Genomic DNA, 144,179 nt, shown 5'->3' with positions numbered 1-144,179 from the left:
ATTAAATATTTCGTTATTTTTTATTTAGACAATGTTTATTAGATATTTATGCTAAGTCAGATTCAAGAAAATAAATAATATTGTTTTAATATAGTAAAATTCAGATTTTTGATTATTGAAATATGTTTTAACAAAAATGCATCCCTACCCAAAAATTCGCCGTTCTAGGCGCAGATCGTAACACAATCCCTGCCGTATGGTACGATCGGTGCGTAACAAAGTGTGCCGTAGTTAAAGGGTTAAGCCTCACACCAAAAGTATCCCTGGCATTACGATCATGCAGCACAATATGAGGCGCTCACGCTTGGTGTCGCTGGAGGTCGACAGGCTGATGACGGACAAGCGCATCGACGTTCTTCTGGCACAGGGGCCCTATAGTGTCAGAGGGAAACTCGTTGGCATTAACTCTTCCGCCACGATCATCATGGAGCGGGGAGCGGTGCCGAGGCCATGGCAGCTATCATCGTGCGGAATCCGAGCATTGCGACGCTTAAAATCACGCATCTCAGTGACGAGCACTGTGTTAGCGCGGAGATCACCGGCCCCTTCGGCCGCCTGTACGTGGCCTCAGTTTATTTCCAATGCTCCGACAGTATCGCCCCATACCTGGACAGAGTCGACAGGCTGGTCGCCCTTCTCCTGGGACAGAAACTGGTCCTGGAGGCCGACGTGAACGCCAAGTCCGCTCTGTGGCACTCCCACGAGCACCCACCGCACCGGACAGACGAGAGCGGCGAACTTATCAAGGACAGGATAGCGCAGTGGGGCCTCACGGTCCTAACCGAGCCCGGCGCCCTGCCGACCTACAGGTCCCACAGAGGCGCTTCAAACATCGACGTGACGCTTGCCTCGGACGCAGTCCTCCCGTTCGTTCACGACTGGAGTGTCAGGGAGCGATGGACGGCCAGCGACCATAGTGTCATCCTGCTGCACCTGGGCCCCGACAGGGCACCCCTGAGCCGGGGGCGGAACGAGAGGTTCAACGTTGCCGCGGCCGACTGGGGGCGTTACCGGAACGCTCTGACCGAGCTGAGGAGGAACCGTGATCTCTCGGTCCATCCGAATACCGACCTCGGGATCACGCGGGCCGTCTGTGCGGTTCAGGACCTTGTGACGGCGTGCAGGACCATCATGAAAATTAAAACGCCTCGCGCAAGAACTGCCCCATGGTGGACTCCCGAGCTCAACAGAGCAAAAAGGAGCACATACGCGGCCAGGAAGCGCTATCACCGGGAAGCCATCCCGGATCTGAAGTCCGCGAAGAGAGCGACCTACCTGCGGCTTAGGCGCTCGTACTAGGACTCGGTCCGCGAGGCAAAAAAGGCCAGCTGGCATTCCTTCGTCACGGACACCGGGAACCGCGACCTCTGGGGCACAGTCTACAAACTGTGTACAAGAAGGTTCACCCCGGACATGGCCCTCACGACTAAAGGCACAGCGGACACCGCCCCAACATGGGGAGCCTGCGCGAGGATCCTTCTTGACGCCCTCGTGCCGGACGACACCCCGGACATCACCCGGGAGCAGGAGGATAGACGGGGTGAGGCGCTGACCCCAACAACTGTGCCGGACACGCACCCCCCCCCCCCTCACGGAGGAGGAGCTCCGAGTGGCGATCTCGGGTACAAAGAACGGCAAGGCCCCCGGTATCGATCGTATCGAGGTGGAAGTCCTCAAGGCCTCGTACAGGACCATTCTCGGCGAGATTCTGGACATCTATAATGCATGTCTACGGCACGGAGTCTTCCCTGGCCCATGGAAAATCGGCTCCATCCGCGCCCTCTTGAAGGGGCCCGGCAGGGTCGCTGGCAACCTGGCTTCGTACCGACCGATCTGTCTTCTGCCGGTGCTGAGGAAGTGCTTCGAGAGGCTACTCAGGAGGCTCGAACCTGTCCTGCTGGACCCCCGGCACGCGAGCGCCGACCAGTACGGGTTTAGGACGGGAAGGTCAACAACGGATGCTATCCTGGAAATGAGGAGATTGGTGGTCGCCTCACGCCGAAAATACGTTTTAGCCCTCCTTTTTGACATCAGGGGGGCCTTTGACAACGTCTGGTGGCCCAGCATCCTACACCACCTTAGGATCAGGTCCTGCCCCGGGAACCTCTACGCGGTGATCGCGGACTATCTCCGGGACCGCTCGGCGGTCCTCATGGACAGACACGAGCGAGTCAGCAAGACGGCCATCAACGGGTGCCCCCAGGGCTCAATCCAGGGGCCTAGCCTCTGGAACCTGGTCTTCGATGACCTTCTTCGGGAGCTGCGGAACGCCGGGACCAGATTTGTCGCATACGCTGACGACCTGCTGGTCATAGATGACGGGAATAGTCGCGCCTACCTCGAACGGGCGGGCCGGGCGGCTGCGGCTGCCATCGAGGAATGGTGCGCAAAGGAGAAGCTCGCCCTGTCACCCGACAAGACTGAGATGATCCTGCTCAGTGGAACCCTGGACATCAAGAGGCCACCGACCATCAGGATCGGGGAAAGACAGGCGCGCATGTTCAGGTCCGTCCGGTACCTGGGCGTGCACTTCGACGAGCGCCTCAAGATTGGCACGCACGCCAGGGCCATCAAGATCAAGACCCTGGAAAAATTTGGCGCACTACTTGCTGTGGCCAGACGGGACTGGGGCCTCAAGTTCAAGTTCACGCTCACCCTCTATCAGGGCGTCTTCGTCCCCATCGCGACATATGCGGCCGCAGCGTGGCGGGACCTCCTCACCAGAAGGGACATGCTGGAGCTGACCAGGGCCCAGCGACTCATCTTGCTCAGGATGGCGTCGGCATAGAGGACGGTGTCGGCGGACGCGCTTCCGGTCCTGCTGGGCGCCCCCACCCTCCATCGACCTGAAGCTCAAGGAGGCTGACTGCAGATATAGGCTGCGGGATGGCTTAGACACTGCCTCAGTAGTGCCCACGGCGGCAGCGGACGCGGACGCGGGAGGAGATGCGCTGGCGGCGATCAGAGCGGCCCTTCTGGATGAGTGGCAGGCCAAATGGACTGGCAGCACCAAGGGAAGGCACACCTTCAGTGTCTTCTCGAGTGTAGAGGCAAGGCTGGGGTCAAGATGGGTAAAACCCAACCACTATACCTCCCAGTTCCTCACAGGACACGGGGATTTCGCGGCCAAACTGCACCACCTTAGCATTGCTCAGACTCCGGCCTGCAGATGCGGCTTCAGCTTGGAGGACCCGCTGCACACCTTGCTGGACTGCCCACAATTCGCTAAGGAGAAGAGAGGCCTGCGGGAGCGTTGCGCGGCCCTCGGGATAAAGTGGCCGCCGACCCTAGACGCCCTCGTCGCCGAGGACCTATATGGGGAGTTTGCGGCCGCAGCACGCAGTATCCTACGCGCAAAGGAGCGCTTCTGGGAGATGCCGACCGGGGGAAGACCGCCGACGACAACCAGGGACGAACAACTACGACCCGCCACAGTAACAACCAGGTCCGCCGTCAACAGACCCGGGCCGCCTCCTGACCCGGATCCCTGAGACGCAGCATCCGGAACCCATCACCATCACCATACACCATAGCACACGCACACCTACACAAGCACACACAAACACACACACACACACACACAAAATTCACACCAGCCCTGACCGCGGTAGCAGGCAGCACTTCGGTGTTGATGCGGTAGAGCTTTGTCGGCGACAGTCTCGACTGAAGCCAACCTGCACGGGATCGGGCGAAAGCCGGAGACTCTACCTCCACGTGGTCCTGCTGGACAGCGCTGGCCGGCGTCAAGCGACGGCCGGGGCTGACTAAACGAGTCGCTTCCTACTAGGTAGATCAAACTTGTCGAATGAGGCGTACAGCCGAGGGAAGTGTTTTTCCAAGTCAATCCTGGCAGAACATCAAGCTAGCGGTTCCCCTGGCATTGGCTCGCTGGAGAGTGGTGGCCAAGCACCATCTGGCCGGTCCAAGCCGATATGGGCGCAAGCCTCAGGCGCGGCGTAGTCGACTCCCGACTCACGGACCACAGCAAACTGTCCCTATCTACGGACTTCACCGCTAGGTGGCGAGTTGTGAAGACGCGCGTCCACGTCGCTCCGTCACAGAGGTTGATTTTAAGTGGTAAAAGTGCCGACAGATACAAGTGCAGTGATCAGAAGTGTAGAACAGGCAGAGACAAACATTTCAAGACATTAATCGTGAAAATCGATAAAGAAGTGTGAAACAAATCGTAGTGCAAAGTTTCGACAAACACGTGTCCCGACTCGCCGAAGTCCGGGACACGAGAGATCGGATTCCTGCGGGCATAACGATCGGAAATCAAAGCAGTGAACTATAAAACAAAGTGCCTGTGATACCGATTAATCTGATATATCGATAGTGCAAATAGCGAAAAAACAGTGGAAATAATCATCGTAAACAGATCGAAGAACACACGTGCTCCCACCTCGAGCTTCGAGACGCCACCGCCAGCGGGGTGCGGCGCTCCAGTCGAGAGTCGCGCGTTCTGATTGGCTACCGCGGAGGCAAGCGAAGCAACAGAGTTTCCCGTCTACCTAAACGGAATCAGTGCCGCCAACCCAAAAATTTTAGGCAAAGTTGGTTGCAATAGTTATTCCCAACAGGAAATCTACTTTGAGTCCCCGCTCGAGGGACCACGGACTATATAAACTTCACTGGGCGCCTAATTCAAACCAAGTTCCTGTAAACACGGAAAAACATTACAAGCAGCTGATAAACAACGGAGCAACAATAATTAATAAATAAATAAATAATAAATAAATAAATAATAATTGATTAATTAATTAATTTAATTTTATTAATTTTTTTTCAAGTGAGAAAGGCAAGTGAGTAGCGGCAGACTGGGCAGCCACGGAGGTGGAAGGCGATTGGATCGTCGCCCAATCCAGGGCTGCTAAAAAACTTGGCGAGGCGATCGAGCGAAGGAACATAAACAGAAGGAAAGCTGACTCGGAAGTGGAGTTAGAAGACAAGAGGCTACACAATGACTCAGAATCCACCGAGCCCTCCCCCTTACTCCTCCTGCTTACGTTCAGTAGGGAATTGGCCGACAGCCTACCTATCGAGGACGCCAGACACTTCAAAAACCTGATTAAGGAGGCATACACCTACTCCGAGACGATTATCGAGGAGAACAAGGCTCTGAAACTAAAGATTAGAAGTACCAGTTTGATTGAGGCTAAGATCGAAAGCCTCAGTAATGTAGTCCAAAATGTCGTCCACACAGTGAACAAGTTAAACAGAACCGAGACCCAACCCAAGGCTAACAACGGTAAAACTGGAGCCACGTATGCATCCATTGCACGCTCCACGCCCGCTACCACAACCAACGTTAAAAAAACCACCCCAACAAGGTACGTGGCCACGATCTACCCGGCAACAAACTCTGAGACATGCAGCAGTGAGAATACCAAGCAGATTATTATCAAGAACATTGCACCCATCAAGGACAACATCAAAATAAGAAACGTGCGCAAGATAAAAGACAACGGGGTACTGATTGAAACTGAGACCAAGGAGGACGTCGAGAAAATTCTCCAAAACAAGAAAATCACGGAAGCCGGTCTCAAAGCTGACCTGCCACCAAAAAAGAAGCCACGAACCATCATATATTTGGTACAGAACGACGTCATGGAAACGGAACTGTTAGCTGCGTTACTCAAGCAGAATTTGGAACACCTCACCAAGGAGGAATTCTCCCAGAAAGTCAAGGTTCTGTTTAAAACGGGGGACAGGACAAAGGACGCTACTAACTGGGTGATAGAGACAGCCCCTGAGGTAAAAGAATGCAGCGGGGAGGGTATTCATTGGCTGGCACTCGTGCGCCCTGCGAGACTACAATGCTGTCAGCAGGTACTACAAGTGCAAATCATTCGGCCACATCGCCAAGTATTGCAAAGCCTCCACGGAGTCATGTGGCCACTGCGCTGAGGACGGCCACACAGCGGCCACATAACCACTCCTCGAGAACGAAGGAATGCCCAGCCTACTGCCACGCAATGGAGGTGCAGAAATCCCAGATCGATTATGGTAAGTAAGACCACACTGTTTACTATCACAGGAATCACTGGAGGCAACACCCTGCAACACAGTAGGGATCGTATCCCCGACACTACACTTGCACAGATTAATGTAAATAATTGCAAAACGGCCATGGATGAGCTAAGACTGATAGTTTCGAGGAAGAAGCTAGATGTCCTAGCGATCCAGGAGCCGCACATACACCATAACACAAAACTCCCGAACACCATGGGCATCAGCATGCAACTAATAATAGACAATAAACCGTTTTCTAACAATGCTTCCAGGAATAAAATCAAAAGCGCCCTAGCCGTCTGCAACCCGGCGATCACGGCACTGAAGCTGGAGCACATGTGTAACACGCACTTCACCTGTGCGGAGCTTACTGCAGGGGTTCAAAGCTTCTATGTCGTGAGCGCTTACTTCCAGTGCTCGGACCTCATCACCAGGTACATTAAGCACTTGGTAGAATACTGTCCAGTCTCCGGGGCAAGAGTGTCATTGTCCTCGCGGACGTGAATGCCAAGTCGACACTGTGGCACAATGCAGATACGGACAGCAGAGGAGAAGCGGTGGAGGAGTTAATCTCCCACCACAACCTCCTCGTCGCTAACAGGCCTTCCAGCCTATGTACCTTCGACAACATGAGAGGCAAATCCAACGTCGATGTGTCTCTGATCGCTGGCCCACTGGCGAACAGGGTGCATCGATGGAGGATACAGGACAACCAAACCGCGAGCGATCATAATTTAATCACCGTGGAGATAGAAAACTCTTCAGCTGGGGATCACAGTTCCGTATCGAGCAGATTCAATCTGAAATGAGCCAACTGGGAGAGATTCGAGAGAGTACTCGCTGCTAAATCCCGGTATACACAGGAAACGACTGCATGCAGCAGCGATCGGGGACATGATAGCTCGGGCCTGTGAGGCGGCAATCCCCAGGAAAACCTGCTTCGCTAAGTCGGTTCCCTGGTGGACTGCGGAGCTGGACATTCTAAAAAAGAAAGTTCGAAGGCTCAGGAGGCAGTGCCAGCACACCAGAAATCGTACACAACTAGAGCAATTAACAACACAATAAAAACAAACTAGAAACAAATACCACGCATGCATTAGAAAGGCGAAACTCCTAGCTGGCATTCGTTTGTAACAGCTGAGGGGAAGAAAGACCCCTGGGGAGTAGTTTACAGACTACAAACGAGCAAAGGTTGCAAAGGCCTGCAACAACCATACAGACAATGACACTCACACAATTACATGGCAAGACACCACTGCACTGCTTCTGCGTAACCTCGTACCGGATGATGAGACGAGCACTGAGACGCAGTGGCACAGGCGACTTCGGTCCAATGTAAAAGAATCGCCCAACACCACTGACACCACTCAATTCACCACTCCAGAGATCGAGGCGGCCATCCGGAAACTTAAAAGGGGGAAGGCCCCAGGCATCGACGCAATGGAACCCGAAGTAGTACAAAGGTCCTGGCCCATACTACACGCGGAGATCACACAACCGTACAACACGTGTCTCTCATCGGCAACATTTCCGGTAAGGTAGAAGCGGGGTGAAATTAAAGTTCTTCTAAAGAACGAAGAAAAGGACCCCGCGAACCCCAAATCCTACAGGCCTGTCTACCTCCTCCCGGTACTCAGCAAGGTCCTGGAGAGGCTGATAGCAGCAAAGTTAAAGGATATATTTGAGAACCATTCGCATACCTCTGATCAGCAATTCGGCTTCCGTCCAGCCAGATCCACGGAGGAAGCAATTGTTAAAGTCAGACGGATCACATCGCAAAGCCGAGAGAGATACGTGATTGGTGTACTATTTGACATAGCTGGCGCATTCGACAATATCTGGTGGCCCTCCATCCTTGACAGCCTGAAGTAACGTAACTGTCCGGCGAATCTGTACAGGCTCATCCGTAACTATCTCTAGGAGAGGTCTGTGCAGATTAAGACTAATAGCAACATTGCAGAGAAAGCGGTAACAAAAGGATGCCCCCAAGGCTCAGTCCTGGGCCCGAGGTTCTGGAACCTGGTATTTTACGGTCTACTAAATACTATGGCACACAGCAATATAATAAGCATCGTCTATGCCGACGACCTCCTGGTATTGGTGACTCCAGGAGGGAACTCGAGGTCAGAGGCAATGCTGCCACTAAAATCAAAGCCGACTGGTGCAAGAATCACAAGCTACACCTTTCTGACTCCAAAACGGAAATGATCCTCCTCAAAGGATTCTTAGATACCAGGTGCCCTTCCACGATTAAAATTGGGAATAGCACAATAGCAATGAGGAAAACCGTCAGATACCTAGGTATGAACTCCGGCCCCAGATTTAACATCACCCCGCACATCAAGGAGGTCTCTCGGAAAAGCAAGGCCGTATTCCAGGGATTCGTGAGAGTTTGCAAAGCAAAGTGGGGTCTCAACTACGGCACCACCCTTAAACTATATAAGGGTGTCTTTGTGCCGGTTGTGATGAACGCAGTGGCCGGGTGGGCGGACAAAACCAATGTTCACCACCTTAGAAGACTACAAAGTGCACAGAGGAACGCCCTACTAAGAGTAACAAGGGCATATAGGACAATCTCGAACGAGGCTCTGATGGTACTGGCCCCTGCTAAACCGATAGACCTCATTCTTCAGGATAGAATGGCTGTATTCTGTCTCAGGAAAGGGGAAGAGGTGACGATCGGGGATACGATCCTCTCAACAGGCCCACGAACACAACACGACGACAGTGACAACACAACAGAACAAATACTACGCAACATAAAGAATCACACCCTGAATATCCGGCAAGAAAGATGGGATTCCACCCCAAAGGGCCGAATCACCTATGAATTCTCCCCAGATATCAGGACAAGACTTGGGGTGAGACTAGAGCCGGACTTCTCCCCTATGCGGTCGCCACCTTGTCGTGGTATAGGGGCTTAAGTAACTGTGATGAAGACTGGAGCGATGCCGGCGGGAACTTCGGTTCCTGACAGGGCCTCCCAAGCCGGTAAGGTCCAGTCTGAGCGGTGAAAACTAAGAGCGATCAATGAAGATTATGGACTATGTCGTTAAACAACAGCGTAGAGTTTACTGCTCAGGGGGCGTCGGAACCGCCAGAGCCCGTTGTGGACGGGTGTAGGCGAGCAGGCCCCGCACAACGGTCATCCGACTACTGTTTTTCGAGTAGGGTGGAACCCCTGGCTCTCCCGATGAACACGGCTACAGAGAGGAAACACGGTGCGGACACTGGGAGTGCCCGCACCAAACACAAGACAACGGAGAAGGACGCCCGAGTAAGTCTGACAAGGATCGACTCGGCGGCGACCAACCTGGCGAAGAATGCGGAAGGGCGCAAGCCAGCGGGGAAACTCGACCGGGTGGATACTGAAGGCACCACCGGGAACCGTGCGGCTGAGGACCCTTGGGCCAGGACGATGGAAATAGGGAGATTCACGGGGTGAAGCGCACCAGGAATCAAATCACGGACTCCGACAAGGAAGACAGCGACGGGACTGCGCGGACTGAGGGAGGAAGGGGCACCAGAGGGAAATTCTGGAAGAGAAATACCAGCGACTCTGGGTCCGATGGCTGCTGTCCTGGATGGCACGGGGGCCAGGGTTGCCCAGCCGATGAAGCGGGCTTACCTGCGGATCACCGGCCTGGACGACTCCGCAAGGATAGAGGAGGTAAGGCGCGCGCTCGCGGCTCTCAGCGGGTACCCCGTTGAAGAGATTAGGACTGGGGAAACCCACCGGACCGCTGCAGGCGCAATGGGCGCGTGCTGGGCACAGGGTCCGGTGGCGGCTATCCGAAAAATCGCCGGGGCGGGATGCGTGCTGGTGGGATGGTCGAGCGCGAGAGTGGCTGTCCTAGAGGACAGGCCGCTGCGGTGCTTCCGCTGCCTGCAGCCGGGGCATGTGCGGGCTGCGTGCACCAGTGCGATGGACCGTAGCGCGCGTTGCTACCGCTGCGGGGCGGAGGGGCACAGGGCATCGGCGTATGTCGCGATTCCCAGGTGTCCGCTGTGTGCTGACCTTGGTCGGCCGCACGGACACCGCCTGGGGGCGGCGGCATGCGCGCAGCACACTATGCGGGGGAGAGTGGGGAAGCCACTCCCCTGGTAGCCTGGCCCGACGGTGCGAAGCACTGCAGCGGCAGCTGCAGCACACGCCGAGAAAGGGAAAAGCAGGAATAACATAGAGACGGGGGTGGCGATGGAGATCGCCCCTGAAGGTGCGAAGGAGTAGACCCCAATATGCGGGTTTTACAGGGGAATCTGAACCACTCGCGCAGGGCTCAGGACTTATATATTCAGGCCCTGCGCGAGTTGGGACCGGGGGTGGGGGTAATGGCAGAGCCATACTGTATTCCTGATAATCCTCTTTGGATTGGGGACGAGGCGGGGTCCGTGGTGATCACCGCATCGTGCGCTGAGCCTGGATCCCCGTCCGTCTCTCTTCTGGAGAGGGGAAGGGGATACGTAGCGCCCTCAGGGGGGTCCGGGGATTCCTGGACGGGCTGCACGCGTGTCTCGCGAGATACGCATCCCGTCCGGTCCTTGTATTGGGGGATTTCAATGCGCACGCTACGGCGTGGGGCTCTCGAGGGACGAACGCTCGAGGGGAGGCTGTGCTGGCCTGGGCGGCGAGTCTGGATGTCCGGTTACTAAACCGGGGATCCCGGCCGACGTGCGTGCGATGGCAGGGGGTCTTCATTGTGGATTTGACCTGGGCGACGCCTGCTGCCGTGCGTCGAGTCTTGGGATGGAGGGTGGCTGAGGAGATAGAGCTTGCCTCGGACCTCGTTTCAATTATTATGGACGTGGGAGCTGCCCCCAGCGACGCGCGGGGTCCCGTGACTCGACGGGCCGGCCGACGACGGCCGCGATGGGGGATCGGGCAGGTCGACGTCGACGTGCTCAAGGCCGCGGCATTGATGGCATCGTGGGGGGGGGGGACAACCGGACTTTCAGGGGATGGGCAGGTTGCCCCTGAGCGGGGGGCTGAACTGCTGCGAGAGGTGTTGTGGGCGATTTCTGACGCCGCAATGCCCCGTAGCAGCGACGTTGCCCGTAGGACGCCCGCATATTGGTGGTCTGCAAAGATTGCCGGGTTGCGTGCAGCATGCCATGCGGCCCCCGGCGCCGGTTTACGCGAGCGCGCCGGTACCGCGATGCGCTGTCGGGGCTCCAAAAGGAGATCGCCAGGGCCAAGGACCGGGCGTGGCGGGAGCTCGTCGCGTCTTTGGATGCGGATCCCTGGGGGCGGCCGTACAAGCTTGTTATGAACAAGCTGCGGGCGCGGGCTCCCCCGTCGACCGCGACGCTGAATTCCCAGCTTCTTGAGAGGGTGATAGGGGGCCTTTTTCCATCTGAGGGAGGCCCCGAAGGGGGAGACACAGACCCTGCTGCGGAACGGCGGGAGGACGAGGCCTCTATGTGGGGAAAGGAGCTGGGTGTGACGGGTGACGAGCTCCGTCGCGCCGCGGAAACCAAGGAGACCAAGAATCCGCCAAGAGGACTTGGTTCAACGATCAAAAAGAAGGAGGCATTTACAATGAAGAAGAATGCTTCTGAACTCGTAGCTTTTCAGGAAAAGAGCATTAATAAATAGAGAGAGAAATATGCTACGTTGTCCACTTGTGAATCTTTGCATCCGATCGATGATCGTGTGTTTAGAGACATCATCAGTGGTGATGATGTAAACCATCCTCCTCTGGAGGTCTTGATCTCTGTTGGTGTGATTCCGGAGCTGGTTCAGGAGACGGTGAACTACCTAGCTAATCAGAAGGTAGAAATTCGAAATCCACGTGACAGGGGGGTGCTTGAACAAGTTACTACATTTCAAGTGCGTACAAAAGTAGCAAAGGCTAGAGCTACTACACCTGTTGGCTCTTATACCGGAGACGACCCTTACATTGAGAAGACTGCGAAACATCTTACGCAGATAATCGGCAGCCATGAGTTATTCCTTGATCAGATAGGAATATTTGAGACTGGGAAACAGAAGATCATCCCAAAGTTATTGGCTCCGCCGCCTTACCAAATCCCTGATAGGCAGCGTCTGTGCACACTTCGAGGTTCGAAAACACACGCGCTGTCACGTCGCTCTGCCGTTCGAGTTCTCTCGCAGCAGTAAAAGCGAATCAAAAATTGCCCCAGCTATCTCAAAGTGAAGTGCACGCGACGGCGTTCATTTTGGTACATAAAGTATGAAAAAAGAAGTGGAATTAGTGCCAGAAAATGGTCGCGGAAAGTGAAGGCCACGGAAGACCACGTGTCTCGACTCGCTCCGCGAGATCCGAGTTTGGAGCGGTGAAGAAGATCCATCCGAACGTGTGGTGTAAGAAATCATGAAGTGCTAGAAAAAAGGCTTAATTCGAGTCATATATCATCGCCGAAGTGTTAAAAATAAGGAAACAATCGCAAATTGAAAGTGCGTAAAATTTGCTCGGGTCGTAGTACACGACGCCACAGCCGGCGTGGGGTGGCGTTGTCGTCGCGGCATTTTCCACACATCGAGTTTCCCCTCGGTTTGTGGAACGAAATTGAACATTAAATTACAGGAAAAGGCCGTAACGAAGGAAAAAACATTGACAATCGGTGCAGTATAGTATAAGAACACACAATGCAGTGTAAATAACCAGTGGCGTGGGGTGGCGCTACAGTCGTGACACTTTTTCGCCACTGAGTTTACCCTCGCATTTTCATTTTTTTTCTTTTTTTGTTGCTCGCACAGGGTGGTGAGGCCGCAACAGCTGTAACATGGAGGTGGCATCCTCCGGGATTCCGAAACAGTCACCTCCGACGCCCCCCTCGTGCTCCGGCAAGCCAAGGAGGCAGTCAAGAAGAAGCCGAAGAAGAAGAGAAAGGAAAAACAGCCGACCCAGGAGCCTACTGCCGAGCTAACGAGGGACAACTGCTCCGAAGAAGATGCGACGGTTGCCGCGTTCAGGGCAAACGCGGTCAAGGTGTACAGACAATTTCTGCACACCATCACACTGCCGCAGAACGATATCCCGGTCACCGTGGTGCACGCCTTGTGCACGCAAGCCGCGAAATTTAACGACCTGCTAACAAAGACTTTAATTTACAGCAGAAAGCTCGAGGGATCCCTCGAAGTCGTCCAGGCGGAGTCCAAGGAGTGCAAACGCTCCTGTCAGGCCCTCCAGGACAAAGCCATTGCCGTCGCCGCCGCCGTCACCAAAAACACCAAAAAACCGACCGCGTACGCGGAACGCGTCGGAGTCAGGTCCGCGACTGCAGCGAGGTCCACGCAAAAACAGGACCCCCCCCCCCCTCTAACGTGGTGATCATCACACCCGCTGACACCACCAAATATGAGGGCAGCGCGAAGATCAAGGAGGCAGTCTTCGAACTGGCCTCCCCCAGGGCGGACGGCCTGCAGATAAGGGGCGCCCGCAGAGTGCAGGGAGCAGGAATCACGCTCGTGACGTCGAAGAACACCGACGTGGCAACGCTCATGGCCAACCCTAAACTTAAGGCTGCCGGTTTCGTTGTAGGTGCTCTGGCCAAGAGGAACCCGCGGATCATAGTCTTCGATGTACCGCAGGCCCAGGAGGACAATAAGGAGACAGCGGAGGCGATCCTGCAGCAAAACCTCAGCAAAAAGGAAGCGGCCGGACTCGCCAAGGAGATCAACGTGGTATAAAAAAGCGGCGACACGACCAGGGACCGGTGCAACCAGGTCTTCGAAGTTTCCAAGCGCGCCCGGGATCTTCTAGTGCCGAAGGAGAAGCTGTACGTGGGCTGGAGCTGCTGCAGGGTCCGGGACCACATCAGCATCACCAGATGCTATAAGTGTCAGGGGTACGGCCACCCTGCCAAGTTCTGCAAGGCCGAGAAGGAGATCTGCGGCCACTGTGCGGAGGCAGGGCACAGTTTCAAGACCTGCCCAAATAAGGAGAAACCGGCCATCTGCGTCAACTGCTCGAGGAGCAAGAAAACCTCGACGCACTGCGTTACCAGTAAGGACTGCCCCGCGTATGTAACCGCGATAAACCAGTCCCTCTCCCGCACGGACTATGGTTTCTAGACCCTCACCCAAAGGAATCTCCGGCATACGGATCCTGCAGGTGAACATGAGACGTTCAGCTGCAGTTACGGAAGAGGTGCGCGAGCTCATTGCCCAAAAGCGGCTAGACGTCCTGCTATTGCAGGAGGCATACGTCAGCCAGCAGGGTACGTGGCACAAAATTAGTGGATTAGAGTCCGGAGTGAGGGTGACGGCAGTCGAACCACCACCCCCGTGGGCGGCTGTTGCCGTCTGGAACCCACACTTCGATATCGTCTTCGTCTCGCAGCTCAGCACCTCCCACTGTGTTTGCGCGGAAGTGCTAGCACCCGGCTTCTCCTTTCACGCGGTGTCGTGCTATTTTCAGCACCGCGACGAAATAAAGAAGCACCTCAGCCACCTCGAGAAGGTGTTCTGCGCACTGAGGGGGAAGAGACTTTTAGTTTCGACAGACGCAAACGCGCAATCCTCGCTCTGGAGCCCGCAGGGCACAGATTCTCTCAATTCGAGAATCTGATTGCGGCGTTTCGTATGGACGTTGTGCACAACGCAGCCCAACCACCCACCTACTGGACGCCAACGGGTTCGTCCTACATCGACGTAACCCTGGCGTCACCTTCCATGTCTCCGTTCATAAGGAGCTGGAACGTAAGAAGCGCGTGGACGACCAGCGACCACAACGCCGTTAACATAAGACTGCGGGCACCCAGAGCCGCGGCGGGAAATCGCGGTGTCACGAACTCTCGGTTCGACACCCGTCGGGCCGACTGGGAGCGATTCTCCGAGACCCTGTCTGATCTCTCACGATCGAGGCTCGAAGTCCTGAGCCTGGAGTCAGCGGAGGAAGCGATAGGAATGGCAGAAACGCTCACAGCCATCATTAAAGATGCCTGCACCGCGTCGATGCCGAAAAAGCGTAGGATTAGAAAGTCCAACCCGTGGTGGACGAGAGGGCTTACGATACTCAAAAAGGCTATCTACCGACAAAGACGTGCCTTCCAGAAGAAAAGGGATGAGTCCTCACGCCTCCCAAAACTGCAGGAGTACCGCATTTCCCTGCGGGACTACAGCAGAGAGGTGAAGAGGGCGAAGCTCGAGAGCTGGCGAAACTTTGTATCGTCGAACGGGAACACGGAGCCTTGGGGCATCGTGTACAAGCTGCAAGCGAACAAGCTCCGTGTTGAGAAAGTGCTCAGCACCCTCCGGCGAGTTAACGACAACACCATGAGTGCTATAGAGACAGCCAACACGCTTCTGGAAGCGCACGTCCCGGACGACTGGCGGAAAGACGACACGCCCGCGCAGCGAGAGATTAGGGAGAACGTGCGAATCGCGCCAAACACCGCGAATGCCTCTCCATTCTCATCGGACGAGGTCGCGAACGCGATACGCACATTCGGAAACGATAAGGCACCAGGGCCAGACCTCATCGAGGTCCGCGCGCTGAAGGCCGCCGCTAGAATAATAATATGTAACGTCCTCCGACGTTTGTATTAGCATATAAGTGTGTGGTTTGCATGTATGTGTGTATCCGCGCGAATTAGTATATAAGTATATGTTAAACGAGTTAGCTTAGACCTACTATAATCTACTATACCATATTCGATCCATTCTATAATGTACTATAGCATAAGTTAGCATAACTCTACTGTATACTCTCTTTAGATATTTGGTAAGCGAAATTATTCTAAGTTCCATAAAAAGCGCGCGGTCTAGGATTGCGTCACCCCGCTGAACGCGGCAGAAGGATACATACAGGTAAGTAGACGCCATCGTAAAACCAAGCGTAGAATCCTCTCCGACAACGATTCGGACATTCCCCTTATTATCGCGCCCTCCCAAATGCCCCCAAAAAACCGAAAGAAATCCGAAGTCCCCTCTCTACCCCCGGGCGCACCCGCCTCTAGCAACCCCCAAAGCAGCAGCAAGATGGTCGCCGCCGTCCCCCCAACCGATCCTACCGCCAATGACCTCCGGCTAAAATCCGAGAAGGTCACAACGGCCCTTATGAATTTTCTTATGGATCAGGATAATGGTCTATACCCCGAAGCTTCGCAGTTCATCACCAACAAACTCGCCAAATTGCAGAGTATTCTCGGCGAGTCACTGCTTCGCTGCAGTAACTTAAAGGATTAGATCAAAGCTATCAGATCCGAAAACAAGATGCGACGCAGAACCCTCGAAATAGTTGCCGAAAAATGCCAAACCCCGGAAGTACCCTCCCGACCTACCACTTACGCCGAGAGAGTCGGGGTCAGATCAAAAACTGCAGCCCTTTCCAACCACAAACAGAACCCCTCTAGCGCGATTACGATCTTCCCGCAGGACCCCAAAATTTTTTAATCAAGTGAGAAGACCAAGGAAGCAGTCCTTAACACGTTAAGTGCGGTGCCGACTTCGCTAGACTTTCCGCTCAGCCGACAGCGCTCGGCTCGGTGTCGCCTAAGCGCGTGAGCACTTGATGCCGAGCGCTGCCGCCTTACTACGCCGCGTGACGCGGAGGGTCATTCAATGAATGTCATTCGAGAATGGGGCATTCAATGCCCATGTATACAATTTATAAACATAAGATTATGGGGCGGAGAATGCCAGAATGGCCAAAGATCGAACATCAAGAGACGATCAGTCGGAAAAAGCCACGGGAGTATAAAGGATCAGTGCAGCAGAGAGAGTTCAGTTTTATATTTTTTGAAAAAGTTTTGTTACCCATCAACTAAAAATGTTGAGAGAACAAAGCAATAGTGACTCATCGAGTGAGATATTAGTACCACGCAAACGTGGGCATGCAGTACCATTGCCTTCTTCAGGTAGTGAAAGTAAATCCGATAGTTCACTAAGGGGCATCGGAACTAGTGATCCAAACGAGTGGTTTGAACCGCAAGGCAACCAACCAAATATTATATCTTTCACAAGTCCCCATGGTGCCAAACTTTCTAATGAACAAGTGCGACATTGTAAAAAAGTGGAAGATTTTTATGGGTTTTATGTGACGGAGACCATGTTTGAACATATAGCAGAACAAACAAATATTTATGCCCCACAAAGCAGAGTGGACTCCAAACGTTGCAATAAATGGGTGCCAACAGATAGAAATGAAATAAAGCGGTTTTTTGGACTGATTTTGTGGATGGGATTAGTAAAACTCCCATCTTTGAGTCTATATTGGTCCCAGGATCCAATGTTTGCTCACACATTTCCACAAAAAATAATGTGTAGAGACCGCTTTCAAATTCTCTTGAGAATGTTGTATTTTGCTGACAACACAAAAGTTGATGCTTCCAACCGTCTGTCAAAGGTTGAATTTGTTCTAAACGAACTGAACTCAAATTTTAAAAAATATTATGATCCCACCTAAATGTTATGCATCGACGAATTATGCAGTCGCGTCTACACTGGCAAAACGTTGGACAAAGAAAATATAACACCCACAAATGTCGTTCTGAATTTGTGTGAAGATTTGTTTGAAAAAGGCCATACTTTATGTACAGATAATTATTATACGAGTGTAGATTTAGCAAACAAATTAATATCAAAGAATATGCATTTGATTGGTACCCTTCGGCCAAATCGGAAAGAAAATCCAAAGGCAGTTGTGACAGCCAAACTGCGACGGGGAGAAGTTATTGCACAAGAAAACAGGAACGGAATTACCGTCATGAAGTGGAAAGACAAGAGAGATGTTTTAGTTCTTTCGACCAAACATTCTAACGAAATGGAAAACGTAACAACTAGAACAGGGATTTACTGTAAACCAAAAATTATTATTGATTATAATAAAGGAAAAACGCCGATTGATCTATTCGATCAGATGAGTTCCTACAGCAATCCACTTAGAAGAGCATTGAAGTGATACAGAAAATTAGCCTTTGATCTTCTTTTGAATATTTTTTTTTTTTTTTTTATTGACGTGAGGGAAATCTGCTGGTCAGACACCCCCGTCGCGCCAGGGGGGCGGGACGGGGGTAGTGCGAGGTTTGACCCGCTAAAACCCCCACGGCGGCCTAGGGCGCTGGCGATTACTGGGGGAGCCACGGGAACTCTTAACGAACACAACGGCGGCTCCCCCTCGCCTGGCCGGCCACCAGGATGGAATGGCGGTGGCCGGCCGCGTCCCGGGGGGAGATTTATCCTCCCCCATGAATAATCTTGGTTCGGCGGTGCGGGGGACCGCTCCCCGCACCGCCACGTCACGACGGCCGCTTTTCAATGAGGGTGCCCAGGGCCCCCGCTCTGGGCACGGCGGCCGTCGGGGGCGACGATGTTCGTCGCCCCACTCCCGGTATAGGGAGGACATCTTCGGTTGGCGGGCGGCGGGCAATTAAACCAGCATAATCTGGTACACCCGCCGCCCGCCTATTCTCAGATGCTCGGGGGAGCTCTAGGCGTGGGCGCACACGCCGCACCCCCCGCTCACGGCGACCCCGCTCGGCAGCCTCCTTCTGCAACATTACCTGTTCGCAGAAGGCGATGGCTGCCGCCCATTTTCTCGGGCTCTCCAGCATGGCCCCAACTAAGCTGGAGAGAGCGAGGTCGCGACCAACTTCCCTTCTTAGGACTCGGCGCAGCACTGAAAAGGCGGGGCATAACTCCAGTGTATGCTGCGCCGAGTCCTCCTCCGCGCCACAGTGGTGGCACACCGTCGCCGCTTACCGACCGATGCGACACAGGTAGACACCGAAGCAGCCATTCCCGGTGAATACCTGCGTCGCACGGTAGGAGAGCCTGCCAAACCGCCTCTCCCGCCACGAGGTGAAGTGCGGCAGGAGAGCTCCAGGGACGCGCTTGCCTGCATGGGAACAAAGCTCCGCATGCCATCTGGCGAGCGCAAGTCCCCGGGCCTGGAGCTCGAAGCACTGGACCGCCTCCTGCCCCGGCGGGTCCCCCCGAGCCCGGCCAGCGATGCATATGCGCCTATAAATATAGGCGCGCATCGCCGCCTGCAGCTCGAAGGGAATTTCTCCCGCCAGAGCAAGCGCCGCCACGGTAGACGTGGTGCGGTAGCCTCTTATGAGGCGAAGGGCCATCTGCCTCTGAACCCGGCGCAACAACAGTGTGTTGCGCCGGTTTGCCCTCACGGAAGGCGCCCAAATCGGGGCGCCGTATAAGGTCATGGACCGCACCACGCCCAGGTATAGGCGGCGCACCATATCGCCCGGCCCCCCGAGATTGGGCAACAGGCGGCCTAACGCAACCGCCGCCCTCTCAACTCGGGGGACGAGGCGGCCGAAATGCGCTCCGAACCTCCAGTGGCTGTCGAGGATCAGTCCGAGATACTTGATCTCAGACTTCACCTCGACGCAGGCTACTCCAACCCGGATCCACGATCCGGCCGGTGGCCGCGACCGAGGCCGTCCAAACCAGACGGCCTCGGCCTTCTCCGGGGCCATCTTCAGCCCCAGATCGTGGATCCTCGCGACGACGGCTGCCACCGCAACCTCCGCTCGTCGGATGGTCCTCTCGAAGGTGTCCCCGACGGTGACCACCAACGTGTCGTCTGCATAGCAGACAAGGGTGGCACCGTCGGGCAGGGAGGCCTTCTCCAGGACCCCGTTATACCCCAGGTCCCACAGGAGTGGTCCTAGCACGGACCCCTGTGGGACCCCGCAGTCCACCTCCCTCCGAATCATCCCGTACCGGCCCGGGTATTCTACCCACCTTTCCCGCAGGTAGGCCCCGATCACCCGCCTCAGACAGGGAGGCACCTGATGCTCGACCAGGGCCTCCCTAATGGCGGACCAGGGCAGGGTGTTGAAGGCATTGACGATGTCAATGGACACCGTCAAGCACACCCCGCCCCGTGCCACGGCATTGTTCGAGAGGGACTTAAGACGATCGATTGCGTCGATCGTCGACCGCCCCTCCCGGAAGCCGAACTGGCAGTCCGCCAGATCGGGGCCATCGCCGGACAGGTGCCTGGGGAGGCGGGCGGCAATGATCTTCTCAAAGATCTTGTCCACCTCGACCAGGAGACAAATGGGCCGGTACGCGGAGGGAGAATCCGCAGGCCTCACATCCTTCCTTAAGAGGACCATCCGACTTCTCCAGAGGTCCGGGAATACCCCGGACCTCAGAAGCCCGGAGTAGAGGCTTCTTAGCCTCTCGCCCAGGACGCTCATGGCAAGCAACCAGACCCGGCCGGGGATACCGTCCGGCCCCGGGGCAGTATTCTTGCCCCGGAGCCATTTGACTACCCCAGCCATTTCCTCCGGCGCGACCTCCAGATCCGGGGACCACTCATGTCCCTCTAGCTGAGGGACGGGCCGGGACGCCTCCCCGCTGACGGGGAATAGCGCGTACACGACCCGTCCGAGCATCCCCGGATCCAGGCTCTCCGTCACAGGGGGCGCCCAGGGACGTAATCGTCCCATCGCCATTTTGTATGGGCGCCCCCATGGATCTCGGTTTAAGGTACCGAGAAGGTCGCGCCAGGCCTGGCTCTTCGCCTGCCTGATGGCCAGCTGCAGGGGGACCACCTTCTCCCTGTATCGCCCATACAGCTGGATAGCCAGCTCCACGTCGGAACGTCGTCGTCGACGGGCGCGGGCGTACTGGCGTCGCGCGCGGACGCATTCTGTGCGCAAATCCGCTATCGCGCGCGACCACCAGTACACCGCCTTCCTCGGGAAGACCCTGGCCCGGGGCATGGCGATGTCGCAAATCGACGTCATTGCGCCCCGGAACCAATGGGCCTCCCTTGTCCCGTCGACTGGTCCGGCCGGTGGTGCCGGCCAGGCCACGACGTGGGCTGCCGCCATCAGAGCGTCCTGGTCGAGGCGCTTCAGCTCCCACCGCGGCTGAGGCGATCCCTCATCAGCGGGGCGACGTCGCGGCGTCGATGGGGCGGCGGGGAGGCCGAGAACAATGTACCTGTGGTCGGACAGCGTCTCGACCTCCTCCGCCACCCTCCACCCCGTAATACGGCGCGCGGCTGGGGGCGTTGCCCATGAAAGGTCAACGATGGACCCCCCATTGTGCCGCACGCACGTATGGACCGAGCCCTAATTTAAAAGACGGAGCTTGAGTCCCGCCGCCCAATCAAGCACCTCCCGGCCCCTCGGGTCTGTCCTGGGGGAACCCCAAGCTGTAGACTTGGCGTTGAAATCCCCCAGGACCAGCAGCGGACGTGGCTGGCAGCGAGAGACGCATCTCCCCACCACGTCCAGATACTGCTCGAATTCCTCGAGGGACCCTCTCGGAGGTGCGTAGATCGCCACAACCGCGGTGCCGCCCCAGTCAACGGCCAGGTATCCCCGGCCGCGCTCGATAACGGAGCACGCCGGGGACCCGGGCCGGCCTCCCCATATTATAACGGCGGAACCGCCCAGGTCACCTATCCAATGTGGATGGGCGGGAATCCTGTACGGCTCCGCCGCTACGGCCAACCCGGCACCCCGCTCGGCCATGAATTGCACAAGAAGGTCCTGTGCCCTGGCCGAGCGGTTCAGGTTGGCCTGTATTATAGGGCCCTTGGGCCCCATTATAGGCAGGCCTCAACATCCATCGCTGCCGCGGGAGCGGTGGCGTCTGTGGTCTCTTTGGCCCCATCAGCCCCCGCGGGCGCGACGATGGCACCTTTCGGTGCCTCCTTCGGTTTGTTGGCCACGGTGGCCGCCGCCTTAGCCACCGTGATCTTTCTTCCCCTGCTCCCACTGCCGCGTCTCGCGCTGGCAGGGCACGCCCGCACAAAGCGGGCAATTTGGCTTTGCCGTACAGCCGGTCACTTTGTGGTCCCGACTGCCGCACCCAAAGCAGCAGTCGGAACGATCCTCGGCCGCCGTGCACCGCTGCCTAGTGTGGCCCAGGCCAAGGCTGCGATAGCACTGCAAGGGACGGGCGCTGAGGGCCTCCACCGTCGCCTGAGTCCAGCCCACCGTGATTTTGCCCGCGACCGCAACTTTGCGTGCGGCCGCAGCAGGGCACTGGACCCAGAGGGTGCCCAAACCAGAGGGGGAAGGCCGGATTTCGCCGGTCCTCACATCCCCCTGATTGCACCCTCCCACACGGGCGACAGCTGTGGCAACCTCCGCCGGCGTGGTCGAGTCGACCAGGCCGCGCACCCTAAGGTCGGCCTTCTTTATTGGGCGCGCGACCTTCACGCCGGTTCCCGCCAGCGCGTCCGCCATCTTTGCGGCAAGGACAGTGGCCTTGGCAGCCCCATCTGCTTCGGGGACCTCCAAAATAATCCCCCCCGTCACCGCCCTCCTGGGCTTCAATGAGGCGATGCCAATTTCTGCCAGGTCTATTTTGGACCTGGCAGTGGTCATCGCCTCGGCATAACTCATCGCCCCGCCGGCCGGTACCGTTATTGTAACGGTAGCCGTGCGGGGCGGACGCGGCGGCAGAGGAGCCCTCCTGGGGGCAGCCGGTGCCACCCGTTTGTCCGCCCTCCCGTTCGGAGTGGCCTTGGCAGCTGCCGCAGATTTACCTGCGGCAGCCGCCTTTTTGGCCTTCCGGCCAACTACCTGGGACCACACCTCAGTTGGTGGTGTGGTGGAAGGCAGCGCAACCGCAGGGGCGGCCCGCGGCTGAGCGGGCTGACTCTGGGTCGCCTTAGCAGCCACAGCCCCCCCTACCGCCACCCTTCCCCCCCTCCTGTTCGTCGGCAGAGGGTGGGCAGATGGCACGGGTGCCACCGACTGCGGGTCCCGCACCCGCGGAACCAGCTCCCTCCTGAACGATACCAGCTTGGCATCGATCAAGGAGCCGATCTGCGCCAGCAAGTCTGCTGGCACAGCCGCGGGTGGGGGCGAGGACCCTCCTCGCCCAGGGGACTGGGGCCCCCGAGCGCCGATAACCGGCAGCAGCCCTGTGCCCCCCCCCCCCCAGGGTGCAGCAGCGGAGGCATCCCGGCAACAGCCGGCCTCACCTCCACCGCTTGACGGAGTCGGGCGACCTCGGCCCGCAGCTCCGCCATCTGCTCCCTCAGCAGAGCATTTTCGGCCTCCAACAGCCGGGTAGCGTTGGGAGCTGACCTGATCGCCAGCTCCGCAACGCCCACCCGGCTGCTCAGTGCCGCCGCCCGCAGGGATCGGACCGCGCTGGCCTTTAGCCCCATCGTCGCGGCAGAAATCCTCGCGTCGTCGCCCAGGCTCTCCATCACCGCCGCCGCTACGTCTCGCGTCGGGCGGTTGCGGAAATCCGCAGCGACCTCCACTTCGTCTGGAAGCGGGTCGCCCGATCTCGCGGGCTTCGGCCCCAGAGCAACCGGGTCAAAGATGCCCGCGATGAGGCCTTTGTCGGCCTCAGCCTGCCTGCGTTTGGCCTCATGGAGGCCAACGCATGCCCTGGTCGTTGGTGGCCGGTCTCGTTTCCTCGTAGAGGTGCCCGGGACGCTCTGCGTCGAGTGGTGGGAGGAGACAGAGAAGTCCGACTCCTCCCCCCCATCGCAATCGCCAAGGCCCGCCGCAGGCCTCTTTGTGCCGCGTGTTGTCGAATGCCTCCGCGACACCGGCACTATACATCTTTTGAGGCGCACGATAGGCCCGCGCACCTCCCCCTCACGCTCGTTTCCCTCCTCCCCGGTTGTTTTTGTAAATGAATCCATAACTGATCCCACGAGTGTGGTCGGAAAGGAGGTCACCCCGGGTAGAGCCGCCATACCCGGGGAAGGCTAATACGCCCGGGGGGTCGCCAGGTACCCCGGGGTTGTCCGCTAACGATTGGTGCACCCATCAACCACGCCGCTTAAACGAAAAATCGATTGCCGGTCCCCAGGGACCGGCGTAGCACTTAACGTGTTAAACTGGTTTCTCCATCTGAGAACAAACTCCAGATAAAAAGTATCAGGAGGATCCAGGGTAATGGCATCCTGGTCAAGTCTTCAAAAAATTCAGACCTTAAAACCCTCCAATGTAACGCGCAGCTGAAAGCAGCCGGCCTGATCGTCGGCGCCCCCCTGAAGAAAAACCCCAGAATTATTTTGTAGGACGTTCCCAAACTAGATAACGACGAGACCACCCTCCGTGCAATCATCAATCAGAACCTCGACGGCCCGGAAAAATCCGTATCACAGCAAATCAAACTTGCCCTCAAATCTGGCGACAGAAATAAAGACAAATGCAACTGAATACTCGACATTCAGGCCCGCGACATTCTCATAAAAAAGGAGCGAGTGTACGTCGGATGGAGTTGTTGCCGCGTCAACGACTACATCGCTACTGCCGCGCAGAAAAAGACATCTGTGGCCATTGCGCTGAGCAAGGCCACACCTACAAGAACTGCCCCAATAAGGCCAAACCGTCCTGCTGCCACAATTGCCAAAAGACCGGCAAGCCCGCCACCCACTCCGTCACTCAATGCGACTGCCCAGCCTATATCGCGGCAATAAACCAGGTGCTCGCTCGCACTGATTATGGTTTGTAAGCCCAACCATCCCCAAACCAAGCCCATCATCAAAATAGGCCAAGTCAACGCCCAGGACTCCAGAGGAACTAAAAGTCTGCACCTCCGAGGAAAAGATAGACATCCTCGCAATCCAAGAACCCTACTCGTTTCATAATGGCCTTAGTAGTTTCAGTCCGAACTCTAAAATAGAAGAAGTTCTCCGCAAGAAGTTCTCCAACCTCGCAGCCCCTGACCACGTCAAAGCGGCGATAGTAATCCGTGACTCCCTCTTAACCGTCCTCAAAATAGAGAAGCTATGCAATACCCATTGCATATGCGTCGAAATCACCCACCATGACCTGAAACTTGTTATCGTCAACATGTACTTCCAGTACGGTGATAATATCCAACCATACCTTCACCATCTCGAAACCATTCTCAAAACCATTAAAAACCACAACGTCCTAATAACCATAGACAGTAATGCCAAATCGCCGCTTTGGCACAATCAACAATCAGACGAAAGGGTCGAGATAATGGAGGACTTCATTGCCCAATCCCGACTACTGATTGATAACGAACCCACGAGTACTTACACCTTCAATAATGCCCACAGTCAATCCAACATCGACCTAACCCTCACCACCAACAGCCTCTACAATCACATTTGTGACAGCACGACCAACGACCACAATCTCATTACCTTCAGCATCACAACCCCCCCAGCCCATCATTACCAAAGCCTCCCAATCCCGCTTCAATATTAAGAGAGAGAGCCAACTGGGAAAAATTCGAAAGAATTATCCCAACTCTCAAAACAAAATACCTCCCCCTTGAGATGACCCCTACACAATCGACCCTGAAACCCTCAGCGCGGACATTCAGGAAATCATCATTTCAGCCTTCAACTCTGCGATCCCCAAGAAAACTAGGTTTCCGCGATCCGTCCCATGATGGACCACTCGACTTACAAGTTGAGTGGTCAACCAAGGTTCGCCACCTGAAAAAAGCTTACCAAACCGAACCCAACTCCGTCCTTAAAACAACCCTGAAAGCTCAGTACAGGCAACTCAGGAATAGATATACCGCCACCATTCGCAAGTTCAAACTCCTAAGCTGGAGAAACTTTGTAACAAAACAAGGAAATGCCAACCCTTGGGGCATTCCATATAAAACCATTTCCGGAAAAATCCGCGCTGAGGATATCCCGGTCACAATTACTGCTGCTAACGGACAAACCACCTCCTGGGAAGAAACGAGTAGGGCCCTCCTCCACGCGCTAATGCCCGACGACACCTTCTTGACGGACACCGTCTTCCACACGGAAATCTGTCAAAACGCGAACACCATACCGGACACCCCAAACGCCCCCTTCTTCGAGATGGAAGAAGTGCAGGGCGCAATCAAGCGCCTTAAGAATAATAAAGACCCTGGTCAGGACCTGATGGAGTCCGCCATCCTGAAACAGGCCTGACATCACTCTTCTCTTTAACAGCTGCCTCGCCCGCGGCAAATTTGCCAGCATATGGAAGACAGGAGTCGTCAGAGTCCTTCTCAAGAGCGTGGACAAGTCCAGAACCGACCCGAAATCTTACAGGCCAATCTGCCTCCTGCCTGTCATCAGCAAGACCCTCGAGAGACCCGTCGCCGACAGACTCTCTAACATTATCAATAGACACTCCCAACCACCACATCTCAGTTTGGTTTCAAAACCGGGCTCTCCACCGAACACGCCATCCTCCAGTTACGCTAATCCACCCAAAATAAGGGTGAAAAATACGCCATTGCCCCTCTCTTTGACATCAGCAGCGCCTTTGACAATGTCTGGTGGCCCGCTATCCTCCAGCAGCTAAATGCGAGAAGCTGCCCTAGTATTCTCTACAGGCTTATCCAAGATTACCTGTATTGACAGATCTGTTAAAATTATCAGCAATATTTCAGCATCTTCCAAGTCAGTCTCCAAAGGCTGCCCACAAGTTTCAGTCCTAGATCCGTACCTATGGAACGTCGTCTTCGACGACCTCCTAGGCGTCATACACCGCTGCGGCTACGATGCAACGGCCTACGCGGACGATCTCGCGGTCACCATCTCCGGCAACAGCAGAAAGGAAATTGAGCTCAGGTCCTCCATTATCACAGACATCATATCTGCGTGGTGTGAAAAGAACAAACTTGAGCTATCGAAAGTCAGAAATCCTCCTCGCTAAAGGCATCTTAGATATTCATAGACCACCCACTCACAGAATAGATAACTGCCCACTCAAGATGCTGGCATCTATCCGGTATCAGATGTACACTTCGGCCCCCGCTTCAATATAATCCCAAACGTAAACTACGTCGTCAGTAAAAGTAAATCCGTCTTCAACCAGCTATCTCGCATCACTAAGACCCACTGGGATCTTAACCATAATAGTATGAGAACCCTCTACAACGGCCTCTATGTCCCGATTATAACATACACAGCTGCCAGTTGGGCCGACAGGCTTAACAAATGGCACAACAGAAAACTTAGACTGTCTCAAAGATACGCCCTCATTCGAACCACCCGCGCTTACCGCACCACCTCGATACCCTGACCATCATTGCCGGAGCTCCCCCCATAGATTTGCTTCTGAGAGAGCGCAAAGCCACCTTCCATCTCAGGAACAATCAGCACTTCACCATAAGTGACCTACACTACACCCATCACTCTCCGGACACACCCTCCACAGTTATCTCCGAAACAGCCAGATCGATCAGAGATCAAACCCTGATGAATCGACCAATGGCCGAACTACCGAAATTTCGTTTCAAATAACCGCTTCGATGCGAAACGTTGAATGTACACGGATTTCGAGTATGCGAGTTCGCGAAATGAATTCGTGGTCTTGATCTGTACACGGAGAACTTTATTTACTTGACAGACGGTGTTTGTCCGATCAGGACGATCGTTCAAGTTTAAATTGAGATTGAATTGAAATGCGAGACGTTCACTGATTATATCTTCCGAAGCCGGCCGTTCGATCAGCGGCGATGGATGTGTAACGTTAATGCGACAGTATTCTAGAGTTACATATTTCGGAAATAAATAAATAAATAGGTCGTAAATTACCGAACGAGGATGCTACGAATGCCCGCAGAGTGGTAGGGGTTACGGGGGACAGTGTTTTGTTTAAGTTTCGCGAAACTCCTCGAGCCTTTTGGCCGAAAGGAAGAGTGCGAGCGAGCGAGACAGCGAATGAGAGAGAAAGAGAGAGAAAATGTGTAAGAGTGAAATAAAGTGTACGGGAGAGTGGGGAGTTTGTTATGAAAATGCAACGAATAGGAAAATAGGGCGAGGGAGATTCAAAGGGTGGAAGATCCGAACGGAAAAGTCGAGAGGCATTCGTTACCGAGACGCGATCGAGTACCAACCAGTGGAGGAGATAAGTACGCAGGTGAGTGTAAAATAGCCGAGAGTCGAAGATGTGGCTTCGGACTCGTTGCGAGGCGCGCCTGAAATTCGAGTATATGGCTCGAAGCGCGAGCAGCCAAAGCGACGACGGTTTTTCCGCGAAAAATTCTAATGAAAATTTCGTCTTTCGTTCGCTAGTCCCGCATGTTCCTCGGCCGCCGCGTGTCACTCAACGAGATCGGTAGAAAAGCGATCGACTTTTTGGTTAGCGAAATTTGCGTTTAAGATGTTCCGCGTACAAAGAAGAAAACACTGGACGACGTCGCGTAGCCGTCGCACTCGACAATTCGGCCGAGGAAATTTCACGGATATCGGGACTTTGCGGGGCATGTCTTCGATAAATTCCTTCTCTTTCACAGCTGGATCTAAAATCCAGAAATTGACTTACCGCGTCTAAACCACTAGATTGGCATAATCGGTAAAATTGTTTCCAATCATGCTATATACTTGATTGTTGTTCATTTCATTGGCATTCTTATTTTTGTACAGGTCCGAGTTGTAGTAAAGGCCGCAACAGTGGCGAAAATAGGTAGTATTTTTGCAATATCTAGAACATTGGAATGCTCTAGAAGAATTAATGAACTAAAATTTAAGACTTTCGATAATATCGTGAGTAGACTCGTTAATGACAGAAGAAACAATCCAAGTGTTAACATTGACATTGAACAATGTATCAAGTTACAGTGTTAACCATGGGTGTTTGGAAACCATTATCGGCTGGCGTTATATTTTGCCAGCAAGAAGATCTTTGTTGGCCATTTATCGAGAACAAAAAGTTGAAAGAATTATTCGATGGAATATTTAACGGTGAAAATTTCAATAAAGCATTCGAACCCATTACAAATAATATGAAAGAATTAATTAGGACCTCGAAATTACTTCGGGAGGAACAAAATTCCTGTCGCATAATTGTTAACACTAACTTGATACATTGTACTGTATCAATGTTAACACTTCGATTGTTTCTCGATACGACCGTTCTTCTTAACAATCTCACTAATCTGCATACCAATGAACCCAGTATGCCGCAACTAGAATCCTCGCCTCAAGAGCAGTCGTGCTCTACAAAATTTAACTCAACCTCTAGTCTACAAATCTCCTAATTTTCTCAAATATCCCTAAACTCTGAGATCGTAAAACTCAAACCAATTGTTACGTCCTCCGACGTATTGAATTAGTCGCATAAGAACATATATATATATATATACAGGGTGTCCCACAATTATTTTAACAGCCGAAAATGAGGGGTAGCTGAGGTCATTTGAAGTAACTTTTTCCTTTGCGAAAATGCAATCCGCGGCTTTGTTTACGAGTTATTAACGAAAAACACTGGCCAATGAGACGTGACGGTGCGAGAGAGAGGGTCCGCGAGAGAGTCCGCAGCACGAGGCTTTGACAGAAGGTCGGGACGGACTCGAGCCGCGTTCGAAGTATTGAACAAGTCACGAAGCGAGAACTTGCCGGATTTTTTTAACTACATAACAGTGATATTTTTAAGAAAAACGCTGTTCACCTTTACTTGAGAACGTCTGAAGAATATTCACTAATTTTTCGGACTCGAAATAATATGTAGTTTAACCGCGACAGTCGTTTTAATTTTCTGGTGTGCATGACACCTTATGTGTACCATATGAAATATTTATGCAAGGTGTACAGTGAAGATTAACAAAGTTCGTAAATGATATTTTAATTTAAATAATTCCGTGTACGAACAGAATTCAACGAATGATTCACAAAGCTGATTTAATAATAAATAATCGCGTTAAGGTACGTAAAGGATTTGTTTTTTAGAGAAATATGAAAAATATTATCGATAAGAAACTCACCCATTTAGTTGAGGATGCATTTGCTGACTCGTACGTACTGACCTCGTACAACGAACAGCTGATCCCAGGTCGATGACCGCAACATTCGAGGGATACTGTCGGTGGAACCTCTGGTATGGTTATTTGCGAAGTTCACTTACACTGCACTGTCACCAAACACTGATCAGTTATTTAATCACTGATAATCCGAATCACTTGTGGATATTTAAGAAAGATCACTGAGACTCGTTCATGGATAATCGTTTATTCGACGCGTTCGTTCGGAAGTCGACGTTTCACTGCCGAAAAATTCAGGCCTTGACTGTGGGTCCTTGTTGTTCTTCGTTCGGCCGTACAAGGAAATGACACTCGATACCATTTTCTTCGCACGGCCATTAATTACGTTCTAAGAGCGCAGGGTGACAGCGGATCGGACACAGTTTACGTCTCGGCATATCTTGTTTATTTCATTTGGCGGTACCCTGCGCTTCGAAGAAAATAGTATCGGGTGTTATTTCCTCGGACGACCGAAAGACGAACGACAAGGGCCCACGGTCGAGGCCTCGATTTTTTGGCAGTGAAACGTCGACTTCCGAACGAACGCGTCGAATAAACGATTATCCACGAACGAGTCTCAGTGATCTTTCTTAAATATCCACAAGTGATTCGGATTATCATTGATTAATTAAGTGATCAGTGTTTAGTGACAGTGCAGTGAAAGATCAGCTGTACGTTGTACAAAGTCAGTGCCCTTCGACATCATGAATTTCAGCCAGCAAATGCATCCTCAACTAACTGGGTGAGTTTCTTACTGATAATATTTTTCATATCTCTCTAATAAACAAATCCTTTACGTCCCTTATTTATTATTAAATCAGCTTTGCAAATCATTCGTTAATCTTCACTGTACACCTTGCATAAAAATTTCATATGGTACACACGAGGTGTCATGCACACCAGAAAATTAAAACAGCTGTCACGGTTAAACTTCATATTATTTCGGGTCCGAAAAATTAGTAAGTATTCTTCAGACGTTCTAAAGTAAAGGTGAACAGCGTTTTTCTTAAAAATATCACTGTTATGTAGTTAAAAAAATCCGGCAAGTTCTCGCTTCGTGACTTGTTCAATACTTCGAACGCGGCTCGAGTCCGTCCCGACCTTCTGTCAAAGCCTCGTGCTGCGGACTCTCTCGCGGACCCTCTCTCTCGCACCGTCACCTCTCATTGGCCAGTGTTTTTCGTTAATAACTCGTAAACAAAGCCGCGGATTGCATTTTCGCAAAGGAAAAAGTTACTTCAAATGACCTCAGCTACCCCTCATTTTCGGCTGTTAAAATAATTGTGGGACACCCTGTATATATATATATATATACCCGAATAGCAATAAGTAGTAATAGTAAGACCATAATATACGAAACACGTAAAGAATAAGTTAGCGATATCGAGTATAGCATATAACCACGTTAACATAAGTTAGTATAGCCGTACCTCTCGAATCTACTGTATAGAACGAATTATTCTAAGTCCGAAATTCCGCCCGAGCGCGTCAAAGACACGCTCCTAGTTCTGACGTCACCCGCTCAACGCGGCCGCCCCACTCCGGCGACCGCCCCACCAGGACCTACCGGCAAGATGGCCGCCGATGACCGGAGGAGCTCAGAGCGGCCGCACAACCGATCAGACTCGTTCCGGGCTCCAGCGAAGGAAGTCGTCTCCTCCTGCAAGCCATTCCCCTAATTCAACTCAAGTCTCTTTTCTATTTCAAAGTCTCATTCAAACTCAAATCACCGCGTTAGTAACTAAGTCCTTGTATCGTTAATATCTTAGAATATATTTTAGTTATTACTACTTCTACAATCATTAATTACCTAGACTCTCTCCCTACTCGGCAATACATTCGTACATTCGTACATATTCACTTAGAAACTATTCCGCCTTCGTGTGTACCGATCTCACCCCGAATGATCTGCACGAATGCGTAATACAATTAACGACATTATTCCCAAAGCGCTTGTACCGATCTCACCCCGAATGATCTGGGCGCAGCAGGGATAAGACCGTCCTTCTTACATTCTTACTTAACAAATAACGAATGCCGAAACGCGCCGGTCATCGACATCAACTAAGAAAGCTGGCGAAAACTTTCGTTTCGGGCCGTATCGTTCGAAGCTCCAGTACTCCGAACGCGTCATCGAGGTAATCTCGCACACCTTCGTCGCCGATCCAGCCACCGGAGTCTGCACCGAACATCAATCTACGGCCATCCTGAGAGAGCGAACAGCACCCCGAAATTCCTGAGGACCATTGCGAGCCGGCGTGCGATTGACCGACAAATTAGGTTCTCCGATAAAGGTTAGAGTTTGAATTGTACACCCGTCGCAGCGCGTTATTCGTGAAGCCCTGTGGATACGCGAAAGAACCGCGTCGTGTGCCCCAAAAGTTGCGATCTACGTCCTAGCCGCGGTAATCGCGCGATATATTATATATTTTACGCGTCGAGACTCGCGGGACGTAACACAATCCAGACTTTTACTAAAAAAATCTCCTGCTAACACGAAACTCAAAAATTCTAAAAAAAACACATATTATAGCTGAATCCAGTACTAAATTCAAACCAGGACGTAATAATACCGATCAAGATTCGAATGATTTCAACATTAACTTCCCCGTTCTTCCTAACATTCCTGTTCATAATCGTTTCGCGTTTTTCACCGCGCTCGACAATCCAAACGACTCCAGTAACGCTAGTTCTTTCAACAACAAGCCCGTAGTCAATACATCTGCTGTTGCCAAGCCACACGCCTCGACAACACATTGCAAAACTTCAAACGATTCTAGACAAAAATTTGTTGCAGATCCGGAGGCTCCAACACAAAAACCACCTCCCATTTATATTTACAACTTCTCAAATATTCAGCTTATAAATTCGAAAAAGAATTAACTGCCTATTATGGCAACAGTTTTTCACCAAAATATAACAGAAAGAATGTCCACATTTAACTTTCAACCATCAAAGATTTCAAAAAACTAAAATTAGGTCTTCAAGCTAAAAATATCACCTTCTACATATTCACAATCGAGAACGAAAGAGCAATGGCAATGGTCCTCAAAGGTCTTCCAAACTACACTCCCGAGAAAATAATCCAACAAACTATTTTGCAAGGAATAAATCCCACAGCCTGCTTTCTCATTGAAGACTCAATCGCCTACAGAGTCAACTTCTCAATGGGCACCTCAAACCAGGATATTTACAAAATTAAATTCCTATTCAGGGCCAGGGACAAGTACATGTCCAGGATCAAGCACACTCAGTTACTACAGATGCCAAGCTTTTGGCCATTATTCTTCTAATTGCAATCGGCCCCCGGCACGTGTTAAATGCGCAAGGCCTCACCTCTCCAAAGATTGTTCGAAATCATATGAAGCCATCCCTAAATGGATCAACTTGATGGAAATTATCAAGGAAGAAAGTGGATGTCGTTCCCGGTATGGCATATATTGGGGACCCACGCCTGCATCATGCTCCTCAGGTCGAACCCTTTAGTCAGCCGTGTCTATCTGCCACCGGACAACCCCCTCAACCTTCTCATCGACGACTACATGGACCTAGAGACAACGAACGATGGATGTTCGAGACACAACCCGTTATTAGGAAAAAGGTAAGCATCTTCTGTCTCGTCAGACATCTCGCCGATATTCGATCCAGTATGAAAAAGGACAAGGATGGAAGAAACGTCCTTGCTTCAAAGAGAAGATAATCTACGCATCCCAACTTCCGAAGCTCAAGAAGTATCGTCACAACCTGAAATCCCTGTCGAACAATTATCGACGAACGATATAATAAATTCTAGTCCTAAGAATTATGATGTAATGTTAAATAGAAAACGACGACAAAATTCAAATTTGCAAATTAAAGAAGTTTATGAACCATTAGATTTAATTTATCTTATGAAAGAATCTAAAATAGGAAAATTTTGTAACCAATATAGTGGTCCACACAGAGTTGTAGAAATCTTGCCGAATAGAAATACTAATTGAAGGTAATCTACGTATAGTACACACTAACAAATTAAAAATTGCACATGTAAGATCTAAATTTAATTAACAAATAACGGTACAATTAAAAATAATGCCACATATGTATTACGTATCAACGAATATTCATTAGACTTTAACAGTACCAAGATAAGGTAAATTCTCAGAAATTTCTTGGAATTCAACAAACCAATGGATGATGTCATTCTACCAAATCACGACAAAACTCGCTGAAGCCTACCACAATCAAAGCCGTTATCTGTATCCGATGGAAGACAAGTCGACAACTTCCGTGATGGTAGCAGATAGTTGCTGAGTGTCATGTAGACATCAGGACCACATTTCGAAATGTACCAGTAGAAAAGAGCATCCTATATAGCAACGATAAAAATAGCATCTATAGAATACGATATAATAGAGAAGTAAAATTCGCCCAGGAGTTCTTTCGCATTAACTTGATTAATTATATCAAAGATAATAGAGTTTTGAATATTCCAACTATTTAAATTACTGTCCTAAATAAAATATAATGTTTTTAATAATCTATGAGGTTCACAAAATTCGAAAATGTCAAAATTACTTAAAAGATATTGTCATTCCGAAACTAGTCTCGAACGCATTTCCGAAACTCGATCAAGCCCAAATTATGCAAATAACTTCATTTCACATAGAAACAATGTTAGCGAGAAGGATTTTTTGAGATTGGAATGTTACGACCCAAAATATTGCGAAGAATGTATTGCACCGTTATATAAACAATATAAACATTTACCATTTCTGTCTTTTTTTAAAAACGTTTACAACAAACCTCCAATAAGAATGAAAAATTTCTTTCCTGGCCGAGTCTTTTCCGTACTTCAACCTAAACCAATGCAGTGTATCACAATCAGTGTAGGTTCGAAATACACAGCGTTCGTACTCAAGCACATAATATACAATGCGATTCCATTTCACAAGAAGAACTGCGATAAATACTGTCCAATATAAATCATAGACCTATTTAAACCAATAACACTACTATGAGAAACCTCAGAAATAAGTTTATTAATTGCATTAACTCTGCAATGCTATAAATGCTTGAGTTTGCTCCAAAAGATTCGACGCACCTACTTTTTAACTTTGCAGCTTACTTAATAGACAACAACAAGGTTTTGTCCTCGCAAAAGTTGCTACAACTAGACAATCTGCATTATCAATTTCATCGAATGAATGTTCCAACTTGAACATTTTAAACATGGATTTTTATAAATCTAGAGTATTTGATTTAATCGTGTCAGAATAGGAAAAGCAGACAGTAAATTGATCAACGAACTCGAGAAAGCAATATCTCTAGTGGCAGTAGGATTTGAATGTAGAAATCAATCCTCTGAAGCTGTATTGCTTGTTATCCAAATATGGTTGCAAGTTTTTAATTAATGGACGGCAACAGCATATAATGACGAGTAAATAAAAATTACCGATCCAGATTTCAAGTTTGCTTCTACATGACTTTTAGTGCCATTAATGCACAATTTGATTCATAGATAATATACACGACTTCGCACAATCGCTTCCGATCCTGTTCACCCCGAGAAGTAAATGTTTCAGACTGTTAACCAAATTCAGGAAAGTTTGGTATGAAAGATCCAAAATCAAATCTCAAATCCTTGCACCAAAAGTACATCGAAATTCAGATCAATGTAGTCTTCCTTTTCTTGTTGATTACTTCCGCAATTGCGCCGTACAAAGTCTCAAGCCGAAGAACCAGTCTTCTAGATATCTGCTGAACACTGACGTGAATCTTGACATGAAAACGGCATCACTCAATCTCCATATTAATCCAATCGGTTTTTGCTGACGATAAAAGCCGTAAATCCTCAAGCAAGAAAATTCCTGCTTTCTATATTTCCACTTGAATGTTTAGTAGGAATCGTTCAATCTTGGTATTTTTCATTATGTGATTAATATTTGTTGCCCGTTTATTGAGAATGTATCCACTGCAGGTTACATTTCTTGTTATGTATATCACACTATTTGAAATTTTGGAACCTAGAATTAATCAGCAATTATTTCCAAATACTTTGGAAATTGAGGTTGATCGTTATGAAGTTAACTCATCATTCTTTGAAAATGGCTATATTTACATATAATTAATACTTAGGGAAGCATCGCTCTAATATCGAAAGATATGAGATAATTAACAGTCCAGCCATAGTTGCCTTCAACTACTGAAACCAAGCTGCAGTATTATCATTAATGCATTTCGAATAATTTGGTTTCGATGAATAACATAAGAGTGGGTGTTGCACTGCTTTTCTTCCTCCATATTATAACCATTACAGAAACACATTTAGTTATTTCGGGCGCGTAGAGTACAAGAAATGTCCTGCAAACTACCAAGAATGCACAGCTCTGCAGTAATAAAAAATGGAGTATTCTCAATCTGAATGTTCCATTTAATGCAACTCTTCATTTGTGGTGAAATTAGATGTTGGCGATTCAGTTGCTGATTCCGAATATTGGAAATTTGTCAAGCAACAACCCGACCCAACTATAAATTTTCCAATACAGATCCAGTGCACTGAAGAAAATAGCCCCGTGTGTCTAAAATCAAATTGATCAATTTTAAATCGCCAGTCGATTACCTCCTCTTTACTGGTATCACTTGGATCGATGCATAAGAATTCTAGCGCGACCATTATTTATTTTCCGTCGTTTCCCATAGAACGTTGTTCGTTAGGACATTGCCCTCGTGCACTGTAACGAACATTCAGTGCTGCTTAGTTTTCAATATTCACAACGAAATAAATAGGCCCTCACACCGCGACCGTGGCTAGTTTTCATTTGTCATCTCAGTTATCAGCTACTGTTACGTAGATACATATAGTTACTCTTGAAATTCTTCTCTGCTCTTGTGCGCGCAATTCACATTACGCTTGTAATATTTTTGCGCCTGCAGCCTAGCTTCGCTACAATCGATTGCGCTTGCAAATTTCGATACAGCTTTATAGCCATAAATTGATCGCTTAATCGTATCATTCATGACCTTCACGACACATCATCACATTTCATCATTCTATTGTATATCATCTATAACCTCCTCTGTACGAATCTTATTTGTATCATACAGTCCACTATCCAATTCATCCTTCCAATCCTTCCTCCAATTCATCCTTCCCAACGAAAAGATACATTTGCAACATATTTGGAAATTTGAGAAGAATAACAAACTAGTAATTTTGGAAATTGTCGAACATTTAACTTATTTCTGCACTTTATGAGCCTTATGAGTACTACACATTTCCAAAACTTCATCCTCCGGTTACGTAAATTCATACAACTGTGAGATGTAGATGGTTCATTCTATTATATAATATTTCACATAAAACATTATGATTCAGATTCTGATAATACTCTACATTGATGTTTAAACCCACGATTTGAAAAAGTGATGTCAATTTTGAAGGTTGTCTTCGCTATAGTAAGCATGAAAGTAGTATAATAATACTTTACTATCCACACCTTAATTATGCATGATTCGTACTCAAGCCGCTATATGCACTATTCAGATTTGACGAGGAGATGACTATAAACAGTGCGGGCATGTTCGTCGCAAAAGTCTTCTCGTTAGCTTTAAACTATAGTAGGATAGTAGGAGTTATGAATTGTACATTAAACTTAATATAACAATTTGCGTTCAAATTTTTTCGAGCAAACTTATTATAATACATACAAATACACTGTATGTTACCGTGTTCGTTTGAACAGTTCAAACAGATATATGTATAATTCTTATAGTTCAATACTGTGCATAGTACAAACAGAATTATGTCTCATTACGAATTGATAGAATTAAGAATTAACTTTCCTACCTCGAGTATAATGATATAAAAAAATGATCACGTTTTCAACTGGCATTTATGCATTACTATCCTACAAATGTAAGTTTTATAAATAACGCTAAATATTTATTACTAAAAATAAGATCAGATTAAATAAAACTAATGAAAACAAACACTATGTGGCATTACAACATAGTATAATATAAAGAGTATTTTCCCGAAACTACAGAGATTTAAATTATTATATTATCATTAAAAAGAATTTTCTCAGCTACTTTTAAAGTACACCTATGAGATTTATTATGTGTACAACATTATTTAAAATACCAAAATTATGAAATCCTTTTTCGAAAATCATCGGATAGTGTGAAATTGGTTTAGTCAAGTGTATATAAACCAGTGTATTACAAAAGATGAAAAGTAACATTCTCTATTATTCCGAAAATGTCTAGTCATATAAGTCAACATAATAAAAAACATGGAGAATACTTAGGCGTGTTTCGTCCAAATTTTAATAGGAGTTTGTAGACAAATGTTTTATTTTATTTTCTTCTCATAGTTACTCTGGGGTTTTAATAATGTCAAGTAGAAAGTTGATTGAAGTCATAGAAAATGTTCACTGGAAGTGTGACATACGAAGAACATTCCTGACATATTTTTCATAGCTTATCTTCCACATACTTTAAATTCGCTCAAGAATAATTATTCAGCCACAGGAAAAGAACGTCGAACATAACGTCGAAAACGTGGGAATTTAAGACAGCGTTAAATTCATTTAAGTCATCCACAACCCACACTCTCAATGAGAGCCAAACGTCCAAATAGCGAAATAACCAAATCGACGACCCAAGCATCTTTTGCAAACGCAATTCAATAGATGAAACTGTGATAATAGCGAAGCCAAGATTAGAAGAAACAATGATGCAAACTCCACTGGTCTACAATCTCCCAGGAGCCTCATCTACGCCATTACATCTACCAATAATCTCACTTGCCAAGATCAGTGAACCAAGTATAACTTAGTCTATATCTGATTACGAATCTAAATCCCAGGAGAACAGCAGTTCAACTGATGGAGACGAACCAGATATTAGCCCAGTTTTGCCACAACTTACGAACACGGATAACATTATCACACCAGTAGATGAAATTCGATGAAAATTAATAGAAGAAGCTCGCAGTAGATTAATCGCAGGTCACAAGGGTGTAACGGAAACCTTAAATCAATTAACCCTTTCAGTACTACCGCCGCCTATTGGCGGCATCCACGGAAAGTTATGTGGGCACTTTATGTGGGCACCGTTAACAGCACCAACGGAAAGTTATGTGTGTATGATTACTCTCTATAGTACACATTACTTTACTATTCTGTGTTTAAAATTCCCGGCTGTTCTAATCGTTCCATTATAATATAATTAGTAGCAGTCAACAGCGTGCCTTAATTATATATGTTTTATAATATATAGATAAGCTACGAAAAACAAATTGGAATGTTTTCTTATATCGTTAATTTTTTTAATGTATAACTTACAATTTGAATTTAGTTCCCTTCAGGATGAGTGTAAAACGCTTGAAAGGAGAACAATGGATAAAGGAAATCATTGATTCCAAAAGAGATTCTGATGAAGAAAATCAATATAATTTAGCATTTCGCAAAAGGAGGAACAATCGAGCACGTGTACTTGGCACCTCGGTATCTGAAGAAGCAGTAGAGCCTGAAGTACGAATTGATACTCCTTCTAGCATCAAATGGATATCAAAGAAGCTTAGTCCAAAAATTCATGATTTTACGCCACATCATTCGGGAGTAGTAGGGAACAATTTAAATCGTTCGTCGAGAATTTTAGACTACTTCAGACTGCTTTTTTCTAAAGATTTAGTTAAATTTATTCTGCAAAAAACAAACTATTACCGGTGTCGACAGCTCAAAAGAGATCACTTGAACGCTTCAGAAGGGATGGAAGTGGATGAATTATATTGTTTTATTGCTGCGTCGTTATTAATGACGCGAACCAAAAAGCTATCCTTAAATGAAAATTGGTCTAAAGATAAGTTTCTCCGAAGCGATATTTTCAGTAAAATTATGAGTAGAGATCGCTACTTTTCATTATTGAAAATGTTGCATTTTACGGACATAGTCGGCCACACTGCCGATCATTTAAACAAAATAAATGAAGTAGTGGAAATGCTACGAACATCTTTTTATCAATGCATTTCAGCCATACCAGCGGTTATGTATAGACGAAAGTCTACTCCTCTACAAAGGCCGTCTCTCGTTTAAACAATATATTCCCTCGAAGAGGAGTAGGTTTGGCATAAAATCATTCCTACTTTGTGACTGCAAGACGGGTTATATCCAAGATATAATCATTTATTGTGGGGCTAGTACTACTGTAGCTACCGAATATCAATATATTGGAAAGCCAGGGAACATTGTAATGTCGCTTTTGCAACCTTCTCTAAACAAAGGCCATACTATTGTATTTATCTGGATAACTGGTTTTCCAGTCCCATATTGTTCAACCTACCCCACGAAAAAAGTACGAACGCTTGTGGCACTGTGCAATGAAGACGGAAAGAGACGCTTAAAATAACTGATAAATTGAAAAAAGGAGAGGCAGTGTTCCGCTCATCTGAAAATCTGTTTGCAATGAAATGGTTTGATAGAAAGAAATTTTATATGCTTTTCACTATCCAAACCGCAGAATTTGCAGAAGTACCTAAGAAGTCAAGAAAAAATGAAATTATTCTAAAGCCCAAATGCGTAATAGATTATAACTCGTCAATGGGTACAATCGATAAATCAGATATGGTGATAATTACTATCGATGCAACTCGCAAAAGTTTAAAGTGGTAACGCAAATACTCTCTTTTTCCACTTGATCGACATTTGCGTGTGAAACGCATACTGCCTATATAAGCACACCACAAAAAAACAAATCTCAATGGCGAAATTTCACCTTCAGTTGATTAAGGAAATATTAGAAAAATAACACAAGAATCATGAATATCATCGGTGCAACAAGTCAGGAAGTTATTATCCCACAAGGCTCACAGGGGGACATTTTCCTTCGATATATCAGTCGGGGAAAAAAGATCGAAAACGAAGATGTGTTGTATGTGCGGCTGGTGGTGTGAGACGTGAATCCAAGTATCAGTGCGAACAAAGTAATGTGGGCTTGCGCGTTTCCCCTTGTTTCGAAAACTATCACACCAAGTTACACTATTAGTTTTGTCGTTGATTATATTTCACTATTAGTTTTATTATTTATTATGTTACACTATTAATTTTGTTATTTATTTTAATTTTGTAATATTGGACCATATTATTTATATCAATGCCATTTACTTTAATTAATGTACTGTAAAGAAAAAGATATGATTTTAAAACGTTAAGCGCCATGCCTGTTTTGTCTGTCCTTCCGTCTGATCCGCAAGATAAGATACCGTCCAAATCGGTTTTCTGCCGAGGATTGGTTTAGGTTACGACTAAGCAGTATAAACATTTTAGAAATGTTTTTCAAACACGTTAAATTCCGCGTCAGTCACCGATGTCGCGGTCCGAATGAAAAATTTAGTCTCAATCACGCTCGAGATTTCTATGAATGCCGCAAAACATGTTTTCGCGGTTTACGCTGTCGGACAGTGCAACCACTGTTGCGAAAAACTTCCTCGTTCCACGAATGTATAACCGCGGCCAGGTCCTCCGTACCGAAAGGGTTAAAAGAAAAATATCACTGCCCCGAAATGAGAAAAGATTCACAAGAATTCATTCGTTCACTTATCAGAACAAAACCCGTCAACCCGTGATTATTACGGACACATCTCTGGAACCTTTTGACGAACTTGCCATCGACACATTTGGACTACTTCCAAAAACAATCAATGGAAATCGCTACATTTTAACTATGCGAGACAATTTAAAAAAGTATTGGTTAACAGTTGCTTTATCAGATATTAAAGCCATGATAATAGCTGACGCGTCCGCGAGTCATTTCATTGCAATACGTGAGACACCAAAATCCATTTCGATAGATGAAAACACTAGTTTCTTGGGAAACTAATGCTACATGTTGCCGAGATGGATCGTTAAAAAGGAGCCATATATTGTATTAACAGAACATCTAAAACAATACATCGAGTCATATGAAGAATGGGACCTCTACTTACCATTTGCCATGATTTCATATAAATACCTCCGTCCACGAAGCTACGAATTTCACACCCCACGAATTAATCTTCGGGAATTACGATAAGTGAGCTAATCCGACATAACTTATGGTGGAGTAATACGTCCATGTGTAAGAAGAACCTGAAACAAGTAAATTCGATCCACGTTACATCGGGCCATACGATATAGTAGATGTCGGATATAAATAATGCAATTTTAAAAACAGATGCGACCGGACACCTAATCGCGAAACATCAGGATAAATTAAAACACTCCTTCGTCTTCGATAGTTCGTCCGACACAAATTAAAAATTGGAATCACTTTCAGGATGAAGTAAATCCCGCTGATTATCCAGAGGTGCACGAGGATCTCTTAATATGCCAATGTATAAGGAAAATGCAACTCGTGTTTGAAGCTGAAGAATACAAATTGTGTGAAATATGTTGGTCTCGAGTGGCAGCAGAAGAAAGAGAATTATTTCCTGAAAGCTGCTGGCATACCATCGCAGGAAACCACAGAAGTGAGGCAGATTGTCATTGTGAAGGATATGGTTCTGTAATCCTGGAAACATCAAACGCTAGTCGATGCCGAGAATGCATCGAAGAATACATATTTCGAAATGTAACTGGAGACATTACAGTAATTAAAAAATGGCAAGGCCATTGATGTGGTTACTCAGTGGTAGCATCATGACCGTTGACAGCAACACACGCACATATATACTGCAAATAATTAATTTATACAAGCAGGAGAGTCATCGGATGAGAGCATTAATACTTTTGAAGAAATACTTCAATGTAGCAAGGAAAAAAATGTAGACCTTATATTTCATTGTGGAGATTTATTTCACGATGCGAAACCAACAACTTCTGATGAATTAAAATGTATAGAATTGTTAAATAAATACTCTATGGGTCCCAGGTTAGCAAGATATGATAATATCAATATAAGATGGTATTTGAAGTACGACAAATATTAATGATTGTCTTTTCATCAGAGCTATTAACATCCAATTTTTGAGCGAGCCAGAATTAACATTCCCACACTGTACTTTTAAAACTGTAAATTTTTGGGATCCAAATTTTAATATTGACATGCCAATATTTTCCATTCACGGGAAAAATGAACATCTAAGTAAGAAATATAATATTTTTACGGCGACTTGTCCAAATCAAGTCGCTGTAATGTGAAACTGCCCTGTTGTGAGCAACTCCTTAAAGAAAAATAGAAGAGAGGGGTTGCCACGGAGGTGTTTTATCAACGGACAATCGAGGAGTCGGGATCGGACCGTCGAGCGATCAACACCATCTAATTCAAAGATCTCTAACATAATTTAGTTGTATTATAGTTCGTGTTCTCTATTGTAAATAAAATGCCGCGACGCGGGAGAAGTGTAGTAATTCGTAACATTGGGGGCTCCTCCGGGAACGAAGAATCGATCGAAAATGTCACGCCGGCATTGGAGATCCTGTTTTCAAACCTCCGACAAGAATTATGCGAGCAACTGCAGGAGCAGCAGAGGCAGTTCGAGGCGCGACTGGAAGCGGACAGGCTTCAGCGCGAGGAACGGGAACAGGCTGCTGCGTCCGAACGAGAGGCTCGCATGGAAGAGAGGATAGCAAGGATCGAGAACCAATGCCAGGTGCTATCGGATTCATTGCGATATTCTGTCTTAAATTCTGCGGCATTCTCGTCTGTGGAACACTCGGAGGCGCGTGTAAATAGTGCGGACACTGTTGTAAATAATGTTAATATTGTATATAACGCGAGTGTACCTATTGCTCCGAGTGTTCCTGTATTTGCATCACTGTCGGTGCCATCCTTGCCTGCGTGTCGTGAATCTACACGCTTCGTAACTGGATTAGGATATTCCGTGAAGCCGACACGTTATGACGGTTCCACGTCATGGGATGAGTACCGAATTCAATTTGAAATGGTCGCGAATGTAAATGGCTGGGACGAAGCAAAGAAAGCTGCGGCTTTAATTGCTTCGTTGGATGGTCCGGCTCGAGGAGTACTGACTTCTCTTCCCGCCGATAAGTATTTCGACTTCCAAGAAATAGTTTCGGCAATCGAGTTTCGGTTTGGTCAAAAGAACTTTTCGAAGCTAAATTACGTTCTATTTCAAAATTATAAACAGCGTCAAGGGGAGTCAATTTCTGCATTGGCCACGGAGATTGAGAGGCTGGCGCAATGCGCATTCTCGGAATGTCCAATGGATGTTCGGGATCGTTTGGCCGCCTCTCAGTTTGTGACGGCGTTGGCCAATGAAGAGATGAAGAGAATGTTGAGATATGAAAGTTTTACATCTCTTAGAGCTACGGTGACCAGAGCTCTAGAGATGGAAGCTCTCAATAAATTAAGCTCTCAAAAAACACAAACGAGTGAACGGAATTTAAAACGTCCCTTTACTTCCGAGGGAATGCTGGAACGTGCGGCTGAACGGCATTCTGAACGAGTGGTTGGACATCAACGGGAGTTGCCGCATTGCTGGAGCTGTGGAAAGAAGGGCCACCTCCAACGGGATTGTTTAAAGAAAATAAGGAAGGAGACTTCGCAGGGAAACTTCAAGAAGTCGGAATAATGGGGGATAGTCCAACTTCATCTTCCGTTTTTCCCCCTGTCGTGCTGCGTTTGGAACCTATTCAGCGAGGGATTTTCTTCGTCGAAGGCATCGTTGGAGCAAAGAAAAGGAAAATCATCTTGGACACGGGCTCATCGGTTAACCTTCTACGGGAAACTTATGCTACAAGGCAGAATAGTTTGGCGAGCATGACAGGAGTGAAGATTTTTTCAGTCTCCGGTCAGAGATTACCGATTTTTGGTAAAAAGCAACTACCTGTTTCTATTGGAGAAGTCGAGACCGAAGAAGAGTTCTTCTTCGTCAGTATGATGGAAGAATGCATTTTGGGAATCGAATTTCTTAAAAAGCATGCCTGTCAACTGGACTTTAAAAACGAGGTTCTTCATTTGAAAGGAATGCAAGTGCCGTTGCTGAAGTATGGAGAAGATTCGGCTACGAAGGAGATAAAGAAAAACAGGAATACATTAGTACCGGATCATCTTCAGGATCTTCATCAGAGATGTTCTATAAACCTGTCCGCAGAGCAAAAGAAAACTTTTGCCGAGTTATTGACGGAATTTGCAGATGTTTTTGCGAAAGATTCCGAAGAGGCGGGAAAATGTGACGTAGTATGTCACAAGATAGATACCGGTGACAGTTTTCCCATAAAACAGGCACCCCGACGATTACCTCTTCATCGACGTTCAGAAGTAGATGAATTATTGTCGAAAATGGAACGACAAGGAGTCATAGAAAAGTCTAAAAGCCCCTGGTCTTCACCCGTGGTATTGGTCAAGAAGAAGGACGGGTCCATCAGATTTTGCGTGGATTACAGGCGTCTGAACAATATCACCAAGAAAGATTCGTACCCCCTTCCAAGGATAGAAGATACGCTGGACGCTTTGGATGGCTCCTGTTGGTTCTCGACTATCGACTTACAAAGTGGATATTGGCAGATATCCATGGATCCTGTACATAAGGAAAAGACTGCCTTTTGTGTGGGTACTGGATTATGGCAGTTCAAAGTCATGCCATTTGGTCTTTGTAACGCACCAGCTACCTTTGAACGTCTAATGGACAACATCTTAAAAGGGTTAAACTGGAAGATTTGTTTGGTATACCTCGACGACATCATAATTTTCGGTAGAAGTTTTGAAGAGGAAGTACAACGTCTGCGGAAGGTACTTGCTCGCCTAAGGAAAGCTTGCTTGCTGATGAGCCCGAAGAAGTGTAATTTCTTCTGCAAAGAAGTGAAATATCTTGGACACGTAGTATCCGAGATGGGTGTACAAACAGATTCTGAAAAATTGGATGCAGTAAAGAATTGGCCGGTGCCGAAGAATAAGACCGAGTTGAAGAGTTTCCTGGGTCTTTGCACTTATTATCGGAAGTTTGTTAAAAATTTCGCCGATATTGCGAAGCCCTTACATCGTTTGACCGAGAACGAGAAAATCTTCGTGTGGACGGAAGAAGCGGAACATTCGTTCGAGGATTTAAAAAAGAAATTGATGGAGTCTCCCATTCTTTCTTATCCGTCGGTTAATACAGAATTCATTTTGGACACGGATGCCTCAAATTTTGCAATTGGAGCAGTTCTTTCTCAAATTCAGCAAGGTCGGGAGAGAGTAATCGCCTACTTCTCCAAGACGCTAGGAAAAGCTGAGAAGAATTATTGCGTTACTCGGAAGGAACTATTAACGATAGTGAAATCTATTGAACATTTACATCATTACCTTTATGGGCGTAGATTCCTTCTGAGGACCGATCACGCTGCTTTACGTTGGTTGCTGTCTTTCAAGAATCCGGAAGGACAGGTAGCACGTTGGATCGAGCGGATTCAGGGATATGACTTTGAGGTGAAACACCGGGAAGGAAGACTCCATCAGAACGCGGACGGTCTTTCTCGCAAGCCTTGCGAATCGCAGGATTGTGCGCGATGCAAGCGCCTGGAGAAGAAGACGGAAGAAAATGGAGACGTAGTTCTGCGGACACTCTGCGAAACATTTGATTTTGAAGAGTGGAGGAGAAAACAGGAGGAGAATGAAGAAATTGATTTCATCCTGTCAAGAAAAAAAGAGGGTAGCAGGCCCGATTGGCAGGAGATTTCGTACAGGAATACGAGAATTAAATATCTCGTATCAATCTGGGATTCCTTGGAAGTGTACGAGGATCTACTGTTTCGTAAGTGGGAATCCCCTGATGGAAAAAGTAACAAGTGGTTACTGATGGTTCCAAGAGAAATGGTAAGCTCGGTGATGACAGATTGTCATGATACACCGGCGGGTGGCCATTTCGGAGTGAACAAAACTCTGGACAGGGTACGTCGAAAATTTTACTGGCCTGATAATCGCAAGGATGTGGAAGACTGGTGTCGTCGATGTAATACTTGTGTCGCAAGGAAAGATCCGAGGGAGAGGGGACATGGACCTCTCAAGATTTATAATGTCGGGGCACCGTTTGAAAGGGTAGCGCTCGACATTGTGGGACCGTTTCCGAAGTCTGCGGCTGGTAACAAGTATGCGCTGGTCGTTGTGGATTATTTTACGAAATGGCCGGAGGTAGTTCCGTTGCCGGACCAGCGCGCGACGACTGTTGCGAAGGCCCTTCTTACAGAAGTTGTAAGTCGTCATGGCGTACCGTTGGAACTTCATTCGGATCAGGGGAGAAATTTTGAGTCGGCGGTCTTCAAGCGGTTGATGGTGCTGCTTGGTATTAAGAAGACTCGCACTACTCCTTTGCATCCACAATCTGATGGGCTCGTGGAGAGGTTGATTCGGACTCTGCTGCAGTATTTTTCAATGTTTGTAGCGGATCATCAACGGGATTGGGACGATTGGATACCGTTATTTTTACTATCCTATCGCTCAAGCAGACACGAGACAATGAAGAACACTCCATCGATGATTCTCACTGGTAGAGAGCTTCGACTTCCAATGGATCTTCAGAGAGGACTCCCGCCTGAATCAAGATATGAGGAGGACGAGTTTGTTCAGCAAACGCGTATCAGACTGGCTAAAATTCATGAATTTATTCGCCAGAGACTGAGAATTAGCGGAGACAAAATGAAATCTTGGTATGATGTTTACGCTAATTCAATTACGTTTGCTACAGGCGAGAAAGTATGGCTGTTCCAACCACGAAGGACGAAAGGAAAATGTCCCAAGTTGCAGTCCGCGTGGGAAGGTCCTTATGTGGTACAGGACCGCCTGAACGACATTATTTATCGTGTAACTCGTTCTCCGAAGTCGAAACCGAAGATCGTACACGTTAACCGCTTGGCTCGCTACGACGCTGTACACAGAGGCCTTTGACTGTCTCTCACTCAAGAAGAGGACGTTTCTTCGCAGAAGACGAGGGAGTGATCTGTGTACTGACACGCTGAGCTCTTTCCATTTGTGGAAGAAACGGTTCGATGGGGGAAGGAAGTTGTATCCTCTGGAAGATTACGTCCTCCCATTGGGGAGTGAGGACGTGTTCTCAGGAGGGTACACCCTTTCCTGACTGATCCACAAAAAGAGATGCACGGGATCCCATATTACTGCAGGTAGTATCCTGTGGTGATTGGAGGTGCATCCGGGGAAGAGTTTTGGTGATTGATCAGAGCAGGGAACTCCCGGGAAGTCTACAAGTGAGAAGTTCTCAAAACTTCTTCAAGAAAGAAACGCTCAAGCCTCAAAACGAAGAATTAAGAGGAAGGGTGAGCGACAGTGATTAGAGCTGTACGCGTCGTAGAAGTACTGACGTTCTGCTCAAGGTTTTTTTTGGTGGTTTTCCCTTGAGACGGAGGACAAATGTCAGGACGTAAACTGTCTGGAAAAGGCCACCTGGGTAACTAATTTCATTCTTTCCTTGTTTACCTACTTTTCAGACAGAAGTACTTGCGGTGGAGGTTACCTGTCAGTTGTCCGATGGAACGATAGTTCGAGGTTATAGGACTGAAGCTGGCAGGATTAACGGTTCGATTGTCGTTGGTCAACACAAGTGAAATTTGCCGCGGCCGGGACGGCCGCTCATTCGGCGAGGAGGGCAATGTTACGGCGACTTGTCCAAATCAAGTCGCTGTAATGTGAAACTGCCCTGTTGTGAGCAACTCCTTAAAGAAAAATAGAAGAGAGGGGTTGCTACGGAGGTGTTTTATCAACGGACAATCGAAGAGTCGGGATCGGACCGTCGAGCGATCAACACCATCTAATTCAAAGATCTCTAACATAATTTAGTTGTATTATAGTTCGTGTTCTCGTGAAGTGTAGTAATTCGTAACAATATCAATAGTTTAAGTGCAGTGATTTTTCAACATTGATTCAGCCATTAGTAATTATAATCAACATTATAGGTTGTGGAATAAATGGGCCAAATGGACTTGTTGTCTGTGTCTGGTTTCATAAATTATTTTGGAAAATGGACAGCCACCCCTAAAATGATCATTCCTCCACTGATGATAAAAATGGGTAATACCCATGTTGCAATTTTTGGTTTAAGCTGCATGAACGATGATAAATTAATACGGATGTTGAACGATTTTAAGGTGAACTTATGAGATCCATATATGTATTGAGAGGTCTTTCCATTTTTTTTTATTGCAAATGATTTTCATTCATAGGTGAAATGCTTTAATTTGTTTGTTTTACATAAAAAACGTGCACCATGTCTTAAACGTGGATATACTTCGGAAGCCCACCTTCCCTCTTTTGTTGACTTTGTCGTGTGGGGAGGGGAACAGGAATGTTGTATCACACACGTGTTTAACTCTAAAAGACAATACTACATTTCTCAAACAGGTATATTTTTAGATTTATTTATTAATTATGATGCATGAAAAATAAGAAACTACTGCTTAAGAAACGCACTTACAGATTGCGATTTCTTTATGCGAAGGCGAATCAAAGGCCAAACACATTGTCATACTTAGCGTAAACGGTAATAAGTTTAAGTTGAAGAAATTGAAATTAAAAACCGTTAGACCATTTGTGTTTGACACTCTGGTCCTTAATGATACAAATATAAAAAGTAATAATGATAGATTGCTATCAGAACCAGTTTTATTATCGTCGACCGACGCATAGAAAATGAATTGATTCCTAGTACCGCGGAACAATTGTCAAATCATCCGAAGCAACCGGTCTTGCCGTATATTCGATTGAAGGTAATTTACTTGAATGATAAAGAACGGTTCGATTCGACCAGGTAAGATTCTATTAGTATATTAACGAATACAAGTAATAAATGGAAATAAATAATATGTGTATTTTAGATTGGCACAGAAATATTGTGATAAAGTTGCTAATTCTCACGAATTAATTGTATTCTGTAAAACAAGAAGTTCCGGTAAGTACTCCAGGATACGACTGACATTATGGGCTATACTGAGGTAAACAAAAATTGCGATATTCTACAAGGTGCTCGAAGGTAAAATTTGTTTGGTTTTTTAATTAGGAGAATTAAGGTTTTGTGGAAACCACATACAGGCAAAACTAAAAGGACACCAGTTTGGTTGAAAATAAAAACCTATGAACAATACTAACAGTGAATGATCTAAATAAAGCATTAGATAAATTTGTTAACAAAAATAACACTAACGCTTTTAATAACCTACAGAGGTCGAGCATATACAATGTAATATTTCAAAATATTGATTTGCCATTATAAGCTCGATTGTATTGTTACTATTAATTCTTTACATATAGTCGTGAAATAAAAGAACTTGTGCTATGTTTGGAAACTACTGAAACAACTGCAAATATTGGAAATATCAGAAAAGAAATTAAAAATTATTGTGATAAGAGAAAGGAGGAAGCACAAAAAGAAAAGACAGAAGTATATGTATACTTGCAAACAAACTCATTTAAAAATGATAATATACTATCAGATTTGACAGATTGGATAATCGCATGCTATTTTATAGATGCAAACATTATTTGCTAATAGACCGGTAAAACCCTTCAATAATGACGAGATAATAGTTATTGTCAGTAGCGGAAAAAACAGATAAAGCTAATGGCAGTGGAGCATGTAACAAAAGCAAAGAAACCGATAAAAATAATGAAAATCATAAAAGTTCTGTTGGTATAACATCTGAGAGGTAATTTACTTCAACTCAAAAACAGACAACAGCGCAGGTACATCATCGAACTCTATTAAACGATTCACAGTTTATATGCATAGGTCTTTGATTTACTATTAACCATGACATTTTATCATTTGTTACAGGATGAAGCATTGGGCGGTGATGTAATAAAGAAAATAAATTGAGGGAAGCCTAATAAAATACGGTTCCTACGCAATTTCGATTCCAATTTAGATTAGTTTGTCCAGGTCCGAATCCTTGTTTATACACTACTTGTAAAACATTATATTAAACAAATACTTTTCATTAAATCTTGAAATATTTGATAATATATAATATATATTATATATAATTCGGACATTCAAGTTGCAACAAAAAAAAATACATACTATAAACAAATCTTAAAATCGTATAAAATAGAGATTTAAAAACGACATCAATCTTAAATAAATACTAATGATAGAACAACTAGTACAAGAACTAGTAAAACACCGTTTATCTGGACTGTGTTTATCCAACATAGTAACCCGTTACCAACAATTGGATGTCAGGAACGATGCTCCTCTTATCCAACTCCAGTCTACGCGACATACCCATTATACAACACACTGTTTTTGTTTCTTAGTTAGAAATTCTAGCATAGTCTTCCTGCATAGAATGTAAGATAAGTAACGATTTAATTCAGTTACTTGTATGTATGTGATTCGTCCAGAAACTATATTCTCATTACGTCTTCACACAAATCAAACGAAAAGAGAAAAAGAGTGGTGCTTTGTATTCAAGAAAAATTTGAAATTAATAGACGCTTCAGAAACAATTAATTTCTTGTCTCGTAAATATAACATTGGTGGATTTACTGTATATATCATAAAAAAATTATTTGAAGATAACATATTAAAATGCAAAGAAGATGATGCAGCAAACACGAATAGAGGAATAAAAATGAATAACAGCTTCTAAAAGTCGGTGAAAGTAATTCATCTTTGCATGAAAGATCAGATAGCGAACAAACCGTAATCACAAAGTTATATGTATAATGTTGCAAGGTGCATTTCGCACTGCGTAGAGTGCGATGTAGAAAATGTGATTAAAAATGATGGAAATGATAAAGGATTTCATATTCTTAACGACAATAAAATAATATCTCAAGTTATAGAGGATCAATCTGAATTGAATGTATAATCAGGTACGCAATACAGTATGTTATACAATACTTACGTTAAACAACTTAAGAAACAGTTTCAGATATCTAGAAATAAAGAAATAAATACAAGACATGCCCATAAAGCGACATTTTATTAGAAAATAAGCTTACATATTGCAAAGAAAATATATTAGGAACATCGTAAGAAAAGAGAGTGGAATGTATTGTATAAAGAGGTGGGAAAAGGTGAGCACTTAAAATAAACCTACCAGTTACAAAATGAAAAACTCTCGTTTTGTAACTATTCTATGCCTATAACGAAAATTAAAAAAAATACGTATTGTAGATCTCGATAAGTTACATGCATGCCGAAAATTTCATCGAAATCAGTTAACGCAAGGTCATAGTTACGAGCATTAAACAAATTTTAAAACAGCAACTTTCTCACAATTATTGGACAGAAATATTAAAAATCAGGACAAAACTGCGATTTTTGCGATCTTTAATTGTTTACCGCTTATACCAAACCGATTCCGCTGAAATTTTCAACATGCATATAAATTACCGAGATCTACGAAATGCATTTCTTAAATCATCGTTATATATATTTCGTCATATATTATTTTCTTTAATCATTCTAAGCAATAACAAAATTCAAGTTGTTCAGTCCAGTTCTAAGCAAGTTATGGCGTTTTAAAAGTTGTCCGAATATTAATATAAATAAATATGGCCGCGACACCATATATCCGCAAGAACCGATTGCCCACGTGGAAGACACGTGCTTCCAGTTTCGCAAGCTTTCTCGAGACGCCATATGCGTAACGCACGTGGCGTGTAATAATTCGCACTGGCGAATAATTAGCCCAGCCGAGAGAAGGTGTCCGAGCCATTGAAATGTAAATGAAGAAATTCGTACTGATAATGAGACTTAGGCTACCGCCGGAATCGCAGGCACCGTCCGTCCTTGACAACGGTGTTCCGGGGTAGCCCGCGTAGAATGTCCTCGCGAGCCGCTCTCTAGCGAGTCGCGACGACGGCCGCCGCAAAACTCTCAAATGGAGAGCCTGTAAGAGATCGAGCGCTACGCTGGTGACTCCGCCTCCCCGTGGCCCCCGCTGGAAACATTCTCCCTGCGGCTCGGCCCCCCCCGGGGGCCTACTCGCCGGGGGAGTGGCTAAGTGAGTCACCTCCCTCGCGGGACGATCTTCCCTTCTGATGAACCGGTAAACGATGAGGAGGGGGTTTCTCCAAGCACGACGTCCGCAGTTTCCGGATGCGGACCTCTCTCTTCGCAGTGGTTTCAGCTGCTTTAACATCGACCGGCATAAGCAAGCACTGCTTCGCCCGGTCAGAGCTGGCCTCGGCACTGTTGCTCAATTAATGTAGACATTAGATGATAATGAGACTTACCGAAAAACCGATCAGAAATTCCCAGTTACGAATGCGGCTTCTGGCCGGTCACTAGTCTTGACATATCTTTGGAACGGTCGCTGCCAGTTGTTGCCAGCACTGTCCTTTATTATTTCGCCTGCTGCCCCATGGTCTTTAGCGGCTATCTTCCTTCATTTCGTATGAATTAATCTCGGCTCGAATTGTCACAGTTACACTTATTTCTTCCAAACACCCAACGCTACGGTCTACGCGACAGTGATCCTCGTTCTCGGCAGATCGCTTCCTCAGCCAGAAACGAGGCATTCCCCACTCCCCAGACTCACGGCTCGGCACGACGCACAAACCCTACGCGCACTCGCCGTTGCTCAGGGCCGGCACCATTCGACTCAGCCCACGCTCCGAGCGTCCTAGATCTCGCGGCATAATTCAGTGACTGTAGAGAATACCGCAACATGCTACAATTTCAAGAAATTTCAGTTTATGCAAATACGATAAGCTCAATAAATGGAAAACCAAGAAAGGAATTGGTTTCTGTAAGAACTTTAAAGGACAAACATCTCGAAAGTGAAAACATGTGATATGCAGTGTTTTTTCTTCCAGGCGCAGAATTTCCTTCTTTCCTGATTTTGCTAAAAGACTTACTAATCACTTTGCAAATAAAGATAAAAAAAATACAAAAATCATGCTTTCCATAAAACAAAAAAATAAATTATTATATTCAAAAAACTCTACCAAATTGCAGAAAAACAGTCTAGACTGAGCCCTCTTATAGCAAACTACGTGTTACATTTAAGATTACTTTTTTTGTCCGTGAAATGTGTATACGCTATACGTGATTGTACTGAACATGTGTAATAAATTATGATACCCAAAGCTCATACAATTTTCGAACTTTAGTATTTACCTAGCACTCTTTATAGTGATTAGATCAGTGCACAGAGATTGACATATAGTAATTAGATGAGTGTGCAGATGATAACTACAAAAGGCTCAGTAAATGAGCCGTTCAGTGCACACATCGCTTAACTCCATAAAAGAAAAAGTTGAGAAACGCGATGAAACGATGTACATTGTTTTCTAAAATTCCTGTTATAATATAGATTCACACATATAATGTAGAGTGCATAAATACAGATATAGCTTTCATCTGACGCTGTATAAAATTAATAAGAAAGAATAGCCAAAAAATAATCGTCAGTAATGTTACAGCTCCCCCCCGTGTCCGCTACCTTGTCGTGGTGGGGGGGGCTTCGTGCCCTAATGATCCTCAAGCCTGTGTCGGCGGGGATTTTATTCCCTGGCAGGTTCTACCTAGCCGGAGTGGCTTGAGGTGAGGGGCCAACTAAAGTCGGACACATACCGTAAACCTGTGGTCATGTTTTACAGGAACGGGGGTCTTGCCTTAACCGGCCGGACCGCGAGGATGACAACCTCTCTAAAAAATCCCTAGCCCCAATCAGTGTTGCGCGGTGAAGAGGGCGTAGCTGGAGTAAGTGCCAGCTATGGTTGGTGGGTGCACCAATCGTTAGCGGACAACCCCGGGGTACCTGGCGACCCCCCGGGCGTATTAGCCTTCCCCGGGTATGGCGGCTCTACCCGGGGTGACCTCTTTTCCGACCATTCTCGTGGGAACAATTATGGATTGTAATCAAATTAAAAAAAACGGGGAGGGGGGAAACGAGAGGGTGGAGGAGGCGCGCGTGGCTAGCGTGTGCCTCGAGCGTATAGATGGGTTGGTGTTGCGGGATCTACCCGCAACACGCGGCATAAAGAGGTCCGCTATGGACCGTGGCGAGTGCGATCGGGGTGAGGTGTCCGATCACTCGGTCTCCTCTCACCACTCTTCACAGAGCGCCCCGGGCTCCTCAACAGGGAGGAAGAGGGGAAGACCGCCGTCTACTGGCCAGTACGTTGGCCTCTATGAGGCTAAACGAAAGCAGACGGAGGCCAACAAAAGCCTCATCGCGGCGATTTTCGACCCGGTAGCCCCGGGGCCGCAGCCCGGGAGATCAAGCGTTCCGCTTCCGGACTAAGTCGAAATCGCTGCGAAACTTCGCAGCCGTCCGACGCGGGACATAGCGGCGGCAATCATGGAAAGCCTGGCCGAAGTGGCCAAGATCTCGAGCGCCACGAAGGAGTTGAGGCCCAACACAGTGCGGATCCTGCAAGCGGCGGCCCTGAACAGCCGGGCGGGCGTTGCGGAGCTGACAATCGATGCCAAGCTGGCATCGTTCAGGGAGGAGCTGACTCCGCGGGTGCAGGGTCAGCGACCGCTGGCACCCGTGCCGCCCGCTCCCCCTCAGACAATGGGGAAGGGAGGACGGGGGAAGCGGCAAAAAGGGAAAACCACGGCCACTAAGGCGGTCCAGCCACAGCCCGCTCAATTGCGGGTCGCCCCCGTTGTTGAGCTGCCCTCCACCACGACTCCAACTCAGGAGACGTGGGCAACGGTGGTGGGTCGAAAGGCGAAGAAGGCGGCTGCTGCCGTCAAATCTGCGGCAGCCGCTAAGGCCGCCCCGGCTGGGAGGGCGACTAAACGGGTGGCGCCGGCAGCCCCCAGGAGGGCTCCCCTGCCGCCACGTCCGCCCCGCACAGCGGCCGTCACTATTACGGTACCGGCCGGCGGGGCGATGACGTATGCCGAGGCAATGGCCACTGCCATGTCGAAAGTTGACGTGGCAGATATTGGCATTGTCTCGATGAAGCCGAGGAGGGCGGTGACGGGGGCTCTAATATTGGAGATTCCCGGCGCCGACGGTGCTGCCAAAGCCACCGCCCTCGCCACGAAAGTGGCCGAAGCGCTGGCAGGCACCGGCGTGAAGGTTGCGCGCCCGGTAAAGAAGGCCGACCTTAGGGTGCGCGGCCTAGTCGATTCGACCACGCCGGCTGAGGTTGCTGCGGCAGTTGCCCGTGTGGGAGGGTGTGACGAGGGGGAGGTGAGGACCGGCGAAATCCGGTCTTCCCCCTCGGGACTTGGCACCCTTTGGGTCCAGTGCCCTACTGCGGCTGCACGCAAAGTTGCGGTTGCGGGAAGGGTAACTGTGGGCTGGACCCAGGCGACGGTCGAGGCACTTAGCGCCCGGCCCCTGCAGTGCTATCGCTGCCTTGGCCTAGGCCACACTAGGCAGCGATGCACTGCGGCCGAGGACCGGTCGGAATGCTGCTTTGGATGCGGCAGTCTGGACCACAAGGTGGCTGGCTGCACGGCGAAGCCTAACTGCCCGCTCTGTGCGGGAGCGGGCAGGCCGGCCGGCCACCGCCTCGGTAGCCGGGCGTGCCCTGCCAGCGCGAAACGCGGCAGGGGAAGCAGGGGGAGGAAAACCGCGGTGGCCAAGGCGGCGGCCACCGTGGCAACTAAGCCGAATATGGCGCCAAGTTCTACCACCGTTGTGCCCGCGGGGACGGATGGTGCCAAGGAGGCCCCAGATGCCACCGCTCCCGCGGCGGCAATGGAGGTAGAGGCCTGCCCATAATGGGGCCCAAGGGCCCTATAATACAGGCCAACCTGAACCGCTCGGCCAGGGCACAAGACCTTCTTGTGCAATTTATGGCTGAGCGGGGTGCCGGGTTGGCCGTAGCGGCGGAGCCGTACAGGATTCCCGACCATCCACATTGGATGGGGGACCTGAGCGGCTCCGCCGTTATAATATGGGCAGGCCGGCCGGGGTCCCCGGCGTGCTCCGTTATCGAGCGCGGCCGGGGATACCTGGCCGTTGACTGGGGCGGCACCGCGGTTGTGGCGATCTACACACCTCCAAGGTGGTCCCTCGAGGAATTCGAACAGTATCTGGACGGGGTGGGGAGATGCGTCTCCCGCTGCCAGCCCCGTCCGGTGCTGGTCCTGGGGGACTTCAACGCCAAGTCGCCGGCTTTGGGTTCCCCCAGAACAAACCCGAGGAGGCGGGAGGTGCTTGATTGGGCGACGGGACTCGAGCTCCGTCTTTTAAACACGGGCTCGGTCCATACGTGCGTGCGGCACAATGGGGGTCCATCGTTGACCTCTCATGGACAACGCCCCCCGCCGCGCGCCGTATTACGGGGTGGAGGGTGGCGGAGGAGGTCGAGACGCTATCTGACCACAGGTATATTGTTCTCGGCCTCTCCGCCTCCCCATCGACACCTCGACGTCGCCCTGCTGATGAGGGATCGCCTCAGCCGCGGTGGGCGCTAAAGCGCCTCGACCAGGACGCTCCGATGGCGGCAGCCCACGTCGTGGCCTGGCCGGCAACACCGGCCGGGCCAGTCGACGGGACAAGGGAGGCCCATTGGTTCCGGGGCGCAATGACGTCCATTTGCGACGTCGCCATGCCCCGGGCCAGGGTTTTCCCGAGGAAGGCGGTGTACTGGTGGTCGCGCGCGATAGCGGATTTGCGCACAGAGTGCGTTCGCGCGCGACGCCAGTGCGCCCGCGCCCGTCGACGACGACGTTCCGACGTGGAGCTGGCTATACAGCTGTATGGGCGATACAGGGAGAGGGTGATCGCCCTGCAGCTGGCCATCAGGCAGACAAAGAGCAAGGCCTGGCGCGACCTTCTCGGCACCGTAAACCGAGACCCATGGGGGCGTCCATACAAAATGGCGATGGAACGCTTGCGTCCCTGGGCGACCCCTATAACGGAGAGCCTGGATCCGGGGATGCTCGGTCGGGTCGTGGACGCGCTATTCCCCGTCAGCGGGGAGGCGTCCCGGCCCGTCCCTCTGCTGGAGGGACATGAGTGGTCCCCGGATCTGGAGGTCGCGCCGGAGGAAATGGCCGGGGTAGTCAGATGGCTTCGGGGCAAGAATACTGCCCCGGGGCCGGACGCTATCCCCGGCCGGGTCTGGCTGCTTGCCATGAACGTCCTGGGTGAGAGGCTTAGAGGCTTCTACTCTGGGCTCCTGAGGTCCGGGGTGTTCCCGGACCTCTGGAGGAGAAGTCGGATGGTCCTCTTAAGGAAGGATGGGAGGCCTGCGGATTCTCCCTCCGCGTACCGGCCCATTTGCCTCCTGGACGATGTGGTCAAGATCTTTGAAAAGATCATTGCTGCCCGCCTCGCCAGGCACCTGTCCCGCGTTGGCCCCGATCTGGCGGACTGCCAGTTCGGCTTCCGGGAGGGGCGATCGACGGTTGGTGCAATCGACCGTCTAAAGTCCCTCTCGGACAATGCCGTGGCACGGGGCGGGGCGTGCTTGGCGGTGTCGATCGACATCGTCAATGCGTTTAACACCCTGCCCTGGTCCGCCATTAGGGAGGCCCTGGTGGAACACCAGGTGCCTCCCTATCTGAGGCGGGTGATCGGGGCCTACCTGCGGGACAGGTGGGTGGAATACCCGGGCCGGTACGAGACTTTACGGAGGGAAGTGGACTGCGGGGTCCCGCAGGGGTCCGTGTTGTTGTAAAAATTTCATATGGTACACATAAGGTGTCATGCACACCAGAAAATTAAAACGGCTGTGACGGTTAAACTACATATTATTTCGAGTCCGAAAATTAGTGAATATTCTTCAGACGTTCTAAAGTAAAGTAAAGTGAACAGCGTTTTTCTTAAAAATATCACTGTTATGTAGTAAAAAAAATCCGGAAAGTTCTCGCTTCGTGACTTGTTCAATACTTCGAACGCAGCTCGAGTCCGTCCCGACCTTCTGTTAAAGCCTCGTGCTGCGGACTCTCTCGCGGACCCACTCCCTTGCACCGTCACCTCTCATTGGCCAGTGTTTTTCGTTAATAACTCGTAAACAAAGCCGCAGATTGCATTTTCGCAAAGGAAAATGTTACTTCAAATAACCTCAGCTACCCCTCATTTTCGGCTGTTAAAATAATCGTCTATCACCCTGTATAGCGGTATCTTTGATATACAGTTTACATCACCGTCGGTGCGTGTTGACGGAACCGGCGGAAACGTAATCTGATATTTTCGAATCTCAGTCCTAAGTAAACTGTAAATTAATTTTTGTCCGAGGCTAAAGTTTCTTTTTCAACAATCGGTGACAATAAATTCTATTTCGGCGACGAGGGGGAGGAGATAAACGTCCCGGACGGCTCGTACGAACTGGAGGCGATCAACGCTTACTTGAGGCGTGAGATAAGCGCGCGGTATCCTTCTCCAGCCAAAGATAACAAAGATGTAGAATATCCGCTGATCCTACGAGCGATCAACAATACTATGAAAAGCGAAATTATATATAAAAGCGCATATAAGATAGATTTTACGAAACCCGACACCGTGGGTCCAATCCTAGGATTCTCTAGGAATCGCATTCTATCACCGAACACGTGGCATGTATCGCACACTTCCGTGAATATCATTAACACGAATATTATTCGAATAGAATGCAACGTAACCACCCGTTCGTACGATAACGGGAAACTGATTCACACGATACACGAATTCGCGCCTAACATGTCGCCGGAGTATAAAATATCGGAAACACCGGCACGAGTCATTTACCTCCTGATCGTTACACGATCAATGGAAGATTTAACGATTCGCATCGTGGACCAGTCTGCACGTTTGATTGATTTTCGAAACGAAGAAATCACGGTACGGCTGCACATTCGTCGAATCGTCTCATAACCTTGACATAGCCGTTATGTTAATTCATAATAATAATAATAGGATATTGAATACGTCGAACATAAAAAACGGCGCGCCGTTTCGACAATAAGGAGAAGAAGAAGACGAGGAAACTAACAGAAAGGTGGAATATCTGCGATCTTTGGGACTCATCGTTACCAAGTAATCGAACTCACTTCACCGCCATGTCCGACGACATTTTGAACATCTCTGAGGCACCAATCTTCGACAATCGAATAACTACGATCGACCTGCACACCTACAATCCGTACGCCAACACAACGTTTGGAAACAGCGATGAGATAAGAATACCCATTTCTATACGTGGAGGGAAGACTCAGCCTACCGGGAGGATCGACTAACGTCACGGTGGCTCTAGAGAACAATGAGGTAGCGTTTATTTTCGACGAGATACATTACGAACTGATCGGAGTGGAAATCGATCGGTCCAGAAATCCCGGTACAACGACGAACTTGAAGAATTACATCAGTCTGAACATTACGAAGAGCAACGCGCTGTCCAACGCGGGCTGGATATACAGAAACTCTCACCGCAACGCCTACGAATTTGCTAGATTTCAACTTTTGCGTGCCTATGAACACATTGCTAGGATTCTGTGAAGATTACAAACGCGTTGTAATAAATGCTCGGCACGGATTGATTTTGATTCGCGCGCGCAACGACGCTAACGCGTTACGAAGCTGGTCCGACAATGCGAAACCTGTCCTGGATTTGTATAAAATTCAATGGATGCCGCACGTCGCTTTGGATGAAATACACAAGTTGTCGATGCTGCGTATTCTTGAGAGCGAAAGATCGATCAGCACGAGTTTCCATTGGTGGTAACTGTACAAATATCCGATGCTGCAAACAACCACGAAACACAAAGACCGCGGTACGTGACATTCGCGTTACAAATCGAAAGGAAAAACGATTTAAAGAAAAACTCTACCCAATTCGATTCATGCTTATTATCCAATATTCGACTTTACCTGAACTCGGAAATGTATCGCTATTTTCGATTGATGCGTATGCTTTTACACAGCAAATTTAGAAATTAAAAAATATTTTAAACTTTGTATTACATTTTTTTTATTCATCGTGGACGCCACCACCCTCGTTGTCGTCGTCATCGTTGATGGACAAAACGGACATTGCGCGCTAAACATATATTATAATCAAGCGTTTTTTAAAATAAATTTTTAATTTCATTAATTTTCAAACTCACAATTATTGCACACGTCTCTGTCTTCTCCTCCGTCGTATGGTAAAGGATGCCACACTCGTCCACGCTTCTTGGCGGTTCGAGGATAACGTAACGTCGTTCGAAGATCGTACGGACAATTCCTGGAGCAAAAGCAATGCTCCAACATGGGTTTGTTCCCGGCTTCCCACCAATAGAGTCTTATGCCGCACGCGAAGCATTCCACGAAATCATTCTCCCTCAGATAAAATCCAGCGATCGCGAGCTCCTCCGGCTTAATAAACGGGATCGGCCAATTTTCAAAGCTGCTAAGCCTGTCCTCTTCGCACCGATAATCCATACGTTCCTACGTTCTCTCTCTCTCTCTCTCTCTACAAAAAGGCGCCATAGAAATAAAAAATAATTCTAACTAAAAAAAAAAGAAAAAAAAATGTGTTACCTTTCGATTTCATTAGCCACATCTAAAATACACGAACTTCGCTCAAAAAACAATGATATTGAATCTTTTCTTTCGAAGTTCGCGTCCAGCAATGAAGCCTGCATGGTACGTGGTATTCTTGATACATCGGTTCCGCGATCAATGAATTGAATTTCGGACAGCCGAGATATTCCAAATTGAAACTGCCAACTCCTATTTTATTTAAAATATCCTTTTCAATATGCCCCCCTTTGTACGCGACGACGGGATCTTTGTAGTCTCGAACGAAATTTTTTATAATAATGCCAATGTCCTCTTGTTGATAATTCTTTTTCCCCTGGAAATTTTTAAATGAAATCCCGTGCACGAAATTCGAGACATGCCATGCAGACTTCTGATCGCTTCTGGATAAATCCATGTAGCGAACGTACAATTCGAATTCAAATAATTCATATTCAGCGGTATGAGCATTTACGATGGCTAATTCTTTACAATTAAATTTGTTGGCTACGAAGAAACTGGCCATATCGACAATAAAATCTATTGCGGGCATCTTAAACGTAAACTTACTTTTTGCAAAATATATGTCTATAGCAACACGCACCTTTCCACTGTTCGACAACGATTTAATTTGCTCCGCGTTATGCTTCATCTATTTATTAACATGTACGCACGCGCACTTCACTCTCCACAACGTCGTAAAAATGCAAGCGCAGCCTCTCTAATCTACCCCTCTCTCTCTCGCTCACTCCCTCCAAAACATTTCCTAAAATGTAAAAATGCAAGCGCGATAAAAAAACGCCACATGATTAAATTCGATAAGACAAGAAGACCGCTTAGAAATCGTCTCCAGACTCGTTACAAATGCGATGCATTCGTCGTGCGCGACGATAACCGTTGCGACGCATCTATCTTCCATCTCTCTCCCACTCCCAAAAACCGCGCTTCGTTCGTAGCGGACCAAGCGGAAGAGAGAGAGAAACCGTATCGATGCGTCTATACCCCTCTCTCACTCCACAAACCGCGCAACGTATATTATTCTTCTAACGTTGACGTAGGCTATAGATTCTGCAATCCTGGTCTTGCAACCTCCTCTTCTGTCCAACCTATTGTCCCAACACAAATCATCATATTTGGAAATCTTTTTGATTAAATTCTTAAGCTTATCAGGCAAAAACTTCATTGTTACAGCAATCAGGTTTGTTTCGTTCTTCTCTTTGAGCGTTTGGTAGACTTTCAGTTCCAAACCTACTTCGAAGAGGTTAAAAAGAATTTCAAAGACATTTCTCAGTGCTCTTTCTCTCGCACCGTTGGAATAATCTTTATCATCTCCTTTAGTATGTAGTTCTGCTTCAGATAATATTTGTCTCTGGCAAGCTCCTCTAATCATCGAATAATACAAATAGTTAAAACCTTTCTAAATCTTGATCTAGAAACAGTTCTCACGGTAGTTGTTTTGATTTAAACAAAAGTAACCATATTCTTAATTTAATGATAAAATATATGAAAGTATATACTAATTAAAGTGATATTATCCGACATAGAATAATGTCTTTAATTATAATCTTTAATCATTTTTGGTGCTGGTTAATATAGTAGATTTGATATGTTTGGATTAAATGGATTACCAGATCTATCATCTGATGCTGCTGCTCTAAAATGATTTGTTATTAAAGAAAAAATTTTCGTTTTTAGTTAGATAAAAAATGTAAAGGATAAACGGAAAAAAGAGAAGCTTAATCAACCTTTGGAAACATTAAGAAAGAAATTGCCTGAAGACTTTATATAGGAGCTGCTGTGGGTAAAGAAGATTGTTTTCTTTTTCTTTTTTTCTTTTTTTTTGAGGATCTGATTACAGGTAGTAGAGGATTCAGTATAAAGTCTTTACAGGAAAGTTGCAAGCAATATGCGCAACAGGTTAATCAGTCGAAGAAAGGCTCATGGTTTGGGTAATGCTTTAAAAGGAGAATATGAAAACTTTGTGAATATATTTCACACATTGAATTTACTGCAGAAGACGTTGAAAATATGGGTTCCGGTCCAGAAATAAGAAATCTAAAGTTGAAAAATGTTCTATGCGGAAGTCCTGAAATTGAAGAAAAAATGGTGGTAATATTATTTATATGATGAATTACAGGAATCATTTTGTACCACTTCTTAGTAATATTGAAAAAGATATAAAGAGAAGCATGAAAGTTTCTAGAGAGGAAGCTAGTGTTAATGTGATAGATTCAAACTCGAACAATATTTCCAAATCTTACATTTCTATGCAACTACGAGATATTAAAAATAACTCGCACAAACAAAGTGGTCATTCAAGGAGTACAAGTAAGGAAAATCGTGAAATTGGTGCAAGCTCTAGAAAATGTAAACATACTGTTACGGACAAAGATAGTAAGGTACCAAAAAGTGGGCACATTGATATAAATGATACTAGCAATGAGGATTCGGAATTTCTTAATGATTTACAAGGTGGATCTAGACGGGATGGATTGAGTAATGCTTATCAACGTATCCATTATCCTCATCAATCGATTGGACTTATGTATCAATTAGACTTGTCGATTCTTTGCTTACTAAGGAAGTCCATATATAAACATAAATATCCTTCATTTCCGTTAGCGTTTGAAAAGTCTGATATTGATAAGTTTAGTAACATTGTTCTTTGCTACGAGAAGAAGTCTATTCATCTACAAATTGAAAATGTAGACAAATATTATACAGATAATAATATTAGTTATGCTAGATTGTTTACTAACGAAAATCGAAGTTTCTCCATAAATAATTACCTTAATAGTTTTGTTAAACATCTAATCTCTAAGACAGATGATTTATCAAATGATATAGAATACCTTGTTATCTATACTAATTCAAGCTTGAATCTTGCGAAAGGAAACAGATTAAAAAGGGGACGATTTAAAAACTTTTATCCGTTTAAATTTGATAGCATGGAAGAACGTGATATCATATTAAGAGACTTTTTCTTTACAAATGATAATATACAAGGGCGTGGTTTTTATCAATTTGCGGGAGATAAAATAATAAGAGAAGTACTTTTAAAGCGATTAGAATCTTCGTCTGTTATGCAGACAGTAATAAAAGATAGGAAATATTCCCGGAAAGAAATAAAAGAAGCATTTTTGGATAAATTAGTATTTGCAGTTAATCAACCTAATAGAGAAGAATTGAACAGCATTATCAAAAGTGAAATGGAAGAAAATAGTAAAGTTCACGACGGTTATGTAGCATTACAAAAAATTGTATTACGTGATTTAATAGCTGCAGAAAAAGATGGAAAACTTGGAAGTTATATATCTGAAATTACATATGGAACCAATTTATTAATGTCCTTCTTACACAATATGTTCTTGCGTAAAAACGTGTTTGTCATCAATTTTGAGAAAAAAAACTATGGCATATCCGTTGACGTCGCTATCAATTATAAAGATAGCATTACTTGTATAAAGCCTCGCAATACAAATAATAGTATTGGTTATTATCAGTTATTTCCTTCTAAACGGCATTGCTTCACTCTTTTCATTGAAAAATTAGAAAAGGATGAAAATATAAAATATTTTGTCGTCTATACTAATGCAGACCTAAATCTTACAGAAGAAAAGAAATTCAGATATGAACGATCTAAAAAATTTTATCCTTTACAATTTAATAACATAAATATAAAAAAAAGGATATAAGATTGTAAAAGATTGTTTTTGTATAAATGAGAATGGTCTTTATCAATTTTCGCAAAAAGAAATGACAAGGCTTTTAAATTTGTTAAAGCTGCCACCTTTTTGGCAGAAAGAAAAAGAAGAAGGAAGACTTTCTGGCGAGTGTGAAAAAGAAATAAAAGAGAAATTTTTTTAGATAGACTAATATTTGCAGTTAATCAGTGTGGCAAGGGAGCATTGAACAGTGTTATTAGAAATGGGACAGATGAGGGTAATGTTCCATATAATTGCGAAGAATTACATGAAATAGCGTTACGTTGGTTAGAATCTCATGAATTTGGCCCTATTACTAAGGGAATAATGGAAAATTTTTTGGGAGATATAAAATATAATAGGTCTAGTTATCAGGAAATTGAAGAAAATATTGATGAAGAAATGAAATTTGCCAGAAGTGTAGTTGGCAGAGAAGGAATATCTGCATTTTATCAATTTTTAAGCTTCTTAATTAAGGGAGAAGGGAAAATATGTCTGGAGAGGTACTAAAGAAGGAAAGAATAAATTTAGCTACTATGTCGAGTATTTTGCATGTGACAGGAGCTAACGCTGCAAAAGCCTTTAAAGACCTATATGACCTATGGTTTGATGAAGAAGGAAGTAAAACACAAAATCTAAAAACTCTAGACAAAGAAGAGATAAATCGAAGTAATATTTCCAGTATTTTGAGTGGAGCAGGAGCTAACGCTGCAAAAGCCTTTAAAGACCTATATGACCTTTTGTTCGATGAAAAAGGAAGTAAAACACAATATCTAGAAACTTTAGAGAGAGAGAGGAGATAAATTTAAGTAATATTTCTAGTATTTTAAGTGGAGCAGGAGCTAACGCTGCAAAAGCCTTTAAAGACTTACATATCCTTTGGTTTGATGAAGAAGGAAGTAAAACACAATGTTTAAAAACTCTGGAGAAAGAAGGAATAAATCTAACTAATATTTCCAGTATTTTGAATGTAGCAGGAGCTAATGCTGCAAAAGCTTTTAAAGGCTTATATGATCTTTGGTTTAATGCAGAAGGAGGTAAAACATAATATTTAAAAACGTTAGAAAAGGAAGGGATACGTCTATCTAATATTTCCAGTATTTTACATGGAGCAAGAGCTAAAGCTCCTGAAACTTTTAAAAATTTATATGATTTTTGTTTTGATAAGGAAGGAATTAAAAGACTATATATAAAAACTTTAGAAAACGAGAAGATAAATCTGTCTAATATGTCCAGTATTTTGAATGGTGCAGGAGCTAACGCTGCAGAAGCTTTTAAAGATTTATATGACTCTTGGTTTGATGCAAGAGGAAATCAAACACAGCGTTTGAAACATTTTATTGAAGGCGAAGATGAGGGAAGTAACTTTACGTTGCATAACTTGTCTAGCATATTAAGTAGAGCAGGAGGCAAGGCTAAAGGTGCTTTTCAAGAGTTGCACAGCGTTTGTTTTAATAGCAAAGGACAAAGAACAGAGCTTTTAGAGGACTTCTATAACGCAGGTTTTAGACCAAGTAACTTATCCTCTATACTATGTGGAACAGGAGCTCATGCTTCTTTTACTTTGAAACAACTGCATAATATTTCTTTTAATAAGAAAAGAAAGAAAACACAGCTTTTAAAGGATTTTTACAATGTGGGTTTTAGGCCGTGCGATTTATGTGGTATATTGAGTGCAGCAGCGAATAGTTTAAAAGAATTTCATGATTTTTGTTTTATACACGAAACAAAAAAGTATTTGAATCGTTTCTTAATTGAGAAGAAAGGTTTTACACCAAAAAATGTATCTAAAATATTGCATGGAGCAGCAACTAAGATTTGTTCTGCTTTAAAAGATTTTCATGATATCTGTTTTGATGGGAATGGAAACAAAACACAACTTTTAAATAATTTCCATAAAGCAGGCTTTATGCCATGCAATTTATCTAACATATTATCCATGACAGGAGATAATGCTACTTCCATTTTAAGAAATTTCCATAAATCTTGTTTTAATAAAGAAAATTGTTTAAATCATTTCTTAGCTGAGAAAGAGCTTTTTATGCCAAAGGATTTATCTAAGATTTTATATGGAGGAGGACTTGGTACTTGCCATACTTTTGAAAAGTTGCATAATCTTTGCTTTGATTAGGCAGGAAATAAAACAGATTATTTAAATAATCTTATAAAAAATAGCTCGCCGAATGCGATACTGAATATACTATATAAAAAAGTAAAAAAAAATTAAAAAACTCCTTTGCTTTCTTAGTAGAAACGGGCCAAAGACAAGATTGGGATAGTTCACAACAAAATGATCCTAAGAGAAAAACCCGGAAGTGTACTAGTAATCAGAGTAAGAGCAAAGGAGGTAGTAAAAATACCAACAAGCTCTCTCTCTGGGATCTTCTAGATAAAAGAGAAGTTAGTGTGACAGCTAGAGAATATCTTGATAGCCCGAGAAATAGCAAGAACATAGAAGAAGTGGTACAAGTAACCAATGTAATTCCTTTTATGGTTCGAAAACGTGAAATTGAAGAAGCACAGCAAACTTGCAGGCCGTAGCAATCTTTGCCAAAACAATTGGTTAAAGGAGCAATTAATTTTATCATCCACGAGCTCGCTCTTGATTTTTCTGCTTGTGAAAACACCTGAAATTCATCTAAATCATTTAATAGTGGAAACAGTTATTTCTTCCTTGAGCCTTTTTGACCTTATAAAAACATAAAGTTAATTATTGTCGATGAAGAGCATGATTCGTCTTTCAAAAATAAGAAGAGGAAATTATATACATACAATGCTCGAGATATGGCGATAATTTTAGCCAAATTTGAAAATATTCCGATCATTTTATCATCGACTTCTCCACTGTTTGAAAGGATCCATCATGTTAATAACGGGAATTGCAATCACGTGATGTTAACTAAGCGATTTGATGGTGCAAATGGAACAGGCTATTAACGATATCTACAAGGAAGGGCTTTCTCCCACAATAATATGTTAATTTTGTTATATAGAAGAGGATAATTTATTTTTGTTAATTTTTTAAAGATTATTTGAGTAGTCTCACCGAAATATTTGTTTATAATAATAGATTTTAATTGTTAATTCGTCCACCGATAAGTTAAGATAGAGTTTGAATAAAGTTTATATATTGGGAAAAATAACGCTTTTTTTCCACCTTCACCGCCGCGAACCCCAGTGTTACATTTTTCTACACTGCAGAGGAAAGACGCAACTAACAAGCAATTCGTAAAATTGTAGATATGAGCGCATACTCTCTCTGTCCGACTACCTTGCGCTCTATACGTGTATTTTCGATTGGTCTGGTTCACTAGCGTCTAATACGTCCATTTTAAGTCTGAACGTCTTACGAGCTCAAATAGACTTCTTTAAGATATCTTATTTCAGACGTTGAAACGACGCCCGAAACAAGATTATTTAAAGGCGTCTGTTTCGAAACATCTTTAAAACACTTGAAATATGTTTTTGTACGCGTCGGTACATTTCTGACGTGTTGTGGTTACAAGGCCTAGATGAGAATGCATTGTCGGGCAGCAGGGATAGCAAGATTCTGCAGAAAAGGCACATATTACAACAAACATTTGATGAATTAATCAAGTTCTTTGTTTTTATTACCCATGCATATATACTATTGCTAATTTAATAATTGACATAACTTTGACATAACCCTACATGTAATCCCTATTTCTACATTTCCTACAAATGGTCTGCAAACGACCTCTAATAATGAATAAACGTGCAGACGATTTTTATTATTATCATTGAAATTACTGATTTCACCCTTGACTCATTCTCGACATCTGTCCTTGCCGCATCATATTTGAACTTTTGCCTCGTCGCATAATCTTCAAAACGAAATGTTAGATATATTAAGAGACCTGAACACTGAAATTGAAAAAAAAAATCGAAATTTTCTTGTCTAACGTAGCAGTTTGAAATGTTAAAAATAAATTACAAAATATTCCAGCATTTTAAAAAAATTGCTTTTATAAATAAGAAGCCTATAGCTGATTCGTATACGTGCGTGCCGTAGTGTTAACATATAAATTTTAAACACGTTTCTCTTAAAATAATGTTTCTAAAAACGGTGTGAAAAATATCTCGAGATTAGATCAACCGATTACCTCGAAATTTTGCAGATGCCTTTAGTATATATATATATTAGACACTGACGATCCGTGTCTTTCTAATTTCTAATAATTTTAGAAATTATGAAGAAAAAAAACATACACAGCAGAGCAGAGAAGAGCAGAGAACAGAAGAGAAGAGCAGAGCAGAGCAGTGCAGAGCAGAGCAGAGCAGGGCAGGGCAGGACAGAGAAGAGCAGAGCAGAGCAGAGCAGGGAAGAGCACAGCAGAGTAGAGAAGAGCAGAGAAGAGCAGAGCAGAGCAGAGCAGAGCAGAGAAGAGCAGAGCAGAGCAGAGAAGAGCAGAGCAGAGCAGAGAAGAGCAGATTAGAGCAAAGAAGAGCATACAGATATGAGCAGAGCAGAGTAGAGCAGAGCAGAGAAGAGCAGAGCAGAGCACAGAAAAGCAAGCAGAGAAGAGCATAGCAGAGCAGTGCAGAGTAGGGCAGAGAAGAGCAGAGAAGAGCAGAGCAGATCAGAGCAGAGCAGTGCAGGGTAGAGCAGAGCAGAGCAGAGAAGAGCAGAGAAGAGCAGAGAAGAGCAGAGCAGAGCAGAACAGAGCAGAGAAGAGCAGAGCAGAGCATAGAAGAGCAGATTAGAGCAAAGAAGAGCAGACAGATCAGAGCAGAGCAGAGTAGAGCAGAGCAGAGAAGAGCAGAGCAGAGCAGAACAGAGCAGAGAAGAGCAGAGCAGAGCATAGAAGAGCAGATTAGAGCAAAGAAGAGCAGACAGATCAGAGCAGAGCAGAGTAGAGCAGAGCAGAGAAGAGCAGAGCAGAGCAGAGCAGAGCGCAGAAGAGCAGAGCAGAGCAGAGAAGAGCAAATCACAGCAGAGCAGAGAAGAGCAAATCAGAGCAGAGCAGAGCAGAGCAGAGGAGAGAGGAGCAGCGAAGATCAGAGCAGTGCAGAGTAGAGCAGAGCAGAGAAGAGCAGTGCAGAGCAGAGAAGAGCAGAGCAGAGGAGAGGAGAGCAGAGCAGTGCAGAGCAGAGCAGAGAAGAGCAGAGAAGAGCAGAGCAGGTCAGAGCAGAGCAGAGAAGAGCAGAGCAGAGAAGAGCAGAGCAGTGCAGTGCAGAGCAGAACAGAGAAGAGCAGAGAAGAGCAGAGCAGAGACGAGCAGAGAAGAGCAGTGCAGAGAAGAGCAGAGCAGAGGAGAGCAGAGCAGAGCAGAATAGAGCAGAGTAGAGCAGAGTAGAGCAGAGCAGAGCAGAGCAGAGCAGTGAAGAGCAGAGCAGAAAAGAGCAGAGCAGAGCAGAACAAAGAAGAGCAGAGCAGTGCACGGAAGAACAGAGCAGAGCAGAGCAGTGCAGGGAAGAGCAGAGCAGAGCAGAGAAGAGCAGAGAAAAGCAGAACAGTTCAGAGAAGAGTAGAGCAGAGCAGAGCGGAGAAGCGCAGAGCAGAGCAGAGAAGAGCAGAGTAGAGCAGAGCACTGCAGAGAAGAGCACAGAAGAACAGAGCAGGTCAGAGCAGAGCAGAGCAGAGCAGAGCAGAGCAGAGCAGAGCAGAGAAGAGAAGAGCAGAGAAGAGCAGAGAAAAGCAGAGAAGAGAAGAGCAGAACAGAGAAGCGCAGAGCAGAGCAGAGAAGAGCAGAGTAGAGCAGAGCACTGCAGAGAAGAGCACAGAAGAACAGAGCAGGTCAGAGCAGAGCAGAGCAGAGAAGAGAAGAGCAGAGAAGAGCAGAGCAGTGCAGTGCAGAGCAGAGCAGAGAAGAGCAGAGAAGAGCAGAGCAGAGACGAGCAGAGAAGAGCAGTGCAGAGAAGAGCAGAGCAGAGGAGAGCAGAGCAGAGCAGTGCAGAGCAGAGCAGAGAAGAGCAGAGAAGAGCAGAGAAGAGCAGAGCAGAGCAGAGCAGTGAAGAGCAGAGCAGAAAAGAGCAGAGCAGAGCAGAACAAAGAAGAGCAGAGCAGTGCAGGGAAGAACAGAGCAGAGCAGAGCAGTGCAGGGAAGAGCAGAGCAGAGCAGAGAAGAGCAGAGAAAAGCAGAACAGTGCAGAGAAGAGTAGAGCAGAGCAGAGCGGAGAAGCGCAGAGCAGAGCAGAGAAGAGCAGAGTAGAGCAGAGAAGAGCAGAGAAGAGCAGAGCAGAGCAGAGCAGTGCAGAGAAGAGCAGAGCACTGCAGAGAAGAGCACAGAAGAACAGAGCAGGTCAGAGCAGAGCAGAGCAGAGCAGAGCAGAGGAGAGCAGAGCAGAGCAGAGCAGTGCAGAGAAGAGCAGAGCACTGCAGAGAAGAGCACAGAAGAACAGAGCAGGTCAGAGCAGAGCAGAGCAGAGCAGAGCAGAGAAGAGAAGAGCAGAGAAGAGCAGAGAAAAGCAGAGAAGAGAAGAGCAGAACAGAGAAGAGCAGAGCAGTGCAGAGCAGTGCAGGGAAGAGCAGAGTAGAGCAGAGTAGAGGAGAGAAGAGCAGAGAAGTGAAGAGCAGAGCAGAGCAGAGAAGAGCAGGTCAGAGCAGTGAAGAGCAGATTAGAGCAGACCAGAGCAGACAAGAGCAGAGAAGAGCAGAGCAGAAAAGGGCAGAGCAGAGCAGAGCAGTGGTGAGCAGAGCAGAGTAGAGCAGAGCAGGGCAGAGAAGAGCACAGCAGTGCAGAGAAAAGCAAAGCAGAGCAGAGCAGAGAAGAGCAGAGCAGAAAAGGGCACAGCAGAGCAGAGCAGAGCAGAGAAGAGAAGAGCAGAGAAGAGCAGGGAAGAGCAGAGAAGAGCAGAGAGAAGCAGAGAGCAGCAGAGAAGAGCAGAGAAGAGCAGAGAAGAGCAGAGAAGTGTAGAGAAGAGCACAGACGAGCAGAGAAGAGCATAAAAGAGAACAGAAGAGCACAGAAGAGCACAGAACAGCAGAGAATAGCAGTGCAGAGCAGAGAAGAGCAGACCACAGCAGAGCAGAGCACAGAACAGCAGACCAGAGAAGAGCAGAGCAGAGCACAGAAGAGCAGACCAGAGAAGAGCAGAGCAGAGCAGAGAAGGGCCGAGCTGAGCAGAGAAGAGCAGAGCAGAGAAGGGCACAGCAGAGCAGAGCAGAGCAGAGCAGAGCAGAGCAGAGAACAGCAGAGAACAGCAGAGAAGAGCAAAGCAGAGCCGAGCAGAGCAGAGCAAAGAAGAACAGAGCAGAGCAGAGAAGAACAGAGCAGAGCAGAGAAGAACAGAGAAGAGAAGGGCAGAGCAGTGCAGAGTAGAGGAGAGCAGAGCAGAGCAGAGCAGAGAAGAGCAGAGCAGAGCAGTGAAGAGCAGATAAGAGAAGAGCAGAGCAGAGCAGTGCAAAGCAGAGAAGAGCAGAGCAGATCAGACCAGAGCAGAGTAGAGCAGAGAACAGCAGAGAAGAGCTGAGCAGAGCAGAGAAGAGCAGAGAAGAGCAGAGCGGAGCAGACCAGAGCAGAGAAGAGCAGAGCAGAGCAGAGCAGAGCAGAGGAGAGCAGAGCAGAGCAGAGCAGTGCAGAGAAGAGCAGAGCACTGCAGAGAAGAGCACAGAAGAACAGAGCAGGTCAGAGCAGAGCAGAGCAGAGCAGAGCAGAGAAGAGAAGAGCAGAGAAGAGCAGAGAAAAGCAGAGAAGAGAAGAGCAGAACAGAGAAGAGCAGAGCAGTGCAGAGCAGTGCAGGGAAGAGCAGAGTAGAGCAGAGTAGAGGAGAGAAGAGCAGAGAAGTGAAGAGCAGAGCAGAGCAGAGAAGAGCAGGTCAGAGCAGTGAAGAGCAGATTAGAGCAGACCAGAGCAGACAAGAGCAGAGAAGAGCAGAGCAGAAAAGGGCAGAGCAGAGCAGAGCAGTGGAGAGCAGAGCAGAGTAGAGCAGAGCAGGGCAGAGAAGAGCACAGCAGTGCAGAGAAAAGCAAAGCAGAGCAGAGCAGAGAAGAGCAGAGCAGAAAAGGGCACAGCAGAGCAGAGCAGAGCAGAGAAGAGAAGAGCAGAGAAGAGCAGGGAAGAGCAGAGAAGAGCAGAGAGAAGCAGAGAGCAGCAGAGAAGAGCAGAGAAGAGCAGAGAAGAGCAGAGAAGTGTAGAGAAGAGCACAGACGAGCAGAGAAGAGCATAAAAGAGAACAGAAGAGCACAGAAGAGCACAGAACAGCAGAGAATAGCAGTGCAGAGCAGAGAAGAGCAGACCACAGCAGAGCAGAGCACAGAACAGCAGACCAGAGAAGAGCAGAGCAGAGCACAGAAGAGCAGACCAGAGAAGAGCAGAGCAGAGCAGAGAAGGGCCGAGCTGAGCAGAGAAGAGCAGAGCAGAGAAGGGCACAGCAGAGCAGAGCAGAGCAGAGCAGAGCAGAGCAGAGAACAGCAGAGAACAGCAGAGAAGAGCAAAGCAGAGCCGAGCAGAGCAGAGCAAAGAAGAACAGAGCAGAGCAGAGAAGAACAGAGCAGAGCAGAGAAGAACAGAGAAGAGAAGGGCAGAGCAGTGCAGAGTAGAGGAGAGCAGAGCAGAGCAGAGCAGAGAAGAGCAGAGCAGAGCAGTGAAGAGCAGATAAGAGAAGAGCAGAGCAGAGCAGTGCAAAGCAGAGAAGAGCAGAGCAGATCAGACCAGAGCAGAGTAGAGCAGAGAACAGCAGAGAAGAGCTGAGCAGAGCAGAGAAGAGCAGAGAAGAGCAGAGCGGAGCAGACCAGAGCAGAGAAGAGCAGAGCAGAGCGGAGCAGAGCAGAAAAGAACAGAGCAGAGCACAGAAGAGTAGAGCAGAGCTGAGAAGAGCAGTGAAGAGCAGAACTGAGAAGAGCAGTGAAGAGCAGAGCTGAGAAGAGCAGTGAAGAGCAGAGTTGAGAAGAGCAGTGAAGAGCAGAGCTGAGAAGAGCAGTGAAGAGCAGAGAAAAGCAGAGAAGAGAAGAGCAGAACAGAGAAGAGCAGAGCAGTGCAGAGCAGTGCAGGGAAGAGCAGAGTAGAGCAGAGTAGAGGAGAGAAGAGCAGAGAAGTGAAGAGCAGAGCAGAGCAGAGAAGAGCAGGTCAGAGCAGTGAAGAGCAGATTAGAGCAGACCAGAGCAGACAAGAGCAGGGAAGAGCAGAGAAGAGCAGAGAGAAGCAGAGAGCAGCAGAGAAGAGCAGAGAAGAGCAGAGAAGAGCAGAGAAGTGTAGAGAAGAGCACAGACGAGCAGAGAAGAGCATAAAAGAGAACAGAAGAGCACAGAAGAGCACAAAACAGCAGAGAATAGCAGTGCAGAGCAGAGAAGAGCAGACCACAGCAGAGCAGAGCACAGAACAGCAGACCAGAGAAGAGCAGAGCAGAGCACAGAAGAGCAGACCAGAGAAGAGCAGAGCAGAGCAGAGAAGGGCCGAGCTGAGCAGAGAAGAGCAGAGCAGAGAAGGGCACAGCAGAGCAGAGCAGAGCAGAGCAGAGCAGACCAGAGCAGAGAAGAGCAGAGCAGAGCGGAGCAGAGCAGAAAAGAACAGAGCAGAGCACAGAAGAGTAGAGCAGAGCTGAGAAGAGCAGTGAAGAGCAGAACTGAGAAGAGCAGTGAAGAGCAGAGCTGAGAAGAGCAGTGAAGAGCAGAGCAGAGAAGAGCAGAGAAGAGCAGAGAAGAGCAGAGAAGAGAAGAGAAGAGCAGAGGAGAGCAGAGCAGAGCAGAGAACAGCAGAGAGAGCAGAGCAGAGCAGAGAAGAGCAGAGCAGAGCAGAGCAGAGAAGAGAAGAGCAGAGCAGAGGAGAGAAGAGCAGAGAAGTGAAGAGCAGAGCAGAGCAGTGAAGAGCAGATTAGAGCAGACCAGAGCAGACAAGAGCAGAGAAGAGCAGAGCAGAAAAGGGCAGAGCAGAGCAGAGCAGTAGACAGCAGAGCAGAGTAGAGCAGAGCAGGGCAGAGAAGAGCACAGCAGAGCAGAGAACAGCAAAGCAGAGCAGAGCAGAGAAGAGCAGAGCAGAAAAGGGCACAGCAGAGCAGAGCAGAGCAGAGAAGAGAAGAGCAGAGAAGAGCAGAGAAAAGCAGAGAAGAGCAGAGAGAAGCAGAGAGCAGCAGAGAAGAGCACAGACGAGCAGAGAAGAGCATAGAAGAGAACAGAAAAGCACAGAACAGCAGAGAATAGCAGTGCAGAGCAGAGAAGAGCAGAGCAGAGCAGAGCAGAGCGGAGAAGAGAAGAGCAAAGCAGAACAGATCATAGCAGAGTAGAGCAGAGAACAGCAGAGAAGAGCAGAGCAGAGCAGAGAAGAGCAGAGAAGAGCAGAACAGAGCAGAGCAGGGCAGAGAAGAGAAGAGCAGAGCAGGGAAGGGCAGAGAAGAGCAGAGAAGAGCAGAGCAGAGGAGTGCAGAGCAGAGAAGAGCGGAGAAGAGCAGAGCAGAGCAGAGCAGAGAAGAGCAGAGCAGAGCAGTGAAGAGCAGAGAAGAGCAGACCATAGCAGGGAAGAGCAGAGGAGAGCAGAGCAGAGCACTGAAGAGCAGAGCAGAGAAGAGCAGAGCAGTGCAGAGCAGAGCTGAGGAGAGCAGAGAAGAGCAGAGCAGTGCAGTGAAGAGCAGAGAAGAGCAGACCAGAGCAGAGAAGAGCAGAGGAGAGCAGAGCAGAGCAGTGAAGAGCAGAGCAGAAAAGAGCAGAGCAGAGAAGTGCAGAGCAGAGAAGAGCAGAGCAGTGCAGGGAAGAGCAGAGTAGAGCAGAACAGAGCAGAGCAGAGCAGTGCAGAGAAGAACAGAGCAGAGCAGAGCAGTGCAGGGAAGAGCAGAGCAGCGCAGAGAAGAGCAGAGCAGATCAGAGCAGAGCAGAGCAGAGAACAGCAGAGAAGAGAAGAGCAGAGCAGAGCAGAGCAGAGAGAGCAGAACAGAGCAGAGCAGGGTAGAGAAGAGAAGAGCAGAGGAGAGCAGAGCAGAGGAGAGCAGAGCAGAGGAGAGCAGAGGAGAGAACAGAAGAGCAGATCAGAGCACAGTAGTGCAGGGAAGAGCAGAGCAGAGCACAGAAGAGCAGAGAAAAGCAGAACAGAGCAGAGAAGAGCAGAGGAGAGCAGAGGAGAGCAGAGCAGAGAAGTGCAGAGCAGAGCAGAGCAGAGCACAGTAGTGCAGGGAAGAGCAGAGCAGAGCACAGAAGAGCAGAGAAAAGCAGAACAGAGCAGAGAAGAGCAGAGGAGAGCAGAGGAGAGCAGAGCAGAGAAGTGCAGAGCAGAGCAGAGCAGAGCAGAACAGAGCAGAGTAGAGCAGTGCAGAGAAGAACAGAGCAGAGCAGAGCAGTGCAGGGAAGAGCAGAGCAGCGCAGAGAAGAGCAGAGAAAAGCAGAACAGAGCAGAGAAGAGCAGAGCAGAGCAGAGAACAGCAGAGAAGAGCAGAGCAGAACAGAGCAGAGCAGAGCAGAGCAGAGCAGAGCAGAGCAGAGAAGAGCAGAGCAGAGCAGAGCAGAGGAGAGCAGAGAAGAGAAGAGCAGAGCAGAGGAGTGCAGAGCAGAGCACAGAAGTGCAGATCAGAGCAGAGCAGTGCAGGGAAGAGCAAAGCAGAGCACAGAAGAGCAGAGAAAAGCAGAACAGAGCAGAGCAGAGCGGAGCAGAGCAGAGAACAACAGAGAAGAGCAGAGCAGAGCAGAGCAGAGCGGAGAAGAGCAGAGCACAGGAGAGCAGAGAAGAGAAGAGCAGAGCAGAGCAGAGAAGAGCAGAGCAGAGCAGAGCAGGGATGAGCAGAGCAGAGCAGAGAAGAGCAGTGCAGAGCAGAGCAGAGCAGAACAGTGCAGAGAAGAACAGAGCAGAGCAGTGCAGTGCAGGGAAGTGCAGAACAGAGCAGAGAAGTGCAGAGAAGAGCACAGCAAAGCAGAGAAGAGCAGAGAAGAGCAGAGCAGAGAAGAGCAGAGCGGAGAAGAGCATAGCAGAGCAGAGCAGAGAAGAGCAGAGCAGAGCAGGGCAGAGAAGAGCAGAGCAGAGGAGAGCAGAGCAGAGAAGAGCAGAGCAGAGAAGTGCAGAGCAGAGAAGAGCAGAGCAGAGCAGAGCAGAGCAGAGCAGAGAAGGGCAGAGAAGAGTAGAGATGAGCAGAGCAGATCAGAGCAGAGCAGCGGAGAGCAGAGAAGAGCAGAGCAGAGCAGGGCAGGGCAGAGAAGAGCAGAGCAGAGCAAAGGAAAGCAGAGAAGGGCAGAGAAGAGCAGAGAAAAGCAGACAGGTAAGAGCAGAGCTGAGTAGAGCAGAACAGAGCAGAGCAGAGCAGAGAAGTGCAGACCAGAGCAGAGCAGAGCACTGAAGAGCAGAGCAGGTAAGAGCGGAGAAGAGCAGAGAAGAGCAGAGAAGAGTAGAACAGAGCAGAGACGAGCAGAGCAGAGCGGAGTAGAGCAGAGAAGAGCAGAGAAGAGCAGAGTAGATCAGAGCGGAGAAGAGCAAAGGAATGCAGAGAAGAGCAGAGAAGAGCAGAGCAGAGCAGAGCAGAGCAGTGCAGTTAAGAGCAGACCAGAGCAGAGCAGTGCAGGGAAGAGCAGAGCAGAGCAGAGAAGAGCAGACCAGAGCAGAGCAGAGAAGAGCAGAGCAGAGGAGAGCAGAGCAGAGCAGAGCAGAGAACAGCAGAGCAGAGAAGAGCAGAGAAGAGCAGAGCAGATCAGAGCAGAGCACAGCAGAGCAGTGCAGAGAAGAGCAGAGAAGAGCAGAGAAGAGAAGAGAAGAGAAGAGAAGAGAAGAGCAGAGCACAGCAGAGCAGAGCAGAGCAGAGCGCAGAAGAGCAGAGCAGAGCAGAGCAGAGAAGAGCAGAGCAGAGTAGAGCAGAGCATTGAAGAGCAGAGAAGAGCACAGCAGAGCAGAGAAGAGCAAATCACAGCAGAGCAGAGAAGAGCAAATCAGAGCAGAGCAGAGCAGAGGAGAGAGGAGCAGCGAAGAGCAGAGCAGTGCAGAGTAGAGCAGAGCAGAGAAGAGCAGTGCAGAGCAGAGAAGAGCAGAGCAGAGCAGAGCAGTGCAGAGCAGAGCAGAGAAGAGCAGAGAAGAGCAGAGCAGGTCAGAGCAGAGCAGAGCAGAGCAGAGAAGAGCAGAGCAGTGCAGTGCAGAGCAGAGCAGAGAAGAGCAGAGAAGAGCAGAGCAGAGACGAGCAGAGAAGAGCAGTGCAGAGAAGAGCAGAGCAGAGGAGAGCAGAGCAGAGCAGAATAGGGCAGAGTAGAGCAGAGTAGAGCAGAGCAGAGCAGAGCAGAACATAGTAGAGCAGGCCAGAGCAGAGCACTGAAGAGCAGAGCAGAGAAGAGCAGAGCAGAGCAGAGCAGTGCAGAGCAGAGCAGAGAAGAGCAGAGAAGAGCAGAGCAGAGCAGAGCAGTGAAGAGCAGAGCAGAAAAGAGAAGAGCAGAGCAGAACAAAGAAGAGCAGAGCAGTGCAGGGAAGAACAGAGCAGAGCAGAGCAGTGCAGGGGAGAGCAGAGCAGAGCAGAGAAGTGCAGAGAAAAGCAGAACAGTGCAGAGAAGAGTAGAGCAGAGCAGAGCGGAGAAGCGCAGAGCAGAGCAGAGAAGAGCAGAGTAGAGCAGAGAAGAGCAGAGAAGAGCAGACAGATCAGAGCAGAGCAGAGTAGAGCAAAACAGAGCAGAGCAGAGCAGAGAAGAGCAGGCAAGAGCAGAGCAGAGCAGAGAAGAGCAGAGCAAAGCAGAGCAGTGCAGAGAAGAGCAGAGCACTGCAGAGAAGAGCACAGAAGAACAGAGCAGGTCAGAGCAGAGCAGAGCAGAGCAGAGCAGAGCAGAGCAGAGAAGAGAAGAGCAGAGAAGAGCATTGAAAAGCAGAGAAGAGAAGAGCAGAACAGAGAAGAGCAGAGCAGTGCAGAGCAGTGCAGGGAAGAGCAGAGTAGAGCAGAGTAGAGGAGAGAAGAGCAGAGAAGTGAAGAGCAGAGCAGAGCAGAGAAGAGCAGGTCAGAGCAGTGAAGAGCAGATTAGAGCAGACCAGAGCAGACAAGAGCAGAGAAGAGCAGAGCAGAAAAGGGCAGCGCAGAGCAGAGCAGTGGAGAGCAGAGCAGAGTAGAGCAGAGCAGGGCAGAGAAGAGCACAGCAGAGCAGAGAACAGCAAAGCAGAGCAGAGCAGAGAAGAGCAGAGCGGAAAAGGGCACAGCAGAGCATAGCAGAGCAGAGAAGAGAAGAGCAGAGAAGTGCAGGGAAGAGCAGAGAAGAGCAGAGAGAAGCAGAGAGCAGCAGAGAAGAGCAGAGAAGAGCAGAGAAGAGTAGAGAAGAGTAGAGCAGAGCAGAGCAGAGCAGAACATAGTAGAGCAGGCCAGAGCAGAGCACTGAAGAGCAGAGCAGAGAAGAGCAGAGCAGAGCAGAGCAGTGCAGAGCAGTGCAGTGCAGAGCAGAGCAGAGAAGAGCAGAGAAGAGCAGAGCAGAGACGAGCAGAGAAGAGCAGTGCAGAGAAGAGCAGAGCAGAGGAGAGCAGAGCAGAGCAGAATAGAGCAGAGTAGAGCAGAGTAGAGCAGAGCAGAGCAGAGCAGAACATAGTAGAGCAGGCCAGAGCAGAGCACTGAAGAGCAGAGCAGAGAAGAGCAGAGCAGAGCAGAGCAGTGCAGAGCAGAGCAGAGAAGAGCAGAGAAGAGCAGAGCAGAGCAGAGCAGTGAAGAGCAGAGCAGAAAAGAGCAGAGCAGAGCAGAACAAAGAAGAGCAGAGCAGTGCAGGGAAGAACAGAGCAGAGCAGAGCAGTGCAGGGGAGAGCAGAGCAGAGCGGAGAAGGGCAGAGAAAAGCAGAACAGTGCAGAGAAGAGTAGAGCAGAGCAGAGCGGAGAAGCGCAGAGCAGAGCAGAGAAGAGCAGAGTAGAGCAGAGAAGAGCAGAGAAGAGCAGACAGATCAGAGCAGAGCAGAGTAGAGCAAAACAGAGCAGAGCAGAGCAGAGAAGAGCAGGCAAGAGCAGAGCAGAGCAGAGAAGAGCAGGCAAGAGCAGAGCAGAGCAGAGAAGAGCAGAGCAAAGCAGAGCAGTGCAGAGAAGAGCAGAGCACTGCAGAGAAGAGCACAGAAGAACAGAGCAGGTCAGAGCAGAGCAGAGCAGAGCAGAGCAGAGCAGAGCAGAGAAGAGAAGAGCAGAGAAGAGCATTGAAAAGCAGAGAAGAGAAGAGCAGAACAGAGAAGAGCAGAGCAGTGCAGAGCAGTGCAGGGAAGAGCAGAGTAGAGCAGAGTAGAGGAGAGAAGAGCAGAGAAGTGAAGAGCAGAGCAGAGCAGAGAAGAGCAGGTCAGAGCAGTGAAGAGCAGATTAGAGCAGACCAGAGCAGACAAGAGCAGAGAAGAGCAGAGCAGAAAAGGGCAGCGCAGAGCAGAGCAGTGGAGAGCAGAGCAGAGTAGAGCAGAGCAGGGCAGAGAAGAGCACAGCAGAGCAGAGAACAGCAAAGCAGAGCAGAGCAGAGAAGAGCAGAGCAGAAAAGGGCACAGCAGAGCAGAGCAGAGCAGAGAAGAGAAGAGCAGAGAAGTGCAGGGAAGAGCAGAGAAGAGCAGAGAGAAGCAGAGAGCAGCAGAGAAGAGCAGAGAAGAGCAGAGAAGAGTAGAGAAGAGCACAGACGAGCAGAGAAGAGCATAGAAGAGAACAGAAGAGCACAGAAGAGCACAGAACAGCAGCGAATAGCAGTGCAGAGCAGAGAAGAGCAGACCAGAGCAGAGCAGAGCACAGAACAGCAGAACAGAGAAGAGCAGAGCAGAGCACAGAAGAGCAGACCAGAGAAGAGCAGAGCAGAGCAGAGAAGGGCCGAGCTGAGCAGAGAAGAGCAGAGCAGAGAAGGGCACAGCAGAGCAGAGCAGAGCAGAGCAGAGAACAGCAGAGAACAGCAGAGAACAGCAGAGAAGAGCAAAGCAGAGCCGAGCAGAGCAGAGCAAAGAAGAACAGAGCAGAGCAGAGTAGAACAGAGCAGAGCAGAGAAGAACAGAGAAGAGAAGGGCAGAGCAGTGCAGAGTAGAGGAGAGCAGAGCAGAGCAGAGCAGAGCAGTGCAGAACACAGCAGAGAAGAGCAGTGCAGATCAGAGCAGAGAAGGGCCCAGCAGAGCAGAGAAGAGCACAGCAGAAAAGTGCAGAGCAGAGCAGAGCAAAGCAGAGCAGAGCAGAGCAGAGCTGAGCTGAGCAGAGCAGTGCAGAGAAGAGCAGAGCAGAGCAGTGAAGAGCAGATAAGAGAAGAGCAGAGCAGAGCTGTGCAAAGCAGAGAAGAGCAGAGCAGATCAGACCAGAGCAGAGTAGAGCAGAGAACAGCAGAGAAGAGCTGAGCAGAGCAGAGAAGAGCAGAGCAGATCAGAGCAGGTCAGAGCAGTTCAGAGCAGGGAAGAGCAGATTAGAGCAGACCAGAGCAGAGAAGAGCAGAGAAGAGCAGAGCAGAAAAGAGCAGAGCAGAGGAGAGCAGATAAGAGCAGACCAGAGCAGAGCAAAGAAGAACAGAGCAGAGAAGAGCAGGACAGAGCAGTGCAGTGCAGAGCAGCGAATAGCAGAGAAGAGCAGAGCAGAGCAGAGCAAAGAAGAACAGAGCAGAGCAGAGAACAGCAGAGAAGAGCAGAGCAGAGCAGAGCAGAGCGGAGAAGAGCAGAGCACAGCAGAGCAGAGCAGAGCAGAGAAGAGAAGAGCAGAGCAGAGGAGAGAGGAGCAGAGAAGTGAAGAGCAGAGCAGAGCAGTGCAGAGCAGAGAAGAGCAGGTCAGAGCAGTGAAGAGCAGATTAGAGCAGACCAGATCAGACAAGAGCAGAGAAGAGCAGGGCAGAAAAGGGCAGAGCAGAGCAGAGCAGTGGAGAGCAGAGCAGAGTAGAGCAGAGCAGGGCAGATAAGAGCACAGCAGAGCAGAGAACAGCAAAGCAGAGCAGAGCAGAGAAGAGCAGAGCAGAAAAGGGCACAGCAGAGCAGAGCAGAGCAGAGAAGAGAAGAGCAGAGAAGAGCAGAGAAAAGCAGAGAAGAGCAGAGAGAAGCAGAGAGCAGCAGAGAAGAGCAGAGAAGAGCAGAGAAGAGCAGAGAAGTGTAGAGAAGAGCACAGACGAGCAGAGAAGAGCATAGAAGAGAACAGAAGAGCACAGAAGAGCACAGAACAGCAGAGAATAGCAGTGCAGAGCAGAGAAGAGCAGACCAGAGCAGAGCAGAGCACAGAACAGCAGACCAGAGAAGAGCAGAGCAGAGCACAGGAGAGCAGACAAGAGAAGAGCAGAGCAGAGCAGAGAAGGGCCGAGCTGAGCAGAGAAGAGCAGAGCAGAGAAGGGCACAGCAGAGCAGAGCAGAGCAGAGCAGAGCAGAGCAGAGCAGAGCAGAGCAGAGAAGAGCAGAGCAGAGCAGAGTAGGGCCCAGCAGAGCAGAGAAGAGCACAGCAGAAAAGTGAAGAGCAGAGCAGAGCAAAGCAGAGCAGAGCAGAGCAGAGCAGAGCAGAGAAGAGCAGAGCTGATGAGAGCAGAGAAGGGCCCAGCAGAGCAGAGAAGAGCAGAGCAGAAAAGGGCAGAGCAGAGCAGAGCAGAGGAGAGTAGAGAAGAGGAGAGCAGAGCAGAGCATAGCAGTGCATAGTAAAGAAGGACAGGGCTGTGCAGAGAAGAGCAGAGCAGAGCAGAGTATAGAAGCGAAGAGAAGAGCAGAGAAGAGCAGAGAAAAGCAGAGCAGAGAAGAGCATAGAAGAGCATAGAAGAGCAGAGCAGAGAGGGCAGAGAAGAGAAGAGGAGAGCAGACCAGAGCAGAGCAGAGAAGAGCAGAGCAGAGCAGAGGAGAGAAGAGCAGAGAAGTGAAGAGCAGAGCAGAGCAGTGCAGAGCAGAGAAGAGCAGGTCAGAGCAGTGAAGAGCAGATTAGAGCAGACCAGATCAGACAAGAGCAGAGAAGAGCAGAGCAGAAAAGGGCAGAGCAGAGCAGAGCAGTGGAGAGCAGAGCAGAGTAGAGCAGAGCAGGGCAGATAAGAGCACAGCAGAGCAGAGAACAGCAAAGCAGAGCAGAGCAGAGAAGAGCAGAGCAGAAAAGGGCACAGCAGAGCAGAGCAGAGCAGAGAAGAGAAGAGCAGAGAAGAGCAGAGAAAAGCAGAGAAGAGCAGAGAGAAGCAGAGAGCAGCAGAGAAGAGCAGAGAAGAGCAGAGAAGAGCAGAGAAGTGTAGAGAAGAGCACAGACGAGCAGAGAAGAGCATAGAAGAGAACAGAAGAGCACAGAAGAGCACAGAACAGCAGAGAATAGCAGTGCAGAGCAGAGAAGAGCAGACCAGAGCAGAGCAGAGCACAGAACAGCAGACCAGAGAAGAGCAGAGCAGAGCACAGGAGAGCAGACAAGAGAAGAGCAGAGCAGAGCAGAGAAGGGCCGAGCTGAGCAGAGAAGAGCAGAGCAGAGAAGGGCACAGCAGAGCAGAGCAGAGCAGAGCAGAGCAGAGCAGAGCAGAGCAGAGAAGAGCAGAGCAGAGCAGAGTAGGGCCCAGCAGAGCAGAGAAGAGCACAGCAGAAAAGTGAAGAGCAGAGCAGAGCAAAGCAGAGCAGAGCAGAGCAGAGCAGAGCAGAGAAGAGCAGAGCTGATGAGAGCAGAGAAGGGCCCAGCAGAGCAGAGAAGAGCAGAGCAGAAAAGGGCAGAGCAGAGCAGAGCAGAGGAGAGTAGAGAAGAGGAGAGCAGAGCAGAGCATAGCAGTGCATAGTAAAGAAGGACAGGGCTGTGCAGAGAAGAGCAGAGCAGAGCAGAGTATAGAAGCGAAGAGAAGAGCAGAGAAGAGCAGAGAAAAGCAGAGCAGAGAAGAGCATAGAAGAGCATAGAAGAGCAGAGCAGAGAGGGCAGAGAAGAGAAGAGGAGAGCAGACCAGAGCAGAGCAGAGAAGAGCAGAGCAGAGCAGAGGAGAGCAGAGCAGGGAAGAGCAGACTAGAGCAGAGAAGAGCAGAGCAGAGCAGAGCAGAGCAGAGAAGAGCAGAGCAGAGCAGAGAAGAGCAGAGAAGAGCAGAGCGGATCAGAGCGGAAAGGAGCAGAGTAGAGTAGAGCAGAGCAGAGAAGAGCAGAGAACAGCAGAGAACAGCAGAGAAGAGCAAAGCAGAGCCGAGCAGAGCAGAGCAAAGAAGAACAGAGCAGAGCAGAGAAGAACAGAGAAGAGAAGAGCAGAGCAGTGCAGAGCAGAGAAGAGCACAGCAGAGCAGAGCAGAGCAGAGCAGTGCAGAGCACAGCAGAGAAGAGCAGAGCAGAGCAGAGCAGAGAAGGGCCCAGCAGAGCAGAGAAGAGCACAGCAGAAAAGTGAAGAGCAGAGCAGAGCAAAGCAGAGCAGAGCAGAGCAGAGCAGAGCAGAGCAGAGAAGAGCAGAGCTGATCAGAGCAGAGAAGGGCCCAGCAGAGCAGAGAAGAGCAGAGCAGAAAAGGGCAGAGCAGAGCAGAGCAGAGGAGAGTAGAGTAGAGGAGAGCAGAGCATAGCAGTGCATAGTAAAGAAGAACGGGGCTGTGCAGAGAAGAGCAGAGCAGAGCAGAGAATAGAAGCGAAGAGAAGAGCAGAGGAGAGCAGAGAAAAGCAGAGCAGAGAAGTGCATAGAAGAGCAGAGCAGAGAGGGCAGAGAAGAGAAGAGGAGAGCAGAGATGAGAAGATCAGAGCAGAACGGAGAAGAGCAGAGCAGAGAACAGCAGAGCAGAGAACAGCAGAGCAGAGAAGATCTGAGAAGAGCAGAGCAGGGGAGAGCAGAGAAGAGCAGAGCAGAGCAGAGAAGTGCAGGGCAGAGAAGCGCAGAGCAGAGAAGAGGAGAGCAGGGAAGAGCAGAGCAGGGAAGAGCACAGCAGAGCAGAGAAGAGCAGAGCAGAGCAGATGAGAGCAGAGCAGAGGAGAGCAGAGCAGAGCAGAGAAGACCAGAGCAGAGCAGAGAAGAACAGACCAGAGAAGAGCAGAGCAGAGCAGAGCAGAGCAGAGCAGAGCAGAGAAGAGCAGAGAAGAGAAGAGCAGAGCAGAGAAGATTTGAGCGGAGAAGCGCAGAGCAGAGCAGAGCAGAGCAGAGCAGAGCAGAGCAGAGCAGAGAAGAGCAGAGAAGAGAAGAGCAGAGCAGAGAAGATTTGAGCGGAGAAGCGCAGAGCAGAGCAGAGCAGAGCAGAGAACAGCAGAGAAGAGAAGAGCAGAGCAGAGCAGAGAAGAGCAGAGCAGAGCAGAGCAGAGGAGATCAGAGCTTTTGGATCTTCCATACCAAACTTTCCTGAATTTGGTTAACAGTCTGAAATATTTACTTCCCGGGGTGAACAGGACCGGAAGTGTTTCTGCGAAGCCGTGTATATTATCTATGAATCAAATTGTGCAGTAATGGTACCAAGAGTCATTGAAATCTGGATCGGTAATTTTTATTTACTCGTCATTATATGCTGTTGCCTTCCATTAAATAAAAACTTGCATCCATATTTGGATAACAAGCAATACAGCTTCAGAGGATTGATTTCTACATTGAAATCCTACTGCCACTAGAGATATTGCTTTCTTGAGTTCGTTGATCAATTTACTGACTGCTACCTATTCTGGCACGATTAAATCAAATACTGTAGATTTATAAAAATCCATGTTTAAAATGATCAAGTTGGAACATTCATTCGATGAAATTGATAATGCAGATTGTCTAGTTGTAGCAACTTTTGCGAGGGTAAAACCTTGTTGTTGTCTATTAAGTAAGCTGCAAAGTTAAAAAGTAGGTGCGTCCAATCTTTCCGAGCAAACTCAAGCATTTATAGCATTGCAGAGTTAATGCAATTAAGAAACTTCTTTCTGAGGTTTTTCATAGTAGCGTTATTGGTTTAAATAGGTCTATGATTTATATTGGACAGTATTTATCGCAGTTCTTCTTGTGAAATGGAATCGCATTGTATATTATGTGCTTGAGTACGTACGCTGTGTATTTCGAACCTACACTGATTGTGATACACTTCATTGGTTTAGGTTGAAGTACAGAAAAGACTCGGTCAGGAAAGAAATTTTTCATTCTTATTGGAGGTTTTGTAAACGTTTTTAAAAAAGACAGAAATGGTAAATGTTTATATTGTTTATATAACAGTGCAATACATTCCTCGCAATATTTTGGGTCGTAACATTCCAATTTCAAAAAATCCTTCTCGGTAACATTGTTTTTATGTGAAATGAAGTCATTTGCATAATTTGGGCTTGATCGAGTTTCGGAGATGCGTTCGAGACTAGTTTCAGAATGACAATATCTTTTTCAGTAAACTTGACATTTCGAATTTGACAAACGTCATCAATTAAATTGTTAGAATATTCAAAAAAATCTTATTTCTCTATAATCATAAATAAATTATTTTTGATGATATAATTAAATAAGTCAATGCGGGTGAACTCATGGGGCGAATTTTACTTCTGTATTCTATCGTATTCTGTAGATGCTATTTTTATCGCTGCTATACAGGGTTTCTCAAAATAATGTTACTTGAATTGACCTCAGGAACCCTCCATTTCCGCAAGTAACATAATTTTGGAACACCCTCTATATGGTGTCAGAATGTTCACTTTACTGTACACTAGAGGTAAGCAGGGATCTGAGATTACAGGTTAGAGTCGGGTCGAAAATTTTCTTTGAGTTTGGGTCAGAACCCGAAACTTTGGGTCCCGAAATGTTCAGAAATATAGTGTATATTACATATTACATGTTACTCGTGAACTCGCCACGAAATCTATATAGCGGGGCGGTGTCCTTCGGGAGCTGGTTTTGCAAGTAGCACCTTGCTTCTGGCTCCTGGTGAAACGCTGACGAGTGTTTTTTGTTTGTTTATGCTGTGATGTTGGATCCGTTGCAGCCTGTATTCCAGACTTATCAAGTCAATTACGTGATTGTGGTTACCTGCAGGATGTAAAAAATTCATTTTAATGAGTGACTGAAGGAGAAAAATTTGCAAAAAAACTCCGGCTTGAGAGGATGCCGTTGAATAATATGGTAAATAATATGATTATATTGTTACGGTGACTTGTCCAAAACAAGTCGCTGTAATGTGAAACTGCCCTGTTGTGAACAACTCCTTAAAAAATAATAGAAGATAGGGGTTGCCACGGAAGAGTGTTACCAACGGACAATCGGAGAGTCGAAATCGGTCCGTCGAACGAGCAACATTTCAAATTGAAAGATCTGAAATATAATCGTATTGAGTTGTATTATAGTTTATATTCTTTATTGTAAATAAAATGCCGCGACGCGAGAGAAACGGAGTGATTCGCAACAATATGATAAGAAGAGGATAGGTGTGGAGAGGAAAGGAGGGTAGGGTGAGCCAGTGATGAGGAAGTGGGGGTGTTGGATTGAGTGAGTAGTGGTGTATTGCCATTTATTGCTTTGGGTGTGATGGGGTCAAGTCATGTTGAATTAGGATTGTACGTGGAAAAGTGCTGAGAGTCGGAGTTAACTATTTGTTAAGGCTCGAGAATTAGTAGGTTTCAAGATTATTGGAGTTGGGTGGAAGGGAGGGAAAGAGGAGTTCATTGTTATGATTGTTGTACTTTGTTGAGCTTGTAGCTCCTGTAGTGGTTGTTGCTCTAGATGACGTAAAGAACTTCAACGTTGAGTGTTCTGTTGAGCAGAGGGAGTGTACAAGATCTGCAGTTTGTAGGTTAAAGTTGCTTGAGATGCGTCAGGAACGGGGGTAAATGACATGTAATTATTGCACGTGCGAATTGTAAAAAGAGATAATAGGAGTGCAATGCATGCAACCGCGCAGGAACATTTACTATGTTACGAGTCGAGGGTCAGGCAGCTTTGCGTGGTCAGAGGTTCGATGCGATTGGGATTTTTTATAAGGGAGATTGCGTGGACCAGCCGATACTTCTTTCAGCACGGATGGCTACCTAGTAATCAGGCTTGGATTTGGATAAATTGGATAGGATGAATAGAATAGATGATAGAATAGAATAGAATAGAATAGGATGCCTCGTAACTTTTGCAAGAAAAATTGAAGATATACCTCGAGTAGTTGTTTATTGGTTAAATATTTTTATATTATTAAATAATTAATAGTATATCATAAGTTAATTATATTTAAGAATAATGTTAAGATGTAAAGATTTATAAATTTAGATTACTTCTTTTGAAGTAGAATTGTTAATTAATCTATGAATATATAAAGATATTTATTAAATATTAATTATTTGTTTAATGGATCCATTTAAATATATCTATGAGGACAGATAATATTTCTAAATTTATAGTTGATCTATTAAAAATATATATTAATAAATTTAATAATCCTGCGATTTATATTCTATAAATTTATAATATATATTTTATAATTCTCTAATTATAGTTAATGAATAAAATATTTGAATAAAATATAGATATTAATATATATTATAATAAAACGTAAATATATATTTAAAAATGTATTTATTATACAGGGTGTCCCAAAAATTTCTCGCAATACGGAAATGTGAGGTAGATGAGGTCATTCTAAGTAACTTTTTCCTTCGCGAAAATGCAATCTGCAGCTTTGTTTACGAGTTATTAACGAAAAACACTGACCAATGGAAGGTGACGACGCGAAGTTCGAGAGCCCGCAGCACGAGACTTTGACAGAAGGTCCGTTCGGACTCGAGCCGCGTTCGAAGTACTGAACAAGTCACGAAGCGTGAACTTTCCGGATTTTTTTTACTATGTAAAAGTGATATTTTAAAAAAAAGAGCTGTTCATCTTTATTTTAGAACGTCTGTAGACTATTTACTAATTTTTCGGACCCGAAATAATATGTAGTTTAACCGTGACAGCCGTTTTAATTTTCTGGTGTGCATGATACCTCATGTGTACCATATGAAATTTTTATGCAAGGTGTACAGTGAAGATTAACAAAGTTCGTAAATGATATTTTAATTTAAATAATTCCGTGTCCGAACAGAATTCAACGAATGATTTGCAAAGCTGATTTAATAATAAATAATCGCATTAAGAGACGTAAAGGATTTGTTTATTAGATCGATTTATTATCGATTATCGTGAGAATGTATCGATGTCCTCTATTATCTCTAGCATATCGTTGAACCTCGACGATGTCGGCTTGCCAGAGATTGTTACGTAAAACGATACCAAGAAGTATAAAAAAAAAGAAGGAGTTGAGCCGTCGCCCAACTCTCTAACTCTTTATTACAAATAATACAAGTTTTCTACGATTTACAATAGTTTATACCGAGTACAATAGTTCCGTAGCTGGTGGAGGATTCGTCAAGACTGAGGTGTGGGGCGTTGGAGACTGGTATTTATATCGGTCTTTGTCAGGGGTTGGTGCTTCCAGAACATTCGGCGATGGGGCCATGTGCAGGATCTTGGGTGGGTTATCTTCCGGATGACGTAGTGTCTGTGTGTAACATGAGAATGTATTGAGGCCCTTACAAGATCTCGAGTCCTCGCACGATCACTCGCCTGCGCGGAAAGAAACGCCTCGCCGGAGCATGCAGTTCGTTCACCAACTTTACTTTCTCATCGCTCATGATTATCACTGACACCTCTCTCTCTTGCTTTATCGGGTTCGCGGTCGCTTCAAAACGAAAGATGAACGAATTCTTCGTTTAACTTTATGCTACCGAGGTTTCTTCGGTTGCTGCTGCTGCCACTGCCGCAACATTTTTCTCGTTTCTCGGTTCAATCATTATCTTCTTCATCTATGTTTCGAGCAGCTCTTGTTGTTGTTGTTGTTTAATCTGATGTATTTGTTGACAAATGTGGTCGAGTCTCAACTCAATATTTGTAAATCTATCGTTCCAATTTTCGTCCACAGATATCGTTTGATAGGTTTCGCAGAAATTCCAACAAATGCTCGTTCTATCTAACCACCTGTTAAATTTATCAACAGGCATTTCATTCATTACTGCAGTAACGTGTATTGAACGATTTAATTTATAATCAATCCGACTTTTTCGAAGTTCTTCGATTGCAGATGTTATTTCGTTGTCGTGACCAGTGGGCCCGGCATTATTCGATGCCATCAGCAATTTCAAACGATCCACCAGCTCGTTCGGATCGTCTCAATGCACGTAATCAATCGGATTGTTGGTTACACGCATCATCGTTGGAATTTGTATACCCTTTCCGCGCAACGTCGAAAACATTGGTCCTATGATAGTTTTGTACTTGTAACCCTTATTCCCCATTATCTGGTTACCTCGCCGATGCGCGCGCATAGCGATGAGAATGTTACTGTAAATATCCTTATCGACCTCGATGTACAGGTTTTCGTCAGGTATTCTTTTAAATATCAATTCGTAGAGACCTGGAGTTCCCTCCTACCTAATTTTATTGATAACGATATCGTCGTTGCTTTCAACATCAAACGTGGTGTTTCCAAGTATCAGTTTGTCATTGTGAAAATACACGCCGTATACGTTGTCCAAATTTTTCGGTGGTCCACTAAAGAAATTGCGCAAGTATTTGCTTGCTAAAGGTCCAAGATTGTTGAACAAATGTTCGTATTCGTCGCGGTGCGTTTCAGGACTTTTCAAAATGTTTCGCACCGATAATTCCAACGATGCTGTGGCCATTGGAGACGATTCGAAAGCTTTCTCCTGTTGCGCCGAAAGTATCGTAGGTATCAGTTCGAGCACTGTTGCCACTGTTGTTATCGTCACTGTTGCCACTGTCGTTGTCGCCGTCGTCGTCGTCACCGTCGTCGTCGTACAACACATAGTCGATGTCATCGTTGGTAGGAACAGAGGAATATATTTTCTTTTTCTTCTTCAAATGCATCCCTGGCGTTAAAGCTGCTTCGTCATGCTTCCTCTTCTTATCTTCTTGTTCCATTCTCTTTCCACCTTCTTGGTAGAGAACAGTGACTGCACTTCTCTGCTCTTCTCTGCTCTTCTCTTCTCTACTCTGCTCTTCACTGCTCTTCTCTGCTCTGCTCTTCTCTGTTCTGCTCTTCTCCGCTCTTCTCTGCTCTGCTCTGCTCTTCTCTGCTCTGCTCTTCCCCGCTCTGCTCTGCTTTGCTCTTCTCTGCTCTGCTCTTCTCTGCTCTGCACTGCTCTTCTCTGCTCTGCTCTTCTCTGCTCTGCTCTGCTCTTCCTCGCTCTGCTCTGCTTTGCTCTTCTCTGCTCTGCTCTGCTTTTCTGTATTCTGCTCTTCACTGCTCTGCTCTTCTCTGCTGTTCTCTGCTCTTCTCTGCTCTGCTCTGCACTGCTCTTCTCTGCTCTGCTCTTCCCCGGTCTGCTCTGCTTTGCTCTTCTCTGCTCTGCTCTGCTTTTCTGTATTCTGCTCTTCTCTGCTCTACTCTTCTCTGCTCTGCTGTGCCCTGCTCTGCTCTGCTCTGCTCTTCCCTGCTGTTCTCTGCTCTACTCTGCTCTGCTCTGCTCTTCTCTGCTCTTCTCAGCTCGTCACTGCTCTTCTCTGCTCTGCTCTGCTCTTCTCTTGCCTGCTCTGCTATGCTCTACTCTGCTCTGCTCTGATCTTCCCTGCCCTGCTCTTCTGTGCTCTCCACTGCTCTTCTCTGCTCTTCTCTGCACATCTCTTCTCATCTCTGCTCTTCTCTGCTCTTCTCTGCTCTGCTCTTCTCAGCTCTGTCCTGCTCTGCTCTTCTCTGCTCTGCCCTTCTCTGCTCTGCTCTTCTCTGGTCTGCTCTGGGCTGCTGACCTCTGGTCTGATCTGGTATGCTGTTCTCTGCTCTGCTCTGTTCTTCCCTGCTCGGCTCTGCTCTTCTCTGCTCTCCTGTGCTCTTCTCTGCCCTGCGTTTCTCTGCTCTTCTCTTCTCTGCTCTGCTCTGCTCTTCTCTGCACTGCTCTGCTCTTCCCCGCTCTGCTCTGCTTTGCTCTTCTCTGCCCTGCTCTGCTCTGCTTTTCTGTATTGTCCTCTTCTCTGCTCTGCTCTGCACTACTCTGCTCTGCTCTGCTCTTCTCTGCTCTGCTCTTCCCCGCTCTGCTCTGCTTTGCTCTTCTCTGCTCTGCTCTGCTTTTCTGTATACTGCTCTTCTCTGCTCTGCTCTTCTCTGCTCTGCTCTTCTCTGCTCTGCTGTGCCCTGCTCTGCTCTGCTCTGCTCTTCTCTGCTCTTCTCTGCTCTTCTCTGCTCTGCTCTGCTCTTCTCTGCACTTCTCTGCTGTACTGTGCTCTGTTCTTCTCTGCTGTTCTCTGATCTTCTCCGCTGTTCTCTGATCTTCTCCGCTGTTCTCTGCTCTTCTATGCTCTTCTCCGCTCTGCTCTTCTCTCCTCTGCTCATCTCTGCTCTTCTCTGCTCTTCTCTGCTCTGCTCTACTCTGCTCTACTCTGCTCTGCTCTTCTCTACTCTTCTCTGCTCATCTCTGCTCTTCTCTGCTCTTCTCTACTCTGCTCTTCTCTGCTCTTCTCTGCTCTGCTCTTCTCTGTTCTGCTCTTCTCCGCTCTTCTCTGCTCTTCTCTGCTCTGCTCTTCTCTGTTCTGCTCTGGGCTACTGACCTCTGGTCTGATCTGGTATGCTGTTCTCTGCTCTGCTCTGTTCTTCCCTGCTCGGTTCTGCACTTCTCTGCTCTGCTGTGCTCTTCTCTGCCCTGCGTTTCTCTGCTCTTCTCTTCTCTGCTCTGCTCTGCTCTTCTCTGCTCATCTCTGCTCTTCTCTGCTCTGCTCTACTCTGCTCTTCTCTGCACTTCTCTGCTCTGCTCTTCTGTGTTCTGCTCTTCTCCGCTCTTCTCTGCTCTGCACTCCTCTGCTCTGCTCTGCTCTGCACTCCTCTGCTCTGCTCTGCTCTGCACTCCTCTGCTCTGCTCTTCTCTGCTCTTCTCTGCTCTGCACTGCTATGCTCTGCTCTGCTCTTCTCTGCTCTTCTCTCCTCTGCTCATCTCTGCTCTTCTCTGCTCCGCTCTACTCTACTCTTCTCTGCACTTCTCTGCTCTGCTCTTCTCTGCTCTGCTCTTCTATGCTCTGCACTCCTCTGCTCTGCTCTTCTCTGCTCTGCTCTGCTCTTCCCCGCTCTGCTCTGCTTTGCTCTTCTCTGCTCTGCTCTGCTCTGCTCTGCTCTACTCTGCTCTGCTCTGCTCATCTCTGCTCTTCTCTGCTCTGCTCTACTCTGCTCTTCTCTGCTCTGCTCTTCTCTGCACTTCTCTGCCCTGCTCTTCTCTGCTCTTCTCTCCTCTGCTCATCTCTGCTCTTCTCTGCTCTGCGTTTCTCTGCTCTTCTCTGCTCTGCTCTTCTCTGCTCCTCTCTGCTCTGCTCTACTCTGCTCTACTCTGCTGTGCTCTTCTCTGCTCTTCTCTGCTCATCTCTGCTCATCTCTGCTCATCTCTGCTCATCTCTGCTCTTCTCTGCTCTTCTCTACTCTGCTCTTCTCTGCTCTTCTCTGCTCTGCTCTTCTCTGTTCTGCTCTTCTCCGCTCTTCTCTGCTCTGCTCTGCTCTTCTCTGCTCTGCTCTTCCCCGCTCTGCTCTGCTTTGCTCTTCTCTGCTCTGCTCTTCTCTGCTCTGCTCTGCTCTTCTCTGCTCTGCTCTTCCTCGCTCTGGTCTGCTTTGCTCTTCTCTGCTCTGCTCTGCTTTTCTGTATTCTGCTCTTCACTGCTCTGCTCTTCTCTGCTGTTCTCTGCTCTTCTCTGCTCTGCTCTGCACTGCTCTTCTCTGCTCTGCTCTTGCCCGCTCTGCTCTGCTTTGCTCTTCTCTGCTCTGCTCTGCTTTTCTGTATTCTGCTCTTCTCTGCTCTACTCTTCTCTGCTCTGCTGTGCCCTGCTCTGCTCTGCTCTGCTCTTCTCTGCTGTTCTCTGCTCTTCTCTGCTCTGCTCTGCTCTTCTCTGCTCTTCTCAGCTCGTCACTGCTTTTCTCTGCTCTGCTCTGCTCTTCTCTTGCCTGCTCTGCTATGCTCTACTCTGCTCTGCTCTGATCTTCTCTGCCCTGCTCTTCTGTGCTCTCCACTGCTCTTCTCTGCTCTTCTCTGCACATCTCTTCTCATCTCTGCTCTTCTCTGCTCTGCTCTTCTCTGCTCTTCTCTGCTCTGCTCTGCTCTTCCCCGCTCTGCTCTGCTTTGCTCTTCTCGGCCCTGCTCTGCTCTGCTTTTCTGTATTGTCCTCTTCTCTGCCCTGCTGTGCTCATCTCTGCTCTTCTCTGCTCTGCTCTACTCTGCTCTTCTCTGCACTTCTCTGCTCTGCTCTTCTGTGTTCTGCTCTTCTCCGCTCTTCTCTGCTCTGCACTCCTCTGCTCTGCTCTGCTCTGCACTCCTCTGCTCTGCTCTTCTCTGCACTCCTCTGCTCTGCTCTTCTCTGCTCTGCTCTGCACTGCTCTGCTCTGCTCTGCTCTTCTCTGCTCTTCTCTCCTCTGCTCATCTCTGCTCTTCTCTGCTCTGCTCTACTCTACTCTTCTCTGCACTTCTCTGCTCTGCTCTTCTCTGTTCTGCTGTTCTCCGCTCTTCTCCGCTCTTCACTGCTCTTCTCTGCTCTGCTCTGCACTCCTCTGCTCTGCTCTGCTCTGCTCTGCACTCCTCTGCTATGCTCTTCTCTGCTCTTCTCTGCTCTGCTCTGCACTGCTCTGCTCTGCTCTGCTCTTCTCTGCTCTGCTCTTCTCTGCTCTGCACTCCTCTGCTCTGCTCTTCTCTGCTCTTCTCTGCTCTTCCCCGCTCTGCTCTGCTTTGCTCTTCTCTGCTCTGCTCTGCTCTACTCTGCTCTGCTCTGCTCATCTCTGCCCTTCTCTGCTCTGCTCTACTCTGCTCTTCTCTGCTCTGCTCTTCTCTGCACTTCTCTGCCCTGCTCTTCTCTGCTCTTCTCTGCTCTTCACTCCTCTGCTCATCTCTGCTCTTCTCTGCACTGCGTTTCTCTGCTCTTCTCTGCTCTGCTCTTCTCTGCTTTTCTCTGCTCTGCTCTACTCTGCTCTACTCTGCTCTGCTCTTCTCTACTCTTCTCTGCTCATCTCTGCTCTTCTCTGCTCTTCTCTACTCTGCTCTTCTCTGCTCTTCTCTGCTCTGCTCTTCTCCGCTCTTCACTGCTCTTCTCTGTTCTGCTCTGGGCTACTGACCTCTGGTCTGATCTGGTATGCTGTTCTCTGCTCTGCTCTGTTCTTCCCTGCTCGGTTCTGCTCTGCTCTGCTCTTCTCTGCTCTTCTCTGCTCTTCTCTGCTCTGCTCTTCTCTGCTCTGCTCTTCTCAGCTCTGTTCTGCTCTGCTCTTCTCTGCTCTGCCCTTCTCTGCTCTGCTCTTCTCTGACCTGCTCTGCTCTGCTCTTCTCTGCTCTGCTCTTCTCTGGTCTGCTCTGGGCTGCTGACCTCTGGTCTGATCTGGTATGCTGTTCTCTGCTCTGCTCTTTTCTTCCCTGCTCGGCTCTGCTCTTCTCTGCTCTGCTCTGCTCTTCTCTGCTCTTCTCTGCTCTGCTCTTCCCCGCTCTGCTCTGCTTTGCTCTTCTCTGCTCTGCTCTGCTTTTTTGTATTCTGCTCTTCTCTGCTCTGCTCTTCTCTGCTGTTCTCTGCTCTTCTCTGCTCTGCTCTGCACTGCTCTTCTCTGCTCTGCTCTTCCCCGCTCTGCTCTGCTTTGCTCTTCTCTGCTCTGCTCTGCTTTTCTGTATTCTGCTCTTCTCTGCTCTACTCTTCTCTGCTCTGCTCTGCTCTGCTCTTCTCTGCTGTTCTCTGCTCTTCTCTGCTCTTCTCTGCTCTGCTCTGCTCTTCTCAGCTCGTCACTGCTCTTCTCTGCTCTGCTCTTCTCTGCTCTTCTCTGCTCTGCTCTGCTCTTCCCCGCTCTGCTCTGCTTTGCTCTTCTCTGCCCTGCTCTGCTCTGCTTTTCTGTATTGTCCTCTTCTCTGCTCTGCTCTGCTCTGCTCTACTCTGCTCTTCTCTGCTCAGAATACAGAAATTTACGTGAAATATAAATGACGTATAAATGACACTAATCAGCTCCTTCGACCCGTCGATTTTGTTTTGCAACTTCATTCTAATGATTGAATATGGACTACAGCATATGTCAATATCATAAAAATCCGAGAAATGGAAGTACAAAAGCGAGAAAGCGAAAAAATGTATTTCCAGCAGTAATGAGAACTTTTGCTCTTACCATTTAAATTATATCGAAACATATTACCGAAATCATAGTAACGAAACAAAATGCTCACTTACCTCTCCTTCATAATTTTTCTTTTGCTGTATCTTGGTGTGGTCAAGGTCAGTTTTTTCGATGCACCCCCCTTCATACGTCTAAACAATTGGGAAGAAACCACATCCTCCCAATTCATTGAATTCACAACCTTTGGCATCGTTTCGCTACACTTTTGAAATTGTTAAATTTATCTGTTTCTATTGTTTATAATGAAATGTAGTAGAATAATGCCGAATAGAGTAGAATATAAAAGTAGAATCAAAAAGAATAGAATTGAATAAAATAAAATAGAATGAAGTAGAATGAAATAGAATGAAATAGAAAAAATCTAAAATTATAAGAAATAAACATCGCGCGCTTTGCACTCCTAGACCGTATCACTTGGAGAACAAATCACGACTGAACGCGACGTAAAAACGCAGAGAACAGCTGAATGCGAGTCACGTTACGATACTACTAATACATGTAGCTTTATCGCCTACGAAAGTGTAAACAAATCATTTTCGAACTGCAAACAGCGGTAGCGGGAAATTCGAAATAGGGAAAGCAACCGTTGTGTGGGATCATGATTTGGACCAGGGTATGCTTGCGATGCTACCATTGGACATTGCCATTGGCAGACAACCAATGATATTTTTTGAACCATTTGCAGACAACCAATGATACTATTTCAACCATTGGCAGACAACCAATGATATTATTTGAACCATTGGCAGACAACCAATGATACTATTTGAACCATTGGCAGACAACCAATCATACTATTTGAACCATTGGCGCATCATGTAGTCCCATTTTGAAAATCCCCCCACCACAAACACGGCTCCGAGACCGACACTGGGCCTAACTTCGAGCTGCGAAGGGTCGCAGTTTCATTCAACTCTTGGAGGAGTAAGAAACCACGATGAAATTGCAAGTAAGTACATACTAATATATAAACTATGTATGTGGCATTAGAATTTCAAAGTTTTGAAACGTTTGCGTACCACGAGCCACTTTCGCGCTCTTCAGATTTTGGGTTGAGAAAAGCCAGGGCATATACATGTAGTATATTTTTCGTTAAATATAAGTTAAAATATTAGTTATGTAATCGAAGGAGCGCGATCGCGCTCTTTGGCGTTTTTCGATCCTGTTTTTTTAGAACCGTCTGGTATGCAAACGATTCAATTGATTTTATTTCGAATTTATAACGCGATAAAATTTAGTATTATGGAAATTTGTTCTAGTAATTGTGTAGCAATTTATTTTAATAATATTATTTTTTTTGCAGAAATATGGAACGAGAAGTCGGACAAAAAATGCAGGAAATGCAGCTAGAAGAAGAAAACGCATCCGCCGGATCAGCAGCGGCGAACACCTCCGCAGCATCAACGGCGACCTCAGCAGCGACGGACACCTCCGCCGCGAACGAGTCGCTGGACTCAATACTAGCGCGGCAGCGAGAAATCGCTGCCGCGTACGAGTCTGGGAGGGCTGTAAGTATATGCAATATAAGTGTGCACAACAGAATGTATATTTATAATATATATATTTCTAATTCTGCTGTTATGTTACAGTCCCAGTGGAGGAACATATTGGGCCAATTGGCCAGAGTGGTAGCCAGGCCTAACCTGGCAAACCTGGTGGCGGCCAATGTAAGTAAATGAAAAATACTTTTATATATAATATAATATAGTAATATGTATAGTAACAAATTATAATAATAATATATACTTATACGTTGCAGAGAGAGCTCAAAAAACTGTTCAAAACAACTATTTATGGCCCTCAAAAAAGGGGCAAAGAACGGAAAGGAAAAGGAGGAAGAGGAGGAAGAGGAGGGAGAGGAGGAAGAGGAGGACGAGGAGCGGGAGGAGGGGGGAGTTGTAAATACGTTTTGAATTTTTATTAATTAATAAAAGGATCGTTATTATCATTTTTGTTGTTCATTTTATTTACGAATTGCTCCATCACCATCAGTTTTTTAAATAAACGAACTACAATTAAATTATTTGTTTACTTCGCATTATCTACATATCACATCCTATCCCACTAGCACTGTCCGACAAAATCAAACTTTTTTTCTGATTTCCTATAATTATTCATCCTTACGTTTTTATTATTCTTAGTTTATTATAGTATAATGAATCATTCTATAAAAATTATAAATACATGTCTTATTAAATTATTATTATTATAAAAAAATCTATTATTATTTTAATATATATTATTATATATTAAAATTCCTACATCACCTACCCGATTACTCGACGAGCGTTCTTGCTGCAACTGCCGCGCCGCTCACGACTGCCCCGCACGCCACCTTCCCCTGGTCTAGTAACCTAGCGCGCGGCAGAATATCTTCGTGACAACTGTTCGTTTCAAGCAAGATGGACGTGCCAATATTCGAGTAAGCAGTTCGAGAGTCGGATATATCGATTCAGAAAAGTCTAAGCTGGGGGGCTTCGGATGTAGAAAGGACCATTTTTTTATTATTGTTCAGATATTTACAGTATTCGACGAGCGTTATTGCTGCAACTGCCGCGCCGCTCACGACAGCCGCGCACGCCACCTTCCCCTGGTCTAGTAACCTAGCGCGCGGCAGAATATCTTCGTGACAACTGTTCGTATCAAGCAAGATGGACGTGCCAATATTCGAGTGAGCAGTTCGAGAGTTGGATATATCGATTCAGAAAAGTCTAAGCTGGGGGGCTTCGGATGTAGAAAGGACCATTTTTTTATTATTGTTCAGATATTTACAGTATTCGACGAGCGTTCTTGCTGGAACTGCCGCGCCGCTCACGACTGCCCCGCACGCCAATAACCTACTTCCCCCACGGACGAGAGCAAGTTGCTCAAGTATTGATACTTTGGTTGACGCAGCGATTTCGAATACACGGACACGTTTGCGAATCGCAGCCAATTCGGACTCTCCAACAGACTAATCATAACGTTCGTTTTACCACATCCTCACGGGCCGCTTATCACGCACCGTATACTACTCGGTAGCAATGATCCGTGTTTCCGAATTATCACATCGTGATCGTAGAACGTGCGGCAGGTCGGAATCCGGACATTCAAGGACTGTCGTACGAAACTGTAGATATCAGTCACCCCGTATTCCAATGATAGAGCGCATCTCCATGTAAACTGACGTACGTACATTTTTTCTTTTTTCATAATCAACAGAAAAATAAAACAAACCTTGACATAACAGCTCCATATACCATTTACAGACTGGTAAAAAGAGCTCTGATAAGATTAGGTATGGGTTTGAAAAAGAAGAAGAAGGAGGAGGAAGACCGACGAACGGTCAAAGGAAAAAGAAAGAAGGTAGAAACAGTATCGAATGAATTCTACCTATCATCAAACGAGGCGGTTTTCTACCGCTGTTATTACCCGCTTTGGGAGCTTCGGAAGCGTTGACAGATGGCGCTGCGCTGGGGTGATCAAAACAATAAACGATGCGAATGCTGCGAAGAAACAATTGGAAGAAGCGCGACGACACAATCGCGCTATGGAGGGTCGCGGAGTGACCGTCGAACAGACGGCGATGGCAACGGGATGCATCTCCAGCAGACAGTACGGCTTCATGCGCGGAAAGTCGACTGAAGTTGCAATTGTCGAGCTGCGCCGCATGGTCGATGCCCTGGAGCATCGGCATGTGATAGCGCTGCTATTCGACATTTCCGGAGCCTTCGACAACGTCTGGTGGCCCTTAGTTTTGAAGAGTCTTAGGGACCGAGACTGCCCGCGCAACGTCTTCGAAGTGGTCTCCAACTACTTCGAGGACCGCAAAGTCAGTCTCACCGTCGGGACGGAAAGAGTTTCCAAGCGCGCGACGAGGGGGTGCCCACAAGGCTCCGTCCTCGGCCCGGCGTGCTGGAACCTGATGTTCGACGATCTCCTGAGGTCTCTCGAGGCCTCAGTCGAGAATAGATTCGTCACCTACGCGGACGACCTCATCGTCCTCGTGGGCGGAAACTGCAGTAGAGACCTAGAGATCGAAGGTCAACGAGTTGTTGACCTGATCCTAGGTTGGTGCAGATCAGGAAAGCTAGAGATCTCCAAGAAGAAATCCGAGGCGATTGTCCTGCGCAGCGGATATATCGAGAGAGATAAGATAGGCCGACGGGGAGGATCGCGCCCAGACCGAAAACGCATGGCAGTCCGCGCTTCAAAGCTAGACTTAGTGAAAAAGCCACCGACCATTCGGATCGGAAATAAGCCCTTAAGATTCAAACCCTTCGTCAAGTACCTCGGCGTCCACTTTGATAGGGGCATGGGTGTTCGAACCCACTGCAAGTATATAAGTGACAAGGTCGGCTCGCTCTTCGCGAAGCTGGGTAGAATGGCAAGGTGTGAATGGGGGCTCCGCTTCGGGGCGCTCTCCGCCGTGTACCGTGGGGTTTTCATCCTGGTGGCAACGTACGCTGCCGCCGGGTGGGCCGATCGGTGCACGGAGGGAGAGCTCAGGGTGCTGAGAGCTGCACAGCGCCGTGCTCTCATCGCGATGACCGGTGCATACCGCCGGTCATCGTGGGACAGCATGTGCGTGGTGACGGGTGCTACACCCATTGACGTTAAGCTCAGGCAAACCAAAGCCTTGTACGAGACGCGCAAAGGTAAAGACGCCAGACTAGGTAGCATCGTCGTTCCGGCGGGGTCCGACGATGCAAAACATAGGTTAGCGGTCGAGGCGTACAAGATGTGGCAATCCATGTGGAATTCTTCCCACAAGGGCCGCACCACCTACACCTTCTTCAAAAACATAGAGGAGAGAGTGGCGGCCAAGTGGACGAAACCGAACCACTACACCACGCAAGTCCTCACCGGCCACGGAAACTTCCAGTCGCGCCTACGCGCGTACGGAGTTTCCGACGGTGAGGAGTGCGCGTGTGGTCACGGATCGGACACGGTCGATCACTTCCTCCTCGACTGTCCTAATTTCGAACCACAAAGAGAAGCCCTCCGCGAGGTAGTACCAGCCGGAGACTGGAAATGGCCGGAAGCGGCACAACAGTTCGTGTCGTCTCCAGAGGCATTCCAGGTCTTCTCCGACTTCTGTAGGGAAGCCCTTTGGCTAAAGGGCTTTATGTAGGCAAGCCCGGACACCTGCACTCCCCAGGACCCGGAAGGGGACGACTCACGTCCCCATCATCAACAACCCCAAACCCCTACCCATCCCTCCCAACTCCCATCCTTCCTCCTAGGTCTTCGCTTAGTGGACGCGAGGCGTCGCGTCACGAGTTCGCCTCCCCGTGGTTCGCCGTGGGCGCTAGCGAAAGGAGGGTAAAACCAGAATTTCGCTAGCGGCTAAAGAACTCGTCCATTGCAAACGGCTCAATGGCACGTGCGGATTTTTCCTTGACAGTGGTTGGACTGGGGGTAGATGGCAGCTTAGCTGTGTATGCCCGTAAGGGCGAGGTAACATATCCGCGTCACCCTCGCGGTGACCGGATTCACACTAGATGTCTTCCTCAAGGAGGTCTCCAAAGTCCAACCCCGCCTCCACGCGTCGGAGACCGGGCAACGCAAGTCTGTATTTGCGGCAAAAAAAGGCTATGGCACCCGCCCTGCCTAGTCCCATCCTTCCCCATCATAGATTCCTACCCATCACGGTTTTGTGGAGCTGAACGGCCGCGGTGCTTGCGTGAGGTGCTTGACACCCGCTACCGTAGCTGGCGAAGCTCTGCTACGCCAACCGCAATTTGCTTATCCGACCTAGACGGGCACCAACTATGGGCAGCCGCCTAATACCCACAACGAGCAAAGAATAGCTGTCACTCGCCAACCCAGCACGCTGCATAATCATTGCTGTCGTGTGGAAAAGGGGGTGATTACATGTGGCAGAGTACCGTCGCTGCCGAGGGCAGTGGCGGGCACCCGCCGCCGCGGTCTAGCGGCAAAGCAAAACCCTCCTAATAACCTTCATACACAGTTGGAGTAGGTAGCACGGCCTACCCAACTCAAAATAAACTTGAACACTCCTTACACGGACACGGAGTTAAGACTGGGTCTTCCGTACCCAGCCTAATGAACGATGAGCGAAGGCGGCGATTTACCCACGTTCGGACCCCTCGCAGGTGTTCCGTCGGGGGGTAGGTAATCATCATTGTGTATGCCAACATTGGCGAGGAAACATATCTGCGCCACCTTCGCGGTGGCCAGATTCGCAATAAATGTCTTCCTCAAGGAGGAACGCCGGTTTGAGATGTTCGGTGGAAACGGTGCGCACCGTCCCATTCACGTCGATTTGGTAAACACTCTCGGAGTTGCGTTTGACCACTTTATGCGGTCCCGAATAGGGCGGTTCCACCGCCCTTTTGGCCATGTGCCGCAGAAAAACGTGCGAGCACGAACTTAGTTCTTTGAATACAAATGACCGTTTAAGATTTTTGTAAACGACGGGAATGGGGCGCACTCGTCGCATGTATTTCTTAAATTCCTCGAGGAAGACATTCGGATCGGTCGTGGTATCGCCCGAGAGGAAGAATTCCCCGGGAAGCCGTAGAGTGGTCCCGAAAAAGAATTCGGCCAGAGAGGTTCCAATATCAGCTCGGACATGCGAACGCAGTCCTAACAGAACCGATGGTAGTACACGTGTCCAATCCTTAGTCGCGTGGCACATTATCGATGCTTTCAGAGCTCGATGCCACCGTTCTATTAGTCCATTGGATGCCGGATGGTAGGGAGAGGTCCGGACTCGGTCACACCCGATCAGCGACAGCAGGGTCGAGAACAGTCGCGACTCGAACTGGGTTCCTTGGTCCGTAGTAATGACCTTGGGAGCCCCGTAGCGCGACACTCACGTTTCGAAGAACGCTCTTGCCACCGACTGCGCCGAAGTGTCCCGCAAAGGAGCAGCCTCTACCCAACGGGAGAATCGGTCAATGACCGTTAAACAGTAACTGTACCCGTCCGACACGGGCAGCGGGCCAACAATGTTCAAATGGACGTGGTCGAATCGACCATCCGGGGCAACAAAGTGCTCGGGCAAGTGGCTAGTATGCCGCGAGACTTTAGCTCGCTGACATTTAATGCACTGCTTGCACCACCGAGCAACATCCCGGTGAATGTTGGGCCAAATGTACCGCTGTCTAATTAATCTGTCGGAAACCCTGGCACTCGGATGGGCCAGATTATGTACAGTATCAAAAACTGTCCTTCGCAACGTCGCGGGAATATATGGGCGGATCGTCTCACCAGATATTTCATAAAATATTGGTATATTGTCCGAACCGAACAGTAGTTTCTTTAATTTGATCGAGACATCGGCGGTTTGGCATAATTGCTTTAGTTGCTCGTCCGTTTTCTGATGCTCGGAGATTTCTTTCAAATTGAGTTCAATGGGCAGGCGGAGTGCGTCGACACGTGGCAATCCGTCGGCTACGACGTTGTCCGCCCCCGGAATGTAGTAAATGTTCGTAGTGAACTGCGCGATGAACGAGAGCTGGCGGATTTGGCGCGGAGAAGCCTTCTCGAGCTTCTGTCGAAACGCGCAAATAAGCGGCTTGTGGTAGGTCAGGATTGAGAATTCCTGGCCTTCCACATAATGCCGGAAGTACTTAACCCCTTCCCGTACTTTAGCGAGTCAGACTCGCGATGAAGATTTTTGCCCAAACATGAATATCGCGAGTCAGACTCGCGAACAGATACTTGGGCCAAACGTAAATATCGCGAGTCTGAGTCGCGAACAGATACTTGGGTCAAACGTAAACATAACAAGCCGAGCTCGCGGACTGATTTTTTGCCCGTTACGCTCGTGAATGAATGTTAGTTCCTCTCAGTACCTCAGAACAGTTAGTCACGATTCTTATCGTTGCTGTTACGAAGCAGTTCAATTATTAAAAGTTAAGAAACCCCTTCAAAATGCAAGGTACAAAAGTGTTTAGTGAAGGCCGTGATAACGAATCTTCTGATAGTGACGTATTGATGCCAGTTGCAAAGCGAATAAGGCATATGATTATAGATGATAGTAGTGAAGAGGAAGGTACGACAGAACAACCATGGATTTGGCGAAAAGTAGAAAACACACCAATAGTTTGGAAGTATTCTGAACATCGTGGAATAAAGGCGTCTGTCTTAAATAATTTAAGCGACAATCCAATAATACTAGACCTATTCTTTATTACATTTGATAAGAAGTTTTGGGAAAGCCTGGTTACGGAAACAAATCGCTTCGCAGATCAAACAATACACGACGAGCGAAAAAAACGATGTGTAGACGACACTTGGTATCCTGTCACTTTAGACGAAATCAAGGCCTATTTTGCACTATGTATTTTGATGGGTCAAGTAAAAAAATCAAGTATTCAACTTTACTGGACTAAAAGAGCTGTATTAGGAACGCCAATTTTTAGAGAAACGATGCCATTTAAGAGATTTCGTCAAATTTCGAGATTTTTACATTTCTCCGATAATGAAACTGGTGATAGTAAAGACCGACTTCGCAAGATAAGACCGGTCATTGATTTTTGGAATCAAAAATTTAAAGAAATTTACACACCCAATGAATCTGTTAGCATAGATGAATCCTTGATGAAATATAAAGGGCGTTTAGGGTACAAACAATTCAATCCGTCAAAAAGAGCTCGGTTTAGAATAGAAATTAACAAATTGTGTGAGGCAACTACCGGTTTCTGCCATGAATTTAAAATATATACCGGCCAGGACAGAACTAATCGACACGAGAGTGCGTCGGAGAATGTTGTTATCGAGTTGTCAAAATCTATAATAAATAAAGGGTACACTTTATTCCTGGATAACTGGTACTCTTCGCCCAACCTGTTTCTAAAATTACACCGTCAAAAGACAAACGTTATCGGGACGGTACGAAAGAACAGAAAAAATATGCCACAAGACATGCAAAAACATATTTTGAAGAAAGGAGAATTCGTGTGGAGATGTTGCAATAATTTGATAGCTTTGCGATGGAAGGACAAGCGCGACGTTTATATGCTCTCCACAAAACACAAAACAGTAGAGATGGCCGAGCAATCAAACAAACAGTTGCAGAAAGTAATGAAGCCGAAATGTATCATAGAATATAATAAGGGTATGGGTGCAGTTGACCATCAAGATCAAATGTTAGCCTGTTTCCCAATAATGAGAAAAGTCATGAAACGATATAGAAAACTTTTCTTTTACATATCAGATATGGCTCTGTTCAATACCTATATTATGCAGAAAACAATTTACAGTCGAAATCGGCAGACTTATGTTAATTACCGTGTAGATATAGCAGAGGCAATTTTGCAAATTGTTAAATTACCGGACTACAAAATGCGTGGAAAACCATCAGCTGAAACGCCCCTTCGACTCCAAGCCCAATATTGGGCTCATTTCCCCAAAAGTATAGATCCGACACCTGGAAATAAGCATCCAACAAGAATGTGCAAAGTCTGTTATAAACGTAAAATACGAAGCGCAACGAAGTGGGAATGCTCGAAATGGCAAGTGGCTTTACATCTGCCGGAATGTTTTAAGACATATCATACCGTGGAGGATTTGTAGAGCTGTATGTATTTTTTTTAGATATTTAGTTTTCTGATTAAATTTTTTTTTAATAATATGCTATTTCCTTTTAGGCGCAGTGTGTATTATATTTGAGAGCACCAAACTACATTCGAAAACAGCTATACATTTTCTACAATAACATATAAACAGCTATTATATACTACATTATTATATACAAAATATAATAAATTTATAATATCTATTATATAAACGTAAAAGCATTAGAGTTTACTTCCTCAACTCCAGTATCGCGTAAAATTGACTATATCACAGGTATTGCGGGCATCTACATTTCGGATCGTATTGCGACTATTTACAAACATCAGTCTGATCTGTTTAGCGCGCGTTGATGCGGATCGCTCGGGCCCGAGTTTCGTCAAGCTAAATGGCACGAGAAGGGGTTAATAGCCTCGAATACGGCCGTCAGTTCGCGATCATACGCGCTGTATTTTACCTGTGCGAGTGAAAACTTGCGCGAGAAGAATGCCAGAGGTTCCCACAGTGATTTTAATCCCCGCTGTTCAAGGACCGCCCCCATTGCGAGATCGGACGCGTCAGTGACAATGCATAAGTCCGCTCCCGAACGAGGGTGAGCCAGGAGAGCCGCTTTGACCAGCGCTTCTCTGGTTCTGACGGAGGCATCAATAGCCTCTTTGGTCCACTTGATCTCGCGTGCATCGTGCTTTTTCGAGTCGCGGATGAACTCGGTAAGCGGCGCTTGCAAACGTGCCGCATGAGGTATGTTCCGCCGGTAGAAATTTACCATGCCCAAGAAACGGCGGAAGTCAATGACCCTCTTGGGCCGCTGGAACTGCGATATGGCTTTGACGGCTGATTCCAGGAGACGAATGCCCTGCGGACTGACAAGATAACCTAGGAATTCTATTTCCTTAACCGCGAAAACACATTTCGTGAGGTTCACCCTTAAATGGTGTTCCTGCAGGCGTCTCAAAACAATATTTATGTGACGCATGTGTTCCTGTTCCGACTCCGACGCAATTAAAATATCATCGATATACACGAATACGAAATCCAGATCGCCCAGGATCCTATTAAGGAAGCATTGGAAAGTCTGGCTAGCGTTCTTCAGACCGAATGTCATGAAGAGGAACTCAAAAAGCCCAAAGGGTGTTATTGCGTCTTCCCGCTTAAATTAGTCGAGAAATCGTGTAGATGGGGAGTCGGATACTTGTCCGGAATCGTCTGCTTGTTCAGTCCCCCGTAATCTCCGCACACGCGCCAAGTGCCGTCCTTCTTCAAGGCCATATGGATGGGACTAGCCCATGGGCTTGAGGAAGGGCGGCAAATTCCGGCCGCGACTAACGCTTCAAACTCCTTCTTCGCCGCGCGGAGTTTGTCCGGATTGAGTCGTCGAGCTCTCTCTGATACAGGAGGACCGGTCGTCAGGATGTGGTGCAACACATCCACTGACTTGGAGGGCGGCATCATAGCGATGCCAAACACCTCCGGGAAATCTGCGAGTATATGCTTCACGCGCGGATCCGGAACAATGGAGCTTACAGTGCTATATACTACTGATTTCGCCGTCGTCACGGCATAGAGGCTGGTCATCGAGTCGACCAGTCGGCCTCTACGAAGATCCACCAACAAACCGTAGTGTTTGAGGAGATCCGCTCCAGTAAACGCGTAGGGCACTGCCGCGATGCAAAAGTTCCAGGTTATAGCGCGGCGCAATCCTAAATCGAGGGTCCGAAACGATTCACCAAAGGTGTCTATAGCCGTACCGTTGGCCGCATATAGACGGAAACCAGTTGGCTTGCCATGGATTCGAAAATTGGCAGGGCCCGTAACGCGGTCGCGTACATGTAATCTGGACGTCTTGCGCCTCCCTTCCAAACCCGTCCCAGCAATGGAAGGTTTATTTAGTTTCCCGTGGTGAACTCGTTGTACTTAGCGCACCACGGCTTGCAGGAGTGGGGCGACTGGGGAAATTTCGCATGCGCATGGCAAAATTTACGCGCCGGACTCTTATGTGGGGAACGGCCGCGTGATCCCGACGACCTCGACCGACGCCTTTGTGAAACCCCGCTCTTGGCCACCTTTTTGCCCACAAGGATGATCAGGCGGTCCAGCTTTTCCTCCATCGCCGTTGGTCTTGGCGCAGGTTCCGCGGCGGTAGAGTGGCCCCCAGGCGCTGGTGCAAGGGCTGCTGCAACTGGAGTTCCTCCAACCCCCGCGCACGGGCTACTGGAATGGAAGGGCCCCCAGGGCCGGCGTACTCGTACAAGCGATCGGCAACTGCCGCGAGCTTATCGGGGTCGGAGATCACCGTGGAAGCTAGGATCGGACGGTGAGCCGGTTGGATAAGTTCCATAAATAGGCTCATTAGTACGCTGTCGTCACACGCACCGTTATTTAAGTTCTTTAGTCTCGCAAGGGTAAGTGAGGGTCTACCGTCCGTAAGCACTTGACCCTTCAGCAAGCGGCATAGGTTAGCCTCAGAGGACTGGCCATACATCGCTATTATACGTTCCTTAATGAGCGTATATACATTAGGTAGACGCGGCACCTTCAAGCATAAGTCTCTCACCGTGGCCGCGATTTCGTAGTCGAGCTCCCTCGCGATAAAGTCCGCCATGGTAGATTCCGCAGTAATATGCGACGTACGGAATGTGGACTCGACCACCGCGAACCACAAGGTCGGGTCCTCACGATAAAACGCGGGGATTTTGGGAGAGCGGTAGCTCTCGATTTTGTCCAATGCCGCGGCGCCCGCGCCCTCGTCGGCTGCCATGCTGTCCCTCTCGCACGCGCACACCAAGATGGCCGCCGCACCGCGCAAAAGTGCTGAATCACGGCACTATATTCGACACGCGCATTTCCGGGGTCTCGGTGAGTTCCAAGATCTTCGGACGGTAAAATTACTGGCGATACCACGCCGAATATGCACCGCAACTGCGTATCACCCGGTCTTCCGGGCCACAGGAAATTCTGCGGTCCCCGGACGGTATGATTACGGGCGGACCGTGTCGAGAAGGCGCCGGTGACGGTGGCTTCGCGCTTTACCTCAGCAGGGAGCAGGCCGTCACGGAATTGTGCCGGGAACCTCCGGAGCCAGCGTCGCCTTCCACGTGGTTGAAGCTACAGGTGGTTTTCCGGCTGGAAATCGATGATAAGGCGCTGGTGACGATGGCTTCACGCAGTCCCTTCCAGTTGCACAATTGGCCGGCGGCAGTAGGCTTCTACCTTGTTCACGTTGATGCACACGGAAAAACGGGTTCTTAATCGAACGTCGGGGTCACCAATGTAGGGTCCAGTGTGAAATTAAATAGTCCAGGTTCCCTACTATACGTGCGCACACTTCGAGAGAGATGTTCAGAGGTGGAGAGCCACGAGGAGGAAAATGTGCTCCTCGTGATGGCGGCAGAGAGCCGCCGCGCCTGCGCCATTCGCAGGCGGTCGGAGTGGGACAAATGAACAAAAAAACAAATCAACAAATGAACAAATGGACAAGTGAACAAATGAAGAAATGAAGAATTGACAAATGAACAAATGAAGAAATGAACAAATGAACTGTAGCGGCACACGGTCGGCGACCGTAATAACCATAAAACTGTCCGCTTGCAGATGTCAAGGGGTCGACGGAGAGAAAACGTCCTTGACGTTTGCAAGAACCGGAAATTCCTTTGTCTCTTTATTTTTTATCACTGCCAGATGTACTGCATGCCTGGTCGCGGAGAAAGCCGCCGGCCGCGTACCCCTACCTGGCCGAACGGCCAGCGCGCCCCTACAGCGAGAGTTCATCGATGGCTGTCTCCCCCGCCAAACTAAACGGGGGCAAAGAAGACAGCGAGTCCCCCAAAACAGGCGTGGCCTTTTTGGGGGACGTAATATAAATAAGAGACCCGAGTCAGTCAACAGGACAGTCGATACTTTTCAGTTTAGTTTTTCTGAGCCCTCAGAACTTTAGTATTGTTTCCCATTTCACTTTTGATAAAGCTGTTCAATTCTTCTCTATTAGGTTGATTAACTGCAAATACTAATTTATCCAAAAATGCTTCTTTTATTTCTTTCCGGGAATATTTCCTATCTTTTATTACTGTCTGCATAGCAGACGAAAATTCTAATCGCTTTAAAAGTTCATCTCTTATTATTTTATCTCGCGCAAATTGATAAAAACCACGCCCTTGTATATTATCATTTGTAAAGAAAAAGTCTCTTAATATGATATCACGTTCTTCCATGCTATCAAATTTAATCGGATAAAAGTTTTTAAATCGTCCCCTTTTTAATCTGTTTCCTTTCGCAAGATTCAAGCTTAGAGATTAGATGTTTAACAAAACTATTAAGGTAATTATTCATAGAGAAACTTCGATTTTCTTTAGTAAATAATCTAGCATAACTAATATTATTATCTGTATAGACTTCTTCTCGTAGCGGACTGCCAGTTCGGCTTCCGGGAGGGGCGGTCGACGATCGACGCAATCGATCGTCTTAAGTCCCTCTCGGACAATGCCGTGGCACGGGGCGGGGTGTGCTTGGCGGTGTCGATTGATATCGTCAATGCGTTTAACACCCTGCCCTGGTCCGCCATTAGGGAGGCCCTGGTCGGGCATCAGGTGCCTCCCTATCTGAGGCGGGTGAGCGGGGCCTACCTGCGGGACAGGTGGGTAGAATACCCGGGCCGGTACGGGATGATTCGGAGGGAGGTGGACTGCGGGGTCCCGCAGGGGTCCGTGCTATGACCACTCCTGTGGGACCTGGGCTATAACGCGGTCCTGGAGAAGGCCTCCCTGCCCGACGGTGCCACCCTTGTCTGCTATGCAGACGACACGTTGGTGATCACCGTCGGGGACACCTTCGAGAGGACCATCCGACGAGCGGAGGTTGCGGTGGCAGCCGTCGTCGCGAGGATCCACGATCTGGGGCTGAAGATGGCCCCGGAGAAGGCCGAGGCCGTCTGGTTTGGACGGCCTCGGTCGCGGCCACCGGCCGGATCGTGGATCCGGATTGGAGAAGCCTGCGACGAGGTCAAGTCTGAGATCAAGTATCTCGGACTGATCCTCGACAGCCACTGGAGGTTCGGAGCGCATTTCGGCCGCCTCGTCCCCCGAGTTGAGAGGGCGGCGGCTGCGTTAGGCCGCCTGTTGCCCAATCTCGGAGGGCCGGACGATATGGTGCGCCGCCTATACCTGAGCGTGGTGCGGTCCATGACCTTATACGGTGCCCCGATTTGGGCGCCGTCCGTGAGGGCAAACCGGCGCAACACACTGTTGTTGCGCCGGCTTCAGAGGCAGATGGCCCTTCGCCTCATAAGAGGCTACCGCACCACGTCTACCGTGGCGGCGCTTGCTCTGGCGGGAGAAATTCCCTTCGAGCTGCAGGCGGCGATGCGCGCCTATATTTATAGGCGCATATGCATCGCTGGCCGGGCTCGGGGGGACCCGCCGGAGCAGGAGGCGGTCCAGTGCTTCGAGCTCCAGGCCCGGGGACTTGCGCTCGCCAGATGGCATGCGGAGCTTCGTTCCCATGCCGGCGAGCGCGTCCCTGGGGCTCTCCTGCCGCACTTCACCTCGTGGCAGCAGAGGCGGTTTGGCAGGCTCTCCTACCGTGCGACGCAGGTATTCACCGGGCATGGCTGCTTTGGTGTCTACCTGTGTCGCATCGGTCGGGAAGCGACGACGGTGTGCCACTACTGTGGCACGGAGGAGGACTCGGCGCAGTATACACTGGAGGTATGCCCCGCCTTTTCAGTGCTGCGCCGAGTCCTAAGAAGGGAAGTTGGTCGCGACCTCGCTCTCTCCAGCTTAGTTGGGGCCATGCTGGAGAGCCCGAGAAAATGGGCGGCAGCCATCGCCTTCTACGAACAGGTAATGTTGCAGAAGGAGGCTGCCGAGCGAGGTCGCTGTGAGCGGGGGGTGCGGCATGTGCGCCCACGCCTAGAGCCCCCCCCCCGAGCAGCTGAGAATAGGCGGGCGGCGGGTGTACCAGATTATGCTGGTTTAATTGCCCGCCGCCCGCCAACCGAAGATGTCCTCCCTATACCGGGAGTGGAGCGACGAACATCGTCGCCACCGACGGCCGCCGTGCCCAGGGCGGGGGCCCTGGGCACCCTCATTGAAAAGCGGCCGTCGTGACGAGGCGGTGCGGGGGACCGCTCCCTTTTGGTACCTTACTATCTTTGTCCGTAACAGTATGTTTACGTTTTCTAGAGCTTGCACCAATTTCACGATTTTCCTTACTTGTACTCTTGAATGACCACTTTGTTTGTGCGAGTTATTTTTAATATCTCGTAGTTGCATAGAAATGTAAGATTTGGAAATATTGTTCGAGTTTGAATCTATCACATTAACACTAGCTTCCTCTCTAGAAACTTTCATGCTTCTCTTTATATCTTTTTCAATATTACTAAGAAGTGGTACAAAATGATTCCTGTAATTCATCATATAAATAATATTACCACCATTTTTCCTTCAATTTCAGGACTTCCGCATAGAACATTTTTCAACTTTAGATTTCTTATTTCTGGACCGGAACCCATATTTCCAATGTCTTCTGCAGTAAATTCAATGTGTGGAATATATTCACAAAGTTTTCATATTGTTCTTTTACAGCATTACCCAAACATGAGCCGCGGTGGGCGCTGAAGCGCCTCGACCAGGACGCTCTGATGGCGGCAGCCCACGTCGTGGCCTGGCCGGCAACACCGGCCGGGTCAGTCGACGGGACAAGGGAGGCCCATTGGTTTCGGGGCGCAATGACGTCGATTTGCGACATCGCCATGCCCCGGGCCAGGGTCTTCCCGAGGAAGGCGGTGTACTGGTGGTCGCGCGCGATAGCGGATTTGCGCACAGAGTGCGTCCGCGCGCGACGCCAGTACGCCCGCGCCCGTCGACGACGACGTACCGACGTGGAGCTGGCTATCCAACTGTATGGGCGATACAGGGAGAAGGTGGTCGCCCTGCAGCTGGCCATCAGGCAGGCGAAGAGCCAGGCCTGGCGCGACCTTAAACCGAGACCCATGGGGGCGCCCATACAAAATGGCGACGGGACGATTACGTCCATGGGCGCCCCCTGTGACGGAGAGCCACCCACGCGAGAAAACTGAGGCCACGGAAGAAGGCGCGCCGGACACCGGTAACGTGGGGACATCGCCCAAGTCGGGGGACTCCCCTAGCCGCAAGGCTGGGAAGGAGAAACCCAAGAAAATCGAACGAGTCAAAGACACGCTCGTGAAGGTGCAACCGGCACCCGTGCGTGTTGAAGACCCCGAAGGTGGCGGTTGGAAAACCGTCACCAAAAAGTCGAAGCGTGCCAAGCCAGTCGCACCTACTGGCAAGGCCGCAGCAAACCAGGCCAGGAAATCGAAGGGGACGGTTTCCGGGCATAAGGTACGGCCTCTCGATCTCGTGAGAGACGAAGCCTTCAGGCGAGTATCAGAGATACGGACCTTTTGCTTTCGACCCGCGTCGAAAGTCAACAAGGAGTCCGGGTCGAAGATATTAGCAGAAGTCGAAGCACTCAACGAGTTGGTTCAGGAGCTGATTCAACGAAACAGCTTCGTCGAAGGGCAACTCGCCGCGGTCAGGGCGGACCTAAAAGCGCGTCCTACCGTAATGAGTGCGGTGCGACCTGGGCCGTCCAAGGGAACCCTCCCGAAGACGGTCTCCAATGCTGCGCAGTTGACCTAGGCCCAAATGGCTAAGGTCAACCCGACAGCTACTCCGGAGGCGAGAAGACCACCGACACAATACGTGGTGCGTATCTTCCCGCCAAAGGACAAAGGACAGAACAGCGATGCTACTAAAAGAGCTGTTCTGTCGATCGTGAAACCTGCGAAGGAGGCGATCCGGGTCAGATCGGTTCGACGCATCCACTCCGGTGGCATCGTCGTCGAAACCGATCGCAAGGAGGACCTAAAAGCCTTCGTAGGAAATAGAAAGCTGGCGAGTGCGGGACTGTCCGTCTCCTTGCCTAGCAAACGGGACCCCGAGGTCCTGATTTATGATATCCCGAAAGGGATGGGCAAGGAGGAAATTGCCTCCAGTCTTTGGAGGCAAAACCTCTCTGAGGCGTCTCAAAAGGATGTGCCTTCGGGTGTTCGGGTCAGTCGCATGGCTGGCAAGACCCCGGAGACAGCCAACTGGGTAGTGGCCGTCAGTCCGCAGATTCGTCGGCGGCTGGCGCAGAGAGGGGACCGGGTGTACCTTGGGTGGAGTTCCTGCCGTGTGCGGGACTTCATACAGGTCACCCGTTGCTACAAGTGCCAGCGCTTCGGGCACACCGCGAAGCGCTGTAAATTCAAAGAGGATGTCTGCGGACATTGTGCCGAAAAAGGGCACGGATATGCGCTCTGCAGCAGGAAGAGCAAGCCTCCGGTTTGTTCCAACTGCAAAGACAGAGGGCGGCCACACGACCATAAGTCGCGAGACCCGGCCTGCGCCTCCTATCAGGAAGCGCTGGTTTTGGAGATGTCTCGTATAAGACAAGAATAATTTGAATTACTCGAATGGATAGTACAAACGACCGGCGACGCTCGAGAGTCATACGGGTCATGCAGCATAACATGCAGCGGGCCCGAAACGTGACCGATGAAGTCCGGACTGAGATGCATAGGCGAGGGGTAGATGTGTTGCTTGCCCAAGAGCCATATAGCTGGCGGGGTACTGTGCCCGGCTTGAGAACGAGGCTGATCACGGCAGGCGATCCGGTGATGGCTGCAATAGCGGTCAGAAACCCGGATCTAACCGTGGTCAAAGTCTCTAACTTGTGCGACACGCATTTGTCCTGTGCCAGCATCTCGGGGTCGTTTGGGAGCTTCTTCCTGATCAGCCAGTACTTTCAATGGTCCGATGACGTTGAATCAGGTCTGGCGCGGTTGGAGAGAGCTCTTTCCGCACTTAGGCATAACCGAGTCATTATCTCTGCCGACGTTAACGCAAAATCAGCCCAGTGGGGCAGTGCGGAGACGGACGTGAGAGGCCGTAAACTCGAAGAGTTTATCGTGAGCCATGGCTTGGTTGTCTTGAACGAGGCTGGAAACGCTCCGACGTTTTCCAGCCCTAGTGGACAGTCTTACATCGACGTCACACTATCGACACCTGACATTTGCGACAAGGTGCGAGGTTGGAAGGTCCGCGAGGACCTGACGACCAGCGACCACCGAGTCATAGAGTTCACTTTGAGTTTCTGCGCCGAGGACGGTGCTGCCGAAATTAGTAGTAGCAACAGCAGCACCAACCGGGACGGATTATTACCAAGGTTCCGACTCCGAAGCGCAAAATGGCTCGAGTTCGACAAGGCGCTGCAGGAAAGTAAGAGGAGTATATCCCCCAATCCATTGAACAATAAGGGGGAAGTCGAACATCTAGCACAGGAGATGGAAAGAATGATCGTCCAAGCGTGCGTCTCCTCGATGCCAACCAAGCAGTGGCATTCAAAATCCGTCCCATGGTGGACGGCCGACCTGACGAGGCAGAAGAGGCGAGTCTATAAACTTAGACGAGCCTCGCAGAACGCAGCATGTTCAGAGGAGCAGAAGGCGGCCAAGAGGACCGAGTATCTCAAACAGAGAAAGGCCAACAAAGCCGCCAGCAAAGCTGCTCGGTCGCACAGCTGGCGTGCATTCGTGACCGAGCAGGGAAACAAAGAACCCTGGGGCCTCATTTATAAGATCACGAGGCAGAAGATGACAGCCAGCACGGTCATCTCAAATATTAATCTTAACACTGCCCAGGGTTACACTACAGACTGGGACTCCACCGCTTCCGCGCTGCTGGAGGGGTTAATTCCGGACGATAGCCCCGCGAATGACTCCCCGGATCATGCGCGAGTCAGGAGGGAAGCTGCCATCGAGCCGGAGAGTGAGGACGCCAGTCCCTTCACCCTCTCGGAGCTCAGATCGGCGGTCAACCGACTGAAGAGCGGCAAGTGTCCAGGCCTAGATCGGATCGAGCCGGAGATTCTAAAACGTTCGTTTAATACGATCTCACGCGAGCTCCTCCGACTCTACAACGGATGCCTGGCACACGGAGTCTTTCCCGTGGAATGGAAAGTCGGGTCCATCATTTCCATCCTTAAAGGACCCGAGAAACCTGAAACGGAGATAAAGTCCTACAGACCTATATGCTTGCTTTCGGTCGTAGGCAAAGTCTTGGAGAAGCTAATCGCTACGCGATTAGCTAGTTCGTTTTTGCACCCCGACTTCGCCTCCGATCGGCAATACGGATTCAGGCCGCATCGATCCACGACTGATGCCTTGGTAAAGATGAGGGAGCTTGCGTCCGGTCGAGAGGAAAAGTTTGTCGTGGGTCTGCTCTTCGACATTGTTGCAGCCTTTGATAATGTCTGGTGGCCAAGCATACTCAACGCGTTGAGGAAGCGAGGCTGCCCAAAAAACCTATTTAGATTGGTGGTCGACTACTTCGACGGCCGCGTGGTGACTATGGTGTCTGATCGCGGTGCAGTGCGGAAGAAAGTCACTAAGGGCTGCCCACAGGGATCAATTCTTGGTCCGAGCTGTTGGAACTTAGTCTTCGACGAGGTTCTACAGCTCCTATCGAACGCCGGGCTCGCTTGCGAGCCCATCGCCTATGCAGACGACCTTCTTGTCTTGATCTTTGCGAACAGCAGGAAGGGTCTAGAAAGCAATGGCCAATTGGTTGCGGACACCATTTCTCGCTGGTGCGACCAGCAGAAATTGTCGCTGTCTGCGATCAAGACCGAGATGATATTCTTAAAAGGATCTCTCGACAGAGAGAGGCCACCTGTGATAAAAGTAGGAGGTCGGAACATTGCCGTCAAGGACTTTGTGCGTTACCTTGGCGTGCATTTTGACTCTGGACTGGGTATCCATTCCCATGTCGAGTATTTGAATGCTAAGTCCTTGCGAACGTTGAATGCGCTAGCAAGGATTGCTAAGTCGAACTGAGGATTGGGATATCGGACGATGCGTACTTTGTACCGCGGCTTGTTTGTCCCAATCGTCACGTATGCTGCCGCGGGCTGGGCAGACCGCCTTACCTCTGGGACGAGTAAAGTGCTCACCAGGGCGCAGAGGCATGTTCTGCTTGGCTGCGTCAAAGCCTACAGGACAGTCTCCACTGATGCGATCCCCGTGATCGCCGGGGAGATACCTGTGGACTTGGCGATAGCGGAGTTCAGCTGCGTGTACAAAGCCAGGAAGAAACTCGGGTTCCAACATGGAACCTATCAAGTGAGTCAGGCCGAATTGGCTGACGAAGTCGTCACCGAAGCCCAAGTTCGCAGAAGGCTGAGGGAGGCGACTTTAGAGATGTGGCAACAGAGATGGTCGTCCTCGACGAAGGGTAGGGAAACCTTCCAATACTTCGGCGAGGTATCAGACCGACTCTCAGCGAGCTGGATCAGAGTCGACCATGATGTAGCGCAGTTCTTGAGCGGACACGGAGACTTCCGTGCGAAGCTCAAGACGTTCGCCCTGGTCGACGACGAGTTGTGCGAATGTGGGGAGGAGGAAACTCCAAACCACGTCCTCTACGATTGTCAGCGTTACGTAGAGGACAGGGAACACCTACGCCAGGCGCCGATTAGAGAAGGATTTCAGTGGCCGATCGACAAAGCCAGCCTGGTGTCAGAGCAGCTATTTAAGGAGTTCCAAAAATTCGCACGATCCGTAAGAACGACAAAGAGACGAACATAGAACGAAACTGCATACGGAGCGTGGACTCGTCCAGCTCCGTCGATGTACGGCATGCTGGGCGAACCCCTCGGGGTTCATCCCCTCGGGCCAGGCTGAAGCCCCTCTTGCGGAGATAAAAGACTTTAACACTACTCCGTAAGAGTGCCTGGATTGGGTTGGACTCGAGGTGGCAGTGGGAGTAGCACGCTGTCTTCCCCTGATACGATAGTGAACGAGGGTAGAGCCCGAACATCAGGCATAAGTCGCAAGAGCGGCCGGTATGGTCCACCAAGGACTTAGGTACGGCCCGTCTCTCAGAGACCACAGTTATGACGACGAACACTAACTGTCGTGTGGCACTTTGGGGGTGGCAACACGGCAAGAAAGCCGTTGTAGCGGTTGGCGTGTGGTGCCGAGCACCCGCCACCGCGGTCGCCTAACAGATCGACCATTCACTACTTTCATATTATTATCGCCGGCATTATTGCCGGCGAAATACTTAAAGCAAACATACAACTCCTTGCAGCCGACAGAGAGTTAAGACCGGGTCTTCTGACTCCCCGGTCCAATGAACTTAAACAGCGAGGGCGCGATGGATCTAAGTCCCGGTTCCTTCGCAGCTGTTCACCGCTGATTTTCCATCGACCCACTCCGCCTCACCCCCGCCCACCATCGTCCATCAGCATGATGGACACTGAGGCGTCCGACTCCGAGGGATACCGGAAGGTCATCAGCCGCAACCGCAAGACCAAACGCCGGATACAATCAGACAATGACTCTGATACCCCCCTCGCGGCAGTCCTCCCCCGCAAACCCAACAAGGCCGCGAAAAGATCCGTTGCTCCCTCCCCAACCCCGGTCTTCCCGCCCCAAATCCTGCCCCGTGCAGCGACAACCCGACCAAAGCCGCCCCCGTACCCGACCCCACCGCTAACGACCCACGGCTTAAGTCCGAAAAGGTCACTATGGCCCTTATGCGGTTCCTTATGGACCAGGATAACGGCCTATACCCAGACGCGTCCCAGTTCATTGCCTCCAAGGTTGCTAAGTTGCAGAGCATACTCGGCGAGTCCCTGCTCCGCTGCAGCAACCTGGAAGGCCAAATAAAAGCCATCAGGTCCGAGAACAGACAGCAGAGAAAAACCCTCGAGTCTGTCACAGAGAACTGTCAAGCCCCGAAAGAACCCTCTCGGCCCACTACTTACGCCGAGAGAGTCGGGGTCCGACCAAAGACGGCCGCTCTCTCGAACCTGAGGCAGAACCCCCCCAGCGCCATCACCATCCTCCCGCAGGACCCTAAGTCCTTTGAGTCTAGCGACAAGACAAAAGAAACGGTCCTCAAGCTGGTCTCCCCCACGGATTGTAAGCTCCAGATTAAGAGCATAAGAAAAATCCAGGGGAACGGCATCCTGGTCGAGTCCCCCAAAGACTCTGACCTCAACACCCTCCGCAACAACGCCCAGCTCAAAGCTGCAGGCCTCATAGTCGGCGCCCCCCTCAAACGTAACCCCAGGATCAACCTTTATGACGTCCCTAAGCTGGAAAGTGACGAGGCCACCCTTCGAGCCATAGTCAGCCAGAATTTAGACGTCCCGGAAAAAGCTCTCTCCCAGCAGATCAAGCTCGCGTTCAAGTCCGGAGACAGGACTAAAGATAAGAGCAACTGGATACTCGAGGTATCCAAGCAGGCCCGCGACTTCCTTATCAAAAAAGAACGCGTATATGTCGGATGGAGTTGTTGCCGGGTCAACGACTACATCGCGGCCACCCGGTGTTATAAGTGCCACAGTTTCGGCCACACCACCAAACTCTGTCGCGCCGAGAAAGACATCTTTGGCCACTGCGCCGAGCAGGGCCACTCATTTAAGACCTGCCCCAACAAGCCCAAACCAGCCCGCTGTCACAATTGCCACAAAACCGGCAAACCCTCCACCTACTCGGTCACCGACAGGCAATGCCCAGCCTACGTTGCGGCCATAAATCAGGTACTCTCACGTACGGATTATGGTTTGTAAACCTCACCCCCCCCCCAATCTAAGCCCGTAATTAGGATAGGCCAGGTCAACGCGCAGAACTCCAGATTGGCTCTCGAGGAGTTAAAAGTCTGCGCCTTCGAGGAAGGAATCGACATTCTCGCGATCCAGCAGCCCTACTCCTTCAATAACGCCCTCAGTAGCTTCGGACCGAACTCCCGGATAATCACCGACCGCAAAAGGTTCTCCAGCCTCTCGGTTCCCGACCTTCCCAAGGCGGCGCTTGTAGTCAGAAACCCCTTCCTAACCGTTCTCAAAATAGAAGCGCTGTGCAACACACATTGCATATGCGCAGAAATCACATTTCACGATCTGAAACTCATCGTCGTCAACATGTACTTCCAGTACAGTGACGACATCCAGCCCTTCCTTCACCACCTCGAAACCATCCTACATACCATCCAAAACCGTAACATCCTGATCCTCGCTGACTGCAACGCCAAATCGCCACTCTGACATAACCCATCCTCTGACGAGAGAGGCGAAATCATGGAGGACTTCATTGCCCAATCCCGACTAGGGATAGTCAACGAACCCGCCAACACCCCCACTTTCGATAACGCCCACAGTCGATCCAATATCGACCTCACGCTCGCCACACACAGCCTCTTCAGCCACGTCTCTTCGTGGACTGTCCACCCAGACAGGTCAACAAGCGATCACAATCTGATCACTTTCCTGATCTGTGCCCCCGTGCCCACTGCCACCCTCCCCTCCCCCCCCCCCGCCCGCACAATCCCGCTACAACACCAAGAGAGCCAACTGGGCGAAATTCGCTAGAATTATCCCAGCTCTCACAGCGGAATACCCCCCCCCCTCCCAGACGACCACTATGCAGTTGACCCCGATATCCTTAGCGCGGACGTCCATCAAATAATCTCTTCAGCCTCCAATTCCGCGATCCCAAAGAAGACCAGATTCCCGAGATCAGTCCCGTGGTGGACTCCCCAGTTCACAACCCTCAGATCCGAGGTCCGCCACACGAAAAGAATCTACCAAACAGAACCCAACTCCGCTCGTAAAGAAATCCTGAAGGCCCAGTACAGGCAACTCAGGAACAGGTACACAGCCACCATCCGCAAATCCAAACTCCAAAGCTGGAGAGATTTCGTAACGGAACAGGGCAATGCCAACCCTTGGAGCATCCCATATAAAACGGTCACGGGCAATGTCCGCGCCGAGGACTTCCCGGTCTCCATCTCCACCGAAAACGGCCAAACCACCTCCTGGGAGGAATCGAGTAGGGCTCTCCTCCACGCTCTGATGCCCGATGACACCCCTCAGACGGACTCCGCCTTCCACTCGGAAGTCCGCCAACTCGCGAACACCACCCCCGACACCCCCAACGCCCCCTTCTTCGAGATGGAGGAGGTCTCAAGCGCTATCAAACGCATCAAAAATAATAAAGCCCCCGGCCAGGACCCGATGGAGGCAGTCACCCTCAAGCGTGCCTGGCGCCACCTCCATCGGGAAATCACTCTCTTGTTCAACAGCTGTCTCGCCCATGGCAAATTCCCCAGCATCTGGAAGACAGGAGTCGTAAAGGACCTTCTAAAGAGCACCGAGAAGCCCAGAACTGACCCAAAATCGTACGGGCCTATCTGCCTCCTACCTATCATTAGCAAAACCCTTGAAAGGCTCATCGCCGACAGACTGTCGAACCCCTTCAACAGTCATCCCCTAGCTTCGACCTCTCAGTTCGGGTTCAAAACTGGGCTCTCCACCGAGCACGCCATCATCCAACTACGCGAGTCCACCCAGAACAGCAACGAAAAATACGCGGTCGCCCTCCTATTCGACATCAGCGGCGCTTTTGACAACGTCTGGTGGCCCGCCATTCTCCAGCAGCTCAAAGCGAGAAGCTGCCCTAGCAACCTCTACAGGTTAATACAAGACTACCTGTCTAACAGATCAGCCATTATTAGGGTCGCCAAGGGCTGCCCGCAAGGCTTAGTCCTCGGTCCCTATCTATGGAATGTCATTTTCGACGACCTCCTCACCGCCATCCACCGTTGCAGCTACGACGAAACGGCCTACGCCGACGACCTTGCAGTCACCGTCTCCGGCAACAGTAGAAAAGAAATAGAGTCCAGATCCGCCGTTATCACAGACATCATATCCGCATGGTATCGACGGAACAAACTTGAGCTGTCAAAAGCCAAGTCCGTAATCTTCCTCGCGAAAGGCTTCCTTGACACCCGCCAAGGATTGTGAGAGACCCCCTACCGCCAAGTGAGAGACCCCCTACCATTCGAATAGATAACTGCTCACTCAAGATGCCGGCTTCAATCCGGTATCTGGGTGTACATTTCGGCCCCCGCTTCAACATCACCCCGCACATTAACTACGTGGCGGGCAGAAGCAAGACCATATTTAACCAGCTCTCTCGCATAGCCAAGACCCATTGGGGTCTTAACCAGAATAGCATGAGGACCCTCTACAAAGGCCTCTACGTCCCCATCGTATCTTACGCAGCCGCCAGTTGGTCCGATAGGCTCAACAAATGGCATGTCAGGAAGCTGAGACAATCACAGAGATTCGTCCTTATCCGTACCACCCGCGCCGATCGCACCACCTCACTCGACGCCCTGTCCATCGTTGCCGGAGCCCCCCCCCACCTAGACCTAATTCTCAGGGAGCGCAAAGCCCTCTTCCATCTCAGGAATAACCAACCCTTCACCATTGGCGAGCTACACCCCCACCAACCGAATACATCCCCCACAATAATCTCAGAAATAGCCTGTTCTATCAAAGAACAAACCCTGGCTACTTGGCAGAAGGAGTCGGATGAGTCGACCAGCGGTCGTATCACCCACGACTTCTTCAGCAGCACGCACGAAAGAGTGCACCTTAAAGCCATCCCGCTCAACTTCTATGTGATCCAGCTCCTCACGGGGCATGGACGCATTAAAAAGAAGCTACACTCCCTCAGGATATCGTCAGACGACGCGTGTGCCTGCGGTGCCACCGACACTGTCAGGCACATTATCTTCGAATGCTCCTCCGTCCACGACCACAGGGTGGAGCTCGCACTCCAATTGCGAGCAAACAACACCCCCTGGCCATGTCATCTCTATGAGCTAGCCAGCAAAAGTAACTTTCCACACTTTGCCAGTTTCGCGGTCAAAGTGATGAAGCTCAGAGATGACCTCATTATCGACGCCAGACCCCCGTCTCCCCCCCGACCCCCCCCAGGTCCCAGCACCCGCAGTGGTAGGCAGCCATCAAGCTGCCCGCCCCCGGACCCCGCGCAGACAACCTCAAGAGCCAGAAGGAGTTATGTGTGGAGGACCAGAGCAAAAACCTCACGGGTAAAAGGGCTAGACCGCCCCAGCCACCCACCTAAGACTAGCCCCCCCCCCAAACACCCACCAGGCTACCGCCGGAATCGCAGTCACCAACTGTCCTAGACAACACCCCCCCGTGGTTCGTACCTTGTCGTGGTGGGGGGGCTTGCGAGCCTTGATGATCCTCAGGGCTGTGCCGGCGGGGAACTTGATTCTCTGGCAGGTCTAACCTAGCCGGAGTGGCCTGAGGTGAGAGGCCAGACTAAAATTGAACCTCATACCGTAAGCCCGTGGTCATGTTTTACGGGCCCGGGGGTCTTGCCTTAACCGGCCGGACCGCGAGGATGACAACCTCTCTAAAAAATCCCTAACCCTAAGCAGAGGTGCGCGGTGATGGGGTACGCACTGGTCGATGGCATTAGTGCGTGGTCAGCGGGTGCGCTGGCCGTTAGCGGCCAACCTCTGGATACCTGGCGCCACCAGTTGTATTTTAGCCTTACCTGGGTGCAGGGGGCTCCGCCCAGGTGGACAAATTTTTCCGCCATACTCGTGGGGACATTCATGGATCCAAAACGTGAAAAACTAATGGGGGGTGTCATTGGGGAGGAAGGGGATGATGAGCCGAGGACGCATGGCTCGATCACGGGTGGTGGTGATAGTGTGAAGAGTCAGGGTTTGGTGAGACAGGGCAGTAGAAGTGGTAGTTTGAGGAAAAGGAAAGTTGATGGTTCGAATGCGTCGGAAGAAGAGGATAAAAGTGTGAGATCGAATGTTAGCATAAGCGGTATGAATGTGCGTGAAATGGATATTAGCATGACAGAAGCTGAAGGTAATGACATGCTATGTATGAGAAAGATTGGTGAGAAAGTGAGGAAATGTGTATTTAATGACTCTAATCGTGTATCTAAAGTAGTGAGTGAGTATATTCTAAACTGTGTTGGTGAGTATGAAGAGTGTATGATGCGATTGATTTGTGAGAATGAGAGATTGAAAGGTAAATTGGAAGAATGTGAGAAACGTGTGTGTATGCCTGCTAGCCCGGGCAGAACGTATGCGAGTGCTGCCAGAATGGGTTTGGGCGTTGGAGTGGGTGTGGGTGTTGGAGCGGGTGTGGATGCTGATAGAATGAGGGGTGATAAAATGAGCAGAGTGGATGAGAAGAAGGACAGGAAGTATGCTGTCATTGTAAAGCCTAAAGATGACAAGGTCACAATGACAAGTGAGCAGGTGAAAGAGAGAGTGATTAATGAGATAAGTAAGGATTTGAATGTGCGAGTGAGAGCTGTCAGAAAGATAAGGAGTGGTGGACTAGCGATTGAGACTGCTAGTTTGAATGAATTAAATAAAATTAAAGGTTGCGAGAAATTTAATGAGGTTGGTTTGAAAGTTGAAATGCCAAGAAAAATTGGACCAAAGATAATTGTTTTTGATGTGCCGAATGAAATGAATGAGAAAGAATTTTTGAATGAATTGTATGAAAAGAATTTGAAGGAATGTGTGAGTGAAAATGAATTTAATGAGCGAGTGCGAATAGTGAGTAGGAGAAGTAGGAAGGATGCGAGTGTTGGGAATGTTATTGTTGAATTGAATGTTAGGATGTTGAGTGTGTTGACTGGTGAAGAGAGAATTTATATAAGATGGAAATCTTGTAAATTTAAAGAATATGTGAGTGTTTTGAGATGTTTTAAATGTAGTGGCTTTGGCCATGTTGCGAAAGAGTGTAAAGAAAAAGATAATTTATGTCAAAAATATTGTGAGAAAGGTCATGTGAGGATTAATTGTGTGAGAGATGGATTTGTGTGTAGAAATTGTAGAATGAAAGGTAACAAATGCGATCATTCGGTTATGTCTGAGGAATGCCCAGAATATAAACGTATTGTAGAGAGAGAGCGAATGAGGATTAGCAATGAATAAGTGCAAGTTAAGTATGATTCAGTGTAATTGTCAGCGGGCGTATACGGTTATGTGTGATCTGGGAGTGGTTATGGGCGAAAAAAGAATTAGTGTGGCAATGTTGCAGGAGCCGTATATGGCTGTTGATGGGAATGTTAGAGGATTACCAGGCTGTATGAAAGTATTTGTGAATGAAGGTGAGCGAATTGGAGCGGTTGTTGTTGTGAATGATGTATGTATAGAAGCGGTGCGTGTGAGTGAGTGTACAGATGAGTGTGGTGTGTGTGTGTGTGGCTGAAAGGAGATTTTGGTGAGTTGTATGTTGTGTCCATGTATTTCAGATTTGGTCGGGATATTGAGGATTATCTTAGATACATGGATAAATTGTGTGAATGTTTATGTGGTAAGAGAATCATTTTTGGTATGGATGCGAATGCGGTGTCTCCTTTATGGTATAGTAAGGGAGGTGGCCGCTCAAGAGAAAATGAAATACGTGGACGTGAATTGGAAGATTGGATTATTGCGAATGGTATGCAGGTGTTAAATGAGCCGAGTGAATGGTATACGTTCTCTGGTCCGAATGGACAGAGTGATATTGATGTGACAATTGTGAGTGATTCTTGTGCTGGATGTCAGTTTGAATGGAAAGTAGAGTGTGAGTGGGGAATAAGTGACCATAATGTTATAAGTGTTGATATGATATTTGATAAAGAGTGTGTGGAAATTTTGTCTGTTGAGAAAAGATGGTTTTGTAAAAATGTTGATTGGGATGAATATGTGGATGAGTTAAGATGTAGTGCGGTAGTGGGTGAGCTTGATGTGCGGAAAAGTGCGGATGAGTTAGCGGTTGAAATGGTACGTTTGATTCAAGATGTGAATGATAAATGCTTGAAAGTATGCAAAAGATCGAATAAGAAAAAGAATGCATGGTGGACAAGAGAGTTAGAGAAAATGAAGAAGAACGTACGGAATAAACGGAAGAAAATGCAGAATGCTAGGCGGCGAGGAGAAAATGTGTGTGAAAGAGCACTAGAATATAAAAGATGTTTAAGTGAGTATAAGAAAGAGATGTGTAGAGTGAAAGAGGATCATTGGAAGAACTTTGTGAGTAAAAGTAGTAATGAGGACCCATGGGGTCCTGTTTACAGAGTATGTAGAGGGAAATATCGGAGTGAATGTTTAAATACGATGAATGTGAATGGAAGAATGACGAAAACATGGAATGAAAGTGTGAATGTGATATTGGATCGCTTGTTTCCGGCTTCGGAAATGGATGATGTGAATGATGGATTGAATGATGAAAATGAAGTAATAAATGAGGAAGTGAATGATAATATAAATGAAGTAAATACTAAAAGTTTTAAATGGCATGAATTAAAAGAAGCGATTAGTGAAATGAGGTTGGGTAAGGCGCCAGGAATGGATGGTGTGAGTGCTGAGATGATGAGGAATGTAGGACGAGCGATCCCGGAATATTTGAAGAGTATGTATGATGAGTGTTTGAGAGCGAATACCTTTCCGAGTGAATGGAAGAAAGCACGGGTGATTATATTGCTGAAGTCTCCTGATAAGGTTAAGTCCGATCCAGGGTCGTATAGGCCGATTTGTTTATTGTCTGTTTTAGGGAAAATCCTGGAGAAGATGATGATCAGAAGGCTTGAGCGTAAGATGGATGGTAGAATGTGTGATGTGCAACAGGGATTTATGAAAGGTAAATCTACGGAGACTGCATGGTTGAAAGTTAAGGAGTATGTTTCTCGGAGTGAATGTAAGTATGTATTAGGGATATTTGTTGATTTTAAAGGAGCGTTTGATAATTTAGAATGGTGTAGAGTGATTGAGAAATTGAGTGAGATTGAATGTGATGAGATTGATTTATGGAAAGATTATTTTAGGGACCGAATGGTTTGTATGACTGGAGTAAATGACATTGTTTGGAAGCGTGTAGTGCGTGGCTGTCCGCAAGGATCTATAGCAGGGCCGTTTATTTGGAATTTAATGATGAATGATCTGCTTGTGGATCTAAGTGCGACGGGGTGTAAATGTGTTGCATATGCGGATGATTTGTTTTTAATGATTGAAGGGCGAAACCGAGTGGAACTGGAGAGAAAGGGAACTGAATGGATGAGAATTGTGTGTCAATGGGGAGATAGAGTGGGAGTGAGTGTTTCTGAATCTAAGAGTGTGATGATGATGAAAGGAAATTTGGCAATGACTAGAAGTCCGAATGTACGTATGAAGGATAGAGGTATGAAAAGAGTTGAATGTGTGAAGTATTTGGGTGTTTGGATGAGCGAGAGACTGCAATTTGGGGTACATTTGAGGAGTTTGAAAGACAAGATTACTGGAGTGGTTGGACAAATGAGTAGAGTAATGAGGCGAGAATGGGGAATGAGAAAGAAGGGTATGCGTGTAATTTATAGAGGTTTGTTTGAAGCATGTGTGATGTGTGGTGCTAGTGTATGGTGTGAAAGTATGAAGTTTCAGTATGCTAGAGATATTATGAATAGATGTCAGCGAATAGTGTTGTATGCTTGTCTAAATGTGTGTAGAACCGTTTCGACGGATGCAATGCAGGTCCTAATGGGTACCCCCCCCCCCCCTGGGACCTGGAATGCAGAAAAAGAGGCATGATTTGGCGATGGAAGCATGGTGTGAGTGTTGGTGAAAATGAGATTGTTAATGATGAGGAAATGGATGGAATGGAGGAACGGGAGGGAGTGAGGCTTATAAATGAGAGAATGATAGAGGTATGGCAGCGTTGATGGCATGAGAGTGGAAAAGGACGTGTGACGTATGAATATATTAAGAATGTTTGTTTTGCTTTGAGAACGATTGTATTTGAGCCTAGTTTGTATGTATGTTTTCTGATGACTGGACATGGAAGCATGAATGACTTTTTATGGAAGCGTGGGTTATGTGAAACTAGGATGTGCGGATGTGGTAGAGCACATGAGGATTGGAAGCATGTGTTAGTTGAGTGTGAATGGTACAATGATATCCGAAATTTGAATGATTGTGGTGTGATAGTATGTGAAGATGGAGGTGTGAGTGTTGGGCGTGTGGTGGAGAATAAGGCGACGTATGAGTGTTTTAGTATGTTAGCGAAGAGTATATTTGTGAGAAGACGAGAGAGAATGAGTGAAAGAGCGAATGTCGTGTAAGCCTGGTGTCCAGAGGCGCAGGGGGGTACCCTTGCCGGATGAAAGGTTGGCTGGATACGGCTTGCCGGGTCCAGTTGGCCGATTCCTGCAAGGGCCTTTGGAGTGTAGCGACTCCACGCACTCGAAGCGCTGGTTCACCAGTACCGGAAGTGTAGGTTTCCAAACTGGTAGTAGCTAGCGCTACGGAAGATCCAACCAGTGATCTTGACTGGTACCGCGGGGACCGGGAGCCCCTGAGGAGTGCCTCAGCCCGGTCATGGGTAGGACCATCGCGGGGGCAGTGGTAAGGCCAAATGCTGGTCAGAGACCCCTTTTTCCAGGGTCTCGGCGGGTGAGCTGCGCATTGTTCAGCTCGGGCACCGTCCTGCAGAGACGGTAGAGTGTGGAAAGTCACTCGGCACCACCGGTTGTCTGCTCTCAGGCCCTGCAGCCTGGGAGTGTACCGGTAGTTCCCACATGAGCGGGAATGCGCTGATTGGGCGTATCCCAATCCCGCGCCCATGGGGGCCGTGTGGGTAAGCCTTTGGGTTGGTACTGCACGTAAAATCACTAGAGACTAACTGTCCTAGACAACGGTGTTCCGGGGTAACCCGCGGAGAATGTCCTCGCGAGCCGCTCCCCAGCGAGTCGCGACGACGGCCGCCGCAAAACTCTCAAATGGAGAACCTGTAAGAAATCGAGCGCTACGCTGGTGACTACGCCTCCCCGTGGCCCCCGCTGGAAACATTCTCCCGGCGGCTCGCCCCCCCCCCCACCCCAGGGGCCGACTCGCCGGGGGAGTGGCTAAGTGAGTCACCACACTCGCGGTACGATCTTCCCTTCCGATGAACCGGTAAACGGTGAGGAGGGGGTTTCTCCAAGCACAACGCCCGCAGTTTCCGGATGCGGACCTCTCTCTTCGCAGTGGTTTCAGCTGATTTAACATCGACCGGCATAAGCAAGCACTGCTTCGCCCGGCCAGAGCCGGCCTCGGCCCTGTTGCTCAATTATTGTAGACATTAGATGTCCCTATCTACTTAGTTGTGTATGCCCGTAAGGGCGAGGTAACATATCTGCGTCACCCTCGCGGTGACCGGATTCACACTAGATGTCCCTATCTACTGGCGGGAGTTGCTAATGTATCCCTTTTCTCGTGGAAGCGGACCGCCCATACGGCCAGTACGTTGAAGCCAGACAAAGGGGTGCATGGCTAGCAAGCAGCGACCTCCCCGTGGTTCCTGCTATGAGTACCCCGAAGGACGTAGCAAACAAAAAAAAAGGAATATTCCACCTTCTAGCTACTACTTCGGGGGAAACCAATGCTGCCGCTGCGAAAGGACTGGGGCCTGACTGTGTGTCTACGCTTGAGGGTCGGCAACCTCACCTTCCAGAGCCAAGAGTGTTTGTAGGGCCTAGGCCAGGTGATATCGGGCCTGAGGGAGCCCATGAGCAGGGTGGAGCCCATAAAAGAAAAAAAAAGGGAAGTAACGCCCAAACAAAAGGGGAGTAGTGCCCCGACTGGGTAATAACACCCAGAAGAAAACATAGGGTTCGAGAGGTCGGAAGAGCCAAAGGAACGAAAGACAAAAGACAAAAGAGGAAGAGCAAAGTAACGGGAAGGGTCTGACAAGGAGCCCAAAACAACGAGAAAAAATCGCCAGCCGAAAGCCGTACATTCACATACGACCAATGCTATTCAGACGGACATGAGAACGGAAAACGAACGAGAAAGGACGAAGGCGGGAAGTTATTTTTCAAAAAACCATTAATGCCAGACACAAAATACAAAGCTAGGGCCTCGGACACAGGGACTCCCGTCCCTGGGGTCCCTGTGGCGGAATTAACCGCTAGGATTAGGAGGGACATCGGTAACGACCTAGGCAATGCAACAGGAGTAGATTCGGATAAACAATTGGACGGGATCGGTCTTCGCGCCGTCCGCGTCCACCTCGTAAGGTGCGACGCTGCGAATATAGGGAATATTAGGAAAACCAACCCCCGCGTCCCCCCAACCCCAACGCGAAACCGCGGCCCCGCGATCGCGAATGTAACCACGGGAGTTAGGATCCTACAGCTGAACATGCGACGTTCAGCTGTAGTAACGGGCGAAGTTAGGGAACTTATAGCGCAAAAGCGGCTGGACGTCCTGCTCCTGCAGGAACTACACGTCAGCAAACAAGGCGCAGAATATAGGGTAAACGGATTAGAGACCGGAGTGAGGGTGGCGACGGTGAAAACCAACTCCCCATGGGTCGCTGCCGCCATCCCCAACCCTCACTTTGAGGTCACTTTTATCTCGCAGCTCAGTAATCCGCACTGCGCATGTGCGGAAGTGCTGGCCCCCGGCTTCTCCTTCTACGCGGTGTCTTATTATTTCCAACAACAAGATGAGATAGAGAAGCACCTCAAGCATTTGGAGACGGTACTCCTGGCATTGAGGGGGAAGAGAATAATAACTTCAGTCGACGCGAACGCGCAATCCTCGCTCTGGAGCCCGCACAGCACAAACGAGAGGGGAGCGCAGTTAGAAAGATTAGTCTCCGCGTTTAGATTAACTGTAGCTAACGACGCTAGTCAACCACCCACCTTCTGGACGCCAAAAGGATCGTCATACATCGACGTTACCTTGGCATCCCCCTCCATGGTCCCCTATATTAAAGAATGGAGGATAAGAAGCGAATGGACGACTAGCGATCATAACGCCATCGACATCCGACTGCGGGCACCTAGGGCCGCGACGGGAAATCAGGGAGCAGCGAACTCTCGGTTCGACACTCGTCGAGCGGATTGGGAGCGGTTCTCGGAGGCCCTGTCCGACCACTCACGGTCGAGGCTCGAAGTCTTGAGTTTGGGGTCGGTGGAAGATGTAAGTAGGATGGCAGAGACGCTCACAGCCGTCATCACTGACGCCTGCACTGCGTCAATGCCTAGAAAAAGGAAATTTAGGAAGTCCAACCCGTGGTGGACAAAAGAGCTAACTAAGCTCAAAAAGGCCGTGTACAGGCAGAGGCGTGGCTTCCAGAAGACGATAGACGGACCCTCCCGCCTCCAAAAACTGCAGGAATACCGTACTTCGTTGCGGAACTACAGTAGGAAGGTGAAGAGGACGAAACGGGAAAGCTGGCAAAACTTCGTGACGTCGAACGGGAACACGGAGCCCTGGGGCATCGTATACAAGCTCCAGGCAAATAAACTCCGTGTAGAGAAAGTGATAAGCACACTCCGGCGCAACAATAAAAGTACAACCGGTGCTTTGGAAACCGCCAGCGAGCTTCTGGAAGCCCACGTCCCTGACGACCGACCTGAACTCGACTCGCCGACACAAAGGGTTCTCCGGGAAGAGGCGCGAATCGCCCCGAATACCGCCGACGCCTCGCCCTTTTCCTTGGTGGAGGTGGCCGGAGCAATTCGTTTCTTCGAAAATAAAAAGGTGCCAGGACCGGACCTCATCGAGGTACAGGTCCTGAAGGCCTCCGCGAAAACGATCCTCGGGGAACTCTAGCGATTATTCAATGGGTGCCTTCGATGGGGCGTCTTCCCCTCCGCCTGGAAGGTGGGCTCTCTGAGAATCCTCCTGAAAGGCGAAGGAAAGGACGAGAAGGACCCAAAATCCTACCGACCAATATGTCTCCTCTCCGTGATCGGGAAAACTTTCGAGAAGCTCCTTAAGAGCAGATTAGAGCAGACGGCGATGGCGACGGGACGCATCTCCAACAGACAGTTCGGGTTTACGCGCGGAAATTCGACTGAAGATGCAATTGTGGAGTTGCGCCGCATGGTTGATGACACCGAACATCGGCATGTGATCGCACTACTCTTCGACATTTCCGGAGCCTTCGACAACGTCTGGTGGCCCCTAGTGTTAGGTAGTCTTAGGAATCGAGACTGTCCGCGCAACGTCTTCGAGGTAATCTCCAATTACTTCGAGGACCGCAAGGTCAGTCTCACGGTAGGAACAGAAAGGATCTCCAAGCGCACGACAAAAGGATGCCCGCAAGGTTCCGTCCTCGGCCCCGCGTGCTGGAACCTTATGTTCGACGGTCTCCTAAGGTTACTCGAAACCTCAGTTGAGAATAGATTCGTAGCGTTCGCGGTGTCGCGAACTCTCGGTTCGACACTCGTCGGGCCGACTGGGAACGATTCTCCGAGATCCTGTCCGATCTTTCACGATCGAGGCTCGAAGTCCTGAGCCTGGAGTCAGCAGAAGAAACAATAGGAATGGCAGAAACGCTCACAGACATCATTAAAGATGCCTGCACCGCGTCAATGCCGAGAAAGCGTAGGTTCAGGAAGTCCAATCCGTGGTGGACGAAAGGGCTTACGGTCATGAAGAAGGCTGTCTACCGACAGAGACGTGCCTTCCAGAAGGAAAGAGATGAGTCCTCATGCCTCCAAAAACTGCTGGAGTACCGCACTTCGTTGCGGAACTACAGCATAGAGGTGAAGAGGGCGAAACTCGAGAGTTGGCGAAACTTTGTATCGTCGTAGGGGAACACGGAGCCTTGGGGCTTCGTGTACAAGCTGCAAGCGAACAAGCTCCGTGTCGAGAGGGTGCTCAGTACCCTCCGGCGAGTCAACGACAATACCACGAGCGCGATAGAGACAGCCAACAAACTTCTGGAAGCACACGTCCCGGACGACCGGCCGGAAGACGACACGCCCGCGCAGCGAGAGATTAGGGAGAACGTGCGAATCGCGCCAAACACCGCGGACGCCTCTCCGTTTTCACCGGACGAGGTCGTGGATGCGATCCGCACATTCGGAAATGACAAGGCACCAGGACCGGACCTCATCGAGGTCCGAGCGCTGAAGGCCGCCGCGAAAGTAATGTTAGGACAGCTAGTTCGTCTATTCAACGGGTGCCTTCGTTGGGGCGTCTTTCCCCCACCAGGAAGGTGGGCTCCCTCAGAGTGCTCCTGAAGGGAGAGGGCAAGGACGTGAAGGCCCCGAAGTCCTACCGACCGATCTGTCTCCTCTCCGTTGTGACAACTGAGGGGAATAAAGACCCCTGGGGAGTAGTCTATAGACTACAAACTAGGAAAGTCCACGCCGCTAAAGCTTGCAACAACCTCACAGACAACAGCACACACACACAATGACATGGCAAGACACTGCTGCACTGCTTCTGAGCAGCCTCGTACCTGATGAATCGCCCAACACTACTGACACCACTCCATTCACCATTTCAGAGATCGACACGGCCATCCGGAAACTGAAAAGGGGGAAGGCCCCAGGCATTGACGCAATGGAACCGGAAGTAGTACAAAGGGCCTTGCCCATACTACACGCGAAAATCACACATATGTACAACACGTGTCTCTCATCGGCGACATTTCCGGTAAGGTGGAAGCGGGGGGACGTCAAAGTTCTTCTGAAGAACGAAGAAAAGGACCCCGCCAACCCCAAATCCTACAGGTCTGTATGCCTCCTCCCGGTCCTTAGCAAGGTTCTGGAGAGGCTAATAGCAGAAAGACTAAAAGGCATCTTTGAGAATCACCCACATACCTCTGACCAGCAATTCAGCTTCCGTCCAGCCAGATCCACGGAGGAAGCAATTGTGAGAGTCAGGCGGATCACTTCATAAAGCCGAGAGAGATACGTGATTGGAATACTACTCGACATAGCTGGCGCATTCGACAATGTCTGGTGGCCCTCAACCCTGGACAACCTGAAGAAGCGCAACTGTCCGGCGAATCTGTACAGGCTTATCCAGAGTTATCTCTCGGGGAGGTCTGTGCAGATCAAGAACAATAATAACATTGCAGAAAAAAGGATGACAAAGGGTTGCCCGCAGGGCTCAGTCCTGGGTCCGAGGTTTTGGAACCTGGTGTTTGACGGTCTTCTAAACACTCTGGCTCGCTGCAACATAATTACCATAGCATATGCCGACGACCTCCTGGTCCTGATCCCTGGCGACTCCAGGAGGGAACTCGAGGTCAGAGGCAATGCTACCACGAAGACCATAGCCGACTGGTGCAAGCAACACAAGCTGCATCTGTCGGACTCTAAAACGGAAATGATCCTTCTCAAGGGACTCCTTGAAATCAGACGCCCTCCCACGATCAAGATCGGGAATGGATCAATAGCAATGAAGAAGACCGTCAGATACCTAGGCGTCAACTTCGGCCCCAGATTTAACCCTTTCGCGGCGAACAGCGCCTTTAGGCGCTCATCTATAGATGCTCACTCTCAGCGAACAGCGCCTGATGACGCTCAGGCAAATTTACCCGCTGCGAACGAACAGCGCCAGATGGTGCCCATCCGGAGCCGCTCTCTTCGAACGAAGGCACCGTTCGTTTGTTATCAACAACTGCCCAATAATGTCCATTAAGTCGTTTGTTTTTGACGTGCTAGCAGCATACGCTTCTTGTGCAAAGGTTTTTTTTACATAATCAAATATAATTATCCACAAATTTTGCCCTAATCATGGACAAATGGACGACGAATATGAGCTACGATGATATGGAATTTTCATCGGATTCTGACCTGTCTGAAATGTTTGGAGAAATTGGATACAAAGGTAGAATTCCAAATGCATATAATAAAAAGCGCCTACTGCCAAGTAGTTCGGAATCTGATTCTGAGAACATTGAGGAATTACCAGACATCGATCCGCGGCAATTTCTTTGGAGCGCACAAAATTTGGCTTTCCGAAAATATGGTTGAACATATTGTAAGAGAAAGCAATGCTTATTATACTACGAAAACTGTACGCAGTAGGCACTCACGATTGTTGGCATGGAAAAATACAACAGTTACCGAAATGTATCGATTTTTTGCTCTGTCGATGTTAATGTCAAGAGTAAGAAAAGTATCAATAGAAGAATATTGTTCAACCGACGAGTTATTACGAACGGAAAATTTTCCAAGAATAATGACAAAAGACAGGTATAAATCTCTATTACAAATGCTGCACTTTCATGATAACAATTGTCCGCGCGGTCGATCTGGCATCGACTGCTTAGAGCGCAACTCATTTCAGAACGCTCCGCCGCGAAAGGGTTAAACAGTCTGGCCGTCCTTTAACAAGTCGTTCAACACAAAACATTGAAGCAGTTCGAGAGAGTGTTGCTGAGAGTCCGGGAACATCAATTCGGCGCCGTGGTCAAGAATTGCATCTTCATGCTTACAAAGTTCAATTGACTCAAGAACTGAAGCCTACTGACCACGCACAGCGAAGAGAGTTCGTTGAATGGATTATGGAACAACAAAAAGTGGATGCTGATTTTTCGAACAAAATCATCTTCAGCGATGAGGCTCATTTTCATCTGGATGGCTTTGTTAATCGACAATATTGTCGCATTTGGGGTTCAGAAAATCCACAAGTGATTGTTGAGAAACAAATGCATCCACAACGTGTCACTGTTTGGTGCGGATTTTGGGTTGGAGGCATCATCGGACCATTCTTCTTCGAAAATGCAGCTGGTCAGACAATAACGGTTAATGGTGAACGCTATCGCGACATGATAATCCAGTTTTTTGTGCCAAAATTGCAAGACATGGATGTGGACGGCTTGTGGTTTCAACAAGACGGTGCCACATGCCATACAGCCCGAGAAACAATTCAATTACTGCATGAGTCATTTCCTGGTCGTGTAATTTCCCGTTTTGGTGATCAGAATTGGCCGCCCAGATCATGCGATTTAACGCCGTTGGATCTTTTTCTTTGGGGTTTTTTGAAGTCTAAGGTTTATGTCAACAAGCCCACGACCACCCACGCCTTGAAGGAGGAAATTGAGCGCTGTATCAACGAAATTCAGCCACATTTATGCAAAACAATCATGGAAAATTTCAACAAAAGAGTGCGTATGTGCCAGCAAAGTCGTGGAGGCCATTTACCCGATATGCTATTCCATACATAACCCTACACTGTATACTATATAAATCAATAAAAAATTTACAATTTTTAATTATAAACCTGTGTTTTCTATCAAAATTATTTCTTGCGTGAATTTTGGGACACCCTTTACAATCTCCTCGCGGCAGAGTGCGCTGAGAACAAAGAAACGCAGGGGACTCCCGAAAATGTCACCACACCAAAAGGGAAGGGCAGAATGCCACCAATATATATAACAAAATCAAAGATAAAAACTATAATAGCATTGATTTCAGAAAATAAACTTAACACAGAGTCATTTATGGTAAAACAACTAGACGAAGATACTGTGAGGCTCAACGCCAGTGATGAGTCTGCTCACTTTAACCACTTGCGGTGGAAAGACGTGCCACGCACGTCAACATGCTTTTGTTACCGAAACGCCAGCGACGTGTTACGCACGACGTTGGGCTATTGTTACAGAAAGATAAATGACGTGCGTGGCATGTCCACTGTTCAATAAAATTCTTTACCGAGGCACAGTTTCTGCTTGCTCTTCATCGTGTAAAGTTATTAGTATTGACCCCAGACTGTAAAATGGAAAGTGATAGCGAAGCCAGTGATGTTATTTCTATAAATAAACGGAGAAGACAAGACAATGTAGAATCTGACAGTGATTTAGAACAAATTGTTTTTCCACGTCGGAATCGGCGTAGAATTATATCTGACGACGAGGAAGATGTTCAGAATGAGAATAGAGAAAGGAATGTTTCATCCCAGGAATGGATTTGGAAAGACGCGGAAAATATAACGCAAGTATGGGAATATTCAAGAATATCTAGAATACATATTCTTGTTGGGCAAAATGTCACAGCTTTACAAATGACAAGAGAAGTATTAGCAGAAGACTTTTGGAAAATTATTGTGACAGAAACTAATCGTTACGCCAGTCAAACACTACAAAATGAAAACCGCAAATTACGAAAATTTGAAGACATTTGGTGGGACACCAATATAGATGAAGTACATGCGTATTTTGCTTTGTGCATTTTGATGTCCCAAGTCAAAAAATCTACTGTGCAGTCATATTGGTCTAAAAGAAGCGTAATCGAGACACCAATATTTCGAAAAACAATGCCCTATTGGAGATTTGCACAAATTTCACGCTTTTTGCACTTTACTGATAACGAAGTTGTAAACGATAATGACGATCGTTTATGTAAAGTGCGGAGTGTAATCGATTATTTTAATGAGAAATTTCAAAATATTTGCACTCCCGCGGAATACATTTCGTTAGATGAGTCGCTAATGAAGTACACGGGTCGGATCTCGTACAAACAGTATAATCCGTCCAAAAGAGCACGTTTTGGAGTGAAATTTTATAAGTTATGTGAATCCAAGTCGGGTTATTGCATTAAATTCAAAATCTACACTGGTCAAGATTTAGACAGAAATGCGAATGTAGGTGTCTCCGAAAGCGTCACAATGCTTATGTCCACAGTACTAACTGGTTACGGGCATACTCTATTTTTGGACAATTGGTATTCTTCGCCAAGCCTATTTCAAAAGTTACAGTCTAGAAAAATTAATGCCATAGGAACAGTGAGATGCAATAGGAAGAATATACCTAAAGAACTCGCAGCTGCAAAACTAAAACGTTCTGACGTGATATCGCGCTCCTGTAATGGAATTTTGGTTGCAAAATGGAAAGACAAAAAAGACATATATGTAATGTCCACGAAACATACAAAAATTGAGATGGTCGAAGTGGAAAAAAAGAGGTGGAAAAATAATAATAGCCTTACAACAAAGCCTAACATCGTTTTGGAATACAATGAGGGTATGGGTGGAGTGGATCTGCAAGATAGTTATTTATCATCTTTTAAATTAATGAGAAAATACGTTAAAACCTATAAAAAAATATTTTTTTACATAGCAGATATGGCACTGCTCAATTCATATATTTTATATCGCAAAAAAATGGAAATACCAAAATGTAAAAAGTATTCTTTTTCGAAGTGTCGAATCGATGTAGCCGAACAGATTTTAGAAACAATATGTCTTCCTGATTACCAAAGACGTGGAAGGATGTCTGCTGGAAATGCTCCGAGTCGCTTACAAGCGAAGCAATGAGGACATTTCCCAAGAAATATACCACCTACAAACGCCAAAAAAAATCCACAACGGAGGTGCGTAGTATGCGCTAAACATAAAAAACGGAGTGAAACTACATGGGAGTGTAAAACATGTCTTGTAGCGTTACACATTCCAAGTTGTTTTGAAAAGTATCACACCCTACAAGATTATTAATAAATAAATTTAGTATTGATACAGATGTAATTTTATCCTTCTGCCCCTTTATATTCTCTTCTGGAACTCACCCGCTGAACGCGCCGCGAAGTGATTCCCGCTCGATTGTTCTGGCACGCGCAACCGAGAATTTCTTTGCACCGCAAGTGGTTAAAAGCATGGAAATCCTGAAGGAAAATAACCTCCAATTCCACTCCTTCACCCCAAGCCATCTTAAAAACAAATCATTCGTCCTTAAGGGCATTCGAGGGGGCTTCAATGAAGCTGAGGTAATGGCTGCATTAGAAGAACTCAAAATCAATAACATAAGCATAACCAAAATTAACAAACTACAATTTGACCGCACAAATAGCAATAAATACCATTTTATAGTGCAAATAGACAAAAATGTTGCGACTCCATGTAATTCCAAATAAAAAAAAACATGAAAAAAGTGTAAAATAAAATATTTTTTTGTTTAGGATTTAGTTTTCGAGAAAATCGAGATTGAAAATTTGCTAAGCGCTGTACATCGCTTATAGCCGGAAAAGCGTATGTACAAAGCAAGGTTTAAAACCTGGTTTTCTCAAAAACGAAATCCTAAAAAAAAGAAGTCACTCTATATCTTTTTCATTTCTTTTTTATGAAGAATAACCCGGTGACCGCTTGTATATAGTTTCAGGAATACCCTGTACATATTTTTCAACAGGGTGATGCCGCGAATTTTTTTCTCGAGGATTAATCAGCAAGATCATATCGTTGAAAATTGTTGCGAAAATCATAACCATGCATTATGCAAATGGCAGATAATTTCAAAAGATTGCCGAATGATAAAAATGTATTTAAGATGATAAGAAACAATTAGAACAAAAAACTAATAAAGAAACTTCGTAGATAATGACGACTGTTAATAAGTGGAAAGATGAAGCCACAAAACATTAGGCATTCAATATTATTGCTTGATTTATTGACATACATAATTTTTAGTTAAGTGTGCTAACATTTTGTCCGACTGTATTTCCATAAAAATTCTCTTTTTTTAAATAAAATTGTTTACACTTGCGAAATGCAATTTTATTTCATTTGTGTATGTTTATAGGGGTATTTTGCAAATTTATATAGAAACAGTATTTTAGTTGTAATGTTACATAAATGAAAATTACATTAGTTTTAAAGTATGCTATCTTTTTGTTAGATACTGTATTATCCCGAAATGAAAACTAGAGAGCATAATCGGAGACTTGAGACCAAGCATCCACATATTCGACACTTTCCTATCTTTATTTGAAAAACGATTCTATGAATATTGATTTGTTTTTGTTCTGGAACAATGTAGTTACGTGTTGATAATTAAGTGGTATTTTTATTTGTCGGACAAATTCTCGACTAATAAAATTATTTATTTCAAACACATCGAATAAAGTTACTTATTTTATTAGGACCCTCCAATATTGCATAAAGATGAAGAAGTATCTTTTGTTCGTAACGTTTCTATAATTTATTATCTAAATAATGTACAACTCTGCTAGGTTGTCATTTGTTTCGCAATTACAAGATGCAAATGAATTTCAGCATAAATTATACTGCAAAAATATCGTACAGTATTTATGATGAAATAGTTGAAAATGTTAAATGCTAGATGTTTTTAATCGAGTAGTACATATATTTAATCGATCCAAAAGTTTCAGTCATATTACTACGAGATCGATTAATATTGTATAAAAAAATAATGCACCGTCAGACATAATAAAATTCGTTTATTAGAAGTAAGTTAAAAAGATTAAATATTTTAATTATGGAAAAAATTATAACTTAAATTACATTGCACACACACACACACAGCTACTGCAGTAACTCGAAATTTTATATTATTTTCACGATTCTCTTAGTTTCGTTAATATCATTTAGTCCAAGTATATAGACTAAAAAATATACGATCAAACCCTACCAGAAAATCTGACAAATTTAAAACACTGATTGCAATAGATTATGTATTGAGGAACAGTCTTTTCTCTATTCCTGCGAAAAAGAAACATATCAATTATTTTTCTTCCTCATTATTTTGAACCACAATTTTCAACAAAGAAGAAGCTGACAAAATTCTTTAATATATTAGGAAAGGTCTATGGTTTATTTAGAAATGGTTTCATAAAAAAGAAACGAAATACGTCGAGATACACCATATGCTGTGCAATGCTTCGAAATTCTCGTTTACGATAAGCATAGTTTCAGGACAGTCCTTCCGTCCTTGACAGCAATTGTAGGGAATACTATTTTATGGCACCTTCAAGTGGCTTTCTCGTTTAGGGTCTCCGACGATAAGAATCAAGCCGTCAGAGGAATGACTTACAGACGACTCGAGACAATAGATACGAACATGTGTACGCAAGAGGCGAGCAGGACAAGGATGGCTCGCAACATCGAGATCCCATTGAATTAGGAAAGGACGAAAGAAATAGTATAAGCTTCTGATAGAATTGTTCGGTACCTATGAATGCATAGAAACATACGCCGCTTAAGTTATATAATCACTTTTAATGAAAAACAGCGATGTATCATTGACTGTAGTTTTCATAACAGTCTAATAAGATGTTGGATAACCCTTGGATTTGAGGACTGCATTGCATCTGTGTGGCATAAATTCAGTCGGAATTTCTGGTCATATTTTCGTGATTGTTTCCATTAATTCTGCTTTATTATTAAAAGATCCCATTCCCTTGTGATAAATAACCAATTGTCGGATTTCAAAAGACGTATTTCTTCCTTTTCATCCCATTTTCACAAGTAAAGCGTCTGATATCACCAATAATTTCTGTGGTACCGAGTTCTTACAACGAATTTTTATTTATTTATATACAATATGTGTTAGCGGCGTCGTCAATGTAATACAATATTTTACTCTGGCATCTAAGATGTTGTGTCCGAATATTTTTGCGACGTTAAATTTTGTCACAATCTTGTTTATCGCTTATTATACAAAAGAACATGTGCAATAACTAAACAAAATTTATTTTTCTACTTACTTTAAGAAGTGCTTTATTATATGAGAAAACGATTCAATAATACTGCCATAAACAATAAAAGGGAGCAATAATTTTTCTAATAATATCGTGTCCGAATATTAATGGGAGTCACGTGTATCTATTTAATATAAAGAATGTGAAATAAAACTGTAATAAGAAGTATATACATTCGGGTAAACGATGGAATAAAAAATGCTCAAAAATTACTTTTGCCTATATCTTTATCCGAAATATATTTAAAACATTAAGAACTCAATTTTGAAAAAAGATTGAGAAAGAGCAATACTTATTTATTTTAATTTATATTTATTTTAATCACGAGTGTAATTGAAATACAATATATATTTATGTATAATTATTTGTTGTTTGAAAGTTTAAATGAAAGAGAAAACAATTACTTATCAATTATTTGAAATAATAAAATTTGTTTATTAATTACGAATACGATTTCAATTGTTACTTATTCATTATCATTTAATGGTTAAGTATTTATTATTCATGCGGTATACCGTGTCCAATAAATAATAATTACGTCGTAGTTATTAATAATATTTTAATTTATTTATTAAGTACATTGTAATTCGTAATTAATGTAATTGAAATACTTAGTATTTTGTAATTATACTCCTATTGAATTACAAATCACCTTGTATTTTAATTAAATGGCGATCTCAATATCGAATTACATTGTAATTATAATTCCTTGAGAAATTCAAATGTTCGCCAGATCCTTATCCTTAACCGATAAGGATTTGATGAATTGTCCGCAAAAGACCGCTATTTCTAAAAAGCATTCAATAAATCGCTCAAGTACTTTTCCAACTAAGGAAAATCCACTGTAGGTTGGTTCCTCAACTTTCTCAACTCAACTTCCAAAGCTATACATTTACGCGCCACGTCGCTGTGCGGGACTCTCGCACATGCGTCGCTTGTCCTCACTCCTTGCGTAGCCTTTTTCGTGAACAGGTTGGTCGTAACATATAAATTCCTTACAAACAACAAATACAAATATGGGAGTGTGGTGACATGAAACAAACATCTGACTTGCAGAATGTCTTGTCGAGCACTGTCGTTCGAGTACGTTCAAGTAGACGCAAGTGTAGCGCGAGGCTACGCCTGCTAACAATGCTGCATGCTCGATAATTTCAATCCCCGATTTACATGGATGGATCTCGATAGGAGTCATATAGTATTACATAAAAGTCATTGACGTACCATATCAGCCGCAAGTTTCGAATTGTTATCCCATTAAAAATAGTATGTCATTCCCATTCCTAATTAACCCGCACTTTTTTGCTAATTTTCCTTTCATATGTCAAAATTCAAGTGTTTACCCATTATTTCGTCTATAACCACTAATTCTCCGACTCAGAGAGAGATTTGCTTCGCAAATTCCACCCTCTTTGTTTTATTCACTTCACTGATGTACGGTTGCTTCCTCACAATTTTGCTTTTAAATCCTGCCCAATGTAATCTGAATCGTTCTTGTATGCATTTGATTTTTATTTCGTTCCTGGACTTTTGATACAATCTCAGACGCACTTATATCTGGCTTCTTTTTAATAATCCTAAGAATTTCATGTTTTTGTACTGTTAATTTTTTTGGTCTGCCACTCGGTGCAATATTCTTTCTTTTCTATATTTATTTACTAGGGTAAGTGGGTTATTTACTGTGTTTGTTCCGGCCGAATCGCGGACCGCGGGTCAACGCACGTTCGACATTCGATGTACGCCGTCTCGCCGTTTTTGTCGAATAAACGGCGAGGCGGCAAGACAATAACACGATCGACGTGCGTTGGCCCGACCGTCAAACGCTCGCCTCGGCCGTTGTAAACACGCGGCGTTTTGCCTTAGGAGGCAATGACCCGGCCTTCGACGCCTGACGATACTTCTCCTTGAACATCGGCCAGGTGTCTATATATACTGCCGCAAATTCGATAACGGATGGAATTGTCAACAATTTCAGTGCAGATACCATTACAAGTTTTATTCAGCGCCCTTGCGCCCGTACGAAGCCGTGCTTCATTTTTATAGTCTGTGCGAAGTCGTGCTTCATTTCATACTAAGTTCGAAGCCGTGCTTCAAATTTAACCTCTGAACGGAGCCGTGCTCCAAACATTGTAAACGAGGACTGTGGAGTCCAACAAATAAATCGTTGTCGTCTCCTCACGACTTCCGGCGGTTATTTTTGTGCCGTGCGCAACAATGTTCTTTGCTTTGTTCCGCGTTGTTGCTTAAAAAAGTATTACGATGTTTTACGTTGTTATACATTGTTTTTACGTTGTTTTATATTGTTTTATATTGCTTTACGTTGTGTTACATTGCTTTACTTTTTTCGGATTGATGATTTTCGGTGTTTTACGATGCTTTACGTTCTTTGCTTTGTTCCGCGTTGTTGTTTAAAAAAGTATTACGTTGTTTTAGTTTGATGTACATTGTTTTTACGTTGCTTTATATTGTTTTACATTGCTTTACGCTGTGTTACGTTGTTTTCCTATTTTTCGCATTGATCGTTTACGTTGTTTTACGATGCTTTACGTCCTTTGTATTGTTCCGCGTAGTTGTTTAAAACAGTATTACGTTGTTTTAAGTTGTTATACATTGTTTTTACGTTGTTTTATATTCTTTTACATTGCTTTACGTTGTGTTACGTTGTTTTCCTACTTTTCGCTTTGATGATTTACGTCGTTTTACGATGCTTTACGTTCTTTTCATTGTTTCGCGTTGTTGTTTAAAACAGTATTACGTTGTTCTACTTTGTTATACATTGTTTTTACGTCGATTTATATTGTTTTACATTGCTTTGCGTTCTGTTACCCTGTTTTTCTTTGTTTCGCATTGATGATTTACGTTGTCTTACGTTGATCTACTTTGTTTCACGAGGTTTTTTAAAATAGTATTACGTTGTTTTACGTTGTTATACATTGTTGTTACCTTGTTTTATATTGTTTTACATTGCCTTACGTTGTGTTACGTTCTTTTACTTTCTTTCGCGCGCATTGATGATTTACATTGTTTTACGATGCTTTACGTGCTTTGCTTTGTCCAGCGTTGTTGTTTGAAACATTATGACGTTGTTTGACGTTATTATTCATTGTTTTTACGTTGTTTTATATTGTTTTACATTGCTTTACGTTGTGTTACGTTGTTTTCCTTTGTTTCGCATTGATGAATTACGTTATGCCCTTTCCTTTGTTTCGCGTTGTTGCTTAAAACAGTATTACGTTATTCTACGTTGTTATACATTGTTTTTACGTCGATTTATATAGTTTTACATTGCTTTGCGTTCTGTTACCCTGTTTTTCTTTGTTTCGCATTGATGATTTACGTTGTTTTACTAAGCTTTACGTCCTTTACTAAACCTTCTACTTCGCATTGATTTGAAGCTAAATCATGTGTTTCGCATGGATTTGAAGCTGACTCATTTGTTTCGTATAAAGTTGAAGCTTTATCATACATATCGCAAGTATTTGCTGTTAAATCATTTTTTTCGCAAGTATCTGAAGCTAAATCATGTGTTTCGCATGGATGTGAAGCTGATTCGTTTGATTCGCATGCATTTGAAGCTATATCATTTATATCGCAAGTATTTGAAACTAAATCATGTGTTTCGCATGGATTTTAAGCTAAACCTTCTACTCCGCATTTATTCAAAACTAAATGATGTGTTTCGCATGGATGTGAAGCTGATTCGTTTGATTCGCACGCAGTTGAAGCTATATCATATAAATCGCAAGTATTTGAAGCTAAATCATTTTCGCAAGTATCTGAAGCTAAATCATGTGTTTCGCATGGATTTGAAGCTGACTCGTTTGTTTCGCATGCAGTTGAAGCTAAATTATTTATATCGCATTTATTTGAATCTAAATCATTTGTTTCGGCTGACCTTGAAGCTACATCGTAAGTATCGGCTGAATCTGAAACTAAAACAGCTTTATCTGCAAAATTTGAAGCATAATCGTATGCTTCGGCAGAATTTGAAGACAATTCGTACGTTGTGTCTTAAATTGAAGTTAACTCATATGTTTCGGATGACCCTGATGCTATATAATGAGTATCGGCTGAATGTGAATCTAAATCAGCTGCATCTGCTAAATTGGA

Source organism: Megalopta genalis, unplaced genomic scaffold, assembly GCF_051020955.1.
Source record: "Megalopta genalis isolate 19385.01 unplaced genomic scaffold, iyMegGena1_principal scaffold0065, whole genome shotgun sequence".
Classification (NCBI taxonomy): Eukaryota; Metazoa; Arthropoda; class Insecta; order Hymenoptera; family Halictidae; genus Megalopta; species Megalopta genalis.
This window is presented reverse-complemented; position numbering follows the sequence as displayed.